This window comes from Dromaius novaehollandiae, chromosome 1, assembly GCF_036370855.1.
Source record: "Dromaius novaehollandiae isolate bDroNov1 chromosome 1, bDroNov1.hap1, whole genome shotgun sequence".
NCBI lineage: Eukaryota > Metazoa > Chordata > Aves > Casuariiformes > Dromaiidae > Dromaius > Dromaius novaehollandiae.
Genome location: NC_088098.1, coordinates 46,306,084 through 46,450,262, shown reverse-complemented (window position 1 = coordinate 46,450,262; position 144,179 = coordinate 46,306,084). Strand labels below are relative to the sequence as shown.

Here is a 144,179-nt window from a genome sequence, read left to right as displayed (position 1 = left end):
AGAAAGCAGGGACTGTTTTATTGGCAACAGTTGCTGACTTAAAAGAATACCAAACTGTAGCCTAAGGAAGAAAGGAATAGTAGTGGGATGACACATCTGAGAAGGGGGTTGCGGCATTATTCCCCAGAAATGAAAACACAACTTCAAATGCCAAATGGTGCAATTGCAGGAGGGGAAGTTCAGTTAATACAGCCATTTCCAAATGATGCAGTTTGCAGTCAGGGAGATTTTCAGTATGTAAGTCATCCTGAAACTTCACTTTGAGGGAGTTGGGAAGGAGAAGATGCAGATGGTGGACCAAAACAGCTGCACAAGCAGTGGATTTGCATGCACATGTCCCTACACTCTCTTGTGATCTGCAAGATTTGAATTCGGATCCTATGGGAGATTCTTTTGCATAAAACTGCTGGTGTCCAAGTGTGCGTATATGTGCATGTGCATGTGTACAAACTGGATTTCTGTGAAGGCTTCTTAGGTATTTTTCTTTTCTTGGATCTACTTGCTGTGGATTTCTTTTGAAAACGGTTGTTAGCAGAAGGAGACTATAACTCATAGCATTCATTTACTACTGTTTTCTTACTAAGCTGTGCTACTGGTAGGAACCACCTGAACCCTGCCCATTGCTCCATGTGTGCTTTCAATGGCAAAACATAACATGGCCAAGTCCTCATAGAAGGATGACATGGGGGGTCTCTGCCCTACCAGCTGCCAGTGTTCACCCTGACTTCTGTCTTCTGGCACTTGGACTTGTCTGGCCTTGGGGTAGGTTCCCTGTCCATATGCCCTGAAACTGACTTTGCTGGGCCTCGGGATAGCATCTAGCAATTGCTTTTAGTACATAATACATAGGATATTTTATGCCAAAACATCCTAATTCCAGTGCATCCCAAGTGGAGAGGAGAGAGACCGAATAAGCATTATTTTCTGCTTTTTGAGGTTTTACTGCATTTTATAATACTTCAGAGGTACATCCCTATCCAGAAGGCACCTCAAAACAGGCTTCATCATTATTAAACTAATTAAGTTGTCAGGTATATTCAGAGGCTTACAGCTACATGTGTGCTGAAATGCTTTGCTGGATGGGGGAAAAATGGCCTATGTCTTTGCTGCAATCTCAAGCACCCATTTTGAACTTGGTACAAACTCAGCTGCCCACAACGGTTTAGCTAGGTGAGTAAAGAGTTCAGCAAAAATTTCCTGTCACAGCATCAGGATAAATGAGGCAGCACTGAACTGCATGGTGCTGCAGGCTGATGGCTCTCTCTGCCCCAAGTAGGCAGTTTATACTTAGTTTCGTGTCTTCTCACGCCATAGGTATCTGTTGGGTAGTCATACCTTTGTGCTATAATGGACTGTGTTTCTTAGATACCACTTAGGTAAGCTTTCCCTGGTTTTACTTGTCTTTTAAAAGATTTTCTACCCCACTGTTGTGTATAGTCTTGTAGCTATCCATGAGGTGAGATAAGGCCATTTCCACTCTCTGCTCAGAGTCACAAGAGGATGGACTACGTAATGTTAGACTGAGTGCCAAGTCTGATTTAGCATGGCAACTCTTGTATAAATGTTCCTGGGGACACATGAACCGGTTTCTTTTGGTGATATTTTTAATGAATGAAATTCTGAATATCCAAGTGGCTTTTCATTATTCAATACTACTTTATTTCAGTAGGTGCAGTTTCAGTCAGTATCTCCCTATATTTTAAGTGAATGCTGTAATTATACTTCCACTTCCTCAGAGGCTCTGAGGATCTGTTGTGAGATCAAAGATTTCACTGCTCTGTGATCTTCATCAAAAGGAGAAGACAACAGGGGGTGGGCTTGCTCATGCAGTGAAAAGATCTTTTAAAAATCTCTGTCTCTTCAAAACATAACAACTGAGCAGTGATCCTAGCTCAGTGCAAAGATACAGGGTAAGGAACAGACCAGCACTAGAGTCAGGCAATCTGTTAGTTTTTTTCTTTTGCACATAGGGAAGATCTTTTCCAGAGTGTTAACAGTTCTTTGGTGCCCCAGCGTTTCACAGCATTGTAGGAAACCTGATGGGAAGGACTGACCTTGGGAATGAGTTTACAGCTCAACCAGATACAAATTTGAAGACAACATTGCTGGGCTTGTAAAGCTATGAATGAAAAGGAAGCAAAAATATTATCTTCATCAAAACCAGGGGCAGAACGACAGGGAACTTTTTTCTTAGCCACGCTGCACCTCTGCCTGTCAGTGCCAGGGCCTAAGGGCACCACTGGCCCTCCCCAACTCTGCTCGCCACGGGCCCCGCTGGCCCCAGCTCCGACCCGCGGGTGACCGCCCCGCTGGCCTCGGCCCGGCCCGGCATCATGGTGGTGCCCGACCACCACCTGGGGCTGGGGCTGCTCCCAGGCCCTGCTCCCTCGGGCTGGGGGGACAGGCCCTGGCGGCCAGGTCCGGCCCTGCTCTGCCGGGAGCCCCCGCTGCTACCAGCCCCGAGGAGCTGCCCTGGGGGCTCGTGGCGCCCTGACAGCCGGGTTGCTTTTGTTGGAAGTCAGCCAGCGCCTTTTTTCCATGGGTGTTCTCAGACACATGAATACATCTGAGCTGACTAAAAATATTCTTATCTATTATTCAATAATCTCTTCATCTTTCACCTTGCTGCTGGGTTGCTTTGTAAAACTTTAACAATAAGCTCATTTGATTGAAGTGCAGATAAGGGGCTCAGCTCATACGTGTAGACTTTTGCTGGAGAGCAGTTTGCGAAACCCATGTATATTTGGTCTATCTGCTGGTTTCAAGACCTTTAGAAACTCCAGTACTATGACAAGAGGGTGTTTGCCTGATTCCACAGACCTCTCACGTACGTAACATAAAACGAACCTTCATTTAAAAATATCTATTATAAAAGCTCTGAACTTGAGTCTAATACCCAGGAATAAAAAATGAGTTCTTCACTAATGAGTTGTTCACTCAAAATTCACCTATGTCAGAATGTTTGCTGAATACATTTGACAACATCCTTATAAAAAGTTTATGACAGCCGTGTGTTAGAGGCTGGAAGAGGTGGAGGAAGGGGGGAGTTATGGTTACTACTGATATAAGAAGAAAGAGAGTGCTGGAACAAAGCCCCGGCCTCTCTTATTCCATTCTGGTTATTATGACACAGTTCTGTTTTTGGAAAAAATCAGGCAGTTTCTTTTTCTGCTGCTGAAAAAAACCACAATTTCATCATTCTACGTTCTAGTCAAGGAATTGTCATTCTCCAGCCTGCTCTGCCTGTAAGTACGTGGCACGCAGACGCTGCAAGAATGTCTGTCTCATGAGGGTACCTGTCCAGGATCACTAATGGAAGCTTAACCCTTGTGCAGAGCGTGGCAGTACTCATGCCCTGAAACATTATCCTAGCTATACTAAGAAATTTTCCCCCCAAAGTATCTATGCAAGTATCTATCTATCGATAGGTGGGTATCTGACACCTCCTGCCGCATTTGCCACTGAACCAGGAGTTGTGAGTTTTCTCCACTGTTACTGAAGAATCTTTTACCTATGAGGTTTCTCTCCAGATTCCCTGTGTAAATAGGACTGAAAAGTAAAGCATCTATATTCCCTGCACTTTCCTGAATCCCTGGGAATACTGGAAGAAGGGAGAATTAAAAATATTTTTAATAATCTTATTAATTAAAAATTAATTTAAAAATATCTTATTAAGGGTCTTAGGCCTTAACTATACTGGGAAAATATCATGGTTTAGCAAATAAACTGCACAAATTGCACAAAGTTGTGTTTAATAACGGGGTAGCTTGTCACAAATTTCTGCCCTTGCCCATTCCAAGGACAAAATGAAGTTTAACATTAGGTTAGCTAGAAAACATTTTACCTCATACATTTTAACACTGCATTTTCCCAGTATAGTGTTGGTCTTAGTTATTCTAATTTTATTTTCAGTAATGGGTTTCTAATTTTATTGTTGTGACTGTTGCTCCCTCAGGGCATTTGGAAATGAGATTCAGCATTAAAAAAAAAAAAAAAAAACCCTTAGCTGTAGTAGACTTTCAATAATGAAATAAATGAAAGTATTTCTGACTATAAATCCTGAATAGTTTAGCATGGCTACATAAAGAGTTGTTACCATTTGCTTAGTGCTGAGTTTTCCAGCCTTGTTCCATTGAACTACATATTTGTCCTGAGGATATTCTGAGCAGATCTGGCAAACTCCGTTCAGAAGGGGCGATGGATGGCGTGTTTTCCACCAAGGCGTTTGTCAGATGTGGTAGATTTCACAGGAAATCTTTTGAAATGAAAGGGGACTGTGTAGCCAGCGTAGGATTATGGTATTATGACCAAGAAGCTGTTTTTATTTTGAAGTAACAACAGACATTTCCTCTGCTGAGATATAAATAGATGCAGTTTTTCTTTCATTTCTGTGGGAAGGTTGGTCACTGCAGATCTGGAAGGAGAGGTGTATATGGCTAGGAAGTACTCTGTGGGTTTCCACCAGCTGCTGGTCCTCCACCCCTGTACAAAAGGCAATCAGTGTCTCAGTATGTGTGCGCCCCCAGGAGATAGACTTTTCTCCTGGGTCTCCTCCTGCCTGCAGCTCATGTTCCCTGCCCCATGGCTCCCTGGCATTTTTGTCTGAACCACTGGCATTTTTATTTGAACCCTTCATGGCGTTTGGAGGAGAAAGGGAAGTCCTGGAGTAAGCACTTTGGGATTGCCAGACGGTCACTTCTCTTTTTGCCCCATGTCATCAGCAGAGAAGAATCAGCAAAGCTGTGAGTGAGCCTTGGAGAAATCAAGAGTTCCACCTTTGTAGACATCTTGATTTACATGCCTGGAGATTACTCAAATAGGATAATGTGTTTAAAAAAGGATTAGCATGCTGGGTCTTGTTTGCCAAATATCAGCCTCGAGCAAGTTTTTACACCTGAGTTACAATGGCCTGATAGCAGTGTTTATGATAGAAATTCTGCCAGCTGTTTAATGCCAGCAACACACTGGTCACTTAGTCGCTGGAAGAATTTGTTGCTAAAATGAGTGTTTCTTTTGTACGTGGGAATATGGTTGGTGAATATTGCTTGGTGCTTCTAAGAGGAAGGGCTACAGGCTATTTAGTGGTTAGCCAGCCCCACAGGCACTGCGTGCAGACGTCCCCACTCCGGCCTGCCAGTAACAATAACAGCAAATGCTTACACAGCATTTTTCATCTTCGGACCGGTTCACAGACTGGGTGGGAGCCGGTCCTTGCAAGCTGCGGTTGCTGCTGGCTGCCGAGCTGCCGTTGCAGCCCTCCTGCAGCTCTGAGCAGGAAGGGTCGCGGCAGTACAGGGGACGCGGCAGTACAGGGGACACGTGCTGCCCGTCACTCCTGCAAAAGCAGCAGCATATGCCCTAGCGAGGAGCCACAGCACATGCCAGCACAGACACTCATTACTTACCAGGGCTGCCTACCACATCATGCCTACCTGGAGACAGGACTCTTCCAACAAGCTGAATAGACAGGAGGACCTTTTTAGGATATTTCTGACGGGTAACATGCCCCTGTAGCACCTTTGCACTGCTGCTTCCTAAACTCTTTTTACTATCTGTTGTGTCAGGGTGGTGGTGGGGGACGGATTTTGTTCCTTTAAGGCAAGAACTTTTTGATCCTGATCTGTTTTCCCAGACTTGGGGCACTTCTGGGTAAAGAATATCAAATATGCAAAATTATATAGTGTTTCTACAATGGAGTTACTGAGTACTGTTCAGTTCTGTGTCCTTGTGTAAACACATTTATGGCATGGCAACCCCATGACAGGGATGTTTATCCTCGTGGAACTGCAGGATCACCTTTCCATGGGCATGCCCTTGGGAGGTATTCTGAACCAGTGGTCTCGCATGTTGGCATGGACAAAAACTACATATTATAAGATAAAGATGAAAATATATTTGCTGAGACATTCTCTGGTAGCATGACTGCTCATACAGTAATGCATTTATTATCATTGGCCTGGTTTGAGCAGCAGGATATGTTCAGCTCATTTTCAATCACATAAAAGAACCTGAAAAATAACACGGTTATCCAAGATTGCGGAGCTTCAGGTTACATGGTGCATAGTCTGCTTTCAATTAGGCTCAATTTGAAGAAAATTATTGCCAGTTGTGTTTCATTAGTGCACTAAAAAAAACGGGCTGTGTTCATGTTTTCCAGAAAGTTGCTGAATGACATCACTGTGCAGAGTGTATTCCTCAAATGGTCTCCCTTTAGTGATGCAAGAAAAGAAAAGGCAAATGGGTATCAAAAGAAGAAACATGTTATACGGGTTAGTTGAGGAACAGCAATGCCTTTTTTAATGCCTCATGCTGCTGTGCCTAGGAATCAAAGGGCATGGAGTGTTCCTTTTTTCTTTTCCTGCCCAATGACCTGTCTTTAACTATTTATGGTGCAATCTTAAGACCCGCTCTTGCTCCCCAAGAGACAAATGCTAAAAATACTGCCTCCCGCTTTGTGTGTGGGGGAGCTCTTAGTATAATTTTGATATATAAATATTGTATGCTTTATGTCAGTTTGAGTTTTTACAGAAATGTAGGTTAGCTGGTGCACACTCTGGTGGCCAGTCTTTCTACAGAGAGAGCTCACAATTAGGTATGACGCAGTAAATGACACGTGTATTTGCGATGTATTATACACATATTAGCTTTTGTCCATTGCTGTTTTTAAGCTGGGAAGGCATATGTACTCAATCAAGCATCTTTATGAAAGTTCTTACTCCAAAACAGGTTTTTTTCAGTTGCTAGTCTTTTGATCTCAAAGGCTGAATCTGGCTTTGTTTGGCAAGATCCAGTTTCTGTTAAACTTTTTTGGTCACAGATCCCCATCTGTTTGAAAAAGAAGTCTTATCCTCTCTTTCGTCAGACAGAGAAAACAAGATAAGCCAAAGGCTCTCAGCGCAGATTTGTATGACCCTCAGCAAATGCAATTCTGACTAAGCTGGGCCTTCTGCGCTTTACAGTCGTACAAATAACTACTAACCTTATGGACTTATAATAAATGTATACAGGGGTTAAAGATTTCTAGAAGTTTTTGTATATGTGTGTTTAAATTAGAATAAACATTGTGTTTGATTTGCAGAAATTCAGGCATAAAGCCCCTATTGACAATAGCTTAACTTGGATATTCCTGTATGTTCTGTCTTCTGAATGCAATTTTAGTAGTGGTTCGGTTTAATACTCTTTCTCTTATGATGTCTGTCACATACAGTTATACATTTCCTAGCTGTTGTTCAATAGGCAATCCCAGGCTTTACTTGCTGCATCCTTCCCATATGTCTAGGCAGTGCTCTAGTACTTTGGCTATAGGTGCTGGAAGATGAAATCCTGCTGCGTTTCTAACCAAGCAAACCTGGCCCCCGCAGTGCGCAGCGAGGAGGCTGAAGTGCCCAGGCACCCCAGCTGCTGTGGAAGAGGGAAAACACCCAGAACCGCTGATTTGCCTTGCGGGGCTCAGGTGGGAACCTGAAGAAGAGGGGGCGGAGGATGTGCTGGCCGTGGCCCCGCGGTGGGGTGCGGGCCCCAGCTCGTGGGGGCAGGCGCTGCTGCAGCTCCCCCTGTTTGCAGGGGAGCCTGCTGCGGCCCCGGGGTTGCTGCCTTGCACACTGCCGTCCTCTGCCCCCCGCTCTGCCTCGCCTCGGGGCTGGAAGGCAGGGAGCTCCTGGCACCCCGCAACAGAAGGCGCCCTGCTCCCTCTATCGGCCTTCCTGGGCGTTGCTTTGGTGGGCTGGGGCTGCGAGCCGCGTGCAGGCTGTGGAAGCTGGCCAAAACTCTTCCGTGAGGCATCTTTTGCATGTGTTTTAAGTTTAGAGATGATTTTTGTGTGTGTATATGCATATATATAGGTGTATGCTTGCACATATATATACACAGACACACACTGTCACACATCTCTGTCTCTCTCTCTGTGTAGCTACTTTTTCTGCAAAAGTCATGTAGGGAGCACTTTTTACTGTCTAGTCTTTATTTAAACTGATACATTATCCTTCTGTGTGTAAATTTTCCATTTGTTAAAGGTGTTATGATGACCCCCCTTAGACTGGATTCTAACTTCGTTAATGGAAGAGACACCACCAGAGGCTGGAGTTTGAGGAGCCACAGCATGCTCCCTCCCCAGTGCCTGCTGCCCTGACTCCTTTTCTCTCCTCTGTGTCCCAGGTCCTGCCAGCTCAGCTGCACCAGCACTGCGGTTTGTGGTGTCGTTCTCATCACAAAAGCAATCCAGACTAAGAGCAGCCCTGTAAATAGAAAAAAAGATGATTTGTAACTTGGATCAGCTCAGCGACCTGCTTTATGGCACAGCCCCATCAACAGTTGCGGAGCAGCATGACTGCGAAGAAGCAGCCTGAGGCAAGGTAGGGATGGGAGGCAGACTTTTCCTGAGCTGGTGTTGCAGCTGAAGTCTGCTTTCCTGAAACTGCAGCTGCCAGTGTGCTTTGGCTTTGGCATGGATATCGGAGGGAATTCCCCTGTGGTCCCTGAAATAACACTTTGGAGAAGAACTAACACGTCTGTGAGTTACGAATTAACAGTCACAGATGACCTTTTGGAGGGCAGCAGAGTAACAATCTCACTGGATTACTGATACATAAAAAAGGCAATTTTTCCATTATGCAGAGCACAGGTGTTAGCACCTAGGAAAAGACTACCCAACTCTTTCCATTAAATGATACTGTCTTCAGTTCCTCCTTACTTTGATAAAATTGGATATACTGGTCAGAAGTTTTCAATGCTAAGAAACAGCCTCTGGCTGTTTCTTGTGGGGCATGGGGGGGGGGGGGGGCGAAGGCAGGAAATGTTTTAGCTAAAATGATTCAGCCATTTCCAAGAAAGTCTCAGGAGAGCAACACACGAGCTTGCCTGAGTTAAAGAAAAAAATCCTTGCTGTATTTAGTGGATCATTAGTGCTGTGCTCACTTTTCCTTCACAAGGCCTAACCTTGTTCCATGTTCAGCACTATCAGAGATCTGCTACAAGAAAGTTTATGTACTTATGTCATGTAAGACACAAATTGCTTCAGCTTACATTGCTTCAGCTGTCACCCTGCCAGGGATGACAAATATGAGTGCTATACATCACCAGCTAAATGACTAATGATTTATTTGGTTTTGAAGCGTCTGGTGAAAAATGAAGGTTAATGGTGAAAGAAAAAATAATTCAAGTTACATAACATCTCACATACAGAATTTATAATGCTCTGCTTTTATGTGGAATAAATTGCTCTTCAATGGTTATATGCATAGATATCATGAGGATCATTATATTTGGTATCCAATGTGCACTATGCATATATTCAGGAGATTAGAACTTTCTTACTAAAACTTACTTTCGTAGAAGATCCTTCTTTTGCTCAATGTATTCCACTACTTAATTAAAAGACACCTCAGCCAGGTTTCAATTCAGTTGTCTGGTTTTCAAGAAGTATGTTTTTTAACCTTCAAAACCACAAAATTATCTGTGTTTTAGACCAAAATATCTTTTTGAATTGCAAAAAATAATCCTATTTTTTCAAACAGAATCTTGTTTGAATATTAGTATTTCAAATGGGGGAATTTACTTAGCCAAACACTCTTACGTAAGTAGTAATATTAAATAAAGTCCCTGTGATTTTAAAGAAGTCTTTCTGTCAGGAACTCAGCTGGACAGACACCTACAGAGACTCTTTTACACTCCATCGTTATGGGAAGCACAGTCTCTGTCCCTGACAAGATGAAATAAGAAGGGGTGGTAACAAATACCAGGTTGTAAGCAGCACAGGGGCTTTGAGGTTAGGCCTTATTCAGCACAGTATATAGCTATAGTTGGGGAGGAGAGGCTGATGGAGGCTGCTTATCCATGGAGCTGCTGCAGCTTCACGTGGATCAGGGTTGTCCTGGGCTGTGGAGGCTGTACCTCTTTGAGCCCACATGGACCTCTTCAAGGAAAGAGAGGGATGGATAAGGGAGAAAAAGATGAGTCATTTTGTATAAATAGCTGGCCCCAAGGAGGCAACCTGTGACAGAGGAGAAGAGTGAAAGGCAAAGAGGGCAACCAGGATTAGGTCAAAAGAAACACTCGGTGAAAGCAGGGAGAGGAGCACAGAGACAAAGGGTTAGCCTGGAGGTGATTGATGCAGGGTTTCTATGAATTTGGTAGGGTCCAGGAAAGGACTGAGTGTGCATAGGAACAGTGTGGTGGTTGTGTTCGGGTGCAAGGGCATTGTATGCATACTTACATGGCACAGTATTGAATGTCTTTATGCTCATGCCAGAAATCTGTCGCCTGTGTCCATCTCAGAATTGCTGCCAGTTTTCTGAGCGCAGTGTGTCCAAATGATTATTACATGAGACTGCAGTTAGAACCATGCAAAATGAATTGCATGCGCGCGGCTGACGTTTGGGCTGAGGAAAGGGGAAAGAGATGTAAGTCTTACATGTGACAGTTTTGATCAGTCTTTTCAGGAAAAAAAAAATAAAGCTTTGTACTTGGCCATAAATATGTTTTGATGAGGAGGGAGCAACATCAATTTCCACTTGTTGGGATTGTTTTGCAAGCAGGCTTTGACAATGTGATCTCTGCTCACCGGAGGAAGAATATAAGAAATTCCAGCATTACTTTTGAAAGGTTGTGTCATCATGCCTACATTGCACTATCAGGGTGGTGCAAAGAATGCCTTACAATGCAGAAAGCCTGAAGAGGCTTGGGACTGACATTATCTTTACTGTACACGTGACATCATCTTAAAAAGTAAAATTATGCTTGGAAAACTTGAGATGATGGAAAGTTGGGAAGAGTCTCTATAAATTTAATTTCAGCAATGACAATGGTTCAAATAAGAAGAAATGCATTACCATCACAGTCCTCTTTGCCAGTTCTACCTGTAAGTCTGTTTTCTTTTATTTCAAAAGAGGCAAGTCACCACATCAGTCAGAGTGGATAAATTTTGCACCAGGGCAATATCAGAAAGTGATGTGCAGAGCAGCTGGTATTGCTATTCGGGCTGCTTGCTGGGGCTGCAAAGATCATGCTCCAGGCTAGACTGCAGGCGCTGGTGACTGCGGGCAGAGGAGGGAGCTGCCAGTAACTGCTGGCAGCCAGCTCTGGTGTCAGACTTATGTGAAGTATGAATTAAATAATGTCAGTGCTGAATACAAAATCCCCACAATTCTTTCTTGCTTTAAGGAGATGAGCACTGCAGATGTGGGGACAGGGACAAAAGTAGCCAGTATTTCCTTGCCTCTTTTTCTCCATGCTAATCAACCATGCTAATGGTGCACTGGCTAATCCTTCTGGCTTCTGAACTAAAAAAAAAAGAAAAAAGAAAACAGAAGATGCTTCTCTTGCGAGTAACTAGTGAATCACCCTTTTTAGTGCATAGCATGCATGACTGCATTGTTAAAACCAGTCTTAATCACTCACTGAGAAAAATGGTAGCTATCATTTCTCCCTTTTAGTGATGTTATTAACTATAAGCCTCAGCAATTCTGACTCACAGCCTGTGTGCTGTGGCAGGCCCAGAATGGCTACAATAGACTTTTAGCTAGTTAAAGGATCCCCCTCGTTTTTATTCCTTGTGTCTTCCTAGGATGCCTATAATTAGGAAAAAAATATAGGCTTCTTGGTGCTGTACCTTTCCAGGGTTCACTGTTCTGCAGGCGAGTTTGGACTGAACTTCACACCGAAGTTCAAAGGAGAGAAGCATTTTCAGTGGGCAACTGACTTCAACCAGAGAACGGGGTAAAACAATTCCTATTTCCTGGGCTGGAGGAAACCTACCCTCCATTTCACCTTTAAAAATGCTCTGAGACCTTTGGACCATCCTTGAGTTCTCCAGTGGTGTTGGACAAGCTAGACATACAGCAGTTCATCCTGTGTCACAGGCATAGGAATCTGCCGACGAGACAGTTGAGTAAAGAGAAAGATGTAATGAAAGTAAATAGCATGTTTTAAAAGTTCTGACAACTTTCTGGAAAGAGGGTGAACGGATCCAAGATGAGAAGTAAATTCTGTCTTTGACTAGGAATTGCCAAAGGCAGAGCAAACAAAGTGAATAGATAAAAAGTTTTCAATGGTCATAGAAAAAAATATCTATCGTTGTTTCAAATTTATACAGATGTATTGATAGAAGTACTTGTGTATTAATTGTATTAAAAATACTAGACTGAAAGATTGTTATCAAGGTTCAATGGTTTCAAATGTTGGGAAGTGCCAGATTTAAGACAGCCCGCACCACCTTAAATCAGCCCTTTTTGGTATGTTTACCTATGATGAGAGTATAATATAGCTGAATTATGTTATTACATCCAAGTTATTTGGTTGGATCAGGATCTCAACTTGTTAATTATTCCACAAACAGGTAGGAAGCTATGAGCCCTCCATGGAAGATGGGTGAGGACAGTTCCACTAATGAGCGGAAGTGTATTTGTCCTTATCAGTTCTTTCTGTTATTGCCCCTAAATATCCCTTCTTGTTCAGTCTGTGAGGAGACCTTCACCATATGCTCCTCCAGTTCTAACACTGTGTGACATAGTGCTGTTCAGGAGGTCCCCCACTGTCCTACTACTGTCTTCTGTAGCTGCTAGAAAATGGAGGTAGCTTCTGACTAGAGCAGACCCTTAGGAAGCAGTAGGAAGTGGAGAAAAAAGGCAGCCAATGAACTAACTGTTGCTTGTGTAACTGAAAGCGCTTGTGTGTTTTAAGAATTCATTATGTTTGAATGTAGCTGGGAACAAAGGTGGTGTAGAACAACACTGGCACGCTGAGTGGTCAGAGTGGGGAGAGGAAGCCTGTTTGCCAGGAGATGCCTGAATGCTGGATGTGATATGTCCTAACCTGTGCTGTTTGTAAGCTGAGATTGGTGACATGACACCTCAGTGAGTTTTTGAATTCCGTTCAACTAAGGTGATATTTTGTAATGGAGTGCAAGGCATAACATCCTCAGTCCGTTGAAGTCCACAGTCCCTTTGTCTTAAAAGGCAGCAAGTTCACTCACAGTGCCTAATGGCCTTTTCTCCCTTCAGCAGGCCTTTTGGGCAGTTCCAGCTCTGTTCTCCAGGGAGAAGCGACAGGAAAGGCTCCTTCTGGGACTGTTTCAAGGTAGGATCCACTTGCACACTGTCCAGAGGCAGTAAGTATTTTCTTCTGCTGCTGTAAAACAGCAGCAATAAAAATATATGTGGTCTAATTATTAAATGCAAATTGCTAAGGTCAATGGGAATAAACAGAAAAAAATATCTTCAGATAAATGGAATGATAAAACATATCAGATGCTTCAAAAAGGCACTGCTAGTCATCACGTGGGATCTGCCCTTTGAGATGCACTGGTAAAAGTGGAAGGGTGAGGATGGCTGAGCGATTTTGTGCTTTGACAGGGACTCCTAGAAAGCATTTGCTCCATCTGTATGATCTGTATGATCATATTTTCTTTCAGGTTCTTTCTCTAGTATTGGATGATTGGCTTTTTGTCTCTTGGGCTGCCCTTGCTAGAAAAAGTATTGCAGTCAGCTATAGGTCTTAGAAATATACTTTGGTATATGGAAGGGAAACGGAAATTCTTCTGTGATGGAGTCTCATTCAGACAGTGGGTTGCTTGATGGATGTGGTCACTTGATAGAGGCATACTGCCACATGGGGATAGCCCCAGGCGTCTATCCTTTCTTCGGCTCAGCTCATAGAGCCAGAGATAACCAGTATGGAGGAAACACATGTTCCCTGTCGTATCACAAAGAAAGAAAAGATGGGGACATATTTGGGAGGAAGGCTGTGCTACCGATTCTAGCAAATCTGCATTTGGTGGGTAAAAGTGAGAAATCAGTGAGAGCAGAGATAAAGCAGGAGTCTTGCTCTCTGGAGCAAAGCACAGCAGTCCCAGACACCAGCCTCGGTTGACTCCAGGTCATCAGAGGTGTTTCAAGCTCTGTGTTACTGGCCTATGGATGTAGAGGAGTGTAACTAGCAGAGCTGCAAATCCCAGATGTCCTCTGCACTAAAGGGTCAGCAAGAAATACTGAATAGTAACTGGACAAAGCTCTAGCTTTTTACATAGTTTTCTCTTGGTAGGAAATGATCTGACCCTTTGCAAATAAAAATGGACTGGCCCATTATATGTGTTCGTAAATATTTTGGCTCTGCAGAAACAGTTATAGTAGCCAGCACTTGTCCTTTGTAAGTAGGGTAGAGGACACGAGGATTCAATGGATTGCTTAGTACAATGGTTGCTCACCACTTCACAAAAACCCCTTCTGTTTTAAGGCCCTTCCTTGCAAACTCCTTATGAAACTGAGACGAACCCGTATCTAGTATCCTGACATTTAGGATATAGGATCCTGACTCCTACCAGTGTCCAGCCAGATTTAAACTTAAGATCCTATGTATGTCTATAGGCAGGCATGGGTTTCCTTGGAAGACCTCAGAGCTGGGCTCTTGCATTGTACACTTAGTGGAATTGCCCTAGTTCCCACACTAAGCTGGGTCCGCTGCTGTAGCCTCACGTGCCCCTGTGGTAGGTACACACTATCCACCTTCTCATGTGAACAGAGAACCAGGCTCTGTTCCTGCTTAAGTGACCCTGATCTTTAATGGGAATCAAAAGTCAGGATGATGAGAAAAGCCCTGTCCAGTCATGAATCATTTGTAATGGTTCTTCTCTTTCCTTAGTGTAGATTGGAAAATTAATTTCAAGGCTTCCCTGAGGTCAGCAATAAAACTCCCTCTGGCTGCAAGGAATCCAAGAGTCCACACTTCAATATCTGATACTTATCTTTCTTTGAATGCAATTTCTTTGAATGCTTTCAAATTAAATGCTGAATGCCTGATGGTTTCCTTTTCTGCCTTGGGCCAGGCTATGAAATAGATGTACTGTAGCGATTGGCGACTGACATCATGTTGTTGAGGAGCCGTGATATGATGTAGCAGTAGATGACCCTCACCTCCATCCTAAAGACAAACTGACAGTTTTAACCTTACACTTTTGCAATGTACACTGTCAGAGTATGTGATTACAGCATACAGGCTTAAAAGGAAGGATGCAAATCAGAATTGTCCAGGAAATTTCAAACTGCTTGAAATTTCTACCAAAAAAAGGCTGCATTAGTCTTTGTGCGTCATCTCTATATTTGATCAAAAACTTCTAATATAATAAAATCTGCCAGCTTCCAACTATACGCCTGATTGGCCATTTCTTGCTCATCCAAATCACCTGGCAAAGTCATCAAGATATTTTGGTGCACTAAAAACAAATTCTAGCCAAGTAGTTAAAACATCACTGAGACATTTTGCAGGTTGGATGGTTTTAACTGGTTTTCTGTAGTCTTTAATCTTAAAAAGATGTTTTCTTTTGATGATACGTTTTCTTTCCTATTTGGTTTGTAAACTGTTTGAGGAATGGACTGTCTCATACTATAGACTTCTACAATATATATATATCAAGTTTTGGAAGAGCCATTTCAGTATCATTGTAATGCCAAGCAGTAAATAAGGAGTGAACACTCACTTTCTGTGCATGTGTATCACTGGCATTCATGCAAGAGATATCAGGAACCTTCTTTTTCTCTTTCATTGCTCTTTCTTTTGCAGCAAAAATCTACCTAATAAAGGACAGGTGTAGAAGCCAGGCTTTGGGTCCATGGTTTGGTAAATCTGGCTTGAGGGTATTTATCAGTGGATCAGAAATTTACCAGCATAAACAGTAAAAAATGCAGGATTGGTGCCAATTCATTTCTCCTGATGAAACATGTTAACATTGTTGTAAAGCAATAACTTTCTTCTGGCCAGCTTTATAATGAATTTGATGAGTATTTTTCCTTCAACCAACTTACAGACAACTGAAAGTATTAAAGTACTTAAATGCTATGTCTCATATTCTTGCTAATTCAGAAGAAAGAGAAGTACAGTGGTGCACTCACATTTGATGGAAGTTAAATTTGTATTGTCACTTTTTCCAGTAATCCAAGTATCTGGCATGAATGAAAGGGAAAGTCTCAGTAGCTGAAGGGGTGATTCTTGTGAAATATGTAGCATTTAATCATCCCACAGGAAGTGCATTCGTTATTTTTTTCCCTTTATTGATTCACAGCGCTTATTTGCCATAGGCTTTGGCATACATATTTTATTCATTTATAAATTAGAATTTGTCTGTGGGACAGTAAATTTTAGTGTTTTATGAAATTATAAATCTTACCTGCTCCGTACTTACCTGGCCAGGAAAGGAAGGTTATGGATGAAGGGTCCCATTCTTCCTTATTGTTTTAGTGTGAGCATTTTAACTTTCAAAAAAAGTGCTAACTGAGAGAGTTTTTTAATCCTTCTTTGCTCAGCTCCCATGATTCTTTCTCATGTCTAAATCATTACTACAACTGCTACATAGACAGGTTTGGCTAGTACTGCAAGAAAAGCAAGGGCTGGTCAGCAGAGCATTTAACAATGTAATATTGTACAGCTTCAAATTTGCATTTTGGACCCTGAGTTTAGTAAATTTCTAACGTTAAAATACAAATATGGAAGATTTTGAGATGTTAAATTTATAACAATAGATACCAATAAGCATAATGTGATTACTGCAAAGCTGCAGAAGTGTTTATTTACTGTTTTAAAAAAGCCTGGCAACCTGCCTTTATAGTTAAAATTTATCCTCTTTATTTAGCAGCCTGTATTCTGACCACTGAAAAATATTTAATTGAATTGCTGATGCAACACGTGTACACAGTAACTCCCAACAAAGCCAACATTTATTGTGTCTGCTCACATACAAAGCCATGAACAAATAATGCGTTAATATTCAGTGAGAGTGAGGACACTTTGAATCAGCATAGTATGGACCTTCTTATATTTAGAAAGAGCTTGCTATTACATTTGGTTAGGTATGTGTTCGAAAACAACCACAGACCTTCAGCTTTTTTGCAATTATTCAGAAGGGTGATTTATCAAAAACAATGCCCATAGTTCTATTATCGCTAAATCTTCATACGTTGTATTGAAAATCTATCTATCTTATGTGTTGCCTGTAACTCAGAGAGTCCTCGTAAGACTAATTTAAACCATCAGTAGTACTGGCCTCCTCTGCAGTCTGCATAACTATGGGTTCCCATGCTTATTTCTTTTGGAATTATGAGCGTTTTGATGAAAAATCTTTGAAATAGCCTCAAAAATGCCTAAAATGATGGATACCAATAAAAAAGTCTTAGAAGACCTAATGCAAGAGGAGTTATATATTTAAGCAAATACTGAAGTGAGCAGTTAAGAAACATCCCCAAAGCATATGTACTTTAAGTTACTTGCATTTTATTCTGCAGTGGAATTCTCCAGCAGCTTTTATTTTTTCCATTTACACATTTTCTGTGCCATTGACTTGAAAGTGCCTAGGAGACTGCCCAGCAAGAGCTAACATACCTTTGAAGTAATGGGATTAGAACAATGATGGTATCACCGCAGCTTTTCCGGGTGGAATTTGAAAGTGTTTGTTTTGTGGCAGGCTTTCAACTTTATGTAGAATAATTTCTTAGCTGAAGCATCTGGCAAAGGGTGCTTGCATGACTCAGCAGCAGATCTTTGCCATCTCAGATTTTGGTTTTATTAATATCAGGCTTATTTTTTACATGAACTCATACATATTTATCATTCAAGCTCTCCTGAGTGCTCTGGTTCCAGTGCACATCTCTCTCTAGCTGTTCCAGCAAAGCTACATGGCACAGTCCCCACAGCGATTCATTCTTGGGGGAAAAAAATAATTCACCGCAAGAATTTTTTGTTGCAGATAGAGAGAATTCTATTATTTCAGTCTTGAATGGGGTACCTGAAGGGAGCTGTGCAAATCCTACAATGTTCAGACACTGTAACACTAAATAAAAGTCATGACTTGAGCTTTTGAATTTGTTATTAATGCTAGTCATGCAGTCTTTATTAGTGCACACTTGTTATTCACGCAAGTAACAGTATTTACTTGAAAGGAGTTTCCTATGGAAGAGGAGCTGGCCTCTAGTTGGTTGCTGTTACAGACGTCGTCATAGTCTCAGCCTGCTTCAAAGGTAGCTGAGAAAACATGTTGACCCTAACACATGCAGGCTAAAGTACTGATTCTCTGGCTGACTCTCTGAGTACCTCAAGAGAAAAACAGAAGAGCTGTTATTTTTCTCTATACTGGGAAGTGAACGGGTCAGGAAAGATTGGTGAGTAGTCCAAACACAGACCATAACCACCTTGTAGGTTTTGCCTAGCTCCTTAGGGAAGCAGAGGTGACCCTTTCTTGTGTCTTTCAACTGCTTCTCCTCCCCTCTCCATCACATACCTTTTGAACTCACTGGCCAGTTTAAGGCTATACTGAAAGAGGCACAGATGTCTCAAAGGTTTTATATGTCTATATGTTCTGGCAAAACTGATATTGGGTAGAGAAGAAAGACACATTTATGCTACTGGAAAGATCAGCAGAAAGTTAGTGTACGGAAGATCCTGATCTGGACTGACCACAGCGCATACTGTCTCCTGCGTAGTGGGGGCCCCAAGTGACCTTAGAGATATGGAAGGTGGAGTTTATAGAACGGAGAAGGCAGGGAAGTTGTGGTATATATCTGGACTTCATTCGTTCCATTGCTCATAAGCTGTTCGGTTATTTCCAGATAACGGATTGCCAATAATTTTACATTAATAATAATATTTGACTCTTCTAGAATGCTCTTCATCTACAAATTTCAAATTCTTTACTCTCACGATACCCTGTAAGATAAAGAGGGACCAGTACCCCCATTTTACAGGTGGGGAGAGTTGCACAAGGAGCACTTGCTTTAGGCTGCAGAGGACATCTATGGCTGAGTACAAAATTATATCCAGTCTCCAAAGTCCTAGACTAGTGCTCAACCCACAGGATAATCATAGTTTGCTAATACCAGTTTAAACACATCCTAAATGTTTCTTCCAGGTTATACACATTTGCGGTTTCTGCTAACCAGAGCTGAGAGGAAGCCATATGGTAAATAATGAAAAACTGAGAGTTCAAACTGGGCTGTCAGACTCTTTTGAAGGTGATATATATGCTGTCATTTTAATACTTAAAATGAATTTGCCATCGTCCATTTTAAAATACATTCCTGTATGAAGGAATGTTACCGAGCTTACTAGCTCAGTAACAAATACGAATTTCTGTAGTTTGAAAACTCTGAGAAGCCTTTTAATTGCTCTTAATTCATACTTCTCCTGTGGCTATTGTTTAGCAGGTGTGTCCCATATAAAGAGAGAGGTGGCAGGTAGGGAGGGACCAGCAGCCGTCTTCCTTAGCACTGGTGGCCCATATACGCCCAGTATATGGTGCTGACCCATCTGTGCTCCTGAGCAGCTCTGCCTTCAGCTTGGAAATATGTTTTGTGCCTGAATTGGTACTTCATAAAGCTTGTAAATTTTTGTCAAGCCTTTTTGACTTTGTGTCTTCGTAAGGCTACAAAGATTGAAACAAAACCTGGAATTTCTGTGCTTTCCAGTCTTTTCTACCTTTTTGGACCATTCAGCTTTGTGTGTCACTTTTAAAGCTATTTTTTGTGGATGTACTGTGAGTCTCACCAATATCTTATCGCAATCCCCTAACATTTATTTCTCTGTGGCATTATTCTCACCAAGAACTTCTCTTTTCTGAAGTGCTTTCTGCCATTGGCCTCTTCAAGCTTATTGGTGCTGCCTGAAAGAATTGCAAGGCTCAGTTGTAGTTTCTTGGCAAAATGAAGAAAACATGAATTCAGATTGTACTCTGCGTAATATGTTTGCAAATATATTTATTGAGGGACAAGAGAATTGATAGCTGAAATGTTCCTCTTTAAAGTAGTTTTTCCTTCCTAAATTCTCCAGCCATGTTCTTAAATGCGAATTCCCCAAGCATTTTGATGAAATGCCGCTTTGATTTAGGGACACACAAATCCCTAACTTTCTGTGGAATACATACTCCTTAACCACTCAGGGAAATCTGAAACTTCCAGCTATATGTTTTCTCTTTTTTTTCAGCAATGTCATAACTTACTTCATACTACTAACCACTGGAGTACAGTTTTGCACTTACTAAAGCTTGCTTCTTTTTCTAAACACAAATGTACTACCCCTTTATTTGGCAAGGGATCTAATGAGTGTGGCAAACCACTCCATTATGATGATCTATCATTTTAGTATCCAGACTCTAGATGGCAGGTTGTCTGAATCGTTGAGGACTGAACTGGAGATAATAGCCAAAAACTTTATATTGACTCCTTGTCTGCCATTTCATAAACATGCACAGTAGTTGTTGTATAAAGACTATAAAGAATTTCCAAGAGCTAAAAATTCGCTGTGCTTATCTTGTGTGAAGCATTTTGAGATCAAAGTCATCTTTTGATCAATAATTTCCATATAGTAAGATGAACCATTTCTTGTTTTTTTTTTTTTTTCTTTTTCATATTTAAATTGTGTGTAGAATCCACTTTTCTCCGGTACCTCAAACATGTTTTTTTTGCAGGAACTTGCATGAAGAAGAGAAAGGGGAGGTTATGGCAAGTTTTAATCTTTAAAAACAGGTGGTTGGCAAGTTCTTAATACCTTTAATCTTTATCTTATTATTACTCTGTCCTATGGTTTGGGATGTGGATTTTTAGCATGATATTACTTTCATCTGGTAGTCATTATGGTTTTTAACACACAAATCCTTTAAACAAACTGCTTTCTCTGTTTAACTGAGATTCATGGAATTTAACTTACAAATAGACAACCTCAGAAAAAGACATGGCTAAATTTGAAAGCCACTTGTTGCAAATATGTAAGCAGCATATCGTAACAGTCAAAAATGTACTGATATACAAAGAAAAGGCTAGCAAAAGAAACCCCAGGGGCTTTCTGACACTCTTTATAAATAGAAAACTGAAAAGCAACATCTTAAAAAATGGAATACTTCACATGTGTAGCACATGATGAACCCAAGCAGCTTGTGGCAAAGAGATTTTGAGGCCAGGAACTTAACATGATTAAAAACAATCATCCATACAAACATTGATAACATATAGGAGAGTAGCCCAGAATCTTTGCAAGTTTACAGGTCACAAGCCTGAGTGAGCACATGTGCTGTCATGTCACACATTATTTTCACTGTCATTTTGTGCTAAGTGATGGTGGTTGTTTGTGGCTCTCTGTGATGGCAGAAGGTTGCAGGGGCACTGTTTCCTGTAAGACATAGGCCAGGAATCATTGCTTTTTGGGACTATCTGCACAGACATTAAAAAAAAAAAAAGCCAGTATACCTGTTGGAAGGTCTAAGAGGTGTTGTATGATATATTGGTGTATGCTGGGCCATTCTGAATACTAGTTATACAGTCAAAAGAATGATTTCAAATGTCTGCTGAAATAAAGGCATGCTGGTCTCTGTAGCTAATCCTATTAAAGAGGTTGATGTAATTCAGACGTTGAGCCTTTGACTTCTGTTTAGGTGTGAAGTACCCATTTCCAGCTGGAATGCCTGGGAAAATCTTTGCCGTGATTCTGGTCTGAGACTCTTACTGACACCACTGGGCTCCATAGAAAGGCACCTTTACCTTCCTGTCACCAAACCCCTTATGGAGTTTATGAGGTTGGATGAAATGAAAATTTACAAACTCCCATGCCCCTGGACATAAACCATATCCCAGCAGCCTGAGATTTCAGCATTTGTGCTGCACTAGCACAGCATGTGATATGGATTCATAGATATTACCATATACATAATAAGTAAAAACAACCAATTCTATGGCTCATGAAACCAATGAAATCTGTTTCTTCCAGATCTCCATCACAAGGGCCAATTCTTATGTGTATTCATTGGTGTTTAATACAGGTTGAGACCATGCTATAGCCCTTCCTTTACAAGGGGAAATTAATAGGGCCTCTCTCTTCTTCCTGGCCACCTATTTAATGAAATTTGTAGGAACTTAGTATCTTTGAGCATTATCTGGCTTTGTCATATTTGATTGCAATTGGCCAATGGATTCAGAAATTACTGAGGGAATGACAGGTGGACAGGCAGACAATGCATGTGCTTACACAAACTTCCGCAGAAGTAAAGGATCACACATTTCCTTGCAAAACTAGTCCAGGAAAGTCCTCCTCTGAGGTAAGATTATTTCACTAGTGTCCTCGAATTTCTATCACCTTCCTCTGAGCACTTAAAAATGGCTAACTTGGGAGATTAAATATGTGTTGCAAAGATGGGCTGCTTATGCTACCTGGTTTGGCAAATTCAGCGCTTCAGCAGTTCATGTAGGCTATCGATTGCTCTTGTTGAACTGCCTAGTAAAGGGTATGAGGTATTAAAATTTGTAGTCATTTAGATTAAATTTAGAGTAAATGTCTACAGCCTGCTCAGATATCCAAGTAACTGTCTTTTATTGTATTCTAGGACAAAAAAAAATTAACAGTATTAAAAATGCTTGATGATATTTTGTGTCTTGTCAGCAGAACTCACACCTCTGAAAACAGGAAAATAATTCCTCACACATTCTTCATCTCTGCTACGCATCAGCATGCTGGTAGGTATACGCGGTCTCACGCTGCTGTCGTACGGTACTGAGCAGGAGCACCCAGACACACTCTGTCCTGTGGCCAAGCACTTAATCTTTTCCACAGAAAGCACACACCTGCTAGACTATGCTTCCCTTCCACTCATATTTACAGTTCCCTTCAAGCTTGGATGTGCACAGAGCTGTACATGAATAATTCTTTCCCTATCGTTAATCCCATGTGCAGAATTCAGAAGCAAACCTAATTACTGCCACAGGGTGCACCACATTTTAAAGCTATTTCATAGGGTGAGCACAGAAATGAAAATAATCCAGAGGATGTGACCTGAAAAGTTACTGCTCGTTGGCTGAAGCTATTACTATGTGTATGCTCTTAACTTGCCCCATTTGTGGAGTAAATGACTAGCACAAAACATGCTGGAATTTGTAGCTGGAGTAATCTGAGTACAAACACATAATGTTACTGTGCCTCAACTAGTAAGCAGAAAGTTTTAAGCTGCCGAGTCCTTCTTGTCATGTGCTTGTACTTCATGCTAAGTCTGTGCACCTTAGAGTGCTTAGAAATGGCAACCTGCAAGTGTGGAAATGCTTTCGATCTTTACAGCACAGCTGGCATCCTACTGTAGTTAGTCGTTATACTCAGCACACTTAGCTGTTGAACAGGCTTATTATTTACTTAAGGCCCTTTGCCTTGCATTCAGCATGTGAGAGTTGTAGCTTCAGAAAAGGGTTTTGTTTCATGTTGACTTACACATCCCAGAGAGAGAGAGAGAGAGAGAGCGCGAGCGTGTTGGAGGGACCAGGCGAGTTGCAAACTGGGGTCAGTCTTGCAGAGACTCTAGAGCAGCAGAACTGCCCTTTGTGGCAATATCTATCCGTGGAGAAATATAAATGAGATTTATCTTGTATAATTATGGAAGAAAAGTTAAGAGCAAAATATTCTTTTCCTAGGTGTATATATATATATATATAAGTCTGATGGCTCTCCCACAGGCCAGCCTCTTCAGTGCAGGGCTCCCATGCGGAGCTCGGCTTCCACGCGGTGTCGCTCCCACTGATCGCCCAAACCGTCTCGCTCCCACCCGAGCCCGCAGCAGCGCCCCGCTCCGCTCCGCGCCGCCCCCTCCGCGGTGCCCCGGCCCCGCGCGGCTCCGCGCAGCCCCCGGCCCTCCCCGGGGCGGAGCGCGGCGCTGCCCGGCGGGAGCCTCCCCGCCCCGCCCCGCCTCCGCGGCCGCCGCGGCTGTCACGGGGCGAGCGGGCCGCGCCGGGGCGGGGGCGGCGCTGCGCTGCGCGGAGCCCCGCGCCTTCCCCTCGGCGTGGCCGCCCGCCGCCACCGGGCCGCCGCCGCCGCCACCATGTTCAGGCGGATTTTGCAGCGGGTAAGCGAGCCGCGGCGGGGCGGTGCCGCCGCTTCCTGGTGCCTGGCGGGCGCGGGGGCCCGGCTCCTCCCGGCGCCGCGCCGCGCCGCGGGGCGGAGGGAGCCGGCGGGGCAGGGGCCGGGGGGCGGCGGGGCTGTGGCAGTGCGCGGCGGCGGCGGCCGTGCGCGGTCGGCCGCGGCGCGGGGCGGGAGGCCGCGTGGGCCCGCGGCCGGGCCGCGTCTGCGGGGCGGGGCGGGCCCGGGCCCGGGCCCGGGCCCCGGCGGCGACGGCGGCCCTGGGCCCGAGGCCTGCGGCCGGGCCGGGTATCGGCCCGCGCGTGCGGCTCTGGGCCGCGACGCCTTCCCCGAAGGGCCGTTTAACGCGTGAAAAAAACACTTTATTTTATTTATTTTTATTTTTATTTTTTTATTTTTATTTTTATTTTTTCCCTTTCCCCACGCGTGGCTTTGGGCGGCCGTGCACCTGCGGGGGGTGTTTGCGCTCGGGCGAGGCGCGGGGCAGAGCCATCTCCTGCCTCGCCTCGCTCCCCGGAGGCCGGCAGAGAGCCCGGGTGCCGTGGAGCAGCTGGCTCCTTGGTTTTAGGAACTGGCTTTTCCAGAAGCTCTGGCTAGTTTAAAAAGCCTAGGCGTGACATTTGCTTACGAAACCCTTCCTGCCTTCCAAAATCCCCGCTCTTCTCCCCGGGGATGTTGGTGGCGTTGCAGCGAGCTCCCGGTGCGGGCGTCGCGTCGTCCGCCCGGGAGATGCCGCGGCGCGCAGGTGTCGATGGAGGGGCGCCCGGGCACGCGGTGCGGCCTGGCGGCACGGGGAGGGCTGCCCGAAGCCCCGAGGAAGGCCTCCGTGCCCGGGCCCGGCTGGAGGGTGAGCAGAAAAGAGTTGAGTCACTCAGCTGGTTGAAAGGCAGCGCTCTAGTTCCTGCCTTGCGAGAAGGCAGTGTCAGTGTCAGTGCCATGCCGAGCGTGCTCGCGGATAAATGGGGCAAACGGCTGACTTCGGCGTTTCGTCTGATGTTTGTTTCGAAACGTACTGTCTGCGTAGCACTTCTGCGAAAGGGCTCTGAAACATTTCTAATAGTGCCACGCTTTCCTAATCTGCCGTACATGGAAGAGCTGCTACACTAATGAGAGTATATTGCTTTTCTTTAGAGGAGCAGGAAGTACACAAATACAAACACTGCCAGCTTTTTTATTGTAGAACAACTAAATACACCGTGTTTCCAGTTGTTTTTCAGTCATAGATCCCAAATAGGTGAAGTACGTCTTTGGTGTGTTTAGAAGTTAGTGTCTACAGGGGAAAACTTCCTTCCTGAAATTGGTGGGAAGACATTAACAAGCAGGGAAATTTTCTCAGTACTGATCTAATTAAATATTGTCAACATTTAACTGGGTGTTTATTGATGCTGAGAAATAACAGGCCTTCAAGGAAAGCTTTTATGAGGCAGGAAAATGCTTGTGGGCCAGTACCAAAGGAAATTTGGCCCTGAATATAAATCAGCTGAACATTTTCTATAAAAAGCTAACCTCTATGTAAAAGTTTTCACATACTAGAAACAGCCATCTGAAAACACTGAAAATTTTAAACTAATAACTATTCCCCAGTGGTTCCTGAAACTTAAAATTACAGAGTTACAGCAGAGCTAATTGCTAGCAAAGGTGAAACAGATTTCTTGGTGCTCAAGTAGAGAGGAACAACAAATAATAGGTAAAGGGCAAGATTCTTAAAGCTATTAGGCATCTGTCTTCTAATTGTTGCAAATAGCTATTTTCAAAAATCCTATCTTACAAAAGCCTAGTGCCCCCTTAATAGAAGTAGTGATTGTATGAACAAACTCATATGTACCTTTTCCCCCTACAATCTGCAGCTGACAAACTATGGAAAAGACTTCCAATGTGCTTTGGTGTTAAAAGTGACTTGTAGCTTCCTGTCTAATTTGTAGGAATACATGCAAAGAGTGTAAGTGTTAAAATCTTTCATATTTCTGACGCAGTAATTTCAAAGCCTAGGAACCTCCTCTTGCTGTTTTTGCGTGTGTCATTAACACAAGTGGTATACAATACATGCGAAAAAATACCTTGCTGTCACTGAGATGTATTTTCTTATGTATACATTTGGTTCATTTTTCATTGTGAGCGTTATTTGATTAAACATAATGCCTTCCTTCCTAGCCTGATGTCTAGTGATTACTGATGACATAACTTGCATCCAGAAAGTATGTAACAAAAGGGAAACTTTATTACATTCCACTTCCTGTAACTCAGAGAGCAAGTCATCAAGTTAGAAAGGAGGAATATGAAAGCAATAAAGATAGTTTGTTATTTAGATCAGTTACTTTTGAAGTTTTAAAACATGGGATGTTTCTTTTTTTTTAATACTCTTCCTACTCACTAATGACCTTTTTATCTCATCCACAGTTGTAGTTTTTGTTTTGAAAAGTGTCCTCTCCATGGCTCTGTATGGCCTATTGGCAAAATAGAAAACATTATATACCTGTTACTGCTGAAAATTGCTCATTTAGTTTTTGAAGTCAGTGTCTCCATGCCATCTTCAACTTAGAACCTCGTTTTAGGCCCTTTCTCTATAAGGTTTTTCTAAGCTCTGCTTACGTTTTTAATGTAACATCTCAAAGATCCATCTGTATGTTTGTACCATAAAAATCTCTTGTTCAGGCTCTTACCGCTTTTCAGTTTTATGGATTGTTCTTTATCTGCTCTAGGAAAAGTTAGTCTTTCCCAAAGTAGATCTGTGAGGAATGTCTGCTAGTGGGACAGTGACTGTTGCCCCGGTCTGTTGAAGCAGCCTCCTTTGTCCACTTCTTAAATTTGGAAAATAGCAAAACCTGGAAAAAATTAGCATTTTTGTGTATGAAGGAGGCACTTTTTTTTTCAGTCACTGGAAAACTAATTACTTTGATCTTCTCCTGAGCCCTTCTCTCATCTCTCATATTTTGTAGACATCACAGTGAAAGGCACATCTGTTGGGCCAGCATGACTACTGTTTGAACGAGTTTTTGTCTTAATTCCTTGCGTTTAACAGCCTATCTATAATTATTAGCTGTTGTGCTGTATTTAGATGGTAAGATCCTATTGTTCTGTGTTTTTTAACAATACTTCATATAGTTGGCTGCTGGATGAGAACTGGCTTTTGCAGGTAGTTCTGTAGCTTAAATAGTACAGTAGCCTTTTCTCTTACTCCTGCTCAGAAACTGAGATAAAAATATTTAGTCATCTGGGCTGTATTGCATCTCATAATTAGCCTATATTTTTCTTTTCACCTTTATAATTGCAGGGCTTGCTAGATAGTGTATTTATTTGGGTGGATGTTGAACCTCAGGTCGGGCTTTATGCTGTCCCTGTAGGGTCAAAGGAAGTAGGTGCGACTCTTCATGGCTGTGCGATCTGCTTGAGTGGAACTGATTGTGTTATGTAAAAGAAAGATTTTATCCCCTTGAAGTCAGAAGTCATTTCATTTTAAGGAGTTGTAAAATAGCCATCACACTTCTAAAGAAATAAATAATACTTCTGTATCACACTATATTGTTTCTCGAGTACGTGTTAATTACTTTAAGTGACAGTGTTGTCTGGTATAATTAATTAAGTTTAAAATGTTTTGAGAGCTTAGCATCTTATATTGAGGCCTCCAAAATATGTTGTGTATGAAACATTGGCTTGAAGCATGGAATATCTTTTATCTAAACTGAAAACTAGTTCTTTTCTCAGAAAGTTTCAGAAGCTGAAGAATGTTATTTTGAATACATCTGGACTATGAAGCCTCCAAAGAATGCACAAGAGCAAAAGAGAAGGATGAAAAATGCACGGAAAGTTGTTTGATAGCAAAGGCTTTGGCTTTTTTATCTTTTTGTTCTTGCATCTTGTTTGTTGCTTAGGAACTTAGTACGTTTGCACAATAGTACCTTTATGTGTTATTAAAATCTCTGCTGGGAAAACTGTAAATCTATATTTGTAACACAAATTCTCAAGGCTTACTTATTTTTTGAAGGTTTAGTATATTCTGATTTTAAAACTGCTGAAAATTGTGTTATAAATGGAGTGAGTGTAGCTATAGATACATGACTATGCAAAAATGACACTGTAGAGGTCCATATTTATACTCTCTCATTTCACTGTATTAGCTCAACTCATTCATTATATAATTTTCTTTTCCTTTTCAGAAAACAGCTGCAGTCGTCGTCTTGCTTTTTGTTGTTAATGATGTTTCTTTATTATTTTAGCTTACGGTTTTGACAGCACACGAAGAAGAACACTGTGAAGTTTAGCATATTATTTCTACAACTGTAGTGCTAATAGAAATATATGCTTTTCAGCAAAGTAAACACATTTAAGTCAGACACCTAGGAAACTGATACACTGGGTGAGATGCTAATTTTGCATAATCAGTCTTCCAACACCAGGTATGCCCTTTAGGGTTCAAATGTTAATTATGTAAAAGTGCATTTATAGAAGCCTGTGGGAAAAGTCATTTTTCATATGTGATTCATAAGTCTACTCCCCAGTGTAATTCAGGTGTTTATTCAGCAGAGAATAAGGCAACTGAAAATGAAAAGCACCATTCTTAATCTTTCCTTAGTTTACAAAATCTGGGCCACGTTCATTGTCGTTTGGTGTGTTACTATTATGATTTTTATAGAACATGGTGTAATAGTGGTCTAGGAATCTAGCTTAAAAATGCATTCAAAAAAATAATAAAAAAAGGACATCCCCAGCCTCCTATTTGACTGATGAAGGATGTTTGTTTTACAGAATAGCTTTAAAAGATAATTGTATTTGTGGTCTCAGTGTCCGTAACACTTCAGAATTTGTATTAATTTTTTCTTGATAGTTTGTAGTGCTTTGGTTATGGATGTTATGGTGCCTTTCTCCTGATCTTGAAAGGTACTTAATAACCTCTCTCCTTCCCACCCTTCTTCCATGTGCATGTCATCCAACAGAAAGCTTTCTATATCTAGCTTGGAACTGTGCTTTCTATTTTAAAGTGAGCACATTGTTTTTGAAAGGTTAAAAAGATTTTACCAGGTACTGTTTAATAATTCCTATCTTGTATTTGCATATTACACATAATAAGACATGCAATGCAGTGCATTTTAGTGTGATTATAGCATGTCTGAAATATTTCATAAAGAAAATACTTTAATCAGCCGCATAGTAATAACACTGTACATTAGTATAACACCTTTCATCCTGAAGGTTGTAATAATCTACAATTTGTAGTACTAAAACCAGCACAGCTTAATATGCAAATCTCATTGTGAAATGCAGTCAACTCTGGGTGAAATGTGATAGCTGGTTAACAATGCACAGTAGTGTATATAAGAAGTTAGAGTACAAAGTGAATAAAATATTATTGCTCTTTGGTAATTGTCATGGAAGATTCTTGGTTTTGAGCTGAAATGATTCACTATACTGAAAACATACTCTTGGGTATTATGAAAGTGGAGGTATATCTACCATCCATTTTTCTCTCTGCTTGTCTAAATAGACCGCTGGACTATCTCTTTTTGTCATTGCCTAGGCTATCAATTTTTGTTCAGTTTCTCCCTTCTGCTCTTGCATCTTTCTGTTCCAAGGCTAAATACATGAAGGAACATTCTTCAATTTTTGGAACTGAAGAATGGAACTTAAGGCTTCTTTTCGTGTACAGGATTAAAGAAGTTCATATCCATTAGTCCTGACACATTCTCCATTTAAGAAGAATTCCATTTCTACTTGTGGACTGTAGATACTGCGACAGATAGGGGCCCAGGTTCTGAGGTTTTCCAGAACACAACTGTTTCCATAGCTAAATGCCATTCTAAAGCCTTTTCATCATGTTCAGACTTTAGAAGTCTCTTTAAAAATTCCTTTCAATAAGAAATTGATTCTTACATCTTAAAATTTCTGCTTGTTTATTGGAGACAGCTTTGATACCTGACTTCTAGCTGTTCCCTTGTGTAGACATGTGTGTGTGTATATATATATATATACTTTGGATTCTCTGTGCTTGCACAAAATGGATTCACAAATAGGCCTAATCTCTGGCAGTATAAGCATAATTTATGGATTGCATGGAAAGGTACTTTTGAGCTATATAAACTGAAGAAAGCTATTTGTAACATTAGATGCAGTGTTCCAACTTCTTATTGGTTCTGTCTTGTTGGGAAGCATGGCTGCACCTCACGGATTTGGATATTATTCCTCCTACTGGCTATTCATGCAATCCATGTCTTCATTAATCAAGTTACCAAACTTGCATTTCAGAGCTCTTCCATTAGGTGTTTCTGCAGGTTAGCAGGTAAGAGATTACAGAATTGTTCAGGCTAGTCCAACCTCCTGCTCAAAATGGGATCAGCTATGAGGTCAGACCAGGTTGCTCAGGGCTTCATCCAGTTCGTTCTTGAAGCCTTCAAGGATGGAGACTGCACAGCCTCTCTGGATGACCTGCTCCACTGCTTGACTGTCCTCACGGAGGAAAAAGCTTTTCCTTGCGTCAAGTAGAAACCTCTCGTTTCAATTTATGTCTGTTGTCTCTCGTCCTCCCACTGTACACCGCTGTGAAGAGCCTGGCTCCCTCTCCTTCATGCGCTCCTTGTAGGCCCAGGGGGGTTGCTGGTAGGTCCCTCCAAAGCAATCTCTGTTCTAGGCTGAACTAGCCCTGGTCCCTCAGCCTCTCGGGGCTCACAGGGCAGGTGCTTCAGCCCCTGACTCTGTTGATGGCCCTTTGCAGAACTTGCTCCATCTTATCAATGTCTTTCCTGTACTATGGGGGTGAGGGGGCAGGCAAAACTGGACACAGTATCTAGATGTTGTCTCATGAGTGCTGAGTGGGCGGGCAAAATCACTTCCCATGATCTCCTGGCTCTGCTCCTGTTAGTACAGCTCAAGTTGCTTTTGGTTTTCCTTGCTGCCAGGGCACGCTGCTGGCTCATGTTCAGCTTGATGTCAAACATGACCCCCAGGTCCTTGTCAGCAGAGCTGCTCCGCAGCCAGTCAGTCCCCAACCTGTCCAGTTACAAGGCATTCTTCCTTCCCAGGTGCAGGGCTTTGCATTTGTCCTTGCTGAATTTCATAAAGTTTCTGTTGGTCCATTGCTGCAGCCTGTCAGCGTCCCTCTGCATGGCAGCCCTGCCCTTGAGCATGTCAACTGGTTCTCCCAATTTAGCATCACCTTTGGGAGCAGGCGCTTTGTCTTCCTCCAGGTCATTGATAAAGATACTAAACAGAAGAGTCCCAGGATAGATGCTGTGGTACCTCACTTGTCACTCGTATCCAGGTGGAGTAAAACCCGTTAACCACTACCCACTGAGCCCAGCCATCCAGACAGTTCTTTTACCCATCTAATTGTTCATCTATCCAGACCATAACACCCTAACTTGGACACAAGAATTGTAGGAGCCAATCAAAAGTCTTGCTAAATTCGGGGTAAATGACACCCAGTGCTCTCCCTCATCCACAAATCTAGTCATTTTATCATGGGAGGCAATCACGTTGGTCAGGTGTGATCTACTGTTGTTAAATCCATGCTGTCACCATTGGTAAATCCATGCTGTCACGTCCTCCTTTATGTACCCAGAAACATATTCCAAAAGGACTCGCTATGTGATTTCCCCAGGGAATGAAGTGAGGCTGAACAGCCTCTAGTTTCCTGGATCATCCTTTTGGCCTTTTCTGAAGATGGGTATAACATCTGCCTTTCTGCAGGGACCACCCAGATCTCCACAGCTTTTCAAAGGTCATAGAGAGCAGCCATGCGGTGACATTGGCCAGCTCTCTTGACACCCTTGCATGTAGCCCATCTGGTCCAGTGAGCCAACCTGTAGATGTCTGGAGGAGGCAATGAAAGATAGCTTAACCAAGAAACTGTAGAGAGTGAGAAGTACTAATGCCTTCACATTTGACATGCTTTGCTTGTACATCGTATGCTTTGCTTGTACATCGTATGCTTTGCTTGCACCTTTTCAGCCTCTTATAATATTAACTCAGAAAGCTTGCATCATCTTGCCTATTGCTTCTGTATGTTGTCTAGAAGGAAGCTATATTGTGTTCATACTTTCTTTAGAAGCATGAAAAAGACAAAAAGATACAGGAGTAGGAAAACCACCACATGCTGATCACTCAAGTGATGACCCCAGGGAAGGTTTGGGATAAGAAAAGATTTTCCCGTCTCATTCTTACTGTTGCCAGCCCTTGACAGCTTGCTTCTCTCACCCCTGCTTACCACCCTTTGGTTAGTCTTCGAAGCCTTTTTAAAACTGAACTGTACCTCACTGGGAATTCAGTCCCTAATTGGTAAACCTGACCTTTTTATTACATATTTTTTTGATTTTGATTAATAATAAAAGGCTGTAATCTTCATGGAAATTGTAAATAGAAAGCTCTTTACAAAACACAACAGGAAAATACGCTTTACTTTGAAAATATGGAAAAGTTTGCATGTTGCAGATGTTTTATAAAAGGCTACATACTCACTTGTCTGAAAAAAAATTATTCATGAAAGAAAATTTTAAAACAAATAAGATTTTGGAGGCACCAAGGTTTACAGACTAGAAGTATTTATTTACTTCTGTCTCTCTGTCTGTAGATTTAAATTTCTGTATCTTTTAATCCTCCATATTAAATCCTTCATAACTTGAAAAATATTTTCAGATATTTTTAATTGTCAGTATGGATTTGGATAATGAGCTTTTTTTTTTTTTTATAAACTAGGAGTGCATATCAGTATTTGAGGTAATTTCTTTACTAATGATTGCCTTAAGAATGCTAACTTTCTTGACATCAGTCAAGAACTGGAGTTCTGGAGCTGAGTAAGAGAAGGAAAAATGAATTTCTTGATTAAAAGGTTAAATTAAACAAGGATTATAAACTGAGATCCATCCATGCAGTTTTGAATCAAGCAGTATTTCAACTTTATTTGCTTGTTTTCTCCAAATATGTAATTTCAAACCAATACTATTATTTTTATTTCCAACATATTCATAGAAATTTACCTTTACAGGTTGTCTTAGTGATTAACGTGGTTAAATTTAATCACAGTCTTCATACTTCAGTTTTCAAATCACAGCCCTGGTGTACCTGCTTAGTTGCTTATTGTATAAGGAGGGTCTCATTCTTTAATTTTCTTTCAAATATTTAAGTATGTGTTCAGATTGCAGGCAAGTTATCAAGAAAGTAGTATGATGATATCAGATTACTGCCTCTGAGAGTGTTTAGATTGTAATTTCTAATGTTTTCCTATTGGATAGAGAGACCTAATTTAATATTAGAGTGAGTGATAGAAGGGCAGAGTTTAGCTTAATTGTTTGTTTTGTGTTGAATGTTAATAAGAGGATGTGAGCTGAAGTCCTGGCCTTTGCTTCTGGTGTGTGCTTATTGTTTGATATATTGATTCTTGGATATAAGCTTTAGTTGAAGTGTTGCAGTGACAATTGCGAAATTGTGTATCAGCTTTCGTTACTGCTGTGGAGGGAAAATACTTTCACATTTTAGCTAATATAAGAGAGACATTTGCACAGGATAGATACCATGCTTTATTAAATACTGTCTGTATGCATTCGTTTTTCCCCTCTGTCTTTCAGACTCCGGGCAGAGTTGGGTCTCAGAACTCTGATTCGGATTCATCTGCTACACCAGGAAATGCCGTGGACGTGAACAATGAAGGCTCCTCTGAGGTACTGTACACCAGGATATGGGACCATAGTCTTAAACCTTGGGAGCTATTTCTCTGTTCTCTGAAACTGTTTGGAATTTCTTTTGATACCCCACCTAAAAACAATTGTATGAAATAAATACTCAAAAGTACTATCTTCCAATGATAGGTTATTTAAATATAAAGTGAAGGCAGGCCATATAAATGCATAGCTTTTATTTAGGTTTATCTATTTAAGTAGTTACAAACAATCCTTCCTGTAATTATAAAGAATAATTTGAGACAAAACCTAACATTCCTCCTTAGTAAATCTTTTAAGAGAGTTTCAGCAAACAAAGCATAACATTTTCACACTTGTAGTCTCTTGAACTTTGCTTCTGTTAAGTCATCATGTACATTGGAAACCTCCTTCTCCACCTAAAATATGAAATGTGCTGGTTTTTATTCTGTGTCTAATCTACCACTTTTCAATCATATCTGTTTTTTTTAATCTATCTGCTATATACTTAACCAGCAGCCTAAGTTGTTTTGCTATTCTTGCATCAATCCCATATTACAATGTCTTTGGATTTACAGTGCTGTCAAATATTAACTTTGAAAAATGCAGACTGACTTCACTGGCTGTTGAAGCTAGTTGGTGCTAATGTAGCCTGATTACTGAGCTTGCAAATGTTTCAAGCTTAACATACAAATGCAGTGCAAGGTTAATTACTGCTATTACAGCATTAAAGGGAGCAAAGTGCCCTTTCTTACACTGAATTAAGTATATGATGGTTCAGATACCATACATCTGTTATACATCATAAGAGAACTTTTCACTATGCTGTTTAAAATCATAATTGCCTTCCATCTGTGCATTTACTAATTTCTTAGTTATTGAAGCCTTAATACAGTCAGTATAATCAAACATTCCTTAATTTCTCGCTGCATGTCACCCATGTCACATGTTTGTAAGTCAAAATCTATTTTGCATGCATATTTACACTGTCCCTGAAGCAAACAAGTATTCTTAAGTTGCAGAGTAAAATCTCAGTACTTCGGTAGTTAATTAGTGCATAAGAACATACAATGAGAGATGACTGCTTCTTTCCAAAGTTTGCCTAAAACTACATGATCTTGTTAACAAGGCAGTAATATGACTGGTTGAACAGCTGGTGTCACAAGGTACATCAATGCTAATGTAGTATTATTTTCTTGACATATGAAGAACTTGTAAAGTGTTAAAGTGCCTGCACTGTTGTACTATTAGTTTTTCTTACTGCTGAGTTGGAAATCGGACCAAGGCTGATGTGTCACTTTTGGTTGTAACATGTTAAAAAATATCTTTTAGTTGTCAAAATTCCACCAGCTGTTTCACTGGTTGCAAGAAAGATATTTTCTTTAGAATAGAATTTTCAAAATCTGTTTGAAAATTAGTTCTGAAGCTGATGATGATCTCTTACTCTCCAGAGATTCATATGTTACAGCGTGTAGCTCGAGCCTTTCTGTTGGTCTTGCTTTTCTCTGCAGCTGGCCTGAGATGTTCTCTTTCTGAGAAGTGTCTCTCCCGAAGCACAGTAGCCAGCCTCTGCAGAGTGTTTGCTTTCCATTGTATGGTTATGGTCCCACCTGCTTCTCCAATATTACACAAAACCAGAAATCCAATTGACTTGTTTTCATTCCAGGCTGGTTTGCGACTAGATTTTCCAATTTCTATTGCTGTTAAGATTCAAATGGAGAGAAATTAATAGATCTGTGCACATTCTCATATCTTCTACCTCCTTCAGGCCTGGTTGAAATCAGTCTTGATATTTGAGAATTGTAGTATAAAACAAAAGGAGGGGGAAGGCTGATGTAATTAAAACTTCAAGTTGTTCCTTGTTCAAGGAGAGAGGGAAATGTTATTATTTAAGTGTCTTCTGTGGCAATGTCAGGATTGCATATCATGCACAGACCTGAACCTGTAATCACATCTAGATGCTTCTTTTATTCACTGTGCAATCTGACTGAGAAGAAAAAATTTGAGTCTATCTTACTTTTGTAGTCCCAGTGCAACTCCGTCTGCAGCACTGAGGTGCTGAATGTTCCATTTTTACGAGTCCACCAGCGTATATTCTGTTTATGCTTTTGTTAGTGCAACATAACTGCATTGGCAAGACAAGTTGGTCACAGATACCCTGTTTGGAAGGGGCCACAAAGGCAGACGGGTTTGTATGCAGTCTGCTCTGTCTGCCTCTGTAGTGGTCTGCCAAGTAGCTGCGGGCATCCCACAACCACCAGCATGGGCAGAGTCCCAGAGCACCTTAAGCTCTGCCCTGCTTTTTCCATGTGTTTGAGCGTGTAGAATGTGTCTTGTAGATATAAAGCTGCAGCTCTTCAGGAACTGGTTGGACTTCTTTCTTTGGTAAATCTCAGGTGAGCATGCTGAATTTCTTTTTTTGTTTCTTTTTTGTTTTTTTTTGTTTTTTGAAATTCTACAAAGAAAGCTGCATCTTTTGCCTTCAATGAGAATGCCAGGCATGCAGTTGCAAGAGTGCCTATGCCATGCCTTCTACTGTAAATTTGCTCTCTGATGAAAATTAAAATATCTTTATTCTCCTGTGAAAGCTGACTTACGAATCTGTGTATTAATTTAGAGACAGATTTCTGTAATCTCACCACACCATCCTTGTCTCTGTCTTTGAAACATCTGAAAACGCTTATGAGAAACTGCAGGATGGATCTGATGTGATGCCTTATGATGGTCCATTCATGATTTATTGTGTAGCATGTTCCTTTTTCATGTGGAGGGGTACCAAAAATCTGTGGAAAACAAGTAGTAGTACGCAGCATAGCTTTGTTTGTTTCATGTTCTTAATAAGTGTTCCTCCTTGTCTTCTCCATGATATTGACATGTGATTTGAAAAAAGTTATCTTTCCAAATGGAAGTAGCTGCAAACTTTGCTTTCAACGATTATAGAGAATATAGAGTTTCAGCATAAGAATTTGAACATCATATGATTCCAAGCCTGTTTTTTTGTCTTTGTCAGTTTCTTAAAAACAAATATGCATTTCACAGGGCTTCATCTGTCCACTATGTATGAAAGTGTGTATAAATCCTACTGATCTGTCTGAACATTACCAGAATGAGCACTCTGGGACAGAAAGGAGAAGACAGGAGCTTCATGACCTTCCAACCGTTACTGTGGGTTTTGTTTATATTGTTTCAATAGCTTTGGTAATGGGCTGCTTTAAATAGGCATACATCTTTTTCTTTGGCTTGGGTGTCGCCTTTCTTAATTGTATTTCTTGTGATTTCTTGTTGGAACATAATTGATCTCTTATGCATGATTAAAAAGTATACATTCAGCAAGAGATTTCTTCCATGGCTAGCTTTCTGGTTTGCAGCTCTCACCTGAAATATGTGCGGTGTTGGCAGACTTGCATTCACTGATACGATCTTTTTGAAGAGCTTTTGCTTGATTTTCTTGTAAATGAGACAGTTACACTATTTGATACACTCTACTTCAGTGTCATGCTAAACACAGTATCAGCTCTGGTAAATCCTTTGTGAAATTAAATGTTTCAAGCTTTTATTAGCTAACTATTTTTAAAGCAGATTTATAGTGGGAGATAGATACATCGGGTGAAAGGTGGAAACCAAGATGGGATATTCAAAAGTTGTTTAGAAGCTTCTTGTCTTGAACATTTTTGAAAGAGCCTTCAGTACAGTAGCAAAAGTATAAAATAGTGTTCTTAAACCACACCTTAGAATTTTATTGGAATTTTTTACATCCCCCAACAAAGTGCAAATGCTGTTTCAGTTGATAGAGTTTGTAAGAAACAGAGCATTTCTAAGTTCTTCCAAATGTGTAGTGTAAAAAAGAAAACAGCCTTCAGCTGGATAAGGCTATCTGATCTGTTCCTCTGTGAATCTTCAGAAAGTGTTTTTTTGACTTTTGAGGTAGGCAGCTTCCAATGCACTAGCTGGGCTTGTATGAAGATGAAGTCATTTTGTGTTTTTTTTCTGCTGATGTTTCTTTTTTTGAGTTTTGGAACCAAAATGTTTATTCTTAGTTATATGAGCTATATGATTTTATTGCATATATTACTATAAGTATTTGTTAAGTAGTATTTTTCTCCCCTACTTGGAACTTGATGTGTAGTTGCACTTTATAATTATTTTAAAAAGGAAAATTTCCAAGAGTGTGGGACATTGTACCCAAAGATGATGAAAGCTGTCAGTAGTATAGTGATTATCCTTAGGTTACTTGAGATCTCTTCTTGAGGATGAAGTGTCAGCTGTTAAAATGAGCAGTCAATATTTCTGTAAGATCTGGGTAAAACTGGCAAATGCTGCTCTGCAGTTGCACTAGGGAACTTCCTCATAATCGATAGAACTGGCAACTGACTTTTGACTCATCACTGCTGCCTCTTGAATCAAGGACCATTTGTATTGCTGTGTGTATGGTCAAGTCAGCATTATCTTTATTTTCTGGTTACTGCGACTTATCAGTGACAGATTGCTACACTGCTCATGTGAAAGGTGCCTCGTATTCTGGGATTTGAGACGGTTTGGTTACCTGAAGAAATTACCCTCTTATTTAAGTTGGACTGTGTTTAATAATCTCATGGAGTTAACTGAGAGTTCTTGCCCACTTTGTTTTCTTTGTTTTTCCACCATCAGTTACACTTGTCAGTAACTTTAAGACTTTTTCACTTGACAGAACTTGTGTATTGAATGTGGCACATGAAGTGCAAGTTCAGTTGTTTCTAGCTCAAGTCGCATTGCTAAAGTTGTGGGTTTTGGTACAGTGATTCAGAAAATAACTGGAAGAGGTTAAGAAACAAAGCTAATATATGGATTTTTTTCAGTTTGATCTTTCTTTTGATCTGCATGCATAGAAGGATTGAAACAGTGGGATATCTATTAATAATTATTATCAGGACTAATATGTAAAATTTTAAAATATTTGATCACTGAGAAATTGGTTTGCACTTGTTGATGGAAAATGAGTATTTGCATTTGTAACAAGCACATCTTGATTTTGAAAGAGTGACCCAGTGAGGTTGTCACTCTTCATTCCATCTTCACCTGATGAGACAGCTTTGTAAGAAAAAAATGATGTGTTCAGTGTTGTTTTCTCTAGCAGACGTATGCAACATTGCTGAATTTGGCTTTCTTAGACTGATGTTTGGCTTTCTGATGCTTGGTGTTACTACTGTGAAAAGTTTAAATACATTTTGTTGAAAAAAGGTGATGGAGATGCTACTGAACTCAATTTTTGCCAGTGCATTGTCTTCAACAATAGAGGTAGGATCCAGAATGTTAAGTGTTACAAAGTCAGTGTTTGGTTTGAATTTACATTATGTGTGACCTGGAAAGTTGTTAGTCAGTTGATGAAAGCATTAGCACCATGCTTTTAAACTTGCCTGTTCTTTTCTTCTCTAACCTGTTTTCCATTGGTAAAACCTTGTCTGCTGATCAGAATTTTATTTGCCACCGTGTGTTCTTGTTGCTCTTCTTTCCATTCATTTCTCCAGGCAATGGGAGTTAGTATTCGGAAATCACTGGCTTCTACTGCTGAAATGTCTGACTGTGTCTGATGGACTGCTAGAACAGATCTTCACCGCTCACCTTCAGCTTTATTTATGATATTTCTCTTAAATAGCTCTCTGTAGAGTCTTCATGCTTCAAACCAGGGATTTTAGCATGTAACTCGTAAAAGTGACACTGAAATATCTTTCTTTTCCACCCTGGAAGCACTGATTAAGTCTTACCTTAAAAGACAAAGGCCTATTCTACTGCGAGAAGAAGCACCCATAATGTTGGTGCCAATTTCTTTGTCCATGTATAGCCAATTCAGCCAGCAAATGTTGTATGGAGGTCACATGCATCACCACATTCCCAAACAGGGACTTTTCTCCTCCCTCTTTCATATATACTGTGTTGTAACTAACAAAAATGTTGTGTTTTGTTCTGTATTGTTTTCTTTTTCCTAAAGGAACGATACATTTCTAAACTGTTTCCACCATTGCCTGACTCTCTTTGACGGACATTCATGGCTTCTGAACATTAAGTCTGTTAGGAGAAGCTTAAGTTTCAAACTCACTATCTTGATTTCCCTTAAGGCATCCAGACAACCACTGTATGGTACTTCTCCAGCATTTAGAATATAGTGGTTGTTACAATCTGTTGCCTTATCAAAGCTAAATCTAAGGCAATTTTTTAACAGTTCTTTTGGGTTATTTTCCTGACTTTCCAGACGTTTAGTAAATATGCATTTCTTGGCTAATACAACCAAAATATGACCCTGATGTTGTTTTTTGAATAGGCTTTTCGTAGCAGGATTGTCCAGAGTGTAAATTGGAATGCTAGTTGTGCATAAACTTCTAAATAGCTAAACTTCTGTTTTGAGATAAATATGTTTTTTGTCTTTGTTTGAAAGTGCCTCATTCTTTATGGTGTTTTTTTCCACTTGTCTCTTACTGTAGATCCAACTGATTGCATCCTCTGTTTACTTGGATGCTCTTGCAATGTTGCTGACTGCTTTTTCTCCACAGAACATCATATCCATGCTTTAATGCTCATATTGTGTTCTGTCCTCTTTGGATACTCTTTCAGTTCCTTCTCATATTATCAAATTAGGTCACAGTAGCTGTTTTCACCTCAGTGGTACTTGCCTGTTTTGCTTAGGAACAAAAATTATTGGTTGAACTATACTGCTACATTAATTCTGCATTGTCTTGGTATTGTTTAGATGTTGCAGCAAATTAGAGATACTGATTTGATTTGACTTGGCCATGCAACTAAATTTCTTTAAGAAAAAGAGAATCCACTGAATTAGAATTTCTAATTTGTCACAAAACTGTCTTGTAGGTTGTGACAGACTCATCAATAGTAATAAAAACAGAACAGAACTGAACTAGAAATTACTTTGGTTCTATTCTTGTCAAGTAAAACCAGCTTCTTTTCTTGAAAGACATTGAGTCTGTAGTCTATTATGAATGAACTGTAAGCAGACTTTTTTTTTTTATCTGAAGGTTAAATACTTGCATGTAAAATTGAAATGGGCTCCAGAGCTTAATTATATGAAAGATGACCTTTTTAGCTCTTATGATTAGACAGAGATGTTATCCAGGGAAGCCACCATCATTTTGTTGTGTGTGTGAAAACCCAGAGGAAAGTGCTTTTTATGGTAGAAGGCATGGAACAAAAATCTGTCAACAGTATTGTTAACAATATATAAAAGGAATGGCCTACTTTATTTATGCTTTAACTTAAGAATGTCCAGTAAATTTTTTTATTGGTATGTAAGACTTCTGAAATACGGTCTTGGCCTTGATGTCTAGGTGGACAGTTTAATCTGCCTCTGAGAACTTCTCGAGGGTTTGGTTAATTGTTTTGATATGTGTTCAGGAAATAAAATGTAGAAACTACTTGATATATTTCTCAGGTCTGAAACATGAGTACGTTTTTTTTCCCTCTGGCCCTAAGTATGTACAGTTCCTAACCTTTACTCCTGTAAAATGTTTCAGCCTTTAAATCACAGTGTAACTGAAGAATATCTGAGTTTTAGTTTAGAGTTACCGTTTAAATGTTGATGAAAACCTTACTGATACAAGCATTGTGCATGTTTGACTGCAGTGGAAAACCATGAATAGTGAATTTAGAGACTTTCCAAGAATTTGTCATGCTTAAAAATTAAAACCAACTCCAGAAAGGTATCTGTGCCTCTGAGTGAATGGACATGCCATACAGCTCTTGAACTTGCTCTCAGTTTTTGAACATGCTGAACTTTATCTGCAAGACAAGCTGTATATTGTCAATAAAGTTTGTGAAGTAGTTGCTAATGTAAGATTGAATTCTGATGCATTTACAAAAATAGATCATGATTAGAGGATGTTATGGCTTTGGATTTGAATCACAGCTACTACTTTTTGTTCATGCCGCTTGCTGTAAGACTGTTGCCTTGAGTGCTGGCCCGGTATTTCTAGGCAGTCGAAGATGAAGCACTGAAACTAAAATTCATGTAAACTAGAGCCTGGTCATGAGGAGATCAAGCATGTTAAAGTACATATTAGATTGGGCTAAGCTCTCCATGTCGTATATATATGGTAGAATATTGATTTATCTTTTCCATATAGTAAAAGTGTCAGTTACATTGCAATTCTGTTTTTTTGTTCACTGCAGTACTTCAATATTTTCCAAGAAGTGTGTTTGTGGAACAAAATTGACTTCTCAGTGGAAAATAGCAAAGTTCCCTAGTTGTTTAAGCTTGACTCATGACATAATTGCTGGGGTAAAAATATAAGATGGTGCAGAAATTCTGTGTATTAGCGAAGAGTGCTATGTGCTCTGCTTGTGTTTTTACATACACACTATATATATATATATATATGTATACACACACAGCGTGTGTATGTATATATATGTATAGCATGTGTATGTATATAAAATTTGTGCTATGTATGTGCTCTCTACTACATATAGCTGTAGAACAACATCAGTAGTAGCAGCCTCATTGGATTAAAATGGGATTGAGGAGTAGAATAGACGCTCGTTACATTTTTAAACAAAATGCTGAGGAAGGCGGATAGCTACGTCTATGACTTCAGAACCTATCTGGGATATCTTCTCTCTTGTATTTCAACGATGTGATCAAATCTGAATTTCATCCTGTAAAAACTCTTTTGCCTGTGGGACTTTCCTTTGAGAAGAGACGTCTTTCTGCCAGATAACTCTGGTTTTCATTTGTGAAAGAGGAGACTAGGATAAAGTAAGCTGTGCTTCCACTCATTAGTTACTTAAGCCAAGATTTCACATTAGCTCTACAAAGACTGTTTCAGTAATACTCTGGGGAAAAAAGCAGTTTGTAGATGAAGGCACCTAGACTTAAGGCATGTGTATGTAGGTGTCTCAAGCTCCCACTGTAGGTGATGGAGCTATTCAGCTGACCCTATGCATAGCATACACATTTGTTAGATCAGCTGGCTGGTGTCTGGCTCCAGTGGAGAGACCTGAGTCGCTCTCCATTGATAATGGTTGGTGAGTAGACACCTACATGTAAATGTTTAAGTTTTTTAATCTGCAAGCTAAAGCCTTCAGCCTGCTGAAGGAATATCTTTGCTTTTCTACACTAGTGAGTACAGAAAATGCTGCTCTTCAAAATGTGTTGTCACACTAGACAACTTCATGTTTAGATCTGGTTTGTGCTGAATGATGAGGAAAAACTTCAATATTAAGGCAATATTCTGAGCAAGCTGAAATTTTCAAATCTGTATTTTTACTTCCCTCCCTCCTCAGTCCTGCAGAATAATACAGAGAAAAGCTAAAGGCTTTCCTCTGCCTCTGGCCCCTTGTCCGTGGGAGAGCTGCATTCAGCTTTGCCTGAGTTTTTGGAAAACCCTGGGCTGGCTTTGCTCAGTAATAGCTAATAATACAGAGAATAGCTGTGAATCTTTCTGAATAGTTCTGTGAAATGACTGCAGTCGATCAAAACTTCTAGTTGTACAGAGTGTGTCTATCTGTGCTGGTACTCGGACTGGAGGGGGTTTCTGTGTGGGCGGCCAAAGTTCTCCGTACGGTTATGGTGCTGTAAATTATTATGTTGGTACAATAAAAATGAATATGGTAGTTCTTTTTGCAAGACTTTCCTTCAAGCGTTGCTTTTAACATACTGGCTTACTTCCCAAGGAGTGCTGTATTAATGATTCGTAAGAATATTAATGTTACCCGAAAGGAATCATTTACCTCAGATGCCTTTTAAGAGAGAGAGCACGGAGAAGGTTAACTTTATCCGGGCTGAAAGTAAATCTTAAGTAGTAGAGGGGAAAAGTAGCTACACAGCAATGTTTGTACAGACCTAGTCATAATTTTTTTCTGACAAAGTCAATTAAATAATCCTGTAATGCTTCCATGTAGTCTAAGATCGTTGGTAAAATTTGGCATTAGAAGTTGACATGAGGCAAGGCACTTTCCTACAGAACTTCTAGACAGTAATTTCTGTTCTGCTCTGAATAAAGCTGGTGTACTTTGCACCAACAAAGACCTGTCTCACAGAGGCCAGTGTTGTGCTGAGGGGATGCTTGGTACTATGCATGCTGCACAGGCATCCATCTGAAAGAGATCCAGGCATTTCCCTCTGAATGAAGAAACTGGGATTTGAAATGTATTGTTCCCCATTCTCACTGGAATGCCCTAACCAGTAGGTTGCAGGCTGTTTTGAGCTATAAATTGTATGTTGATTCCTAGTGGCTAGGTTGTGCATGTATGTGGTGTTTTGGTTTGGACTTTTTTTCTTTTCTTTTTCTCTATCTTGCTTCAGGAATTCTGTGGTGATCCTAAAAATTTCCCTGATAAAACTTGTACATGTGGTGGTTGTGACTTTTTTTCCCCCCGTTTCCCCCCTAACTGACAGGGGTCTGCAAAAAGTTTTAGATTCAACAAACTGTCATTTCCTGATGGAAATATTCTCTAGTTAAAAAAACAAAACCCATCTAATTGTCCTTAACTTCTTTTGAGTTCCTTTTTCCCTGCATAAAGCAAAAGAGAAAGCTCAATTAGAAATGTCAGTCAGGGAGTTATGTCTGTGTATGCAGTGCTGCAGGCCTTATATCTTTCCTTTTATTAATTGAAGAATATTAAATCCCTTTCAGTTCTCCATGGCTGTGCTTTTTATGCAGTGCAACTCCTGAATGTATTTTTAAATGAAATTTATCAAGTGCCTCTTGATTAATATAGCCTTTGGAAAAATATCATTGTATATGTCATGTATGGTGACTTCCTTCTTCAGATACAAGAACATTACTTTGGGACTTGTTTTTTCCATAAAGGTCTGCGTAGTTAAGGAAGACAAGCGTAGACTTACTGCAGTGGAGATCTCCCTCCCTCACCTCATACAAATTCCTGCAAATTAACAAAGATGCTTAGAAGATGTAAGCATTTCAGACAGTGAGTTTTCTTCTCTTCCTCCTCCTTCCCACACATTCAACTTCAAATTACTAAAATATACTTTTATATCTATTTTCAAAATGCATCTCAAGATGATGCTAGGAGAGAGAGATTTTTATGGCTGTATTTATTAAAAAGAAAAAAGAAGGGGGGAGAGAGAGATATCCACCACCCCAAGCCCCTAAACAAGATTCTCAGCCTGTAGGCCCAGGAAAGCTTTACACTTTTGTTAGTTACTGTCTGGTACCCAAGAAGAGTCCAGATGATTCTGATTTTCTTAGTATGAAGAGACTGAATTAATATTGCTATGTCAGCTGTGACTTCAGTAGCACCGTTGTTTTGCGTGAAGCAACCTGGTGCTGGGTGTGTGTAGTCTAACGCTCCCGTCTGTGAGTTACGGCGCCGCATTTAGCTGTAACAACCAGCCCCAACTATCTACTGGCTCCCCAGGAACAGGAGGAAGGGTGGCGTTTTGCATGACAAGGGTGCCCGTTGCAGAAGGTTAGCATCTTCCTCCGTCAGTGTTGCTGAGCCGGACTTCTAGGAAATGCCATTTAACCATAAGGGTGCAGTCCGATTGCCATAATCCACTGCTGATCCTACCAGCACCGGATGCCTAAAAAGTGAGGCCCAGCAGTGGGTACTGCAGTGCCTGTGGGGAGGCAGGGGCTGTTGGGTAACACTCTTTACCCCACCCCGTGCCAAGGGGAAGGTGGTTTCTGTTATTAGAAAGGAAATTTTGTGCATGCTTCCCCCTGCCTCCTGGGGCAGTGGGTTTGACTCTTGAGCTCCCGTCTACCCTCTGGGTTACAAGGCATCCTGCTGGCTCCGCAGCTTTTCTCTGCCTCTGGCCCCTTGTCCGTGGGGGAGCTGCGTGCAGTTTTGCCTGAGTTTTTGGAAAATCTTGGGCTGGCTTTGCTCAGTAATAATTGAGACAACTGATTGATTGCTGTCCCCTTGGGCTGAAAACCTGTTCTTTCCTCTTCTCCAGGGCCCCTCTTTCCACACAATAAAACCCAACCAAGCAGCCAAAAGCAACTGAACAGACTCTGCTGCTTACCTGGAGAGAGAGAGAGGGCGAAAGGAAGCACAGGACAGAGCGGTTTTCTCTACTCGTTCTTTGCAGGCTCACCTGTGCTGTGTGAGAACTTGTGCTGGTCTTGGGGCATAGCAGGTCTTTCTGTCAGTGGGAAACCAAACTGAACAGCGGGAATTGCTGGGTTGTGTTTTGTCCCAGTAGGGATCTGTTACAGCGTTACTGCGGGAGGGTTCCTGCTCTCCTGTGATCTGCAGAACGGATTCCTTGCTTTTTGACCAGTCCTGTTGTTTATTGTTGTTGCTCTTTGCCAAGAATTTTCTAGATTCTCCCTCCGATTCTTTTCCTGAGAGTAACTTGCATTGCTGTCATGTGCTAACTGTATCCGATAAATGTTACTGGGAGCTAAGCAGGGTACTAACTTTCCTATAGCCCTCTCGGTACGTGTGCATACGAATGAGTGACTTAGTTTAATGCTAAGTGAAGCCATGCAGATGAATTCTGGAAATAAATGAATTGCAGTTAGAGGTAAATGTCTGTGCTCTGCTTTCGAAGGAAGATACCGTTTTGTTTGTTTGATCCAATTTTGCTATACTCAGTCTTCAATATGATGCTGTAGTGGATGTGACAGGCAACTATATTTAATTCTTTAATTTTCTGAAACATAAAATAAATAATAGCGGTAATAAAGTTCCTGTTCAGTGCTCTGCAGTTTCAGCTGCCTTTGAATAGCCTAACTTGACAATTCTCTTGGATTAAATCCATGTAAGTATTTGGTTATTTAATTTTTAATGACTAGTGAAACAAAATACTATCAATGTCAAGGTAGAAAGTGAGTGCTATTGTGATTGACAACGTATATGTTCAGTACGTTCACTTTGTAATTATGTCTAAAGTTCTGCGTAGTGTCCAAATATACAGTTAAGAACGTAAACAGAGAGTCAAAACTACTTGTGTGTCTGTCGGATATCTTGCGGGAGCGTATGTTTTGTGAAATGAGATAATATTCTAGGATTATTCTGATTTTGTTTTAGTGTTGGAATGTGATACAATTAATACAATTCACATGATACAATTAGTGTTGGAATGTGATGCAAATCATTACTTAAGGGTAATGTTTAAAAACGTAAATGCACATTTCAAACAAAACAAAAACCTAGGGCCTTAATCTCACTTGCATGAAGATCTCTTTATACAATTTGGAATGATAAGGCACCTTTAATATGGAACTAAATTGCTTGCTTCAACTCTGAAACTTGGTTTCGCTTGAGTGATGCGTATTGGCTATAGTGTAAATGAGAACTTGGCTCAGAGTGGTCATGATAGCTAAATGAATAAAGAACCAAATTGAAGTCCCTCAGTTAAAAACAGAATTAATAGGTTGTTAGATAAAGTGAGATGCGTAACACTTGCGGTAAATGTTGGTTTGGCCACACATGTTTAAAAATTAATCATTGTAACTGTTTTCGCTTGACTTTGGGGGTAGAATGAAGGTATTGTCCTTTTAAGCTTTTGCTGTGAGTAAGCTTGCACTAAATATTCTGGAATGTAAATGGATGACTTCTGATTCTTTAGGCTATAGAGGGCTGATTTCAGTTCTTCATTTCTGAATTGCATGTACTAATTATATGCAAGATAAACACTCTTTTCTGCTGTCATCTGGTCCATAAAATCAGTGGCCTAAATATGGTCATAATAAGTACATAAATAGCTATGCTTTAGAGGGTTTTACTTTGTCTCATTCACATGAGTGTTTTTTTGTATCTCCTTTTCTAAAAACAAGCCCCCAAACCCTATCTCCTCTTTGGAAGAGGAATCTGATTTTATGAAAACTTGTATGGAAAGTTCTTGCAGTCCTTCAAAAATGACTGTTCTTATTTTTCTAAATAAAGATTTCATTACTAGTATGTAATGCCATTGTGAAAAACATGGTGAATAATAAAATGACTTTTGTAGGCTTTATTTAACTTTTTAATTACCAAAACTGTTATCAGAGAACAAAATACTTAGTATGAATCTTTTTCTAAAAAGAATTTATTTCCTTCCTTTTAAATGTAGAATAAAATTTTAAATTGTGGAGAGAAAAAAGATGCAAAAAGCAAAATTTTACTTCTCACTTCTTTTTTCTTTCTTTTTTTTCCTTTTTATAATAGGGCTTTATTTGTCCTCTCTGTATGAAGTCTCATGGATCAGCTGAGGAGCTGTTCAAGCACTATGAAGCAGTTCATGATTCTGGCATTGATTCAACTCACGGAGGGGAAAGTCATCTGTCACCGAACAGGTGGAACAGTATTCCTTTGTGCATGTGCTTTTGTGTCAGTATTGAACTGCTTCTAATTACAATGAAGGCTGTATTAATTTGAACACTTAATTATGTAGTAAAGTATTTAAATGTTCATGCCCCATTTCTAAATACAATTAAAAAGCAGCTTAAAACTTATGTTGGCCGATACTGATCTGACAATAGATGACAAACAGGTATATATGTTTATATTTTTAATTATATCACCTGTTCCTCATGCAGCTGACAATGCAATGTTACAAACTGGTATGATTTTTAGGATTGGGGCAGAAAAATACAGTTTCCACCTTATTTCCAGCTTAGAGGTGAAATTGCATTTTTTGAGGGTGGGGGAGGGCAACGCTTGAGAAAGAAAAAACTGGTTTTGTCACTTAATGGTTACGGTACTGGGTAATTATATCATTACTGTTTGCTTTGATAGGTTCCAATATTGCCTAGTTATTTGCAAATCTGAGAATTTTGTGTCACTAACCCTCCTTCTAACGCTTCCATATTCCAGAAACTCCATACTGATCTATAGAAATCTTCTCTAGTTTATTTTATTTAACTCTTTGATCAAAACTGTATGGTTAAATATATTCCCAGGCAACCTATCAGATTGTTTAATTTCTGAGACCAGCAGTATAGGTAAGGTGAAACTTACTCTCTCCAGAATAGTTTTGAGTAGTCTGTCTGTGTTTCAGTAGTCCCTCATGTTGGTTTGGGGAGTTTTTCTTAAGGGTAAAATTTATATAGGGTTTATTTTGTTTCCTCCTGGTTCTTCAGTGTTTGTTTGGGTTTGTTTGGGACTGTTATAAATGACAGTTGATGCTGCTGCTCTGTCACACTCCCCGAAATGCTCTTCTGCTTGGCACACAACAGTGTCATAGTGAGCAGATGACCTGCCTCATTCAGGAAATAGAGGTTCAGACTGTACAGCCTTGCTGGTGTTCACTAGATGACTGAACCAGCTTCTGCCACAGCTGTGAAGTAAATCACTCAATTGTTTTGTGGCCAGTAGAAATGTGACCCAAACTGATAAATAGTTACATTGGAAAAAAATATGCATTTATGTAATTAACTCTTTTTTAAATTTGTTTCTTTTTTTGTAAGAAAAGAATGTGAAAGGTAACATATTTCACTTATTATCCGAATGATATATATCTCCCCAATATTCTACAGAGCTGGCAAGCCAGTTAGAGCCAGTGTTAGTAGAGGTCTCGTCTTCATGCACTGGTCTAGAGGCCCTTTCTCATGGATAGTTCCACTTTCTTCCAAGCATGGTGGGTTTCTACCTGTACTCCCTGAACACACGCTTTGTATTGAGAATGATGAAGCTCCTGAGAGGAGACTTAGAGGCCTATAAGCACTTTTCTTAACAGTGCAATGGAGGAAGGGGCTGAAAGTAACTCACCAAGTCAAAGAAACAATTATTCAGAGAAGATAAAATACCATTTTTAAAAGACATTTTCAAGGCACATAGCTTAACGACAAAATTTTAAAATAAACTTAGAATAGTTGCCTAAGTTTTAGCATTGTATTTTTCTTCAGTAGTCTGTCATTAAGGCATCTGGAACAAAAGGATTATGCTCCTCAAATATAATCTCATTTTAACATGTATGTCTGCTTTGACAAAACTATATGGTATCGTATAGCATCTTTTATCTGTCAGATGTGCTTGGCTCACAAGTAGAAATAATACTGCAGACGTTATTCTTAGATATCAGCCAGGAGATGTCAGTATGATCTCAAAAAGGAGCTGAATTATGTTGTGCTTATGTTTAAAGGGGATTCTGTAGGGCAAGTTCTGCCACTAGAGGAGTTGTTGTGGCAGTGGGGTCTGGTTAGCATGCACAGCAGGCGAGCAGTAAGTAGTGTGATGGGAGGATGGACTGTAATCCACAGCCTGTATCCCCTCCGTTTTCTTAACTGGTAGGGAAAGAAAACTAGTAAGCAAAATAAATTGATACTGCTTTTGAAAGTGAGCATTCTGTGACCTGCCTGTTCAAGGGAGATGGATTTTTTTGAGCTGGTGCTATTTTTACAATCATTTTTATTCTCTGTGTTCTCCAAATGTGTGAGGAGCCAAAAAGAAGTTACCGGATGTGGAGGATAATTTGAAAGAAAGATGGGGAGTCATATAGTTTGGGGAGAACTAAAGATAACAAAATTAGGGTTTTATACATGAGGAAATGGTATGGTACCATTGGAGTTACACTGGTTTTCCTGCGTGCACACTTATTCTTAAGAATATTTCTTCTCTGTCTGCTTTAAACCCTTTCCGAGTGATATAACTTAGACCAGAAATGGTACTTCTGGTAGAATAATAGCATTCACATGGGGGAATAATTGGTTATAACTATATTGTGTATATAGTTTGTGAAAGATTTGTTTTTATGCCTGCGAGTTTCCAATGTCAACCAGATGTTGGCTGGTGAAATTTTTTTTCTGATTCTTGACAGTTCAAGGACAAGTGGTTTTGTTTTCTCATATAATTGAAAAAATGGCCAAGATCGGGTGTTTGGATGGTGTGAAGGGAGTCAGGTGAGAGCTGTTGTGTAACACTTGAGCTATTTCTTCCTCGTAGTGTGGCATTCTTTAATTTTTCTCAGTTGTATGCTTGTTTGAGAAACCTCTGTTTCAACATTTTTTTCAAGACTTAAGACTACCATGTTAAAGAAATATTCTGATCTACAGCAGTGAACCGGTCAGGCTGGCTACCTACAAGCGAGTTTGCATGTGATTCATAGGACCAAGTTAGGAGGTGAAGCTCTTTATTTAGTCAATAAAGAGATCTAGGTACTATGAATTACATGGTGTCGTCTTCCCCACTGCGCCCCCACCTCCCCCGCCCCCCACGATCTACCACAGTTAAGTGCCAAGAGTAAATCCTGTAACTATACCCAGTGTGATCTTGCTAGGCCATTAGTACTTGGTGTTAAAATTCAGGTACCAGCATTAAAGATGGGGAATGGTGTGGAGCATAAGGAAGAGGTGGCAGGGATTTGGCAGGTGGCAAGGCTTAGGAGCTGTGCTGAGAGGAGTGTCAGAGAGGAGGAAGGGATTGCAGCATGGTCATAGTGGAAAGGGCGATTTGGTGAGGATTTGGATGGCAGTAAGAAAAATAAAATTATGGTTCCAGAGTGATGTTTTATACTTTTTTTTTTCTTCTTTCCCATTTATTTTTCACTGGATATCGAAACCAAATTTAGGTTTCATCTTATCACTCTCAAGCAAAATTGTGTTGGGAATATCAAGGCAATTACTATGGAGGGATGCTTATGTTCCAGACCCCCCCCCCCCGCCATCTTCTTCTGCCCTCCCTCTTCTCCTGTATTACAAACTATTTTCATACAGTTCAAAAACTTTAACTATTACAAAGACCAGTTGGTGTTTGATACTTCAGTGTTACACATATGGTATGTGTTCTGGCCCAGCTTCAGTGCAGTCAACTGTTTCACCTGCCTGAGATTTTATCTATGTGTGAATTTTAGCTAATTTACCTATACTGGTGAGAAAGCTGCTTCCTCTCCCTGCTCTGTGAAGGAGTTCTGGATTACAGGTCTGGCTGTCTCAGTAAACTGATGTTTGCAGACCTCCAGTGGATACATGTCTCACATGGGCAGAATGATGTGTAAATAGCAGAAAATCATCTTTTCTTTCTAATATCACATATTCATTTTGCCATTGAAATTGATCCACCTTGGAGTTCTTGTTGACATCACTTTGTTGGTTCATGTGCTGATAGGTTTCTCTTGCTTCTTGATGACCCAAACATGATGGTAGTATGCAGGTATAGATTGAATCTGTTTCTTTCCAGCTTAAGTAAGGAATAGTGTCCCTCCCCCCCCCCCCCCATGAGATAAAAGAAAGAGCATCTTTGAGGAAGCAGTAATGCAGCATTGCTGCAACAAATTTGTATGGTATAAATCTGAGAGGATATGTTGATATTCACACCAGCACATATCTGTGTTGGAGGAGGCCCTGCAGTGTTGCTGCTGTGTAAACAGTAAGAATGGGTGTGTTGACACTGTTGTAATGACCTCTGTGTCCCATTTTTGGAGTGGCTGTGTCTCAGTGAGGCAACATTAGTCTTGTGTGTATAATTATGTAATTCTGTAAAGAGTCCTGAGATTTAGAAGGATGCTGTCTAAACTGATCAGCAAGAGTTTTAGCCTTGGATCTTGTGTTCATGCGTGGCTGGAGACTCGGGCATGAAATTTGAGAATTTAAAATCCCAAGGCTTTAAACATTCATACCATTAAGTGAGTGTATCTGTGGGGAATGCTGAATTGCTGTGTGGAGGAAAAATTATGTAACTGCACGTTGCAGAAGGAGTAGGACAGCATGCTCCCTCTTACTTGGGATGGTAAGTGAAGGAGAATAGACCTGCCCTTTTCATAAGGTGTGTAAAACAGTTAAACATCCCAATGCAAAGCTTTGCTGTTCTGAAATCATATGGTCAAGCTAATGCACCAACTTAGACTTGCATTTGATTTTTGGAAGACTCTTTTCATACTAAAAAGAGAAAAAACCCCACTAATTCTTCTTTCTTTGAACAGGCCAGGTCTGTGTCCTGCATATATATATATCTTTACTTACCCACTTTATATGTTTTAGCATTTTTCAGGTGATGATATGAAAGTGAGCTAACAAATATCTGTTAATTCAGTTTGTTTCAAGTTTTTGAAAAATATAAAACATATATAGAACTATGTATATTATATTTATATAATATGTGGTTATAACTGTCTTCCAGTTACTTAATATATATTATAACTTGTACTGAAAGTGTGATTGACAAAACATAACCGCTGCATATTCACTTTCTCCACTCCATGGATATATTTATTCAGAGATGAAGTATCACTGCTCCGACAAGAAGTCCAGGACTTGCAAGCTTCACTGAAGGTTGGAAATGTATTTTACTTGCATATGGTTCTTTGTTTCAAATTGCAAAGTAGTCTACTATCTTAAGCAACCGAACTTATGGTTCACTCTTCCCAATCTCTTTTTTCTGTTCTAGGAAGAGAGATGGTATTCAGAAGAGCTGAAGAAAGAACTAGAGAAATTGCAGGGGCAGCGGCAGCAAGTAATTGCTTTAAAATACTTGGAGCAGGTTTATCATCAACATTGACATTGAAGATTAATACCTTTTTTTGTAAGGCACGTGGCCTGATTTAGTTAGTTCCATAACTTGACTCTTGACATGTTCTTGAAAACTAAATATGTATCTGAAGTATATATCTGAAAAACAAAGTCATAGATAGTGATTCTTCCATGCTACTTACTACAAGCTCGGTTCACACCTTTCCTCCTTTTGCGCTTATTCAGAACTCAGTTTATTAAAGAAAATAAATTGAATGTGATATTTCATCTGTTATGAGAAACATAGCCATGAGGTCTTTCTTGTAAGAAATTTTGGGGAACAATAGTGTGATTTCACAAAACCCCGTACGAACAGAACAAAAAAGGCAAGGCAAATTATAGTGTGCTGTACCTATGGAAACTCACTCAGTTTGTTACTATAAGCTACTTAAATACTGAATTGTTACAAACCTCAGAAATTGCATTGTAGTAGTGTGTATTCTCAGAATGCGCATTGCTGCCTTTCTGTTTAATGTCTGTAACTTGTGTTTTTAGAGTCAGATTTCAATATTAAAAAAAACAGAGGGGGGGATTGTTACTGGAATCTTGAAAATCCAAGAGTCTGATAGTGTAGTGATACGAGAAATGGAAAATCATTTCGGCTTTTTCCAGTCTTCCTGCTATAGCTGTTTTAAATCAGGTATTTTTATATTGCTTTGCAGTTTTTGAGCACAGAAGCCTCTATTTCCATGTCTTTCCAAAAGTGGGATCCTTTTTTTAAAGACCTTGTGAACTATTGAAGTACTAATAGTTATTCCTACTGTCTAATGATACATTTATTCTTATGGTTTTTTTTTTAAGGATTCTAAGTCTGATGGATTGACAACGGCTACATCTGCAGGTGGCTAATGTTTTATTATATTAATTTCTGTCACTGTTTTGGAATTTGCGAAATTTTGTTCAGTGTAGCCTTTGGGTTGATGAAAGTGCATTTTTGGTGAATTCAAGAGCCAGAATGCTGAAAAATGAAGTTTATTGCAGGTGCTTAAGGCAGCTCCTGATAGCTATGGTGTGGGGAATTGTTAAGAGACATTTGGCGTTTGTTATTTCTAGAAGTGAGAGCAGAATTCTCATAACTGTAAAAGCACCTCTCAGTCATAGTTTTCAACATGTTTTTAATCATTTCATATATTCAAGCATTCAGGATGAGTCTTTTGCTGAGAAACAGTGACTGTTGACATTTAAACTATAGCTTTTGTCAGTGCTAATGTTATTCATTGCTTTTCTGTTCTCATTGCTAGCAAAGAAAACAATGAAATGTTGTTTGTTTCTCAGACCAATAATTTTTGCTCCATGTTTTGTCTTCATGAGGCACTCATGGAATACAGTTTCCTTATGTGTGCATAAAATATTTTACTGATCATGATTAAATGGCTTCTAATCACAGTTCGGGTCTCAGGAATCAGCATGTTAAAACGATATGAAGGGATATTTGCTGACTAGTGGAAACCATTATGTCCTTAATCCTGCATAGGACTCAACTTGTGACAGGTTCCAGCATCATGCGTGTAGATATTTAGCTTCCAGCACTGTTGTTCGTTTTCCTAAAGCTAACTGGATGTTAAGTGAGCTTGGATTAATTAGTCTTTTATCTACTGCAGTTCATTATTGATGTGAGTAACTGTATAACCTTGTCCTAGGTATCTTAGAAAATAATACTGTTCTTTTTTATGGAACTAGAATCATTAGAACGTCAACTAGAAGAGATCCAAGTAGAAAATTTTAATATTAAGCAAATGAAAGACTTATTTGAGCAGAAAGCAGCACAACTAGCCACTGAAATTGTGGGTAAGTATATTAACCTGCAGTCTGATTCTGTTCCCCATTTGTGCAACTCCTACAAGCGATCATTTGTTCAACTTCCTTCTTAATTAGATCTTAAAGCAAAATACGATGAAGAAACCAGTCTTCGGGAAGGTGCAGAACAGAAAGTGACAAACCTGACACAAGAACTGCAGAAAGAGAGAAATGCAGTAGAAGACTTAAAGACAGAACTGGTATTCCCATTGCAGTCTTAATGCTTTTATGTCATTTCCAAATTAAAAGGGGATGTACTCAACTGCTTGCAAATACAGTTTTAAAGTATTCAAACACTGTGGAACTTGGAGGGATCTGCTTGTGGTTTAAGAAGGAGTTCATAACATCATTTTTCTTGTCTATTTCACTGACCTAAATTTTCAGTATTTTTCTAGTCAAGAAAGAAGTATGTATTGTTTCTTACTTGCAAATTAAAATTTACACTACATTATTTTATATTCTGCATGTTGATGCTCTATATTTAAGGAGTTTTGCAGAGTGTTAATCCTTATAGATAAGTTATGTAGGCCTGTACTTATTTGGAGAATGCCATTGCTGACTTGAACAGCTGTCTTTAGATCACCTGTTTTCTATTAGATGTTATGCTGTGACTGCCCCTGGATAGCTGCATTCATAAGGAATGCTCGGAGAGGTGTTTTGTGACATGGTGGCTGGCAGCTGTCATCACCTTGCTTATGTTAATGTTTTCCTTCTTGTGCTTGACTGGTAATACTGATGTGTGGGTATTCCAAGAGTTTGGCTCCTAGTGTCTTTTATATACAGCCGTGGCTTCAGGGAAAAATCCCAGTGACTCAGCAGCCTTGTAGCTTTTACAGCAGTAGTTAAGGGACCTCCTAACTTCCTGCTTATCTTCATTCCTTCCCTCTGCCACTGCTTAGACTTTCGAGGGAAGCAAGACTTGTTTACCTCCTCTTCTTCCCATAGTCAGCTGCCCTGAAGGGCTGATGAGTCTCTTTGCCCTGCCTGGTCACTGCAGCTATCCAGTCCTCTCTACCTGTTGAGTTTCTTGCTAGAGGAACCAATATAGTCTACTTTTCAAGGAATTATGACTTCAGCTAAATTTCTTGAGTGGATTCCCTGTCACTTCAGCCTTTTCTCACAGTGAGGGTCTCCATCCTGTACCTAGCCATGTAGCTACATGAAAATTATAGAAATTTAATCTTTGAGACCCTATCCCCTCTGTGAGATTTGGTTGAAATCAGTCAACACGTTCAAGGCTTAGTAGGCAAGAACTGACAGACAGCATGATCTACTAAATCCTGTTTCCTTGGCAAATAATGTGTACTTTTCTGGTTTTCAGTTGTCATACTGTAGATGTCACCTTGTCTATACCTTGAGGATTTGGAAGATTTTTAGAGATAAAATTAGCACTAGAAGCATGTCTCTCAGCATCATGTTGCTCATTGCCACTTTTCTACTTTTCAGCTGCAAAGGCCTGGTCTGGAAGATGTGGCTGTCCTGAAAAAGGAGCTGGTCCAAGTTCAGACACTGATGGACAAAATGACTTTGGAGCGTGAGAGGGAATCTGACAAGCTGAAAGATGAGTGCAAACACTTGCAGGCAGAACAGGCTAACTCAGAGGTAAGTCATACCTAAAAATGTTGTGTGTGTTAATTTTGCAATGATTTTCATATGAAAATGGAAAATATTAATTCATCATAATGAAAAAAGCTGCATTAAAAATCATAATGCATGTTGTAAGCTTATTTGCGTTTTAATACCATATCTTTATCTATTTTTTACTATGAAATTGGAAATCTTTTTACACCTATTATTTATTGTAGGTGTGTTTTGTATATAAGATACAAATCTGCGTTCCTCACCTTCTCCCAAATCAACTACATAATGGTTTCCAAATCTTGCCTGTCACCTGTTAGACTAGAAAGTGGGGGACTACCAGGCCTCACCATGGCTTAAGGTCAAGGTATAATCTTCTGGTTTTGGGCAACAGCAGCATAGTTTTTGTAGCATCATTACTGCAACCTGAAGTAAAAAATAAAAGCTATTGTTATGTTTGTGAAGGCTTGCTTCAGTTTTGGCTGAGTCAGTGGAAGATGTTTTAAATTGCTGATGGGAGATCTGAAAACGTTTTCCTGTTTTCATTGTTCTTGCATATAGAATTTAATGATAAATATTTATTTGAGGAAGTAAAGCTAAAACTAAAACTGCACCTCACTGCCATACATGTTAACTGCCTCTCCCTTAACAAATGTTTGGTTTTCTTGTTTTTGGTTGCTTTCCTTTTTTACCAGTGAGCACTTCTGTGCAAATGAGAGAAGAAGTGCAGAAACTTTGGTTTGGGTCTTTAAGGGGGAATCAGATCCCTCCTGACTAAAGCCTTTTTGATGTGGTTTACTAGAAGAGTGAGTGAAATCTGCTGCCTGACAGAGATACTGGCACGAAATGCTTAAAAAAAATGGTATCAACAAAAAAGGCTTTTGTCTAACATAATTTATTGTACTGGAGAATTGGTATATCCATATCTGCAGACGAATTCTCTTGCTGGAGTGTGTCGCATCTCATTAGCGAGTTGGTTGGTATGGTTTTGCCAATGGCCTTTGTGACAGTGCAATAATTTTCACTAGGCATTTTATCAGCGATGCCTGTGACTTTTTAATTTTGTCTCCCTTTTCTGTTCTCCCAGGCCAGACAATGCCTTCAGAACTTGCAAGTGCAGAGCTATAGTCTCTAGTGAAATGAGGTCCTTGCAGAATTCCCCAACTCGTATGAGGGAAAGACTGGAAGTTCTGTAGGATGCACAGTTGCTTCTAGTATCCTCTGTCCTGTTGAGATTTGTGGGCATGAAGGATTCCTGGTGTTTCATGTGTCCTAGATTTCAGAACTGCAGTTTCTTCACCTGCACTGCAGAACTTTAGAGGAGCTGTGCCTTGTATTATTCTGAGCTCTTTACGACTTCCCTCCCTCCTTCCCTCCCTCCCTCCTTTTTTCCCCCCATTAATAGATATGTGGAGTCCCAGGAATTGTATGAGGGTACAGTATTATACTAAATATGAATTTACTATTGTTCTCAAGTTAAAATTATGTATGCCAAGAACTTGATTAGACGTGGGAAAAAAGGAGTATCACAGCTGGAGTTCTGAATATAATGTGGTTATGTGGCCATGTAAGTTGTTGCATAATTGTAATTTGGTTTTAACTGTGAGAGCTCACAACTCTGCTGCATCATTTAAATGGAAATTCAAAATACTGTCACTCTGATCTTTTGTGGTTTTGGATATTATATTTAGTTTTCATTTGAAGATTAAATTGCACAGTGACATAGGCATAACTGAAATCTTTCATCTTAAAACATACACAGAAACAGGAGCTGCTCCTGTTGACCCAAATTAGGCATGCTTAAGTTTTGACATAACTACCTGTTTCAAAGTGCTTTTAACAGGAGGGGGAAAAAAAAAAGTTCTTCAGTTCTGCTGGATGTAATGGCAGGTGGAGGAGAAGGCTGCACTGATGCTGCTGCCTGTTCCTGTGTGTTCATATAAGAAGTCTTAGATGTATGCAAAATTTATAAACCACACTGCAATAATGATAGTAATATCAGGTGTCTGTGTGTCTGTTTAGTGTCATCAGTATGTAGTCTGAACTAGAGAAGACTGCGTTTCTACATGGTAAAACATGGCAAGCAGTGGTAGTCACATTCTTCTCAGAAATGTTACCATCTCCTCTGCTTAGTTTTAACAAATGGCAACAATAGTCTAAGACCTTAGTAATAAGACAAGTTGAAAATAAAAGCCTTTCTGTCAATGTGAAGTGACAGTAGAAAAGACTCTTCTAAAAAACAGAATTACTTAAAATCATAGTGCTGAAAACTTTTCCACTTTATTTTTAAAAACATGCTGTGAAAAGTCTCAGCCTTAAGAAAACAGGCCCTCCGTCTGTGGCATGGGTATAGTGCTGCTCGTAAAAGCTTGGCTGTGTTTCATCTTGGCTTTGCTCTTTGAGACCACCTCACCTCAAGGGCTGAAAGAGTAACACAGTTCTTAGGCCATCCTTGGCCATTTTGCTGAGATGGATGCGGATACACACATTGGTATTGTTTTCCAATGTGTAACTTCTAAAATACGTATGGCCTGGGTGAAGAGAATAACAATGAGCATCGTCACTCTGTGTGTCCTTAAGTGCTATTGTTGAAATGATTTACCTCTTTTTGTATTTGTGGTGATACTGCCTTGGAACACTGGTGTGCTGGTTATCCTTCTGAATATGGGATTTCTTTCTAACTGTTCAGGATGATTATTAAGGAATATTAACTATTGAAAAACTTTATTTAAATTATACACTTAAAACATTAACGTTACTGATATTTAAAGCTTCAGGAGAGAAAGAACCTGAGAAGAATAGCTCTACAGTTGTCACCTAAGTGCATTAAATATTTTTTCTGTTTTTGTTGGGATTTATACCTTATTTTAGAGCTACACCTGAAACTCTGGTGTCTAGATATCTCAGATGGATGTTCATTTTGAGATATGCCTTCCATGTTTAGCTTCTCACTATAGTGAATCCTACATAATAAACATGTTATGAGAGCAGCTGCACTGCTCCAGGGCTAAACATTTGCATGAATCTCTGCAGATTGGGATCTGTTTCAGTTTTCTGAGAAGTCTTCCTACAAGCCATAAAATACAAGGAATAGGCTTGGCAAATTGTTATCTTGAATGCATACAGTATTAAAAAAGATGAGTGGATTAAATTATGGGTAAATTTGATAAAACCAGGACTGTCTTTAAAAGCTAAGCAAAGGCATTAAAAACACAGCCATATTTGACAACAAATTTGAGGAAATGTATCTACTAACAGCTTTTGTCACTGCTTATTTCCATCTTTCATCCATCCATTTTATTTTTTTTTCTGCTTCTAATGGAGACACTTAAATTTGAGGTAAAAAAAGTTTTTCGAAACCTTTTTATTCTTGTATTAGCTTTCTGTTCTTAAACAGATGTGCACCTATTTGCTTATTGGTTCATTAACCATGCAGACTCATCATCATTGTCACAATATCAGGAGTGGATATTCATCCATGAATATTTACATGAATATATACATCTATGAATATATATATATCTCTATCTATCACTCTAGTTTGAAAGGCTCCAGGGCTGTCTTTAGCAAGCTTCTGCACATTTTCTGCATTACATTCTCTCGGTAGTAAAAGATCCATACTCTGTTTTCTGAGAACATCCTGAAAAGGTTATCTGCCAAAGACAGATCCCAGTATGTTTTAACTAGCTGCTCTGTAATAAAACAGCCTTGTAAAGAATAGCATTACAGAACTCAGAGTTAATAACAACATATAGTCCTGTAATGAGTGTGTTCATATGTTCTTTTTTAGTCTTGCTATTTATGTAGGAAGGTTGTAGATATTGTGTATGTTGTCTACTGCTTGGGTCTATAACTTCTAAAAATACATAGCACAGAAGTTGGGATGTATGTATGTATGAAACAGAAATGTTATTGTTTCTGTGGTTGTCACCTTTTTTAACTGAAAAGAAATTAGTTAATTCTTGAAATCAGTATTTATACATTCTTGCCAAAATCTGTGGTTATGAGAACAACGGGAAAGAAAACTTATTTAAAAATGCCATTAGTATACAGTGTATTCCAAGTGAGTGCATTCATACAGTGCATTTTATTTTCTGTATTACAAATATGCAAGAAAATTGTTCTTTGGCATGTTTGTTACAAAGAAGAGAAGCTTTAGTAGCAAGTACATGTCAGTTGCTAGCTTTTGGGTAGTGTATTGCAAACACATTTTAATTAGGGAATTCAGTATTTCAGTCACCCTCTATTAAAAAGAGTTACCCTTGCCATCTAATACAAGGATCAGGTTTCACAGTTTTCAACTCTATATGGAGAGGTCACATTTGTGAAAGACCCCTTTTTCTCTTTTATCATCTTCTACTAAGATCTCAGAGGTCTGTGAGAGGAATGGTCACGTGGTGCCCTATGTGGTATTATTTTCTGTTAACCCAAGCATAATACGTTTTAGGGCATCTGCTGTAACCAGTACGAGGTGCTTTTCTTCTGTGCTTTCATTATTGTATATAAATACTGTGCAGTCACTGATAAATTTGGCTTTGTACCTGTCCTGTTGAATGGGGAAACATTTATTCCCTGATTACGCTGGCCTGCAGGGTTGATGTGTTCAAAGGTCACACACCAAGTGTGCACCAGTGGCCAGGCGTCTTAACTCCTTCTGCTTCCTTTTCCAGGACGTTTTGCTCTGGGGTGAGGGAGTTTGGAGGAAGATTTTGGCAATATAACTGCAGTGACTTGGTGGGGGTTCACTTTGAGCTAGAACTTTGATAATTGTTAATGGATAATCTGTTGTGATTTTCATCAGTTGTGGGCTCAACCTGGCATTTTTTTGTTGGACTGGGACAGATTTGTCTCTTGAATAGAACATGAATTATCTTGGCTGGGAAACTCCGCTCACTGGTATTGTTGTAATTGATAGTGCTCCAAGATGAGGTTACATCAGAAGGGTTTTTTTTTTTTTTCCTTAAGCTATTTATATACAAGATTTTTGTTATTTTGTTACCAGATATCTTGCTTTTTGGGGGTGGGTTATACATACAAAACTTTTAGTATTAAATGTGGATTTTCTGTTTGTGCATTCAGGCTACCATTAATCAGTTAAGAGCTGAACTTGCCAAAGGACCTCAGGAGGTAGCTGTGTACGTTCAGGAGCTGCAAAAACTTCAAAGTTCAGTCAAAGAGCTAGAACAGAAAAACCAGGTGAGAATATTGTTATTTCTTACGCTTGTCAGTTCACATTAAAATGGAAACACATTGCCTTGGGAAGCGCTGACTGAAGACTGACAAAACGCTTCCTTGGTGTTGCAGAAGTTGGGAATTTTTTTTAACCATTTTGCTTAATGGGAGGGATGTGGTAATGCACAAGGAAGCACTGTGTTTTAGTGATTGTCATTACACTACAACTGAAGTCCCCAAGGCTGTTATGCCTACAGATTTCTAATTGCTGCTGTTTATGCTAACATACCATTAGCCACCATCTCACATTAAAAAGAAAAAAGCAGTAGCCTCCAAAATATTACAGTGTTTACTTAAAAATCATACTTCAAAAGACATTGTGAGCTCTCTCTATTTCTCTTCCAGTTTCTTAGCTTTTAGATTGTACTTGTGTCATATTTTCTGGCCTTTTATCACAGTCATAAAAGGCAGAGAATTGAGTTATAAGCTGAGAAGCTTCTGGAGTTTAAGTATCTTTTGAGAGCTTTTGTCAAAGCCCTGTGAGCTTGCTGCACATGTTTCAAGTTGCACGTTAAGAAGGCATGTGAGTTGTGGGAGAAAACTGGAGATAGGGAAGGAAGGAAGGCAGGAAAAAGTTATATACTGCTTATTGTCAAGTTTGTATATATAACATTGTATGTGTACACTGTTCACATTGCACAAGCATATCTAGCAGCAACCTTTTCAGCCTTTTCAACCTTTAATATTAAAACAGCATTTGCAAGGAATATAATAAGGTGCAATTAAAATTCAATAAAGTATAGTTTACTTCTAGTAGGATGACTCTTGGTTTGGCTCATAAAAATCAGTTGCAGAACTAAGATGGTGAGAATTAGCATGCTATTCCTTCCCATGGGCAAGCAACATTGAATCAAGTTTTTGGCAAAATTGTTATACAGGATAGAATGTTTGCCTGAGTATATGGCTTTTCCATTAAAATATGGAGTGAAACAGTTTGATGAGTAAGATAACTGTACTTTAACAGGAGTCCTCTGCTATGTCAGGTTAATGCCAAATACAACTTGAGGAATAGGAAGAAGAGAAGTGACAGTGAGCTACTTTTTCCTCTTTCAGTTTCAGTGACTTAAGGCAGTTTACAGCCACCTCTTCAGGCAACTTTTTAAAAGGAGCTAGCCAGGGAATCTTGGCTTGGAAGAGTTGGACCTAAAATTGGAAAAGGCAAGATTAGCTTCCCAAATAACAGGAGTAGCTCCCCCTTTGGAGGAGCTTTCAGTGCAGGATAGAATACACTGCATTTTGCTGTGTGAATCCGTTTATAACTCTATTGCAATGCAAAAAGAGATTTCTGTGCATTGACACTGAGTTTTTTCAAGATCATATACGACCTCAAGTAAGCAAGCTGCTACTTGTATTTTCAGGAAAATACACTGAAAGAGCAGATGACAAGTATGTAAGAACAGCTCTCAAAACAGCAGGAATTGTCTTCTCTTCATTTAAAAAGCAGTGCAATTATGGTGCTTGGCTTGCTTTGCAGAGCCAAACATTAGTTTAGAGGCCAGTAATAGCTTGTAGCCTGGAAGAGACTAACACATGGAAATCCAGTGTATCCTGTGCAGTATAAGACTTGCTGTGATTCCAGACCCATTGCTTTTGTGTGTGTGTGTGTGTGTGTGTGTGTGTGTGTTTTTCTTTTAGGAAAAGTGTGATATCTGATCTACGGGGAAGAGGTGTATTTTCCAACCTTCTACTGACATAACTCACTGAATTTCAGAACAGTCACCACAGTTCTTTCTATGTCTAACTGCTAGACAGGCATACTGCGTTGTTTGTGTATGATTCCATGGAGCAGTGTAAAAGAAGGGATCAGGGTTGTATTTCTGCTTGTATCTTGTCCTGGCTTTGAAGGCTAAAGGCTCTTCAGTGTATCCTGGAGCATACTGGCATTCCGTTTTTCCTGCTTGTCTCAGTTTCTTTTCTTTGGAAATCAAGGCTTGGGGAAGAGAGGTGGCTGATGTGTGCCAGTATATCTGTGTGTATGTTTGGGATGCAGCTGGGACGTGTGTCCAAATAGGAGATGCTTCTGGATCCACTGATTTCGCTGTAACCTGAATAACCTTACCTCGGCAGCTTTGTGGCCTCAGTTCTGCTCGTGGGCTTCAGTGATACATGGACGAAGTGCGGTGTTGGGCAAACCCAGCCCTTCTCTTGTGAAAGTAGTGGGAAAGTAGCTGTTTGTGGCTCCGTCAGGCCATTTGTGACTGCAGAAAGGGGGTTCAGCTTTTAGAGACAGTGGCTCTGGCTGTGGGCTGCAGCTCGGTAACGGGACCTGGCTGCTTTAAACATTAGCATTCATTGTCCATTGTTATGTTGCTCATCGGACCAGGGAGGAAAAGAGAAGTAGCTTCAGAATGCAGATCAGCATATCCAAGCGTGTGTAGCTGCTGCTTTTGGCTGTCTTTTGAATAACTCATAATGGGATGATGAAGAGGCTTTGCTCCTTTTTTGTTTTGTGTAACATTCTTGAACACTTCCCAGAGTCCCAGTCTGCTTCAAGACAATGTTAACGGTTCCTTTTTTTTTCTGCAACATTACTTCAAAACTTAAGCTAGCCTTGGATCTTGTGTCCTACACTGGCAGTTCATAAAGTAGTTCATAGCAGTTCCACATGCAGTGTGTGGATCTAGTTATAAACTGGTAGTAATATTAATACTTCATTTCTAACTTGTGCAGTTGTAATGAAAAAGTACTACGGTGTGTTGGTATTTCGGGAACATAACTTCCATGATCCTGGCTGGCCTTTTCTCTTCAATGAAATGGGAATTACAACTTTATTTTAGATTGCAAGGGTGAAATTTACTGTAAAAGCACTGGGAGCCTTCAGGGGGGTAAAGGTGACACCTGACATTGGTCTATTCTTTATGTGATTTATTCCTGCATTTTATATATACACATGTGAAAAAACTTTTGTATGCCTATAACAGCAAAACATGCTTTATTTTTCAAGAAACATTTCAAAATATGCTATTTCAGGGCCAGAATTCAATGGCCAAACTTCACTCTTGAGCCAGAATTATTTGCCAAGTTATATGCTCTAGAAAGTACATATTTTAATGGATGCTTAAGACTTATTCAAGAATTAATTATATTTGTTCTTATATGGGTAGCTAGATTCCTAGAGTTGCCATTTGCAAATGTGCTTCTTTTCAAACCTCCCTTTTTCTAGAGATTCTTCAGTTCATTGATTGTTATAAACCATACACAGACACTTGTTTCACGTTAGTGGTAAAATATAGTCGTCATCTGCTGAAATCTGTAAAGAACAAAAGGTCAGTTCAACTTATTTGAATAATTTTACAGTTTTTTCTTCTAGCAAAATAGATTTCATCCCTGGGTACTACGAGGAAGTATCCTTTTAAGATGCTCAGCATAGCTAGAATTACAGCTCTTACTGTCTTCTCTAGGAGTCTTGTTGTTCCAAACCTGCAGAACTGTCTGATGTTTTGATACATACGTTTCGATACTGAGCATCCATGTTTTTCAACCTGCCATCTGTAGAAGTGTTTTGGTTTTTTTTTTTAATATATATAACTGAAAGGGTCACTGGAGGATATAGTAGCCACTGGGGGACGAACTGTAGGAGTATTTAAAAGATAAGCATAGTAACGCTCCACTGAGATAAGTATCAATAAGATATACAGCAAGAAATGGGACCTGATTTCAAGAAGCTAGAAAGAATGACCTGAATTGGACGATGACCAGGGCCTCCTGGCAGCTGTATTTCTGTGTTTAAAGAACTGCCCCTGGAAAATTGAAATGGTCTTCATAGCATTTTTATCCTGCTTGGAGGTCTCTGAAATTCAGCTTGATGCCTCAACTAACCTTGGGGGAAAACGTAAACTTTCTTAAACAACATTTTGTCCATTAAGATATTTTATTTCTATTTCAGTATAATTTTGATTAGTTCGTGAAATTTAATAACAGCATTATGTGATAGCTGAAAATCATCTGTAAAGAAATTTCTTCCATTTTTTTGTCTAGGTGTGTAAAATTGATAGTAAGATATTTTCTTGCAATATTTGATGTTAATACAGTAAGAGAAATCTGAGACTCAAGGAAATTTATGCCTTTCCTTTAAGGAATCATGATTTTTGGTGTTTTCATGCTCAAAACAACCACTGAACTGATTTATACAGGAAATCAGATGGTATGAATTAAAGTATAAAAATATTTTCTTGTAAATTGAAGGTTAGATCATGAGTCTTTCATTTTGTGATTTATCAACATCACAGAAGTGATTCATTTTTGCAGATTCTCTTCCATAATTCTCAGCCATAATTTGGATAGCAGATCATGCAGGAAGTATGGCAAACTATGGCAAAATTAGGATACTTTTGAAAATGAGCCAGCTGGATGACTGCATGGAATTAGACAGGAATTAAATCATACATGTTATTGTTTAGGGAATTTTAGGAAGGACAGTGATACTTTAAACCATTTTCTGTGTGTTAAAATCTCAAATTACTATTTCCCTTTTTCCCCCAATACACATGCAATAGCCTAGAATCTGAACTTGCAGGGTAATCAAATTAGACTTCAAGATATGGGAAGAGTGTATGTAGTTTTCTGACTTCTGCTTTGGCATAAGCAAAATAAAAACTTAAAGAAGAATTGGCAGAAGTAGAGACAAAGTACCAGCAAGTGGCTTATGAGACTGTGAAGAACAGTATTTTCAGCTGAAACTGTGTGTTACCTGGGCTCCAGAATTAACATCTGTAATATGAAGTAGAAATCAATATTTCTTTTAATGCAGTTTTGGAGAGACTACTCGTGAGAGAGTCCTTCACTATTTTGGATTGGCACTTGAGAAGAAATTTGAGTAATACATTGAACAGATCTAAGCAGAATTGCAATTAAATTGCTGTGTAACTCCCTTTGTAGAGTCTGACAGAGAAGCTGCTGAAGAAAGAACTGGATTACACCCAGCTAGAGGAAAGACACAATGAAGTATCTGTGAGTAAAAAGAACGTGCAGGCAAGCTTTCATCAGAAGGACCTGGACTGCCAACAGCTTCAGGCGAAGCTGTCTGCATCTGAAGCATCAATGCAGAGATTACAGACAGAGCTAGGTGAGAAGGCAGAAGCAAACCAAAAACTTAAAGAAGAATTGTCAGAAGTAGAGACTAAGTACCAGCATCTCAAGGCAGAATGCAAACAGCTCCAGCAGCAGAGGGAGGAAAAAGAACAGCATGGCCTGCAACTCCAGAGTGAGCTCAGTCAGGTGAGGTTCCTCAATTTTACATCTGTTTAATTTTTTTTTCTCTCTCTTTCTCTGTGCTTTTCCCTGCAAGAGCACTTCTTTATTGAAGGGGAGTGTACAAATAGCTAATTGGTATTTAAATAAATATAAGGCAATCTTCCCAACTCTGCAGAAAATGAAATATAATCACATCATCTCATTACAGAAGTAAAAAAAAGGACATGTAGAAAGAAGAGGCTGTGATAAAAGAGCGCAGAAGCTCATTGGGATCTGTATATTGTTATACATGAATCCTTTTAATAGGCCCGAACCCTTATTGGTGCAAATAGGTATAGTTGTACCCACTTTGACACAATCACACTTGGTGAGATCTAGAATTCCAACCACCTTCCACATTTTCATTTCCGGAAATGCTAATGCTCTTTAATATCTGCATCTATCTATCTGTATCTATCTATCTGTAGTATAGCTTTTTCTGAAAGGGATACTACTCTTACTAATTCTATGCTAACCTGGAACTGTTCTGTCAAACAGTCTTTATACAGACAGCTTTCACTTTATGAAGATTAATGTTTAATCAGCCTACATAAGCTTTGTAGCTTGTTTCCTGTGTTCTGAGAATTTGTGATTTACATTTTTTGTGTGTGCGAATAAATAAGCCTTTAACTGATATGAGACTTGTTTCTTGTCCACCTTCCTTCTCATGCATAACTGTTTTGTTAAATGAACTCTTCCTTCATCTCGCAGTTTTTCACCTCCCCTTCTTTTGTTGATGTATTTCCAGAAATAAATAGAGTGTTGTCAAATGACAGTGCAACCCAGAATACTGAGTGTCTGTGACAAATATGGTAATAGACAACTCATCCTCAACTGCTTAAAATTTTTGGAGGGCCTTCACCAACAAGAAGTCGGCAAGGTTAATATTCTGGTTCAGCAGGGTAGCTGAAGCCCTAAATAGTTGAGGATATGAAAAAGCAAGTTCAGGCAGAGTATGAGAAGTAGTTTCATTCCTAGCAGTAATCTCATTACTCCATAGGAAATTTAAAGGAGGTGAAAACCCTCTCATTTTGCCTTAGATCTGAATATGCTTGCCTTCCTTTAAAACTGAATAGTGAATAGAGAATTCTGAATATGAAAAGCAGGATTAATATGTCTTAATATTGCTTCCCTTGCATCTCTCCCCAAACATATTCTGTTTATGTTACTTATTGCTATTAGTACACAGAGAACATATTGTCCTCCAGCAGTTCACATGTTGTTCTCCTGTTGAGTACAATGAGTTACAGAAGTAGGATTATCATTTAACATTGATCAACTTGACTTTTAAGGCTAGTTGAACTCTGTTTTTTCTGACATCTTGGGGAGTAATATGTGAGACTGGAGAAATGTTTGTGCATGAGGAATCATGTCTAGTTCTAAAACAGAAAAAAAATCTGATTTCTGTTAGTATGATGTGCTTTACTAATCTTTTGCTGCAAGTTTATCATTTGAAAGTGAGTGTGTCTCAATTTTGAACCCCTTGTCAAAGTCTGAAATAGATTATGTTGCAAGCTATGCATTGGAAGAATTGTGGGTTGGCAGAACTTTATGTATGTGTGTATGTATTAGACCTCCAAAATATCTTTCCCTCTCTCATCAGTCTTCTTAGAGGAAAAAGAAAAAAGTTATTTTAGTTATCTGCTCAGGAATCCTCATTTGGTAAAACTGCCTCAATCTGCCTAGGCAACAATTATGCAGGTTTCTGAAGCACAGCCAACATGCTCATGTGAAATCTGGCTTCAGATTTGGAGGGCGTTTTCAGGAAGGTTTTTTAGGGTGGGAAGATGAAGAGGAGGGTGTGTGAGTCATGCATTGCTGCATGAGTTCCTAGAAAAGGAAATGCAAAAGTTTCCAGTGATACCTTTGGGAAGGAATTTAGTCTAAGCAAGAAAACCTGCACAAACTGCTGGCTCTCTGGTTGCATTTTAGAATTGTATTGTAAAAGAGTAGTGGATAAAAGATACAAAACCCTTCACATACGGAGTAAAATTAAAAAAGTGAAACCAAGCAAAAACTTCGCTTCCTATTTCTCCTTCCAACCAAGTGTTCAGTTACTGTTGTCATGAAAAGACAAAATTTCTCATACTTGTTCATTTAATACTTTTATGCAACTATCAGTTTATGGAGATATTTCAATAGCTCATGTTGACATAGTGAATTGCTGTTTTTATGAAGGTGCAGAGCAAACTTATAAGTAATCTTGCAAGCTTACTGTCTTAAGTAATGATAAGAAAGCTGATCCAGTAGCTTTAAGGAATGCAAATTTGTATTTTGCTTCCACTCTGAGGAATAGGAAGACGTGAGATGAAGATTCTTCTGGAAGAACTAAATAATTTTTCAGTGATATGTGTACCTCTGTGGACTGGTTAAGTTTGTATAAATCAGAATTTAGGGTGACCGAAGGAAGTGATCTTCATGATGGAACTACAGAAGGAAGTTTCAGTGACCAGTGTTGGTTCTAGGACCAGGAGTATAGGGAAGAGGGTAACACGTTGCAATACACGCACGCACACACACACACACACACCCCTTCAGTCTTGAAGAAATGTTAGCTCCCAATAAATACTGTTATTGTTGAGAAACTTTACACCTACTTGATTGTAACTTTTAAAATCTAAATATATATTTTTCTATATATCTAGAAGCTCTAATATTGGTATTCTGTAATATATGTTAATCGTAGATTGTATGGTTTTGTTGACTTAAAGTCCATCTTAATGTCCTTCAAAAAATACTTTAGATCCCCATGAATGTCACTGGACACACATTATGTGCTTTGCTTTTGTAAATGTATTTTTTGTGAAACTAAAGCAGAATATGGTATAACATATGTGTTTTGCCTAAGAGTATTTCACAGGAAAAAAAGATAGTCAGACTTTACAGATAGCCTAATAAATTTTTATAAGTGATCTGTTAGAGATTATCAATTAATGGTTATTGGCTGTAATTTTTTGTGGAGATCAGTAGGTTTATAACTTTGCATATTACCATGGCCAGTAACAATGTAAAACATGCAATGGTTTCCGTTACTTAATGTGTTTAGAAAGCCTGCTAAGTTATTGACCCCTTACAAAATATTTATTAGTGTATCTGTAATAAAAGTGACATTTGAAAATGTTATGTTTGTTGATTTCCACCTTCCCAAATATTCTCTCCCAGTTTCAGCCAAACCGTGAATTCTGTAGTTGTCTCTTGTTGCACCCTTTATTCATTAGAATTTTTTTCTCAGCTCTTGTTCATGTTTTTAGTGAGAAAGTATTAATGATTTAGTAGTTACTGCAGGGGAAAAAACCCAGATGTTCTTGCTTAATGGCATAGTCTCTTCCCGCTCCATGTCCTCCCTCTTTTTCTACCACTGCACAGTTAATGGTTAGTATCTCAGCCACATGCAGAACAACTTCTCATTCACAGTGTATGTGGTTGTGGACATGTAAAGGAATAATTCAGCCTGGTTTCCTAAGGAAATAAGGCAGAGAGACATTTGTTTCCCTGTTCCCGTCTGCTGCAACTTTTGCATTGTTTGATAACTTCAGCCAATTGTAGCAGACAGTCAAAAAGTCTTCAACATTAGGTCCTTCAACATTAGGTTTTTGTGGAAATAGGCAGCTGGATAAAAGAGAGAGACTCACATCCATGTGTCCCCCCACCCGGTCACACACATGCTCCCGGGGGACAAGATTTGGTGTTATCAACAGCACGGTTCCTTTTTCAGTCCTGCTAGTCAGCCAGCTGGTGTGCATATATGGCCAGCCAGTCAACACATGGATAGCTTGCAGTGAGCAACAAGATCATACTGCATTTTGCCTAGATAGTACTAGGAATTTGAGGAAACTGTGGAAGAGGCTTAGGAGTATCACAGAGAGGACCTGAAGGTACAAGGTGAATGATTTCAAGGTCACAGGCATAAATCCGTAGGATTTCTGTTCCAAGCTTTATTATGTATCAAGCTTCATAAATTCTGATACCTGTAGAAAGTTCTTGCTGTGCTGTAAGGTCTTATTCAGTCCCTGTGTTTGCATTAACTTGAAAGTTCATGTGTGTATGCTTCCATTTGTTAATGTAGAAGTAAGCAATAGGTAACTCCAAACTTATAGTGACAGTTTCAGAGGGAAGAAAAGCTGACTTTATAGAGTTTTTTTTTTTTTTTTAAATAACTGAATTGTAAAATCTCATCCATGCACTTAGAAGATAGCACATCATTGCTTTTGATGCCTGAAAAACTTCTAAGGAAGGCTTTTGTCCAGCTAGAAGAGCGCACCACCCTACTTACCCTCTGCTGGTAGAAGGTGCTGGTGCATAAGCCACCAAAGTTACTGTGCACCCTCTAGAGAGAGTTCATATATTTGTCTCTTCTGCAGGGATGCCATTAATGTACCTACAGCAAGCTAAAAATAACACTCTTACTAGCCTAGCAATGCAGAACATCGTACTGGTGGAGCTAGTGGAGCTGGTAAGGGCATGTGTAGGGAACGGCGATCGGAAGATCTCGCGATGGCACGGAAAGAGGAAGGAAGAGGAAGGATATGACGTAGAGATAGCAGTATGCTTGTAGGTATATAAGCAAATACATGCGTACAATAAACGCCATTTGCAGCATCCTCATATTGGTGTCAGTGCTCATTGGCCCGGAGGCTGGGGGAGCCTCCGTGCCGTCTCAGGCGAACGGGAGATTGTCGCATCAGAAGGCGACAGGCATGGTATTTGGGCCACTGCATCTGCAGGACTGAGGGTGCGCTCTCATGCTCTGTATAAGATGGTATTGTTCTAAGCACTGCTATTTTACGTGATATTCCTTATGTTTTTGGAAGGATTGCCCTATTTGTCTTTCTGTTAAATCTCTATAATCATACTGAAGAGCTTCTGTAGATAAACGAGGATGTTTCTGGGTTGTTCTTACCTACTTTTTTGAATATTTGTTCATGCTTATGCAGTTTTGTTTAACGTGATTTGTGTCTCTGAGGTATGTTGTATACATAAAGAATTCCTGAATTTGTGTAGTTTTATTCTTGGTGATAAAAATTCACGACAAACATTTTATAATTCACATCATATGTCTGAAATACAGTGTTGTTGGCTAAAGAATGACCGATAAAACATGTTTTTTTGCAGTTGCACAATAAACTTCTAGAGACAGAGCGCCAGCTAGGGGAAGCACATGGTCGACTTAAGGAACAGAGACAACTCTCTAGTGAAAAACTGATGGACAAAGAACAGCACGTGGCTGATCTGCAATTAAAACTTTCTCGTGCTGAAGAGCAGGTAGGTTTTTTATGCAGACTCTACTTTTTAGTGGTTCTGATAGTAGCCTGTATATACATTTGTTGTGATGTTGAGGTTTATAAAGTTTGTCCTTACAGGAATTTCATTTGACTAATACTGTTAAAATCTGGCAAAATTCGAAAAACCTGCCTAAATGCCACTTGCATTGCAGGTTTTATAAGGCTAAAGAACTTACTCTTTGCTCACCTGATGCATGTGTGTTCTTGGTGCATTACAGATGAATAAAAGATTCCTCGCACTTAAGACCTATAAGATCTAAGGATCTTATAACGAAAAAAGACTTCAGTGCACCTAAGCCAATATGAGCGAAATTTTGTGTGTAGATATTCTTGTGAGATAAAGCCCCGTGTGCAAGAAAAAAGTGAATGTGGCACAAAAGTTGGTCATTCATAGTTAATAAAATGTAGGGTGGAAGGGTAGAAAACACTTGTTTTACTAATTGTTAATTGTCAAGTTTTTATTTATTTTAATGAACATCTTGTATATGTTGCTGGTTTACTGCTACCTCTATGGGAATTGGCCAAATATCTGAGTGGTATGTTTTCAAAGCTTTAAACCTTTTCTATAGCTAATTTGCAAAGCCTTGACCAGTATTACTTGCACAAAATGCAATAAAAGGGGAGAGACTGCTAATCCAAAGTTGCTACTAGAATTTCTAATAATAATAATAATGATAATTTTGCTTTAAGGATATCTATATTATCACTCATGTTATATCTTAACAGCTCTTGGAAAAAAAATCCTAAAATTCTTTTACCTGTTAGATAGAGTTTTGAGAACTAAAAATACATATGTCTGATACTGCTTTTATAGTATCTCGCTTGTGATATAGAATCTCACCTATTAATATAATAAGAATGCTTTGGTTAGATTTTGATTCTTTAACTAGCATCACACTTATTTTTATATCAATTTTCAAATACTCATGCTTAGTTTAGAATCTTTTAGCACTAGAATAAACATTAAATGCTATTGAAAATTTGAATGGCTTTTTTTTTTTTTTTTAAAGCTAAAGGAAAAAGTGGCAAATTCCACTGAATTACAGCATCAGTTAGATAAAGCAAAACAGCAGCACCAGGAACAGCAGACACTTCAGCAAAACACTACAGCAAAACTACGAGAAGCCCAGGTAACTTAGTTATTATGTATCCTCATGTAAATGTGTATTTCAGCAGCTTGTTATTTTCGGTGCATTACTTGGTAGAAGTGACTTGCATGATTTTACAGTAGTTTCAATAAATTAATAAATATAAAGCAGAATATACCGTGTTTAATACATTTATCCAACGTTTTATGCATTAGGAATAACTTCTAAGGTCCATATAACTAAGGAAGCTATTATGCGATTTTCTAGAATGATTTGGAGCAAGTACTACGACAAATTGGAGATAAGGACCAAAAAATTCAAAATCTTGAGGCCTTGCTTCAAAAGAGTAAGGAAAACATCTCCTTGCTAGAAAAGGAAAGAGAGGACTTATATGCAAAAATTCAAGCTGGTGAAGGAGAAACTGCAGTTCTTAACCAGCTACAAGAGAAAAATCATGCATTGCAAATACAGGTAAGAACTCAGAGACCTGCTTTCTTTCTCTTATTCTCTTTATTGCATCTTATTTCCTTAGTTTGTGTCTAATTAGATATAGCATTAATTTTTTCTATACTCTGCTATTTCTTTGATGCTTCTAAAGTATCTTGCTGTAAATTTCGCAGGATTTGTGTTTTGATGACTTATTTGCTATCAACAAAGAGGAAAAAATTCCTAGCTGTTTCCTATGCTATGTACATGTGATAGTAATATATGTGCCTAATAGATATATTTTGCATGTATATATGTTTGTTTCTGTTATTTGAGAAAGAAGTTTAATTCCTGCCTTAAACACCAAAATTCCATTCAACCTGCATCTCATGCCTCTCTAATACCTTGGTTTTGTTGCAGTAAAGCCAAATTGGCCAATCCCTTTTGCTTTCATTTTGAACTGGTAACCTGTTTAAGCTTTGGTATTGTGCAAAGCGTAGCTTTATTGTGATAGGTCAGAAAGAAAAATGTAATAGTTGATTAGTGTCGGGACTCAAAAGGCATGACAAGACACCCCAGAAATTCAAAAGATACATGACTTGTCTGGACATAAAGTTCTTGTCTTCTCTTAATTACCTCCTTTTTTTTTTTATCTGCAGGTAACTCAGCTGACTGAGAAGCTGAAGAATCAATCAGAAAGTCATAAACAAGCCCAAGAGAATTTGCATGAGCAAGTGCAAGAGCAAAAGGCACATCTAAGAGCTGCTCAAGACCGTGTGCTCTCACTGGAATCAAACATCACTGAACTAAATAGCCAGCTGAATGAAAGCAAAGAGAAAGTATCACAACTTGATATACAGGTAACTGAGCTTTGTACTGTCTGGTCATGAAAAACACTGCATGTGGGAACAAATAGTAAAAAAATAGAAAAATAGTAAACAGCAGTAGCCCACAACCTCTGAATATTGCCTCTACTCACCAACACTATTCATACCTGCTTTCTAAATGTTGCTTGTTGGGTTTTTCAGAGGGGAAGAGGGGCACAAGGTAGAAACTGAGAAAGATGGCACACAGCATATTTTTGGTTTTTTATTAATCTTCTGCTTTAAATAACTTTGGAGGGCCTCGAATGTGCATGTTGTTTAACGTCTGTGGATGCAATGGGTTTATCCCATTGTTCCTTGTTTGTAGATGAAAATATTTTTCTGGGCTAGAAGGTGAGTGGGACCGGGTTTTGTAGCTCAAAATAAAAATTAGCTGTGCACTCTCATATCCTGGTATTTTTTTCCTGTTTCCTAAAGCATGAAGATTTGTTTTTTTCTTTTTATAATCTAGCACATGAAAACAACAGGTGGTTACTCTTAAACTTACTGATTAGTATAAAAATGAATTAAGATCAGCTGCAGTAAAATAGACATTTTAGCCAAGTACAAATTTTCTTTCAGGTAAAAGCAAAGACTGAACTGCTACTTTCAGCAGAGGCGTCAAAAGCTGCTCAGAGAGCAGATCTTCAGAATCATCTGGACACTGCGCAACATGCACTGCAGGATAAACAACAGGTATTATAAACTCAATGCTTCTAGGTTACCTAAAAAACCAAACAAGCAAGCAAAATCCCTTAAAAAACCCTAAGATTAGTCTATTTGCAAACTTAATAAGCATACATGAATTTGCATTTGGAAATCATCATTTAGCACATTTTAACTACATGATATGTCTTTGATTCTTTTTTGCTGCTATCTGGACCAGACAGATTCTGCAGTGTAAAGAATTTTGAATCCACTCCTTGTTGCAGAATTAGGGTTCAGAATCTAAGCTGTCATATCAGGATATAATTTTATTCTAAACTGTATGTTATGGATAAAAGTTTGTAGAATGCACTGAGTGTAAGTGAAAACTCTTAACTTGAAGACTCAAATAAATTCAAAATGAGATGCTTTTATTCTGAAATAACTGTGTGTGTGCAAACTGACACAGAAACCAGAAGAGTCTTGTTAAAACTGCCAGTTTGTGTGCGTGCTTTAACCCTAGTGAAGCACTCTACTAGGTGCTGAGCTGAATATTTGCATTGTTAAAATCAGTGCTACTGTCATCTTGGTGGAAATATCCAGCAGGTCTGAACTTAACACCATTTTTCACGTTGGAATGTAACTGCTATAAATAGCAAAAGACTTCTTTTTCTGCAACTATTTTATGACTTAATAATTAATTAAACCAATTTGCTTGGAGTACAAGGGGCTTTGATGCAGTTGTCACCTTAGTGGTTGCTAGCTGAATGTGTTTATTTCTCTTGAGGAAATTACGTTGTTTTATGTTGAACCAAATGCTTTGAAATCATCTTGGGTATGTGGAGATTTGACTGTTCCCATGGTATTGGCTTTCCTGTTTAGTAATGCTTGATTTCATGAAGACAGCAAAATTTTTCCCTAAGGTTTTTTAGTGTTACTTTCCAATTATTGCTGTATTAGCTTCAGGATCTTACACGTTTGCTATAACAAACTTCTCTTCCATTTATAACTTGAAAGAAATTTGTTAAGATGTAGCCCACAGTGTGAAATTTGAGAGGCGTATTGAGGCTTTAAAAGAAGTTTTGTCAGCTTATATTTGTGAATGTGTTTGTTTTCCACTCACTTTCCTTGCTCTGAGAATAAAAAAGAAGCATTATTTTCCTTTTAATTTGAACACATTAGATCATTTAAAGCCTATATTATTCTGAGGATATTAGTCATTTTGGGAAGATATTTAAAAACTAACAACAGTCTCATTTGTATTTTACCTCAGGAGTTAAATAAGGTCAGCGTTCAGTTGGATCAGGTTACAGCTAAGCTGAATGACAAGCAGGAATACTGTGCTCAGCTGGAAGCCAATATCAAAGAGTACAAAGAGCAACATCTTAATTTAGAACAGAAAACTGAAGAGCTAGAGGGACAGCTTAAGGTTTGTATTGAACACAGAATCTGAGCTTACTGAAACTAATGTTCTCCACTGTTTGGTAGTACTTGATAAAAGCTATGCTCAAATTATAGGGGGAGGGATTATATCAATACCACTTCTGTAAGTTATTTTTCTTTTTCACAAGTGTTTCCATTTAATCCTCTTCTCTTCTTCCATGCTAGCATATTACACTAAGAGGACAGGCTTAGGAAATTGCCCCTATAACATCATTTCCCTGTATGTGTACTTCTACCAACCTCTATGCTACTGGCGAGTATTACAAGAGGAAGCATTAATACTTCCTGAAATCAGAGCCTTCGTGGTTCGAGCTTATATACTTTAAATATAATGCCAGGGAATATGTATTAACATCAATTAAGTCAAGTTAACATGACCTGTCAGTTTTAATTTATTTCTAAAACCTTTCAATAGACTTTTCTATGGAATCTTTTTAATCATGCTTTTATGCAAGAGAAATATTTTTCATCCAACTTGACCTTAAGTTTTCCGTTCTGATTCTGGAATTAGTTTCTCTATGATAGTGTACATAATAATGGCAGTTTTGCAGAATCTGTTGATGTTCTGAGATGCTAATATTCTCAGTTAAGGATATTAATTTGTATTAATGCTTCAGTATTTTTCAATTTGGACTTTAATCTTCAGCATTCTTGATCTTCAAAATTCACAATACATAAAACCGTATGATACAGAGATCTTAGCAATGCAGAATTGGTTTTGCAGTGTTTTGCGTTATGAGGGAGATAAGAAATCTTCGTGCCTCAAGAGTGAGTTGAGTGTTTTTCTTACCTCATGTAATCTGTAGTAGGGAAGCAATGTTTTCTCCCCATATGAAGCTTTAAATACAACACCATTAAAAAATAAAGCAGTTATACATTTGCATTAGTAGCAGTTATTTTGTGCTTTCATCTCTTTCTTATTTGCACAGTGTTTTTCCTGCCCGCTCTTCATTCCTGTGTTTATTATTTTCATCCTTCTGCTAGAGTTTTGCAAGTAACCAGCAAACATGAGTGCTTAGGAGAATTGCACTGTTTGTCTGCACGAGACTTCTGCGAGGTCACTGGGAGCTGAAGTGTGAAACTGAGCAGGGTTGTTGATACTGTCAACAAGAATGCAGTTCTGTGTCAAAACCGTGGTGTCATCACCATTCTTTGCTGTTATTCCAGCTGAATGCATGGTATTTAAAACAAAAGAACAAACAAACGAACGAACAAACAAAAAGCCCTCAGGTGTTCTCTGGGAGAAACTTGTGTGTTTCGTTTTATGGCCATTGCATGGCAGCCGAAGTGCATATAGAACAGCCAGTATGATGAAGAGTCTAAGCAGTGCCCATTTGCTGAAGACTCCTGTGTTCTTTAATATCCCATATAAGTGAGCAAGTACCTTTCTAAAAACAGAAAAAGATATTGCAGGCATTTATAGAATTCCTTTACAGCTGTAGTTCATGTCTTCCTTTTTTTGTTTTATTATAAAGAATGGTGAAGTTCTTGGGGTATGTAGATCAGCAGTCCTCATTTGAAGCTGTTGAAACTATATTGGCCTACTCTGTGGCAACTGAGAATCTAGTCCCAAAGCTGAGCACTGGCTATGGCTTTTTTGTATAGGTATTTGGGATAGGGTTTTTAAAGATTTCTCCATTTTTTATTTATTACTTAGCAATTAAAATGACTGCTTGGCATTTAATTTAAGGATGATTTCAGAATGTTTTATCAACATAGTTCGCTTCTGGGGGAGCAATAGAATCGCAGAAACTAAATAATGAAAGGCAAGTAGCAAACTTAGTGAAGTAGGTAGACAGTGTTTGAAAACTGTTACTGCTCTCTACAGCAAAGGCTTCTCCCATAGGCTTACAAAGACTTCTCCTCGTAAACTGGGTGACTTCCGTTTTCTATTGTTTTTGTGTTGTTGGTTGTGTTATGATATCTCTGGCTTTTTATTTTCCTTTCTCAGAAATTTGAAGCTGACATTCTTGATACTAAAGCAAGCAAAGAACAAGCTCTTCAGGAGTTGCAGCAGCAGCGACAGCAGTGTACAGAATTAGGCCTCCGAACAGCAGAACTGAGTAAACAACTTGAAGCAGAAAGAGAAATGTATGCGTTTCCTGTTTGATAGTACTTTTCAGAGAAAGTCAGAATTAAAACTAAGCTAGAATGTTTGGACTAGAATTGAAATGTTCTTCACTCTTATGATTTCTTAAAACTGTAGATAAAGTCATCTGTCTCCAGGACCAGTCTTCCTTCTGCTAGGGGAACTGAGTTATATTCCACCTGCTTTCTTGCACTTTATCTGGCACATAGGTACCAGACTCCATCTGCCCCATCCTCTCACATGAATCACTGACTGCTGGGATTTAATATGCACATCTTCAGTTTATTCACTGTTTAGGTTTTCAGCTAAATATCTAAACAATTTTATATGCTCAGGTCCATCTCTAAATATCTTTAGTTTTGTAACTTTCGAAGACTAATTTGCAATTTATGTATAAGAAGGGGTAGTTTCTGTTCATAATAGTTGAGGAAGAAAAATGCATCTCAGAATAGTCTTTAGAATTTCTGGTATGTCTTCACTGGAGAGATAAGATGTTGAGATGTTCTGGGTGAAAAAGGTATGCTTTGAATCAGTTGTACAGTTAATATGTTAAATAATAGCGACATTTAATCATACAAAAGAACCTATGAAGAAGAATTTTTAAAATATTTTGTTTTCCTCTGTTGTGCTTTGTATTTCCAGGGTGTCTAGTGCTAAACTGGAGTTACAGAAGAAATCTGAGGCCCTTGAACAAGCAAAAAAGCAAATTTCAAAGCAAGAGGAAGAAAAGACCAGCCTCAAACAAGATCTTGAGAAATCAAATCAAGATACAAGTAAACAGCTCAAGGAATTAGATTGTAAAATGCAAGCAGCAACATCAGAGCTCCAACAAATGAAATTAGAGAAGGATACTCTATTAAAGGACCTTACGGTTACCAAAGAAAAGCTCTCAAAAAGTTCTGAATCCTTTAGAAAAAGAAAGGAAGAATTAGAAAAGGAAATACAAAAAGGAAAAACAGCTGTGGCAGAAATGGTTAGTTATTTCTTTCATTAGACATAAGTCTGGGGTATTTACACTCTGATAAGATGACTTTGCTTTCTGTCTGGAAACTCCTAGCACTGTACATATGATGATGCTTGCATGGAAATTAATTGCCTTAAGAAAAAACAATCTGTATTTTTTTTGTTGTTCATACATGCATTCTAACTTAGATTTTTGTTTAGGTGTTTTTAGTACTAAACAAGAGTTCATACCAGAGAATGAGATCTCTGTTTCTCCTCTGCAAACCTTTAGTGTGGTGAAGAAGACAAAAGAGAGATGAGTGGTGAAACTGTTTGGCAGGAAATGTCCCCTTTTAAAAGTACATCAGCCTTGTAAAGCAAAACAAAACATAGGCATAAACCTTTGCTAAAGTGCCACCATGTTGAAGAAAGCATTGTTTTTCTGTGACCATTTTAGTTTCCTTTCTAGAATCTTTTATGTAGAACGTTCCTGTGCACTTGCCTAGACAAAGTGGAAGGCTGCTTACTGCAGTTAGCATAACAGTATCTCTCCTTTGGGGAGATGACTGGCTTAAAGTATTTTAACTAGAATTACCTGAGTTTCAGAGAGGTCTCACAGTGGTGTATAGCAACATGGGTAGCATAGTGGGTATAGCAATGAATGCTTGACTAGAGCCATCTGTTATAGTAATAAGAATGAACTCTTAGTAGGTTTAAAATACACTTTTTTTCTTCCTCTTTTGCTATGGAAGTAATATGACTGAGTACCGTTCAAATATATTTTATAAATTTCTTATACAAGTTTTCTTATACCTCTGTGTCAGACATTGTCAGGGTATTTTTCTCATTCCCTTCCTGCCTTACGTCAGACCATTTCCCAGAACCCATGCAAAGCTCTTTTATTCTGCTCTAAAAAATATTCTGCTCCTAGTTAAAAATAGTATTTTTCCTTTACTCCTTCACCTTTTTAAGATAAACCTTTTTGTTTGCTTTACTTAAGTATTTAAACAGCAGTAACTATGTTTCTTCTAAAAACTTGTAGGATATTCTCCCCAATTTAGACTTGAAGATAGGAGTCCAGATTCTGCTTCTAATTCTGTAGTCAGTTAGAGGCTCAGCATTGACTTAAGTGTGTAGGATTTGGGTTTAGAATGTAGTTGGATTTGCATACATGTCCTGCAAATGTACTTGCCCGTGAGTTTTAGAACTTCAAGAAATTTGGGATCCTGAGGAGAAGAATGAGCCTATTGCTTCCCATGAGAAAAAGGGCTGCCATGCTTTAGTATACTATGCTTTAGTGTACGGTTGCATTTGTTAAGCAGAGGATATCAGCTGTGCTTAGATGCCTTTCTGAACTGGGGCCTTGTCAGGTGGCCTCGGTCAGTGAGACTTTCTATTTACTACTGCTAAACTTTTGAGAAGTTTTTGACTGAAAATATGCCTGCAACTAAATTTCGCTGAAAAAGAAAGCATTCTTTTTCAAGGCTTCATAGCTCCAGTGAAAATACTGGTACCTGGTCTTAGAAGCTTGCAGAAATATTTGCTCATGTCATTTGTTCTTTAGGAAAAATCTTGCCAAGAAGTAAAACACCAGCTCCAGGTACAAACAGAGTCTGTAGCTAAGGAAAGGAATGAACTGAAAAACTCACTGGAAAAGAAGGAGGGGGTAAGCTGTCTACTTCGTGGCTAAATCTAGAAACCAATAATAATAAATGTTTAGTGTTTTCATTTCATTCTTGCATGCTGGGATTGATGAAGGTGAAAGAAGTTGCAGTTCTCAAACTATAATCCACTTGGGATACCGAAATATGGTGATGCTAAAGATTTTCTCCATGTTAATATGGAATTTTAAAATACAAGTTTTATACCTACCTTTCTGTGCTCTGAACACTATAGTGCATAGTTTCAGCCCTTCTCAGTTCTTTTTTCATAAGTGAAATAGTTACTTTTGCATTAGCATGTCATCATTTTGTTTTATGCTTCAGTCTTTGAGCAATAGAAGTTGGTATTTCATATCCTTAGACCTGTTTCAGGCTCAGGCATCACTATGTCATGTAATCAGTATGTTCTCTGTGTGATTGACAGGAAATGTGCAGATATCCTTGATGGATTTTGTTGCTTTTGCAAACTTTTCTTTTTATAGCCTGTGACTACATAAGGGTAAAATGAACTTCTATTCTGAAGACTGAGCTTTCAGTCTGAAGAATCATGTGGTCCATCTGGTAGCCTGAAGACCAAATCCACTTTATGAATTTCTTTACATAAACTGTCACCTTTTCCCTAAAGGAAGCAGGAAAAACATATGTGCAGTAGACATAGTTTGATGGACTGTGATGGACTGCTACTGCTTGACAGAGGGTTTGGGGTTGTGCGAGTTTAATAGTAATTGCTGAAACACGGACCTTCCCTCAGTGATGACTGCTGCTATTCCACTGACTCCTCTTCCGTTCTGGCAGAAGCACTATGGTGCTTTGTGGCAAGTGCAGGAAGATGAGTATGGTTGCTGCTGCTGCAGGTTGCAGGAGACCAGAGGCCACTGCTGGTTGGGGAAAAATTGCCTGCTTTTAATTTTGAGTGTTGAGAAAAACCTGGAGTTGCTGTAAGGGCAGGAGATTGGGGGTAAGGAATGATCTTCATATGGAAGTGTGCCGTAGGAGCTTATAAAAAGCTAAATCTAATTGCCAGAGTTTGGACCACCTCATTCTGAAGCAGAAAGCAACAGCAGTGGCATTGTGGGATGGTCTAGTTCTGTGACTGCAGGAAATGAGAATAGCATACCTGGAAACTGCTGCAAATACTCTGCAGCTTTTTGTGAAAATATAGGAATGGCTGTACTGGATCACAGGAAGGGTATAGCCTGGTGTCTTGTCTCTGGCAGAGGAAAATAGAGGAAGTAGCATAGGACATGCCTGTCAGGTTACCAGGGGATACATCTAGCAGTCTTTTGGGGCAGGATTTCCTGAACCTTAAGGTTTAATAGCTCTGACTGTTTTGGTTTTTTTTTTTTCTCCTGTGAATTTGTCTGCTTGCTTTTTGAATTCTGTAAATTGTCATCCACGCAGTTCAATGGGCTATTTCATGTACTACAAGCATGTACAAATATGATTTAAGTTAAAATTATATGCAGTTATTTAATACTTTTGAATATAGATTTCTAAGCAATTGTCGATAGAACTTGATTCAGCACGAGTGCAAGTAGTGGAAGTTCAGGGTCTTCTGAAAGAGAAAGAAAAAAGTGAGCAGCATCTCCAGGGAAAGCTGAGAGAACTGAAGGAATCCTTTGAACAGAAGAAAAGGCATAGTGAAACACTGCAAGCTGAATTAAAAACTGCCCTTTTAGAAAAGGTAAGGCTGGCCTTTCTCTTTTAACAAAATCAATGTGAATTTCTCTCATTAATGCTGCTGCTTTTATGTCATTATCTGTGTGATAAACAGCTGTTTGTTACAGCTTTTTTGGAAATGATAAGGTCAGGATGTGGAATTAAGGTCTTCAGATGATACTAGAGGTTGAAAAACAACAACAATAATAAAGTAACCATACCCAGTCTATGGAAAGTGCAGGGCTTGAAACATTATTTCAATTTTTGATGTGTTTCAGTTAGTCTTTTGACATGAATTAAATTATTTGTTGTTAAATAAGTTACAAACTATTACTGTAATATAGATGATCAGATTACTGACTTGCTGTTTCATATGTGGAAAAGCTGACTTCTCATTTCATTTTGCAGTAGGAATGCAGTTTAGCGAAATGATTGTGCTTACTTTACTATCTGTAATTTTAACTGACACTTCCTATACTTATGTTTCAGGCAGAGCTGGAGAATAAACTACAACAGCAGACAATTTTGTCAGCACAGGAGCTTAAAGCAGAGAAAGGAAAACTAGCAGACTTACAGAAGACCCATGAAAAACATCAGGAAAGCATGGAAAAACTTCAGCTGGACCTTTATGGGAAAGAGTCTGAGCTGCTGGCAACCAGACAAGACCTTAAGGTACTTAATCATTTTAATGTCATGTGTGACTTAATGGATCTGTTTATATCCATTTTGAAGACAAAGAAACAGTGCAAGCACTGTATGAAGAAAAAGCTCTTCTGCTATATATAGAATTTTGTGTTGTCCTATCCCTTCCCCTGGGACAAAGGACATAGTGAAATTAATTTAAATGCCAAGTGTATTTGTCAGTGTACCTAAACCACCTTTCCACTTCTGCATCAGTGATCTGAGTTGTGGGAGCAAAGTGAAAGATGATTTGTTTTCATGTTCTTTTAAAAGTCCTTTTTTAATGTTACTTTTTCTTGTTATATCTTCTAGCTCTCAACCAATTGAAATAGCATAGCTTATTAGGGCTGGCTAGTCTCTGCCGACATGTCAGTAATCACTTTCTTCTAGATGGTTTAACTAGAATTTTGACTGTCAATTTCTTCGCATGCCTCTGCCTCTTCTGCTTCTTCCTGGCTGTTTCTAGACCATCAGAGATGTCAAACTAATAGAAACAGTTCTTTTAGGGACCTGGCTGGAATACAGATTTTCTAAATGTAGTCCTTGAAGTTTTTGCCATTTGTAAGCAGAATTCATCTGATTTGGTATTAGGATGCAATGCCTTCAAAAAGTCTAGGTATTGCTGGGAATGGAGTCAGTCAGTAAAGGCTTTTTCTCTCCTTCATGTCGGTGCTGACCCAATGCTCCACTTAGTCCCAGGACATACTGCACTGCAGAGAGGCAAAGGCAAGTCTGGCAAGATGTGTAGTTTTGGCTCTTTACACTTAGGATGAATCCCACTCCAGCTTTGTCCGTGTCTGTCTGACTGCATTTCTTTAGGCTCTTCTGAAGTTTATGGAGAGAAACAGGTACTTCCAGAGGACAGGTCATCTAATCCATTTTAGATGTTGGCTTCATTAGCTGTAAAGGGAGCCTTTGGTGACTGCTAAGATTTAACAGCTTACTCGCACCTGTCCTGGTATAGGCCTTTCAGTCTCACCCTTGAAATCATTAAAGTTCTTGTGGTCCTTTAAGATGGGCCATGTGAACTGTGGAGTCCTAGCCAAACTCCAGGTTTGGGGTTATTTTAAGCTAAAGAAAAATAGATCCTTTACATACAGGTCATAGGAGCTTTATTAATAAAACTCCTCCTCTATAGCATTAGAGAGTTTGCAGCAAAATGTGGCAGGTAACAAAAGCTTTATTTCCGGTGCTCTCAGCTGAATCCCTGTACAGCGGGCATGAAGAACTTTGGCATACTTAACAAGCAAAGGTGATTTGAAAATACTCTTTCTTATGGTTTGTTACTAAAACACACTAACCTCTTTTGTGAGTTAATTTCTCTTAGTGCATTTAGATCAACACTTGGTAATAGAATAACCTGTAAAAGCATTGGATTTGCTCAGTAACTGGGCATTTTGGTATAAATTTCATTTAAGTGAAGCCTTAGGGGACTTACCAAATCAAGGTGGATTTAAGCCAAAGCTGCAAATTCTGGATCAAGTTTGGAACAGAAGCTGTTGGGTGGGCTGGGAAAGGGATTCAGATTGATCGTAATCGTATTAGTAGGCATTTATAGAAGTTTTTGAAACTTGTACGTGATCTTGCTTGTCTTCTACTGTCAGGACTTCTAGTAGAAGTATAAAGTCTCTGCAAAGCTGGGTTGAGGCAGCGTCCTTTCAAGCCCAGTATTGTCTAGGACAAGCATGGCTAGGCAATAATGTGAGAGGTTATCAATGCTAGGTTGTCTTTAATAATAAAAACTACAAGGGAAAACAAACATTCTCACATAGTGTAGCACCCTGATACTAGGCCAGTTTTTAGACGTGGAGAGAGATCATAAAAGGCAGTAGACACATGGGTGATAAGAATAGGGTAGTGGGTACGGTTTCTAGGACTGGATAGCATGAGTTGGACTGTACTGAGAGCACCATCTGCTGGCTCGTAGTTGGAATATCACTGCTAGGCTGGTTGGCAGTCTGACCTTCTCAGGCTATGGGAAATGGGACTGATGTATGATTAAAAAGTGAGTAATGCTACAGTGAAGTTTTGCAGTTGGAGATGCAGCCTTCCACAAGAGCTGGCCTTGCAGCAGGCAGCTGCTCCCTGGGGCTCCATCAGCACGGTTGAAGAATTAAAGACGCCATTAAAATCATAGTTTCTGGTTTATTAGCAGAAGGTACTAGTTAGGTAACTTTAGCCAGCCACAAATTATAAAGTGAGTACATAGTTATAATTTTAGGGATACTGCTTTCTACAGATTTACTTTGGTTTAAATATTGTACCTTGTATAGCCCTCCCCAAAAATCATGTTGAGATACAACTGTGAGAACTCCATTTCAGCCAAAGGTAGCCTGTTTCCAGTATGAACAGAAAGGCAGTAGTATTAACCAAACTTGTAGATTTTCGTCTGTGTCAATAGAAAAAAAGAAATTGGGAAGGATTTGAGTGAAAGGTACAGTTTTTAGTATATATTGTGGAATTCATTGTTTTATGAAAAGGCAATTTTTGTACACAAGAGTTGATGAAAATGCAGAACTGTTATTTTTGCCTTGATTTTGAGTTAGCACGTACATACTTCACGTGCATCCTGCTCTCCTGAGCTCTGCCAGATGTCCTTCAGTCTTGGCATTTGTCCTGGATTCCTCTGTGTTCTCGAAACAATGTCTCTCCGCCTTTGATATTGGCCTCACAGTCAGCGTACCTTCAGCGGATGTTCTGGGAGAGTATTCATGCTGCCAAACCTCAGGCCTCTTAAGTCAGGAGCCTAGATTCCCTACCGTCAGTCTAATACTTGAAGGATAGAGAGATCAGGTTAGCATCTGTGAGTACTTCCATATCTCTCCTTATGGACTTTGTGGGGCAACCAGGCTAAAATACTGATTTATACATCTCAGTTGGGTGGAATAAATCCAAATCTTAGCACCAGCTAGTTCGGCTGTTGGTACCTGTTGTTTGTGCTGCAGCAGCCCAAGTTGTACTGAATCTGACTGTGATTTTTTTTTTATGCTCTACCAGTCAAACTAACATCTGTTTTTATTTACAAAAGTGAGTGCAGATTGGCCTCTTCTGTTCTGTCTGTTTTTCTTAAATTCTGTTTGTTTGTCATCTTAAAAAGCAATCTGATGACGAGGAGTATCTTGGTGGGTGAACACCTATCATATTCTGGGAGCAATGGTAAAACTCAGTAATAATTGAGCAAAATAAATGGCATCAGATGTTATGACAGGTGATTTTATGTTAAGGATGAAAATTCCTTAGCAGTCCAGACAAATCACACTGAACAAACTGAATTAGTCTCATGGAGACAGCCAGCAACAAGAATGGTTTGAATGTTTACCCATGTGCCACAAGATTTTTGTTCGTTTTCAAAGGGTGCTGTGAGAGACCTTTGGGCTAAGCAGAAAGAAAGGAGTAGATAGATAAAAGGTGGATTTACTGTTTAAAATTATATTGAATTGCTTCCCAGTTGAGGTAGGAAGCATCATTATTAATCACATCATAAAAATTCCAAGTTCCATGTATTGAAAACTACTGAATTGTACCAGATGCTTATGCATAATACGATACAGAGTTCACTGAATACTGACTGCCCTTGTATGACTGTTTATGTTATCTTAGTCTAGGCATAGGCATGATTAGCTATGCAGTCCACTGAAGACACTTTGGGGAGGGTGAAGGAATATCCTGTAGGTAAGGTTTTTAGCTTGGGTCTCACTGTCCACTTCACAGACAAGTTTTTATCACGCTATGCTAAGAAACTGGATGTAACTACATTGCTTCTACAAGAAACTGATTTGAAGAAAGGCTGTGTCTTCATCAGGCTTCTTTCTAAAACTGCAAAGCTGGGACTTCCCATGAGGATGTTTAATGGTGATGCTACTCTTCTCATCCTTTCTCACTGCTAGGAAAATAATGGTACTCCACTGCCTATGGTGTGGTGGGAAGGGCTTCTTTATTTTGTTTTCTGGAAGATCCACCCTGCTTCAAGCTTGAAACTGCAAAAGCACCTTCTATTTTGCTTTAAGAGTTTCTGAGTTACGCTCAGAAAGTGAGAGGAGTGACAGCTTCCAGAAAAGTGATTAGTTTATCTGTAAAGAATTTAAATCCTTACTGGTGCATCTTGAGGACACTTTTAGTGAACTGGCATTTTGTTGCTAATAACACCTCAAATTCTGTATTCTAGCATGAAATATTACCATAAAAAATCAGGATTTTGGAGGGGTGGAGGGTGAGGTTGGCATTTTTCCTTCTCTTTCATGCTTTTGAAAGAAGATGCTTCTAAATAGAACTAGCCCTTGCCTGAGGCTTAAAAACAAACAAACTAACTTCCAGAACTATATAAATTAAAAGGAACCACAAAGTTTGACTTTGCTCTAAGCAAACAGAGTGAGTCTTGGGTGCAAGCTTCAGTTTTGTTGCTTGAGTTTTGCCATCTGTTGTGGAGAGGTATATCCAAATTCTTTTTCTAAGTAATGGCGACAGCTGCGTGTCAGTTAAAACAGTCCGTAGCAGATTTTGAATGAAAGTTTAAACTGTGTGTTTGAAACGCTGATGCGGATGAGACTGTGAAGCCTTTTGTCCGGATAGTAGCATTTCTTAGGTTGTATGTTTCACTTCAGGATTTTAAAAAATGTCATCATTGTTCTAGTTCTAGCTCTGTTAAGTAACTGGTCAATAAAAAGTCACTGAGTGACTTTTGAAATCTCCATGCTATAGCTTCACTGTTTATTAAGTAACATCTCTCTAGAGTTATAACACAGTTGATTTCTCCAGAGAATAAAATATACTTGTGTAAGCAAGTTCATTCTCTTTTACTTAGACAGTCTTTCTTCTTTCTCTCCTTGCCCTGCCTTTTTATATATCTATGTATTCTGTCTGTGAAAGAATGTAGAACTGGAATATGTACATTCCAAAAGCTATTGCTCCTGGGAGTCTTACTGAGGAAGTTTTTTTTTTTAATGTAACTTAGGAATTTCTCTAACTTGACTCTGACAAAATTTGAAGCTGTGTGTTGCACATTAGATAATGTTTTTCCCTGTGGATACATAGAAAATATTTAAATGGCTATGGAGTACCTGAAGCTCTTGTACTGACAGATGATTTGCAGAGTTGTCTTTATGATTAGTCCACAGAAGAAAAACTTGCTCTGGCTCAAGAAGAATTAGTTTCAAACAGAAATCGAATTGCTAGCAATAACCAGCAGATTCAGGAACTTAAGAAAGCGAAGTCTATGCTGGAACAGGATGCATCAAAGAAGGAGCAACAGCTGGGTGAGAAGACCAAAATGTTACAGGATCTTCAGAATGACAGGGTAAATATCTGTCTTTTGAAATCTTCACACACACATACACCCCCACTTAATTAATTCCTGATACATCTCTAGAAGTGTTTTTGGCACACAGCACTGATGTTACATATATCTGAGGCAATGGCAATTTTCCTGAACCTCTGATGCAAAAGACTTTAGCAGATAGTTGAAGTGAATTTGGTTTAAATTAGTCTGTTAATTTGTTCTAAGAGACTAGACATACAGAAAACCTTTTAGTTTCAAACCTAAAACTGTAAACATGCTGCCAGTTGTTTGCACTATTAATTGTGGATTGCAATATAAGGCAGTCATTTTCTTACCTGGAACCTTTGTAACTGAGGGTTTTGGGTCCTGCATGGCTTTTGGTTGTTTTTTTTTTAATGAATTTGGAAGTCCCTTTTCTAGCATACTTTTTCTAACTTCCCTTCAAGATTTTGAAAGAAAAAGACTTGGCTAATGAAAAATGTAAAACAACAGAGCTCCAGGAAATAAGGAGTAGACTTGAAAAAGAAAGTGCCAAGCTGAGTGAAGAGCTTAGAACCTGCAAGCAAGAATTTGAGAAGGTATATTGAGACAAACTGAATCTTCAGGTGGTTGGTTGTCTGATAAGAAATATGTGCCTACTCAGTAGATGTAATCTGGAATTGCTTTGCAAAGATGGTTGCTGTAAATATCAATATTACAGGTAAGGGAACCAAAGCACAGATTTCATTGAGGTTCCTGAGCAATGCTGAGTTGATTAGTGATAATCCTGGAGCATTGGTGCCCAGTTTTCTTGGCCAGGTGGACTGCATAACTTGTTTTAGCTTCGGGGGTGGGTTGTATGTCCTCGTTTTTCCTCTGTTTCACTACAGATTCACTGTGTATACCCTTGATTACTGTTCTGAAGTGCAGAAAAGATGTCCAAAAGTGTCATGAATGTGAAGTTTCCCAGATACTCTAGGCACATCTGGCACTTCTTGAATGTGTGTGCTAGAGCTGAAACTCCCTTGATGTGCTGTGGTTTGTAAAATGTTGTTAAAAAAAAAATGACTCTTGAGGAAAAAACAATATGTTAGGAATCGCATTAAAAAAACCCAACTCTTCTAAAATCATAATGATCAAATGAGCTTTTTAAAGAGTAGAAATTTGAAGGTTTTATTAAGTAATTTTTAGTCTTCAGTAGAACAATTTCTCTCTATATTCTACATATTTCCCTTTTTATTCTCTGTAGAAAAAAACACTGCTAAAAGGTTGTTGGTTGTATTTTCCATATTATAGTATTAGTAATTATATTTACATCTGTTAAGCACACAGTGTTTAAGTTGCTGCACAAGTATGAGTGAAGGTACAGTCCCTGTCTTCTAAGCCTCTGTGCTAATAAAGAAAAAGGAAGTAACACAATATTATATGAGTTTCAGATGTTCTTTTGTTCTCCAGTATTTAAAAAATGATCTCTTATTTTTGGAGAGAGAAGTCTGCATTTTGTTTCTGTCAAGCAGTCTATGCCCAGTCCTTCTTTTCTTGGATTTTGGGAAAGCTAATTATAATTCTCATCACTTCCTGAAATAGCTATTCTAAAAAAAGAAATAATTTACAAAGATGTATATAAAGTGCGTGCGCACTGATGACAGCTTAGTATTCATCTCTTGATGTCTATCCAAGCAGTTGGACTAAAATACAGATTGTGTCCTACAGGCCTATACTCTCATTTCCAATATCCTACCAGAGAATGGGGAGATATGTGTTTATAGGGTATCCCCCTATCCTCAGGATATGTTCTCTCTCTGCCTTTGACTTGTTTTTCATTTCTGGCAGCATTTCTGATTTATGGAAAATCTGGCACCTCTTATTGGTTGATTGATACCTGCATGCTTGGCTGTTTAATTTTAAGGAAGACGATTCCTACAGAATTTAACTAGAATGTTCTACTAGGGATTTTTATTTTTATTGCAGAGAAAGAAGTAAAACAGATGTTTAAAACCAAAAGTATCATCCTTCTTTGCTTTAAATATTTATACATTTAGAACTAATAGAAATTAGCATGTTGAGTTATTGGATATTTTTTATAATATAGGTAAAGTCTTTGATCATGAGAATTTTTGATACTTTGTGCTATAAAATAGTCCTCTCCTCTGGTTCTAAGACAATTATTGCTATCCTGCCCTTGGAAAAAATTACAATAGTTCTGAATTTAAATTACTGATGCTTTAAATGCCACTTTAACTTTGAACTCTGTATTCTAACAGGAGGTGACAAATCTCAAGGATGCAAAACAACTGTTGATTCAACAGAAATTAGAGCTGCAGGGCAAAGTAGATAACATGAATTCAGCACTAGAACAGGAGAAAAAAACCCAACAAGCTATCAAAGATCAGCTGAAAAAGAGAGAAGAAGAACTGAAGAAAGAATGTGCTGAAATTGAAGCTAAACTGGTTAGTATTTTAGAGTGTTTAGGAGTGTTGCTTTGCAAAATATGCCCCTGAATTCTTCAGGGACAGAGGGGAACCAAGAGTTGACTTCAGTTGCACATCACTTTCATTTTTAAATGACAAGAGCAAATACATTCAGAAATCTTTGGTTAAAGCATTTAATAGCATTGGAAAATTCAGGGGATGATAGGCATGTATAACAGGCTTAGTAAGTTAAAGATAATAATTATAGTGTAGTATATAGGGAAAGAATCTTGTTTTTTTTCATTTATACGGAATAATGTTCCCTTATTAAAATATTCCTGGATCACTACTAGTTATAAAGTGTCTAAAGAGATTTTGCAGACATACCAGTTATTTAACTGCCAGAATTGCCAATACACAACAGAGAGTGTCTTTGCCTAGCACAGCTGAGGTCTCTGATACTTGGAAGGTTGTTTTTCAATATTTCTTTGTTTTCTTAGAACACAGAAATAAAAGAAAAAGAAGAGGAGAACCGAAAACATGAGGAAAAGGAGACCAAACTCACCATGCAGGTCACAGCTCTGAATGAAAACTTGGCTACCATGAAGAAAGAGTGGCAGAGCAGTCAGAGGAGAGTGAGTGAGCTGGAGAAACAGACGGATGATTTACGTGGGGACATAGCTGTCTTGGAAGCGACAGTGCAGAATAATCAGGATGAGAGAAGAGCGCTACTGGAGAGGTAAGCTGTGGTCGTGATGATGTGGAAGTGTAGTTTGGGAAATGGATAGCCTTACTTCGAAAACGTGTTTCAATTGACTTAGGATTCTGTATGCATGCTTTATTTAAATCCATTTCTGTTCCTAGAAGCTGGGCTGTGGTTTCCTGAGTGAAACCTTCTTCGACTGTCTCTGCCAAAGCCTAGTAAGCTGTGTTTTGAACAAACTGTGCTTTGCAGGCTTTGACAGGATGACAATCTCCTCAAAAATCAGGCAGGACCTTACTTACCACCAAAGCGACAGCTGTATCCTCACACTCAGGGATTTTGGTCTATCCCTAGGAGCCTGCTAAATGCATTGTGCGCTTCTGAGCTTTGAGGTGGATAGGCCATGGCTTCTCATGTCATCTGCTGTGTGAACCTGACTAGGTCTGGCGGAGGGGGGGGTTACCTGAGTAAACTTCCCTTATCCATCACTCTGAGACTCCCCTGTTTTGACTGAATCAGAGTACCTGCACTAGTCATCCAGAAGTCTGGAACAGACTAGTTAGTGACTTCAATAATACAGAAGTTGCTTATGGACTTCTAGGTGGGTCCACTGCTCGGTGTTAGGAAACTGAACATGTACTGGGTTAGGCTTTTTAAGATTCACCTCAAGTATCTTCTTCCTCTGGCAAACCTAGTATCTTACTTTCTACCGTTCTCTTATTGTCTCTGCAATATACTTACTAAGATTCATGGAGGTAGAGCTCCTTTTCTTCAGGCAGCAGGAGACATGCAAGGTAGCGGGAGTTACCTGAGAGCAGAGACTAAAAGGGTAGAAAAAACACCTGTGAGACAAACACCTGTGAAACTGTTTCCATCCTAATTTCCTGAGATGTTTGAGGGCAGAATAGAAAAATTTTTTCTCTAGTGTCAAGCTTTCTGATTGGTTTTTGAGCAGTAGACTTTGGGTAAGGAGGAGATTAGTTCATATGAGATCCTTGTTTTTCAGCAGTCTGTTGCTATGTTGTGTTGTACTCATCCGTTAGCTGTTTTACAGTATAAAAACACCTTTTGAAATTAGCCTTTCACCAGTTAACCAAACTTCAGCTAATGGGAGGTGGCCTTGTAAAAAGATTTCTTCTTTTCTCCTCTGTCTGACTTGATTTGCTGCTACCGCTTTGTGTCCTGTTGCACAGTGGTGCTTATCGGGGCGTGCTGTTGACGGACTGGCTTTGGGAGTAACTCCAGATATTAACAATTCCCAGACATTTGGGACCAATTCCAGATAATCTTAAATTGATTGTTACAACAGAACATTTTCTCAGCAAAGATATTCCAGAACTTTTCCTAACAAGAGTATTTTTAGTTGAGTTTTCTGAGAGTGACTTTCTTTCTCTGTTATGACAGCGTGCCTGAAGGAGGCAATGTGGTTTGCTTTATATGCTTTGAAATATTTACTGTCCATCCTCAGGTGTATAAAAAGTGAGGGAGAAATTGAAAAGCTTCAAACCAAACTTGTAGAGATGAAGAAAAAGCTGGACAACACTACTGCTGCAATGCAGGAGCTAGGCCGAGAAAACCAGTCATTACAGGTATGATTTGATTTGAAGCTGTTAAGTCTGTTGATGCTCTGTGTGGGAACTCATGAGAATTTCAAGTTTGTGTCATATCAGTGGTGGGTTATCTTTCAAGAGTGATTAAGATCTTATGTTCATGGTGCCTGAGGGGCACGTTGCTCTCTGTGGGTTCGGAACTCTGCTCATAGATTCCAAGTTTGGAATATTTTCTTCTTGAACAAATATAGCTGTCAGGATTGTGGCTGAATTAGTTCTTTTATACAGCTTCGGGTAGCATGTCCAAAGAAACAGAAGAAAGCTGTATGAGTTAAACATGCATGTTAAAATTTTGCCTTTTTTTGTATGTGTATATGTTTAGATCAAACATACCCAAGCTCTTAATAGGAAATGGGCAGAAGACAATGAGGTACAGAATTGTATGGCCTGTGGGAAAGGCTTTTCGGTGACAGTGAGAAGGGTAGGTGTATTTTACCATGTTTCTGTGGGATTTTTTTTTCCGTTGCTTTCAATCTGTTTTACTTTGGTTACAAACTTTAGAAAGTGACTTTACAAGTGCTATGATACTCAGTGCGTCTCACAACACTGATTTTTTTACAGTCCGTTAAATTTTAAAAATAAGGTTTGGATCTGGATTGTATTTACAGATATAAAGGAATGTAAATTTGTTGAAACCAGATGCATGTGAGTATATGAGGCATCAGTGTGGTCTGGTTCTTTGTGACTATATTTTTCTAAATGCAAACTAGACAGGGAACAGACCAACTGGCTAGGTTATTCTTTGCAAAAACAGCTGTGGTCAGTTAAGGTTGGCAGCATGTGGCCTGCATCCAGAGATTACCATCCCTGCAACAACTGACTTGGCAATGAAACAGATGAAGGATGTTCATGAGGTTCATTTTTGCAGTGCTCCCTGACTCAGGCTTAGGTGGCTCTGCCTGTCCTGCATCATTCATAGTGGTCTCCATTGGGAAGCTTTTGAACAAGGACAGCTGGATCCTTTGATTCAAGGGTACTTTCCAATTTGAAGCAGTTGGTTAACTGTAGGAAGAATATATTTTAGGGGACCAAAACAAGTTCAAGGGGAGAACTTGAAGAAGTACCTAAGCTAGTGATGTTCCCAAGTGACCCAGTTCATTTCTGAAAGTGGCATCTAGTCTTCTGAGTCAGTGAAGCACTTCTGAATATTTTACTCGTATGCCCTTAGGAAAGGATTTACTCCTGTGCCGTTCTGTGTGTGGATAGCCCCAAAGGGCTATGTTACTCTACCATTTAAAAATTCAAACTAACTTTTGAAACATGAGAGAGTTGACTTGATGCGATAATGATATCTATTACTGATCTAGTCCCATAACACTGTAATTGATGTTCAGCATGTATGTTTTTTCTCTTTCACAGCATCACTGTAGACAATGTGGAAATATCTTTTGTGCTGAGTGCTCAGCAAAGAATGCCTTAACTCCTTCTTCTAAGAAGCCTGTCCGGGTCTGCGATACTTGCTTTAATGACTTGCAAGGATAACTGGCTTATCTTGAGTGACGAGGAAATGTTACACTAAAGTTTAGAATTTCTGTTGATGCACTTCATTCAGCACTCAGACTACTATTCAGTTTGGACAATGATTGTAACACTTGGCAAAATTTAGTATATTTTAAAATGTTTATTGATACCAAGTAAAACTATTGTATTTTTTGTGAGACATGGGCTCAGATCATCCATAGCTTATTGCCATTTATCCTGGAAAGAGCTTCTATGTCTAGATTAGAAATACCCAGTTATTTGTAAATAAAGTTTAAACAGAAGAGTAACAATGTATTTTTTTATCTTTTTTTTGTTCAAGAGAAACAGCGTTTATGTGATATTGCAGTTTATTCTTGTTTCGTTCAAAGGAAAAGGAAGATGCAAAAATCTGTGAGGATTTTGTGTATCAAATGTTGCTGTAATGGCATAACTAATTGTCGCATCTGATTGCATATCTGATGTTCTTTATAATCCCTTGTGATTTTGTTTTCTTTCTTTCTCTCTTGTTCTTGGACTTTCTCGCTAAAGTTCAACTCCACAATGAGGGTAAACAGCCGGACTCGCCTCCAACTCAGAGTTTTGTCTGCCAACTTAGAACTTGTTGCAGTGTCAGCACCTGCGTCCTTACCCAACTACAGCACCTGGATATTGGAATATCTGTACGCATACTGTACTGCATAGTTTCTTTGCGTGTGTGAGAGAATAGGTGTGAACAAATGCTGAGAGCAAGTTTAGCTGGCATTGTAGGAATATTATATCAAGCTCTCTCGTGTTGATTGATTTCACTCTTTTACGTATTTGATAAATGGAATTTAATAGTCCAGAAATCCTCATATATGAGTCTTAAAAAGCAAATAAACAATACTCATAGTAGCCTGTACCTCATCTATCCCCCTGCCTGTGCTCTGGAAGCCCAAAGAAGTCTTATTTTTCTAAGGGACATGTAGAAATTGTATGCTAGTCAGCATACTAAAACTTTGAGACTGCTGCAATTTTTCTGACCTCTGCTTCCATCCCTCCATCCAGCTTTTGCTGGAAGAAGTTGAATTCATACTACCCCTAACAAACCTGATTTTTCTGCTGCTCCATCTGAACTTGTGTTGCTGAACTTTTGCTAGCAGGGGGTCTTAATTGGTGTTAGTTCTGCGATTTAGTCTGCTCAGAACGGTAGTGTGAATCTCCTGCTACTGGCTTAGTTATAAGCCAAACAGTTCTAATTAAGAGGTCTACATATATGTCTTTAGATGTTTGTTCATATTTTCTTCTCTGTTCTTGAAACAGAGTTTTTTTGCAGAGTTCATCCAAACCTCTTTTTGTGATTTAGTTGCACCTGTTTTTCCCTGCCTACCTGTCTCTAACTTTTTCTCTGTTTGAAATAGCTGTCTGGTACCACAAAACCATTAGGGTTACTTTTTCTGAGTTGGGGTTACTCCTTCAAATAGTAAGGGATCCTTTGTCTTGAAAATCCTAATAAACCCCCCACAACCCAGAACCTTCTCTGTCTTAGGATATTGTGCCAATTGCTCAAAGAGAGGGACTGTAGCCTGAAATCCTCTACTTCTTGACCAAGTTAAGGAAACAAATTCTGTTACCGTGCTGGAAGCTTAGCCATCTTTAGGCAGGTTAGTTTGCTTTTATCTGTCAGCAGCTCTCTGTGTGAATAGAGAGAGGAGTGTCTTTTATGAAAGATATCTAGCCCTGACTGACTCCCAAGTGAAAAGATTACTTCTCTTCCCCAGACGTAGTGATCTGTATGCTTCACATCCCTTCCTAGTTTTCTTGTATAATTATAAATTTGCATCCATTTTTCTTCCTTGAAGAGAAGTTCTCTGTAAATTACATTTGTATGTTTGAAAAGCCAGCTGAAGCGCAAAGTGCGTAGCTGGTTTTTCTAGCTGTGGAAAGACTTGGAACGCAAGCAGGGTTTATATAAAATACTTACCAGCATTTCTGGTTCAGATATAGACTTGAGAATTGCTTCCTCTAAAGAAATAATTGTTCAAAGAACTCCATATGAACAGAGCCCCTGGACTCATTTTTTCTCTTGGTCAGTGTAAGTGTTAAGTTAAGAATTCTTTGAATAGAGAATGTGGGCAGAATCTCTGCCTCTGGAATTTTTATTTTATTTTTTTAAGAGAACCCAGAGAGATTGCTTTCGAGCCTTCCTTTGTATTACACGTGACTTTAGAAAACTGTGAAAGGTGAAGATGTCATGCTCTTGCTCCAGATATGCTCTGTCCTGTTGTGTAACACAGATGCTAGTGCTGCCTTGAGGGTGAAGGACAATCACATGGAGCAGAAGGGATTTTAAGAGGGAAGAGAGAACCATATCCATGATTACATGAAGGGCAAAATGCATGGAGCAGAGGAAGCTGGAAGTCTCTCAGGGAGACTAAGGGAAATGGTTAAAAGATTCACTTGCGTTCAGGCAATGTACCATTGATTTGAAATGTTTGCAAGCTGAGGAGAAAGCTCTGTACTAAAGAGGAAACGGTGGAAGCTTAAGTAGAGTTGTTCTTAATTCTGCCTTTTGAGATGCCTTATTAAGTCTGTGTGATGGCAGGCAAAGTCATCTCACTTAGCTGGTGGCTGAAACAGTGTGGTTGGTTGGCTGCAAAACAACTCTCAGTCTGGAGCTCTCACCTTCAGTGGCAAAGCCAGCTTGATTTCTGAAGGTTGTTTTTTGCTTACCAGTTTAGAAGACCAGCTTTTTGAAGGAATGAAAATGCTTTTACAATGCATGTTTATAGAAAGAAGGGTTATTAAAACAAGGAGGAACAGTGTTGGGGTAGAAGCTTTCATCCTTGGAAGTTTGAGTCTGCAGCAATAGTTGGAGAGTTCTGCAGCTTTTCACTTGAGTAAATTTATGACTCCATTGCTAAATCTTATGCTCCTTCCTTTGTGCTCATGATTCTTCATGCTGCTCTGTATTCATTGACAAGTTGGTGGTATAATAGGCCATATAATGCTCTCAGCCTGTCTGCCAGGTTAAAAGCTGTGCTCACGTTCAGTAAAATGACCCATGAGATGCATAAAAAGGGAAACTGGAAGGAGAAAAGCTTTGTTATAATTCTGCCTGCAGATTCTGAATGTTTTGATGGGCTGTCTTCATGGACAGATTGTCAGTGGGAATGTGGTTGATTGTTGCATTGCTTTAAAAAAAGTAAATAAAAGAAAAACCTAGTAAAAAGTCTGGTTGATTTTACCACACTGAGTTAAAGGATTCCAGGCAAAATAGTCTAATATACTGATCTGTAGGTTGCAAAACCAGAAACAGAGGAAAAAACTAATAAAATGGCAGAAGAGACTAGAACCTTGGGAACAAGAGAAAGTTTGGGGATGTGTTTTAACAATCTAAGCAGCAAGAACCAGACTGTTCTGATTCACTGAGGGAAAAGTCATTGTAGAGCAAGAGGCAGAGAAAAATGGTAAAACCACTGGTCGAACCAGTGGGTATGTAGGCTTTTCAAGCTGCTTTTATGATTACTAGCCATTACTGTGGCATCAGGAATGGGACACTGAAGTGTGGGATTTGTTATTGCAACTGTGGATTCAGAATTGTGTCAGAATTGCTGAGAAAGCAGAATGTGAGAGACTGCTGCTACGTGGACTGAGGCAAACTGCAGAGGCCATCGGAACAGTGTGAGGGATATTCTTGTTGGGGGGCTCTTCTTGGAGATATTGGATCTCTTAGTCAAAGAGGCATGATGTCCTTGGTTGTTGCTTCCAAAATGCTAAATCCTGTTGTTTTACTCCTGCCTCATGTAGGTAATATGTACTGCTGTACTGCAATTCCTATGGAGGCACGTAGCATTGCAGAGCTGAGTGGTGGGCTTCCAATCTTAGCTGGATATGCTTCACTGTTATTTCATCTCCCCTTATATTCCTTCCCTTCTAAAATCTTCCCCTTTGTGCAAAGGCTGAAGAAAGAGCATAAAATTGAGTCACAATGAGAAAAGTTGCTGCCTGCAAAGAGCCAAAAGAAATGTTCGGCTGTAGTTTCCAACAGAGGCAAGAGGCTGTGGGTTTAGAGGGAGCTCATTTTTCAGCTGGCTTCACTCTCTGGCACTAGAGTCTGACTGTAGGGCACAATGTGGGCTTTTTTTTCTCTGTTTTTTGGAAGGTAAGGAGTAACCAAGTTGTCTTGGACTGTGGAGCATCAGGTACACAAGAACAATGAATAACCACTTTTGTTGCTTGTGAGGTGACTAGGGTTATTTATGAATCCTTACTGGAAAACCTTTCCTAGTGAAGCAGGAAGGGGTTTGGGAGCAGAAGTGTGAAGTAAGCTTGCCATGTTTGTATTACATTAGCAAGAAGGATCGAGGCTCATATACTAGATTTAAGAAAGAAGTGCCCTTCCTAAAGAATAGGGGAACTGGAAAACTCAAATACTTTTCTAGACTTAAATGTCAGTTAAAAGCAAAGTGTTAGCAAATGCTTTTTGCAAAACTTAAAAATTTATGACCAGTACTTGGTGGCTGACAGAAAACTGCTGGAGCTTAAGTTCAAACAGAACATAAACTACGTCAAGAAGACCAAGCAAAGCCTCTGGAATGATGCTATGGTTTGAATATGTTGAAGCTGATAAATTACTCCTCCAAATGCCTCCCCTCCCACTTTCATATATCCCTGGAGGACTAGGAAACAACACTGTCATTTGCACTGTGCACTTTTTGCTGTCTAACATAACTGAATATGATCTACAGCTGGTGGAATGGCATTGTATGTATTAGCTGTAATCATTAGACAGAAGGTTTATCTTTGGCTGAACTTCTCACTGAATTACATCTGTCCCCTCATAATTCCTTTGTACCAAAAATGAGATCATCATCTGAGAGCACATGTAACAACAGAATTCATGTAGTCATGCACATGTTGTCTTTGTGGAGCTTCATTTTAAGATTTGAAATAGAGTATGTGAATTGTGTGTATTTTCAAAGTTCTTGCCAGTTGTCCAGTTTTAAAGTTTTGAAGTCTTGACCTCAGCATCTCTTCCAGGATAAGTTTAAAATTAATGTCCAACCACGGTGTTTCTCCAGAAACAATAAATGATTTACTTTTCAAAAACAGCAATAATTGGGTAGTAAAATCTCTCCTCAGAAACTCGTTTTTGGGGTATCTTTTTCATTTTAAGGAGCACTGAATAAAGGGGTATGTGTGTCTCTAGAGAAAAAAATTAGATGCCACTTCAGATCACGATAGTGAAGAGAATAGGTACTAGTTAGCGTAATAAACTGCCTTTGTCTGTAGCACACCACATACTATGCACTCACTGTGCAGCAGGTACAGGAGTATCTGCTCACTGGGATAGGTAAAGTACATTTGAAGATTACTGAAACCCTACTAACCCTTTTGGTACAACATTGCTAAGAAAGCAGAAGCCTGGTGGGGGTATTTTCCATTTTTTTTCTTCCCCCCTACAATCTTAAATTAAAAACAAATTCATCTTTACTTCCTGCCTTTTTTGGGTGGAGAGGTCTAGGAAGAGTGGCATACAGAGAACATATTCATGGTTATAAGTCAACGGGCCAGTACTGGCAGGTCCAGGCTCCTGCTGTTGGCTTTGCTGCAGAGTACTCTGTTATATCACGCTAAATCCCAATTCCTGGCACAAAAGGGATGTTTAAAAGAATTTCTCACTGGGTTAGCAAATACCAGAACTTTTTATAGTAATGCGTCCAAAATGCTGCTTGTATAGGATTTGTCACTTTTGTAAGAAAAGAAAAAAAATTACAAAAAAACATACAACCCCACCATTTGATGCCGTTACATACAATTCTGTTTAAACTACCTCTCAGTGTGAAATTCAACCATTAGGTAATTTTAATAGGGTCTGCTCACTGTCATGTTATGTAAAAGTTATAGTGAATGCCAAATTGCAAATCTTTATCACCAAAAAGAAAAAAGTTAAGTCTTTTTGTATGTATTTGAAAGTATGCAATAGTTTCAAGTTATTGTAAACTCTGTATTCTTTTAACCTCTGTAGTTTCAGTCCTGCAAACCCTAGCTGCTGGGCAGGAAATAAATCGTAACCACAAGCTTTCATAATCATGGTCCGCTGGGTAACAATTTTACATGCAGCTTTGTCATTTGGCTATAGAAAGCCTCACTCACCAAATGAACCATTAATTTAGTCTTTTTTAAAAATATTTCTTCAGTTCTCAAGATGTGAACTTGATGAATGGGTATTCTGTAATGGATGCGTGCCACAAATTACATTGTCTTGTTTGCCTCCTTTCTGAATTTTAATGATCAGTTTATTATTGCAGATGTGAATATTGCGCATACAACTTATTTTCTGTATAATTGTATAAATATATAAATGGAGAAAGTTTTAAGTTCTTACCCAGTATTTAGAGATAATGTATTATAATAGCCTTATGATGTGGTTTTACCTACAGAATACTGCACTTCTTTTAAACTGGATCATACCATCTTGATAGGGGTAGATAGATTTTTGCATGAGTATGTTTGTTTGGTTTTGTTTTTTACATGAAGTTTGATTCTTTAAGTCCTATTTTCAATGTTTGTGTTTAGTACTTGTGATCATGTAGTTGTGCCTTACATTGTGAAAGAGCTTAGTCCAGTGTGCACTGTAATTCCTAAACTCTGCAGTTTGGAAGGTGGCTGTGGATTTGGACAAGAAAATGACATCATGCATCAACCAGTTCTGTATAAAGAATGATAATGTTATTGAAATGTAATTTTTGTTTTCTAATCTGTTAAAGGTATGATGAATGACAATAAAAATGTTAGACCTTTCTAATAGACCAGTTCTGTCATTCAAAACTATCTTGCCCCACTGCAGGCAGCAAAATTACTTCAAAATGGTGGATGTGTTGTCTTACAAATGAACTGCTGTGAAGCCACACATTTGAGAACAAGCTAAACTTTCCAATTTTGTAGTCCTGTGCAGGCTGCAACACAAGCTTTCACTGTCATGAGGAGGCAGTGATAAAGGCTGTTCAAATTTAGTTTTCACAAGTTTAATTCAGAATACTTTTCCCATTCCCAATAACTGCATATGGCTGCTGGGTATCCAGGTTCAATTAAAATCTACGTTCAGACATGGCATTTGATGTAGTCTGACAGTTGGTATAACTGGAAGACTCAGAAGTGCTTCTTTTTGTTCTTCAGACTAATGAAGGGCTCACAAGATGAAAGCCTCTTCAGGGGTGCAGCTGCATTGCAGAGAGAAGCCTGGTGACTGAGGTGTGCATGATCAGCCCCATGACAAAGCCTTTATTGAGTTATGGAGGCATTAGCACAAACTACATTTAGTTATTGAAGATCTTCCTAGGAGTCTCTGTGTAGACAGTAAGGAAAGAGGGAGGTAAGAGGGCTCCTCTAAAAGGTAATTCAAGCTGGGAAGTTATTCTCTACTCTTGATTGCTTTCCAGGAGTCTCTCTCTCTTGACCGCAGAAGAACCTGTTGAGCTTTTACCTCTCCCTAGACTAAAGACAGCCTTTGGGTGAATACTTCCTTCCCTTGGAGGTTTGTTGACCTCTGGGAAGTACTGAATCTTCTGAATTTGTATCAAGTACTATTTAGTTCTCTGGTTAACTGAGCAGAGTTGGCTCCAAATTTTTTGGCAAAAATATACAGAGATGCCAAACAGCCCCCTCTGCTCTGCTGGTGCACAAAGCACAGAGCTTAACCTGGACAGCTGCAACCCTTCTCTGGGCTTGAAAACCTTTCTTTGGGATCTGCAGTGGCTTCAAGGTATAGAAGGAGAGGTACTGGTCAGGCACCACGGGTGGAAGGGAAGAGTGTTACAGCGTGCAGCTGACATTAGGATCAGTGAAGCTTGGTCACAGCTGTTTTAGGTCAAGTTGTGGCTAATTGCTGCTGCTTAGCTGGCTTGAGTTGTTGCTCAGCTTGCTTGGAGTGCTCAGCCATCCGCCTCCTGGAGCTTTTTGACTGTCTCCTCTCTTGCCCTCCTACCTTATGGATTTGCCACTTGGTTTGGAGGCTGTGTAGCTCTGCTTCTTTCCTAGTAAGCTGTGGCAAAAGCTTGCCCATCACAGGCGCAGAGCAGAAGAGCAGGAACATGTACCACGATGGCCTAGGCTATGGCTGGAGGATGTGAACCAGGTATTGTATGTACAAAAAGCCTCTAAGCCCTAGTGTGCCTGTAAAGGTGAACCAGCTCAAGTGAATAGAAGGCACCACCACATCCTGGTGAGTTACTGGTGAGGAGCTGGATTAGGTGTGACACCTGAACTTGTGACTAATTTGATGCTTCAGCAAAGATGAATGCTAAGGAGGTATGCTGACTTCTCATGAACAAACTCAGCTGGTAGAGGATACCTAGACTCTTCAGTGTAGTCCTCAGCTGTATAGCTTCTCTGTTTAGTTCACTGTGAAATAATTGCTGACACTGAAGAGGTATTCTAAAGGCTAACTTTTCTGACTAAGGACAGACAGAGGAAGAAGTGAGAGGGTCATTTAGAGTGGCTACAGGGAAGTCTGCCTTTCTCTTAGAAGTAACCTGCGTGAATGTTGTGGCAGGCAGTTGCAGAGTGGGGCTCTTCTAGTACCTCAAAAAAAAAAAATTGGTGATTAACAAGTGCATACTCTTGTTATGTGGACCACAGGTGCGGGATGGCAGGGAAGTATTGAATGGTTTAATGCAAAAGATGATGCTTAAGTTCTTGAAGTAAAGTTGAAAAGACACGAAAGAGCAAATTAAACTCCAAAGCCTAATTATGAACTGAGAGCAAACAATCCATAATGACAAATCTGTTGGTAATTAAGTGGTGAAAAAACTTGAGGTAAAAAAATACCTCCAATATTAATTCAACTTACTGACAGTGAACCTTTGTGCTTTTGTTCATTTTGTGTGTATGCATATATGTATATATATATTTATTTATTTATTTATTAGCATGTGTAGTGGAACTGAAAGTTAGATTTAAAGATGACCTTTTCAAAGAACTGGGGACACTTAAATGGTCCTCTCATTTTGAAAATTAATGAGGACCAACACAATATTTGCCTTTACAAATCTACCCCATCAAGCACATTGTTAACGTAAAGTAACATCTTAAAATATTACGTTAGATAAAGAGGAATAACTGCAGCAAGCTATGGCCAGAGAGATTCCTACAGTTTGGATTTTGTGAAATTTATTAATAATACAATGTGAAGGAGCTCTGAATAGCTCTTCTAGATTTTCTCTGGTGAATGTGTTCCCCTTGCTAACAGAGGTTTTTCGCTGTCCTGCCTTCTAGGAAACAACAAGCTGTGTTAAAACTTATCTGGATGGCAAGAGCCTTTCTCTAGCTGAAGCAAAAAAAGCGTCCGAGAGTGATTCATTTGTTGTGTGCCTCATTTGCCCACCTCCAATTTATTCCTAGATCCTGTGACCAAAATTCACCACTGCTGTCTAGTCAAGTCAGAAGTCTGTAGCTTTCAGAAACTTAAGGAATAACTGTGTTATCTCCACAACAGTCTTTCGCTGGGTCTGTCAGTGTTGTGCTGACATTAAATTTCAGAGGATTCAGTTGGGAAGCAGAAAGCAGTTCTTTTCTTGGTTTCGTGTTGTTTAGTGTAATTGGAGATTGCAGTTTCTATCTGTGATATCCATGTTTTCTGTAACAAAAAGAAAATCTCTTGTAAGCCTAGAGAACCTGAAAAGTTCTACTCGTTCAGATACATAAACACCCACAGCCTTGAATTTTACTCAGTGTTTCTTCAGGCAGGTGCTCATAATTCCCAAAGTAAGTATGAATGATCCCAGAACCCAAATTCTCCTGTTTTCTAAGGTCACTTTGTGAATCTGTGGGGCCAGAGTTTGCAAGTGGAGATTTCCTCCTTAGTTGGATTTTGATGTTCTGTTTGCTTGAAATATTGATGTTTGCTACAGGCCAATTCACCCTATTTTTGTGTAATACTTATTAATTTAATGGTATCTATTCCTGCAGTTTAGGCTCACTGTTGTTCTGATTAGGGCAGCTCCAGTGCTGTCAACACTATGAGTTGTGTTTCCCCCTGACATGTCTGTCATGTGCTGTCACACAGGTGTAATTTGCTCCTTCTGTTATTTAAATTGGATGTTCTGTGGAAATAAACACTGAATTTCAGTTTCTAGCATCATACTGACAGCACTCAGCTCTGTATCCTCCATCATCCAGGTATGAGGGCAGGGGGTGATGGCTGGAGAGATTAAATTAAAGCATGTAACTTCCTTCTCTCTGTGCTAGGCCAGATGGTCTGAGTCCCAGAAGCTCAGTTGTCTCCAAGTTACTATGATTAGACATTTCAAATTGTTTGGCAGCAACATGAACTTAAGGTCTGGTTGTGCTTCTCCTACCCCAGGATCTTGATTTTCTCCCCTTGCTTAGTCAGTGTGGCCGCTCTGCCTGCTGTAGTGACTGTAGAGCTAGTGAGCTTTGGTGCAAGTAGTAGAAATGCCCGACCGGAGGCAGACTGCTCTGCTGCATGCTGAGCTGGGATTCATAAATTCTGTTACTGACCTATCTAGCTGTTTCTGAGGAGTGTTTATACCCCAAATGTGTTAAATATATATAAAAATAAATTAGATCTGAAAAAAAAACTGGGAAAACAAATGCCAGGACGTGTAGGTCTAAGGAATCCCGATATAGGCACGGGCAGCGTTTGAGTGCAGGCCTGCGAGCACTTGGTCTGGTCTGGTTGCTGTGACACAGCGTCTGCTGGTGGGTTACACAAGGGTTTCCATGCGCTAGGGCCTCCTAGGAGTCAAGATTTTAACTGTTTTGCTCTTTGTGGCTCAGGGAGGAGAGCGCGGGACTGCCTGGAAGGAAATGGAGGGCGAGTGGGTGTGCGGATGGGATGGGGTGAGCAGCAGCAGTGTTGCGGCTCTGTGCTTTCCCATGTCTACCAGGTACCGCACGTATGCAAGAGGGAGCGGGAGCAGAACAAGGTATTCGCGATATCCGTGTTCAATACCTTATGAAATTTTGGGTGATGAACGTTTGGAGCGTGCGCGCCCGATGCAGCCAGCAGGGAGTAGCGCCGCGGCGAGGCTGGCGAAGGGCAGCTCCTCGCGTAGCAGGGAGCAGCCGCCCTTGCGGGACAGCACACGCAAATCAGGAAATCTGGGAGTCACGTCATAGCGTAGCAGCCTTCCGATTAGGAGACAAGGAGAACATGGCGCTGAGGCTTCATTCAGTTTCCTGTCCCCGCTTGGAAATAGCTTAGCTACCTCAAGTCCCTTTGCCCAATAGTCCTCACAAATTTCAGGAGATCTCAGCGAGATCTTTCCTGTCTTCCTTGAAGTATCATATCAGGTAAAACCCTCAGGTCATGTTGGCTAGCAAAGTTTCTTTAAAAAAAGAGGTTGACTGTGCTGAGAAGGGTCCTTCTTAGGAACTGAAATGAGGTAGTTTGCTTCTCACAAAACAGTGCCAGGTAAAGTCTGCCTTGCTAAAGGGATCGGAGAGAGCCCTAAGACGAGAAAAGGCCGTAATATTACCACCTCAATGTGAAGAGAGCCTTTAATTACAGGATTTCACTGTCTGGCAAGCTGAAATTGTGAGACCTTGGAAAGTTGGAAGCAACCAGGGGTGAAGACAACTTTGGAAGGACAAGGTAATATTTCAGTAACGGGAGAGGAGAACTGCTCCTCAGGTGGTTACCTGTTTCAAGTATGAACCAGTCACTTGGAGACAGAAAGCACTCATTGCTTTTCCCTGAAAAAGTCCATCTACTCTGCTTTCCTCTTAAGAATTAGTGTTACTGGTAGTCATCTTTCTGAGCATTAGGTATTAGAAAATGAAATTCAGCATATAGGAAAAAAAACCCCACTTCTGTGAAGTGCCTACTGCCCTTTGAGACGTTATAAACAGCACTGTTACTAGAAATCTGATGTGGTGTGAAAGTGAGGGGTAAATTTATATAACAGTGGAATTAATCATACCATCTGTCCAATCTGAAACTGTGAGATGCATGTTGTGCTTAGATGAGCATGACAGTCTTCTGGCCTGAGTAATACTGTGTTTGTGTTGCGGGGGGGATGGCTTTAACTTCTTTGGAGGGGCCGACTGTCCTCGTTCCTGTCATGCAAGAACGGGCAATTTTTTTAGCAATCAGAAATAATAATGTTCTCAAATGAGAATGTGACCTGCTGTCAGCACTGATATAAAATTGAAACGGGTTCAACAGGAAAATTTCTATAACAAACATAGAATACGTGAGCCAGCAAACTGGGGTGGTGGTGGAGGATTGTTTTGTGTTGTTTTGGTCAAATGTACTACTACATGGTACTACTACTACTTTGATGCATTCTTAGTACAATATGCCCATTCTGAGGTCTTCCTTCAGGAAAAGCATCGTTGGGTAATTAAAAAAGAAAAAAGAGGTACTTACCTTGGCAGTCTCTGTTTGTGCTTGTAGCAAGAAGACTGCTATGCACTGCTGATACCTATTTTCATGCTGTATTAGGAAAGCATTTCGCAGGCTGAAGACTATGGAAAAATATAGAGAAATAATATAAATTACCTCATTTAACTGTCACTCCAATTTTTCATCACATTGACTGTGACTGAATAAATGATCCATTTAATCAGCTTTTCTGATTCTAGATGGAGCAATGCACCCTGGTGGAGTCAATTTTTTTGCTGTGTGGGAAGCTGTGTTATTTCAAAAAAATAATTCTGCTTGTATTCATTTATTTATTTTTAATTATTTAATAACTGTGCAGCTAGCTGCTTTTGAGTCTGGCTGAGGATTATTATGACATGAAAACAGATGAGAAACACTACATACTACACTGAAAATAGTGAACAGGGTTGTGCTGCTCACCTGGAGAAGGTCCGAGGTGTGGAGACCTTTGGACCCTCCTGGCTTGCTGCCTGACTCCCGCCATGGGGCTTTGAACTGCCGTGGGATCTGTGCCGGCAGTGGGATTCCCACCCCAGGTTTGTAAGCGGACCAGGAAGGGAGGCTGCTTCCACAGAGCCCCTTCCAGGAGAAATCTATTCTGACAGATCTGACATTTTTAGAGCGCTTTCTTCTTTTTCCAATTTTTTTTACCTGCTGTGCAAGTTAATTCCCCAGTAATCAGCAGAGAAAATGGTCATATCCCCCCCACCACCCCAAGGGAAGTTTCCATTCAGAGTGGACTAAGCCATAACTGGAGTCAGCAAACAATGAACATAAAAAATCAAAGAGAAGGGCCCAATTTTTTTTTTCAACAGGTTGGCGTCACCCCAGCAGCAGAGGGAAAGGGCTGTGCTGGCACCCGCGGTGGGCCGGGCTCTGCCTGGAGCCAGCCCTGTAGATGCCCCACCAGAGTGGGCGCCTTTGGGCTCCTGCAGGAGAAGTTCACCAGTTGCTTGGGCCAAGAGGGTGGTGCAGGGACCTCTGGGGTACACTTGGCCCGGTCCCCTCCTTCTGTTATAATCCCCAGATACACAGAGCAATGATATTTTTTTAAGCTGGAGTGCAAGTCACTGTAAATAAAGCGTGGGCACGGAGGTGTGGGGTTGCCCCCGGTGAAGGGTGCCCTGCTCCTTCGCCCATCCGGCCCAAGGCAAGCCGATGTCTTTCCAAGCCTGCTCTAGTTAAAATGTCTTTGGGATAACCATTTATCTGGTTCGTGTGTTTTTCTCTGAAGTCGTGTGCTAATACAGACTATCTTGCTGTTGTACTATGCTTCTTGTCCAAGCATTTGCATGGGATTTACAGTCAGATCTCAAAATGTTTCTGGAAGATAAAGTGCCGTATGATCCCAATTTTATAGAAAAGGAAAGTGAAGTGTGGATCAGTTAAATTAGTGTGGCAAATCAGTCAGCAGAGGAAATTTGTAGCAGCAGAGGGGCTATATTTCAGAACTCGTGCCTATGTCTGTCTGTGGTCAATGTGAAATACAACTTGTCTGTCCTAAAAAGGAATTTTTCTAGGCAATTCTCAGAAACAGGCTCTCAGCAATGTTTCTTAAAAGAGAATCGGCAGCAGTAAAGATTACCAGGCTTTGATACAGTGGCGTATCAGTGAGTCTGGCTCCTTCCAACTTAGTGCAAAGCTTTCTTAGTGGATTGATACTAAGGAATTGCAGAGATTAAATCCAGAGCAGAATGTTAAAAGGAAAGCAGTTTCCAAATCAGAAAGTATGTTGCTGCTTATTCCTTTCAAAAATGGATTCCTGCTATTACATTTGGGTCTAAAGTTATATCTCTTGTACAAGGGTCCAGTATTTGCAGATAGTTCTGCCTTCAGGGCAGGCTTCTTGGTATTATGAGCATACCATTATACCTCTTATCCTTTTGCTGATATGTGACAGGCTTTAGGCTAGAATTACATGGCATATTTATCAACCTGCTGCCAGAGGCTGCCAGAAGGGTCCTTCTACATTGCTGCAGTATCTCTTTTTTTTTCCTAGTCCCTGTATTGAGGTAAATTTCCTTCCAAAGCAGGATCAACCTTCGGTAAACTGACGTTGTAATGTACTTGTTAGATCAAAAATCAGGGGTTCACTTTGGATTAATGTGATTGATCACTGCAAGCCACGTGCTTTCCTGTACAAGCAGCTTTCTGAGAACACGCTAACTAATCTTGCACCGCCACCATGGCCTCTTCTTGAGACTGCAGATAAGTCGGTGATGTTCCCCCAGGTCACAGATTTTTGAGAATATTTAATCTTTTCATTTTTTCTTTAGAAGAACATTTTCCAGTGACACAGAGTTTCGCTCATTGTTTTACACAGAATGGTGGAAATCTGAACTGCAAGTCAGTTTAGTCTATAGTCATCTTTGTCAGGATTTCCATTGCACCCCACTCTTGTCCTGCAGCAGGATGGGGCATCCTAGGTGTTACTAGAATACAGGCAAGTAATAGAGACTGCCAGAGCTGCGGCGTGTGATAAGGTTGGCAGGAGCATTTCGGGAGGGAACACTCGAGCAATAAGGTCCAAAGCGTGGGATGCAATGTGACAATTTTGTCTTTTCAGCGGGACCAGAGAAACTAGAGGTAGTCGGACTCTGTCGCTGGGGATGGCACACAGCTGGATGCGGGGAGCACTGGTTAGCAGCCTTTGAACATAGCAAATGCAAGCTAGGAAGAATTCAAAAGGCTTATCCTTGTCTCTGTTACAGCATTCATGCCCGATGGGGTAGGAGCAAACCAGACAGCGGTTGTGCGCTGTTCTCGCAGCACCCAGGAGCTGCCGACGTCGCGTCTGGTTTAGATGTTGGCAGGAGAGTGGTGCTGCCCTCACCTCCACTCTGCAGGCTGAAAAGCAGCCTGCTTGTTCGCTTGATTTACACTGGGTTGGTGAGGAGGCGCATTAGGCAGACAGACAGTGTCTGGAGCACACTTAAAAAAAAAAAAAAAAAAAAAAAGACTATTCTATTCTTTTCTAAAGCCCTTATCTCATCTTTAATCATTTGCCTTTTATGTCCTACCTTTATTTCCTGTCAGCATTGATGCTGAATGCTAATTAGTCTGGGTGAATACATTTCAAGGTTGTAATGGATTTTATGGGCTTTAGGGTTATTTTCCACATTTATTGTTTTTCTACAGAGCACTCTAGCTCCCTGAGCTTTCCCTCCCAGTCCTTAGGATTAGGGTGGCTAACAGGCCCTGGGGCCTGGTGGTTGTATTTCTCTTATTTCTCTTACAGCAGGCTCCTGAGACCTGGGAAGGTGCAAGAGGAATGCACTACCTGTACGAGTGGGTCAGAGGGAGGAATGGCCTGGGTTTTTCATGTCTTCTTCACAGAAACTGGTTACTCTAGGGAAATCCCTTTGGCAGGGTAAAGCTGGTCACTGTGTGTGGAGGTCCTTCTCCCCTCCTCGCCCCAAGGGGGACCAGCAGCAGATGCTGTAGGAGGCAGCTCTGCATGACTTGTACATCGATTGGACATTGCATGGACTGTGCTGGGATGTCTGTGAGCAAGGAAGCAGTGACTTACGATGGGTGATTTCCATCCTCTCGAGGGCCAGTGAGGAGGTGAGCAAGCAGAGAGCAGCAGCAGGAGGTAAATCTCCTCTCTGGACTCCTCGAGATTTGCTGCTGAATGCATGTGAAGATCCCAAAGAGAGTAGTGCGCAGGTCTGCACTGCATGGTTGGGCAGCAGGACCACTGGAAAAAACCACTGCATCACTACAGCGCAGTGGAAAATGTTCTTTGGGAAGAGGCCCTGTGACTGATAGACCACAACGCTGTGCTAGGAGAAGTAGAGTAAGAAAATACTTGGTGCGTGAGAAAGAAGGCATTGGAGTCTTTTTACGTCGTTTGCGCTGAGTGAATGGTATCCGAATGTCTGGTGTGTATGTGAAGATCACTGTTAAAGGCGAGAGAAAGTAAGGCATAATGCCAGTGCAAGCAGGCAATGCCTCACAGCGAGAGCAGGTCTGTGCTGAGGCACCAATGTTCGCACCCCACACATTGGTGGGCAGTAGTTTTGTTGGCAAATAACGCTTTTCCTTTACACCTCTGGATATGCAATGCATAAAGTCGTTGTTTACAAAAATATCCAAATATACATGGCACGTACCTGTTACATTGAAGGGATCGATGTTTCTCAGTATCAGTCTGTCTAGCGGGATGGGCTGGTCTAGGACTGTACAAAACCCACCTTCTCTTATGAGCGACTGCAGCTCCGGAGCGAGGGGAGGACAGACAGGGATTAAGCCTGTGTCTGAGCCCCCATGTTTCTAGGAAGAGAAAATGAAGTTGATTAGCTGGCTGGCTGCCATCTGCTCACAAAGTCTAGGCACTAAACAGTCCTAAACTACTTGCTTTTTCTTATCAAAGGTACTTGGACAGCTTATATGCCTGAGCAATGTCAGAAACTGCTTTTCTGAAAGAAAGGCACCTCAGTACCTGGAGCTGACCTGTTAAAATCCCATCTTGTATTAAAAAAACTACAGTGGAATCACAACGAAAGCCCACAGGCGGGAAAAAAATCAGCCAAAGGTGTTCGGAGGTCTTTTTTTCCCTTCCTTTTTTCCTTTTCTTTTTTTCTCCTTTTAATAGCAGGAGGAGATTTCCTCCACTCCTTGGAGGAGCGTTTTCCCCATCTCCCCTGGAGTGTGTGCAGGATGCCGAGCTCCTTGGACTCCGGATGGGTCACAGCCCTTGCAGAGGGGGATGCGCAGGGACCCTGTTCTCATGAGCCTCCTCCGTGGGCACCGGGCCACTTGAACGCCCACTTCCTCCACCCCCTGCTAGGGAAGGGTGTTGCTGGTCTAGAGCCTCTCGCTGCCTTCAATATCTTATATAAAAGTAAACCAGCTGCCTTTTGGGGGGAGGGGGGGAAAGGAGCCCCAGGAACCTCTTTTGAAATCACACACAAACTTCTTGAAAATTAGAGCAGGTCTGCTCTGCCTTCGTTTACATCAGCTTCATAAGCTTAATTAGCTAGATATCCTTTGACACTGAAACTTAGGAATTTTTAGTTGTCCAGTGCCTGTTTTGGTGGCTAAATGCTGAGACTAATCTCATGTAGACCTCTCTCCATAGCCTCTTTCATCAGTAGATTCAAATGCATTTTCTTAAGAGTCACTACCTCTGTTTTAAAGCAGGGGAACTCAAGGCATGGAGAGGCAACATAAAGCAAGGCTGTGTCAGAGTTGAGAATAAAGCCAGGCTTCCATCTGTTTCAGTGCTTCTCTGTTTTTTCCCCCTTTGCTGCTACTTTTCAGCAGCTCTGACATCTCTAGAATAAACATTTTTCAGGACACTTGATTAAGTCATGGGTGGAGCATTAGGAAACTTCTTACATTCTCAAAACTCTTCTGAGCTGTAGGAATCCAGCACATCTGAACAACATCAGAAAAATGATAAGGTCTAGTAAAGTAAACTCTGCTTATCATGGTGCTCCCATAACACACAGAATCTAGAAGCAGGATTTTGAATCAGTGTTGCTTTTCGTTATTAATAGAAGCAAGTGTCACCTTTCATATTTATTAATCTTCTTATATTTTTCTCTTTAAAGATCAGTCTTTCAATGTACATTCAAAATATTTACCAAGCTGCAGAATACGTATCATCTGTAACCACAAATATCTCTATCCATTATTACCTTTTTATTACGTTTAATTTTGGTAATTAATAGGAAATCATCAAATAGGAAGAGGTAGACATCAAGGAGTCTTGTACTTTCTAAGGAGAAAAATAAAAAAAATCCATGATTATTTTTAAGGAACTGCAAGTTCTAAGATCAGGCACATCTATGAATCACTTCATCTTGCAAAATCATTTTAACAAAGAAGCATGATTTCCAGGACAACACTCACTCCCTAGTCTGCACTCTCAATACAGTACTTAAAAAGCATATGCCTTTGGATGATTTTGGCTATTAATATTTGTAGCTTGTAGCAGCTGCCTCACTAAAAACAAATAACTAGTTTCCTGTTACTAAAAATGACCTGGATCACCTGGAATACCTGTGAATATAATTATCAGCATGCTCCAAACCTAACAAGTTCTACCAGGTTAACAGGAAACCTTCTGAAATCTGCAGAGATAATTTGCATGGATGAAATTTTAGTTGACAGCATTACAAAGGACTTTCAAAAGCTACACAAAATAGTGGGCTTATCCTTTCTTCCTAGCTTGGAGATCATGAGGAGGTAACAAGTAGAATGATAGATTTCTGTGAGAATGCTCTGAAGTCTTTAAGGTTAAGCTCCTAACCTTGTTGAAAGCTCAGGTATTATTATCATAGAAATAATAGGAACTGTTTATAAGAAGGAAGAGTAATTTTTAAGTAAGTTTTTTAAGTTATATAACAGTATGCTCTTGTGGGTATTACACAGGAGTAAATTATTTGTTGTAAACTCTGTTTAATGCTATAGATAAACTTTTCTGTTTCTTTCGTTTATTCACTGTCTTCACAGCATCATAGAATGATATCGGTTAGGAGGGACCTCTGGAGGTCTCTGGTCCAATCCGTTGCTCAGAGCAGGCCAAACCAGAGCAGGTTGCTCAGGGCCTGGTCCACTCAAGTTTTGAAATGCCCAAGGATGGAGACTCTGCAACTTCTCTGGGCCCCTTTTCCAATATTTGACCAACCTAAATGTTAAATAGCTTTTCCAAATATCTAATTGGAATACTTCATGTTGCAACTTGCATCTCTGCCTCTCATCCTGTCACTGTGCACCTCCAAGATGACTTTGGCTCCATCTTCCCTATAGCAGCCATTAGGCAGTTGAAGACAGCAGCAGGATCCCCCAGGAGGCTTCTCTTAAAAATGAACAAACTCAGTTCTCTCAGCCTCTCCTTGAACATTATGTGCTTATCACACTTTTTGTAAGTCTACAGCATTTGTTAATTAATTTTTCTGTCTTGTGGATAAGTTATTGTCAGGTTCAGCAAAAATCCAAGAAAAAAAAAAAAAAAAGCCGGAATTATAAGTTGTCTCCATTTTCTTGATGGAATTAACATTTTTGTTTTAAGGGAGATAAAGTGGCATTCTCAAAGATTTCTCATGATGAATTCCGTATCTGTGGAAATCTTGTCTTCTTCAAGTGCATTTCATTCTTGAATTTTAAAATTTTCTCTCATAAATTTTCCCTGATTTTTGTATAGAGACATGGTAGTTTGACCTTGTGGAGTGCTAATTCAGAGCTTTCTGACTCTTCTCTGTCTCTGACTCCCACTACCACTTTACATCAATTTTTGATTGTACTATTTTTAATTAGTAGCTGATGGCAGAAGGAGGAGACATTTCAACCTTGAAAATTCTGCATTTCTTCAGATGGAAGCTATTGCTAGCATTTTCTGTATTATCTTCTCAGTTCCAGGATTACCAAAAATCACACACAAGTGTGGTCTCATTGATTTCAGTTTCATTTAAAGAAGCACAGTGCACCTTAATATCAAACTTGTGTGAGTCTGGTCAGAGCTGTGGCTTTAGGATATGCTTCTTCCTGGTGTGCAGCATCCTATTTGAATTATGATTTCTTTTTTTTTGTCTTGGAAGATAATTCACCCAGACAGATGGCCAAATGCCAGACACTATTACACTGGAGACTGCAGGCAGCTGGCTGTCGTGGTCGGTTATGCTCATGCCTCCTTCTCCAATTTCTTATTACGTGCATCCCAGAAAGAAATGTAGATGGCTGATGGGCACCCTTACCTTGCTGCTTCAGGTCTGATGTCGCATTAGGAGGGCAACGTCTGCAGAGGGAAGTGTTAGCAGGAGAGGAAGGACCAGGCTCGATGGCTTTTCTTCCTCCTTTCCCCACCCTCTCCTGAACATCAGCAGCAATATTTTCTTCTGTTCTCGATGTCCCTTGCATTGTTCCTTCTCCTCTGTCACCATAATTTTGCATCTCCTTAGTCTTGCCCCATGTAGGAAAAAAAACAAAACCAAGGAAAAACAGACCTTGTCCCTTTGCAGCTCCCTTTAAAACAATGATGGTGATGGTGGGAGGCAGAGAAGTCATGGGCACTTGACAGTGCCCACTGGGCACTTGTTCTCTTCACCTCCACCCTTCCACCAAGCGGTTAGGGGATTTTAAGGTAGAGGCTGTGCCCCTTTCTGCCGAGCCACTACGCAGCCCTTCAGCCACGCTGGCATACAGCTTCCAACACCCTTTCAAATGCTCATCTTCTTCAAGCACAAAAAGTGATCAAATTGCCCAGGCTCTGCTTCCTGCTCAGGCAAGGGCGAAATCTTCCTCCCCTGCTCGGGCAGCGATTCTTCAGCAGCTTTCCAACAAGAAACCTGTGCCCTGTTACAGAGTGGTGCCTGCATGTCTGGAAATGTGAGTCTGTGCTCTGCCAGGGTGATAGACTGCTGCTGGCACTGCTGGAGAAGTCAACGTGCTCCTGCAGGACCGCTGCGCTATGGTTAGTGGTACAAGTCTCTATTGTGTGAGTGCCCTATTAATAGTAGGGAAGGCACCCAACATGATAACGCCTTCGTTTTCCAAGCTATCCATCAAAATAGCTCTTAGCAAAGCTGTTCAAAGCTGAAATATGGGAAAAAAACAAACAAACAAACAAAAACAACCTTTGGACTTTCCAGTAGTTATAAATACACCATGTAAAGGACACAGAGCTAGATATGTGAGGTGCATTAACAACAGTCAAGGTGTGCATAGGACGCTTTGTCTGGAATGATTTAAACTTCTTCTGTCCTTTTGCCACGTTCTTGAATATGGCAATAAAACACTCCCTTCAAAAGGCAGACATTGGCCAGTCAAGCTGATTTCTTCAGCATCTGGCAGATTGAACATCCAGACGTGACCGTAAACAGTCCTACAGATTACTCATCCTTTTGGCAGTTTGGCTATTTCTCAGTGTCTCTCTGACAAGCTGTATGATTGCTTTCTCTTTTCTGCACCTGCCCAAATACTGGGGCAGAGATTCATTCCAGACCCACCGTACCAGAACACAATTCTGTTAGGCTAGTTGCTAATAGAGGCATTTAGGGATGTTACCTGCTAGTGTTAACCTCCCTTCATGAAGAAGAAGTCTGTTCGTTGAAGACAAAATGTTTTCACTGCTGGTTTCTCTTAAGCTTTGTTTCAAACACTTGACCCAAAAGAGAGAGAGAGAGAGAGAAAGTGGGGAATCTTCCATATCTATTTATGAACTGGAAAGCAACCAACAGTTAAACAAGCTGAGAACACAGGCACTGCTATCTCCAGCTAAATACATCACATAGTTAACAACCGGGAGTGGCAATGCTATTGCTTAAAAGTGTTTAAGTTTTTGAAATGTTATGCTGGGCTCTTTTTTTCTGGAATGCGTTTAATGATTTTAGCAGCACTGCATGTGAATAGACATAATCCTTGAGCAGAGACCTGCTGGATGATGTTACTATAATGCTGCTTAAAGTTTGGCTATGTGGGTAAGGGTTCCTCTCAGCAGAAAGCTGCACACATTCCCAGGGATTTCTGTAAATGGGATGTAAATAGGGATTTCTTTGGCTCAGCTTGAGGAGTGGAAGAGGCAAATAATTTCTACTTTGTATCCCGCTTAAAAAAATGTAGTAATATTTCCAAATGTAGTAATATTTCTATCGATCCCATCCTACTCTGCACCCTAAAGCAAACACTGAAGAGTCCTCCTGGATCCTATGAAAGTGCTCTTCTGGACACTAGCAAAGAGCAATCCATGCTGCCGTTCAAGGAATGGGGAGCACAGCCTGCTGGTTCATGTGCAGAGTTTGCAGTGCTCAGACTGCAGCTCCTCCTATTACAGCAGAGCTATCTACAGTAGCTACAATATAGACAACAGACCAATTTTAGACCATGTTATAAGGATAGATAGCAAACTAACCCTTTCTAGAGGAAAGACATCCTTTTGGAAAACTGCTTACCTCTGGAATAAAGAATCTCTTGTCACGATCCCAAACTTGAGGCCAAAATATGACCTCATGCAGCTGCCTGAATTTCTGAAAGTTGTCCAACCATTTGACTTTACCTTCCAGATCCCCTGAAATATGTAAAATATCAGTTACTGCTATGGCTAGCAAAAATAGGCCTATTTCTAGAAGATGCTGAATACTAATCATCTCCAGATGAAGCCAAAGGACTCTTGGCCTCACAGATGAAACCCTAGATGAGATCTTGGCCACGTTGAAGATGACAGCTAAACTATTCTTAAGATCAGCAGAGCTAGGACTTCAAGCCATGCGTTCAAACAGGCCCAAATTCACTACTGAATGTAAAGGCCGTATCTACTAATTTGATTGGGGTGCAGGGGGGTCATGTAAAATTCACTTAAATGGTTATCTTAAAAAGGCCTTAAGAAAATCCTGCCTTTCTAAACTATTCGGTGGTAGTGAGAGAAAAATAACTTTTGTCCTTTACAGCTTGATCGAAAGGCTGCTGAAATTAGTGAGTCTTTTAGGGGGAAGTGGTGCAAGAACAGATTGATATATTTAGCTGGGATGGGGGCTTCTCAGAATGTGAAAAATGGAAACGTAAGTCTTTGCTCATTCAGGGTCTTTATGGGCAAAACTTTTAACTGACCTGCAGTTTAATTTCTAAATTTTCATGTAGAGTGATTTTGCAAATATTTTTTTTTCAAACACACATGCACACTTCTGCCAGGAAGAGAATGCTGGAATTGTAGCTATTCCTTACCTGATCCACTGATTTATTGTTGAAAAAATGAAGGCAGATTTTGTCTGGTCTTTGTGAATAGAGAGAACTCATAGGCCTACACCCCGCTATCTCCAAAATCTAAGTGTTCAGTTACCTAACACCAGAGGTGTGTAAACTCTGGAAGAACCTATATTTTTGCCAGTGAAGTTGCTTGGATATCACAAGGTCTTCTTGGGCCATGCCCAGAACTGCCTACTTCCCAGAAGAAGTCAGAATCCACAGACTAGCCACAAAAAGTCTCATTTTCCTACAAAGCCTGTTGAGAAGTGTTTGAGAAGTGTTGAGCGCTGACAAGTATTTTCCTTACATGGCAGTTAGATCAGTGTCCTCACAAAACTCGGCCAGAAGAGAAAACCTGAGTCTCTCTTTTAGGTGGTAATTCTGTCAATGCAGTATTTACCCGGGAACCAAGAGCCCCAGACTTATTTCTCCCTGTCTCATCTCCCAGGGAGATGTCCCAGCCTTCAGCCTCTAGGATGGAGAGAAGGGTGGTGGCCTTCAGTCCTCCATGGAGCAGCTGCTCCATCCATGAGCAGTCGTTGCTTGTTTGTTGGATAGGACCCCCATTTGCAGGAGGAAGACCAAAGCTCAAATCCTTGCTCCAATTAATGTCTCATTATCTAATATTCAGTGGGTATTGGAGAAACAGCTGGAGTAGACCCCACCCCTTGGGCAGTTACGCTAACTGTAGAGCATGCTCTTTATGGCACAGTGAATATTTAATTATTGCATGCAAAGTGAAGTATTTTTAACAGTAGAGAGAGCACCTTATCATAGCTGTGCTTGGCACATAGGATTGAAAACGTGCACTAAGGAGGTCTTTGGGCAGTGTAACACCCAGAAGAGGACTGAGCCCAGGTTTCAGAAACGGGGAGGGAGACTCTAAGCACTGGGCTGGGCTGCTGTGAGATGTTGCTGTGCTTTGTGACGGAGGATGGGCCACAGTCTGCCTCTCCAGGAGGCAGGCTATGATTGTGAACGTAGGTTGCTCCTTGAGACTTCTCCTTGAGGAGGAGCAGAGGGTGTAGGCCATCAAAGCTTGGACTCCACAAAACCCAGGAAGAACAGGGGCAAGAGTGCCTCAAATCCAAAGATCAGTGGCTAAGGTTATGCTGAGGAGCCGAGAGGCTGGGGTTCAGCTGCCATTTCCGACGGCTCACCCGACGGCTGCACCCTCCTTGTGCTGCTCTGCTGGCTGCTGCAGGTGAGCACCATCTCCCTTCGGGCATTTAACACTGTGCTGTGCTGTGGACTCCATTAATCTGCCTGGTGCCTAATGCACTTGGCTCAAGGCAGTGCTGCAGCCCCGGCATGTTGATCCCGAGGGTGAAGCTCTGCCTGGCTCGCCTGGCGCCTCTCCCCGCAGGTATCAGCAGGCCAGGCACTTTGCTAATACACTGCGCTCTCTTTCACTCTGTGATTTCAGCGGCGGCTGCATGAGACCTTTGGAGAATAAACCTGTCTTCTGATGAGCTGTATGACCATAGGACATTTGCAGCTGCAGTTATAACTTCCTGAAAATGACTGAATTAACAAATTACTTTTTTAAAGCAGAATCCAGGAAAAAAAATCTGTCTGGATTAACGCCTTTTTTTTCCACATTAGCTATAAAGAGTTTTCTGTAGCTGAGATAGCTCTTTGCTACTTTATGTGGTAAGACCCTGTCATTTAGTGAAAGGTGACTGGCATAATATGCCCTTTGTGAGGGGAATTTTATCCTATTAAGGGTTAGCCCCAATAAATCTCCCTAGATCTAAAGCCAGCTCAAAGTCTTCTTTGTTCGAGATTTTTCCTGATTTGTTCCAGTTTATGATCTGCTCTTAATTGCTTGCATGTCACCGCAGATGATTCTGCGTAAATACAAGTGATCGACTGATTTGGGAGCCCTATGACCATGCTCAGAGAGGCTTTGACAGCACAGGGCTGGTACCAGTCAATTCCTACAAAACGAGGAAGAATTCAGAAGGATTGTAGAAGGGCATGCACATCCTTATTGCATCTTTGCAGGGGAACAGACCCATTTACAGTCAAAGGACATGGACAAAAAAGGCCCAAAACTTGCTAGCTGTTGACTTCATACTTGGCTTCTAACCTTAGCTACTTACGTATCGATTTTTCCACCTTTTCTTTAACCGACCAGATAAAGCCTTTTTCTGTTTCATCTGTGCACCTCTTCCAGATGTTGTTAAGGATGAGGGGATAGCGGGTCAGTCGATGTAGAGGAGCGACCAGCAGCTCTGGAAGATGTAGTCTCTTGCACTGTTTGTTCCGCTCACACCACTACTGAAGACAAAGAAAACCTGTTTTAGGCCTCAGTTTGCTCCCTGGCAGGAACTAGTAAATGGCTTTCCGCATCATCAGCTGACTGTAATGAGACAGAGGCTAAGTAAGGATGAACTTTTGCGGTGAGAGCGAGTGTTGTCTGCAGCTCTCTACAAGAGGAATTGCATTGCTCCTTCAGATACATACCCTGCATTGCTGCTTCCCATTTCAGATGCCATGGCCATGCTAGTGGATCAAGTAGCGCTTTTATTTATCTGCCATTCTAATTTCACCAAGAAAACCTTGGTCAGGTTGGGGACCACCTAATGTTTCAGGGTTTTCAGTGGTAACCTTTTTCCTAGACGTGAGTGTCTGACATACTTGTCAGGGAGGAAGGGTGTGGAAAATCCCAGGCCCTGAAGGCTCCAGTGTTTGTGGCTGTTACAAAGAAGTGTCCTCTCTTGGGCTGCTCATCAGAAAAGCCCATTTCTTCAGGTTTCTCTTTCTAACTCTGTAATGTTGAAGATCAGTCTTGAGCGTATACATGACACTCTGGTCTGCTCAAGATAAGCAGAAATAGCAGAGCTTTCTCCCTGGGACTCCAACAGCCACATTGGCCAGAGTTACTGCTTTCAGACAGGTGAAGTGTAGGCAAAGACAGAATCTGGCCCATTGTTCTAACTTCACAAAGACACCATTGATAGCTATTGCTTCCTCTCTGATGGGTCCCAGGCTGCGGAATATCTGAGACTGAGGGAAGCAGCCAAGCGTTCTCTAGGGCTTAATGAAAACCCAACCTGTTCTCTCATTGGAGGTCCCTAAGCCATGTGAGAGGACTGATATGCCCTTATGTTTCATCTCGTTTTGGCTTGATTACACACCCTCTCACTTTGGCAGAAGGAATCCCAGCAGAGAAGGAAATCATAAGACGCTTCTCTAGTTATGATGCTTGTGTATGTCATAGCTGATGCGAGCAAGGACAGGCCATCGATGGATAACAATTTCTGAGGTCAAACGCCCCTGTTACTAGTATCCAGGGACCATGTTTAGTGCGTATCCTCCTAGCCCACTAACATGGCCTTACCCCGGCTGCCCATGTGTGTGCATGCAGAGCTGTTGGCTCTCGCACACCCCATGATGCCCCTCCAGCCAATCTCTTGCATCCAGCTCACTGAGTGATGGCCTGGTGGTGTAGGGTGGAGGCTGGGTGCTGCTTTGCCCCCAGGGAGCGTGAGCCCTGTCATCTGATACAGCACACAGTACCATACATATTGTGGTCCCACCCAACATCTAGACCAAGCAGACGTGCTGGACATGTATCAAAGTAAAAACACTTGAGGCAGCTTTTACTAAGTAGCTTGATCTTTTTTTTTCCATGAAGCTATGATCACCATTTCACTTTGTTAAAGTGGAGGTCACCATGGCAAGGGATTTATGTGCAAAATACAAATATGTGTTTTGAATGCTTGAGGTTGGCAGTGCACTTTATCTGCCTGCAAAAATGTAGCCAGTTGTTCCCTTCTAGCTTCCAACTTTTTCCTGTTTTAAATTACAAGTGTGGACTTCCACATGTGCAGGGGAGAAAATACTACTATCTATGATATCTTCTGCAGTTCAAAAATCTGTGTAACATGCTGTCTGTACAGTTTTGCTACCACTGAGCTTCCCCAGTCTGCTTTTAAAATCCTGTCATAAGGCAGAAAGGCTGAAGACAGCAGCAACCACAAGAGCAAAACCATCACTTTACTTTCAGGTAGATTCCAAAATCTTCTCTCTGTCTCAGGTTCTCCAAGTAGAAGACAGCAGAGGAGTAATTAAGGCAATAAATCTGATGTGTCTGACACAGGTCACCCTGGAAATACTGCAAAAAAGATTTGGAAGCTTAGCAAGGAAGAAAAATATCATGACAAAGGGAGAAGAAATACTTCTGTTTCTGTAACGTGCATTTTATGTGAGATTTTATTGTACCTAGGAAAATGGGGGAGCAGGGGAGGGAGGAGAAGAACAGGACAAATTAAAAAGTAGCAAAAGTAGTAAAGTAGTAAAAAAGGAAAGTGTTCCTACAATCCACAGGAGGACAGGTAGATTTTGTTTTCATTAGAAATGAAGGATGTGAAATTGATGTAAAAGTTGAAGATAAAAAACTGATCTATACAACAGCTTTACATAGCCTCTTATATAGTTTCACTGTACATCGAAGTAGGTCACATAGCTCTAAGAACCGTTAATTGAAATCAAAGATAAAACTCTGTTTTGTCTGGGATTTTGTCCATCTCAAAAAAACATTAATTAAATGAAAGTCAGAGCTAATGGGAGTGGGAAGCCAAGCTCTAGCCTCCTTTCCCTTTTAAAAATCCTAACCCCAGGGTAGGGTCTATGTAGGTATTTTTCCAGAAGTTTTCTAACGGTGTCTACTGCTAGGAGAATGTCAGGTTCAGCTATCACAGAGACAAACCTGCTCATTTCCCATCTGTATTAATACTTCCAACCCTTGAGTCATTGGAAAGCTGTGCAGGAGATACTACATACATGGGAGAGCCCCGGGCCGCTGCTGTCCCTCTCTTATTTACCACGCAGACTGCCCGAGGGAGGTGGAAGGCAGTGCATGGCGGTGGTGGGGTAACAGGCAGCGAGCTGCCTCTGTGCCTCTCTGGCTTAGCAGACACAGGCCAAAGTGCATGGAGTGTATCAATCCCATTCATCTCTTAATTAAGCACTTAAACACATTTGTGGATCTGATCTCTGGAGTAAAGGAAAGATCTTTTCGGATGTAAGGGAAACAAGGAGAAAGCAGGAAAGCTAGGGAAGAGGTCTGGCGTGAATAAGGCAGGGTGGAGGGACCCATAAGAGGAAAATGCAGAGGAAATACTTTATGGCATATACTCTTTAGGTGTGTGTGGGCCTGTAAATGCAGCGGCAACACATAGCAGTGAGATTCTCCACCCAGTGCAATCGCAGAAACGTAGCCACTGACTTTATGGGGCCTGGATTTCACCCATTGCAATGAGTCTTTCATTTGTATTAGGCAAAGGGCACTGACGCAAAGGAGCTACGATTTCCTATGAAGAACATAAAAGCCCTCATGTCAGCTGTGACTAGGAGGTAATCTCAAACCAGTACCCTGGCGGGGGGGGGGGGGGGGGGGGTTTAGGGTGAGGTAAACATCATCATCTAAATTTGCAAAGGGACTGTGCACAGTCCAGTTGATCTTTAGCAAAAACAAAAAATGCCCACGAAGGAGCATCTGCCTGCTAGAGCAGAAGGAGACAGGGTACATTGGCCGTCCGGACAGATTCTGGCCTCAGGAAACCCTCCCCCATGAAGCGAGAAGTTCAGCCACATCGGTGACTAAATTTCACTGAGGTCTGGGCTAAGATTCCCCAGGAAGGAACTATCACATTCTGGTCCACATAAAAGCACCTTTCCATGACCACTTCAAACATGTGAAGGAATAGAAACAAAAATATCCTACTGAGAAGAGATGCTCCTATACACATACCCCCTCCCCAAGGCAGAGGCTAAGGACCAAACTGCCTGTGATGGATGGTACAGCCTTGACTCACTTGATTGCTGCAAGGTACCTGCATACTCTGATAAATGGTCTGGTGCTGAGATTAAACAGAAATAATTTTGATTATTTTACCTTTCTGAGTATGGAGATGAAATCCATAGACGATTCTGAGTTGTTGACCTGCTCCTGCACAGTTTCAAAAAAACTGCTTACAAAACTGAGACTCATCTGGGTAAGGGGGGAAAAAGAGAAATTAGCGTGACTGATCTTCTAAAGCTAAGTTTAGAACAACATTATTTCCCACCCCTGGTCTCTCCAAAGGCTCCAGACCTAACGGGGCCCCAACGCTTCTCGCTCTGACATTGCCAGAATTAGCTTCAGAATTGCAGCCAAAGTGCTTTAATTAGTTAGAGGCTAAAGGAAATCTATGAAAATAGCTACTTACGTCATGACAATGCCATATGACAAAAGCTTTGAAACAAGATTACAGTTATTCCATTTAAACTTATTCTAGGGTAGCAGCTGTATTTAACATAAATCAGCACAGAAAATTACAATGAATGAATGGTACATACTGGAAAATACTGATTGTATGTGACAGAGCTGTGACAATCAGAGAAGTCTTCACAGACATTTGAAAAAGAGGCCATCTTTCATAGCATGAGTTTGTTTCATGCTGTGGGAAGTGAGGGAAATTTCTATTAAGTGTTGTGAGATGCAAAAGCTGCCTTTGTAAGCCACATGTTCCCCTTAAGATGTTAATATAAACATGTTTGCAGCTGATTCCAAGGGTGCCCACACTGTCAGTCACCTGTGGGTGCAAGCCTGTTCCTAAGCCCACACTTGCTTCCCGAATACAGTATTCACATGCAAACTCACGACCAGACTCAGCTTCAGGCCAAAGTTTTGGTCAATCCAAAAGACAAAGTTGCATAAGCTCAGCATGGTGGCAGGGGTCCAGACTGTCCCTTATCTGGCCCATGGGACCAGGACAGGCATGGGTCTGCGCATACAGCAGTCCAGTCCATCTGAGGGCCACTAGGTATGTTTGAACTCTCCTCCAGGTCTTCATTAACATGCCTTCAATAGCTGAAGCCTGTCTGAAGCCTGTCCTGACCTTGTTCAGGCACAGAAGTTCTTTCAAAAAAACTTTCCTATTTTACTATGTCACATTATCTGGAATCTCTTAGTACCAACATTTTTCTTCTATTTTGACAAAGGTGCATGTTATGCCTTTTATAGCGTGCACTTCTTGACAGCAGGCTGAATCAATAAGGAAATGCATGTTGTAAAACACCATTGAGAACAGCTGCTTTTTCCTACATTTGACTGCTATCTTAGATGTAGGCATGCATAATAAATGATCATTTATCATCCTAATTAATAAGGCAAACAAAATAAAAACAACAAAATTTAAAATATATTAAAAATAATCCTATTCCCTAAATAGCTCATAGCAATAGAGGTCATTCCCTTCTTTAAACCATCATGAAGGGATCAGAAACTACATATTGACTGATAGTAACAGACCCTTAGTATGGTCTCTGTCCACCACAAGTGCAGGGTGAAATATGTTGGCTAAAACCTCTTTCTCTGTGTCTCCCAGCGTGCTCATATGGTCAATCGCTGCAGCTCACCTGATGTGTGGTCAGTCATTGGGCTCTGGCTAATTGTCCTCAGGGTCCTTACTCTGAAGAGTTTTGCTGCTCTTGTTTTGGCTAAAAAGTGGGATGCTAACCGTTAAGGCAAGGGTATAACATTAAGAGGGAAAGTCCCTGAAGTAAACAATTTGCTTAGGTCGTGTGATGGGATTTTTAGCAGTCATTCAGTGTATGGAGCTGAAGAGCCCCTTCCAAAATTCACTTCCCTATTTTGGAGGAAGTGTTTGTTGTGTTCACCTTTGTAGTCCTGTAAAACAGTGGTACTGGATATGACCTGTTTTGTTTCACTTGCATACCTTTAAAGATAAGAAAAACTTCTGTTTTGCTTCTAAAGCTATACAAAGGCTATTTTGGACTTATGGGCTGCTTTAACTTTCAGTAGCTGAAAATGGTCTCCCAGTAACTAACCACAAGCAGCAAAGAGCCACAGCATGTCACAGCCAAACCTCATCTTCTCCCTCCTCCTAGGAGCTGGAGGAGAAGTAGCATATGAATACACAGCCTTGGGTCTGTATCTGAGATAGTCCTCCACGCCTAGAGAAATCCTGGCTGGAGAGGGGTTGTAATTTCCTATTTTTCCACTGTTCTGCTAGAGTGCTGTAGTAGGTAGCACAGTCTTTGTGCCACCTGTTTGAGAAAGGAACCTTATTAACGCATTTGTTTTGGTGTTGCTGTTTTGCTGTAATGATGATGTTTACCCTCACAAATCCTTCTGAAAGGACTCTGCTTTCGAGAACTAGTCTCAAACTCTTCGCACCATATTTTCTTCAGAAACATGTGTCAAATAGGCTATCTATCTCCCATGTTCAGATGCCTGTGTATCTGTTGCTGGAGGCACATCAGAATAACTTGCACTGATGAAACCTGACTGCCAGGATATGCCAAAGAGAAATGAAGGCAAGCACGATCATTTGATCCAAGTTCGAAATGCAGGCATTGAATCTGGATAGCAAGTTTGCTGACGGTTTCTTGTCTCCTTGTATTGTGCTGTTGGCTTTTTGATCTCAGTAAGACTTGTATTTTTTTCTCACCTTGTTCAACTCCTCTAAGTTTGCGAAAAGTCTCCACAAATCCACATCCAAGAGAAATTCATTACTCTGCAGGTATTTGAGCGTGTTCATAAATATCTTTAAAAATAAAATAAATCCATGTTATTTACTATTTTCTCCAATTTAATAAATCTGGTAATTTTCCTGAAAAGTACTTGTTTCCCTTATAATTCTCCTGCAATGGTCACTCGATTTGGGGAATGCAGAAGATGATGTTTTGAGAAAATTTTCCTGGCCTTCCTGAAGGCTAAATACTGGGCTTTGGGTGAGAAGCAAGGCATGAGTGACGGCCCTGGGATCTCTGTGCAGCCACCACGGAGGCAGCGCTGTCTCTGCCATGTTTTCTGCCTGAACCGGGGCCACTGAGCCCCCTGCAGATCTGCGTGCAGGCATTAAGAGCAGCAAAATTGTAGGAGCTATGGGTTTCTGTGGCTTCTGTAAATGCTCTCCTTACTAACCTATGCGTCTACTGCTATATATATTGTTTGCTGTTAGTATGGAAAAGAGAAAACTTGTTGGAATAGCAAATCATTAAGGCTAGTGGAGGGCTTATGTAGGTTTTTCTTTGGCTTGCTCCGTTAAACCGTATTGAGTATGCACTGCAACTATTTTTATTGACTGCTTATGATGTTATATTATGCAAACTCTGTCTGCAATCTTGGAGCTGTGCTAAATATGATTGAAATCTGAAAAAGGCTTGAAAAATGTAGATTACAGAGTAGACTTTTTTTGTGTGTGAAAAGACATTAATTGGAAAAAAACTATCATTCAGGTGCTAAGACTGAAGAGCTGGTGAGAATGTATGCTTAGCTCTGCAAAATTCCTCAGCAACTGTGAAAAGTTGACCTGAGAGCTTAAAGGGGATTTGCGGAGGTCTTAAAGTTCACTATGGAGGTTCATTAAAATTGGTGGAATATTTCCATAATGAGAAGCGCTTAGAGCAGGATGATTTGTGAAGCTGACTGAATAGTGTGCTGTTCATGGGCTGTGCAGGGCTGGCTAAGGTACCTCTGTAGGTTCCCACGCCAGACTTGCCAAGGGACCTGCGCATCTTCTGTTATCCTCATGCTTCCCAGGGCTTCACCTGTTTTTTATCGACTCGGATCTCTGAGCAGAGTCCAGAAGGATGGACGTTTCCATCCTGCCTGGTGACCATAGCTGGCCTGCTTCCTGCCCTTCCCTCTCCTGGCTCTTGGGGTTTTGCCCTACCAAGAAGGAATTAATCCCAGCTCCTCCTTTATTCCCTTCGCTTTGCAGTACACTTTCTGTTCTGCCTAAACTAATTCTTCAGCAACATTGAAAGCATTTCAGTAATTTTATATATTTTTCCTCTGTGCAATAAGAAAGCTGAAACTCTCTATGCAGGATAAGGGAAAAATAATAGAGAAGCTTCCATCCTTTTAAACATGTGCACTAACCTTTGTTGTGTGATAAATGTAAATGGTGCACCTGGATAATATTCTTGTCTATCTTTCAAAGCTCTTAAAATTTACCAGGATACAGTCAGTCTGGGGGAGGAGGGCTGTTTGCTTGCTTGCTTGTTTGTTTTCTTGTAATAGAATTACAGGTCTGCTGAACTCTGGGATTTTCAATGCTCTAGTCAGGATAATCTAACCACAGCTCCTTTGTCCTATCTGTATGAAATTAAGCCAAGAGTAAGCTATAGGCTAGCAGTAGAGAAAAATCCAGTATAGTCAACTGGAGAGTAGCTTAAGTCCAGAGTCAGTGAACTGATAGTGGAATATCAGCTGAAATTATTGGAAGGTTCTCCAATCAGATTGTGTTTGCAAAGCACTGAAAATGATGTCCAGAGGAAGAGATGCCACCAAGAAGATTTAAAAAAAAGCATACAAAGGGATTCCTGGAAATAGGATGATCAGGTGGGAGAAACAGCAAGGGTGTTAGTCATTCCCCTGTAGATGCTAAATGAAATGTTACCGACAGCTTTGTCTGCCTTGCTGACAGATGGACAAATAATGTTTCATCTTTTCTTGAGATAGGAAATCTGAAGTTACCATCTTGAGAACCAGCAAATGATCCAGAAAGTAAGTGCATTCACTTGTGAACAGTTCCCACATGGCTTCTTCTTTCTTCACTTCTAATCGGCTGTCGGCATCTTTCTGCTCAGTCTCTTGAGCCTTTATAAACTCCTGCCAAGATTTACTCTATTGATTGAGGAGGAAAAGAAGAATAACTGACTATTGCATAAGGTTTGAAGCAGTTGATGCAAAAAACCCTATGATCTACTTGCCCTTGTAAAGAGCCTGCCTGCCAGTATTAGTGCTTCTTCTGTTGAAAGCTTAATGATTCCTTTAAAAAGGTAAAATGTCAGCTTTCTTATTGCTACTCATACTCATTATATGAAAACACCGAATTTGTCAGTTACACAGAAAAATAGTCTACACTTGTAGGACACTGTATAAAAAACCAAAAAACCAAACCAAAACAACACAGTGGGCAGCTTGTAAATGCTAATGAGTTTAATCTGTCATGCTGTTGCTGCTGGAAAGCAAGGATGGATGATAGGTTCCTGTTTTCCAGAAGGTCAAATCAAGGTACCAAAGTACCAGATCTTCAAAGGTACCTCGATATGTTTTGTTCAGTCCTGGTGTGGACGGCCACTGCAACCTCACTGCCCTGCTCCCCAGTAGGTCTCTCATACCACCTGACAGGAATCCTCAAAAAACCGGTATGCGGAGAACTGCATATAACAGCACAGTGTCAAAAGCAAAAGCATTGAGGGGGGGTTAGGCTGGATTTGGCTTATCTGAATATGACCCTGGTTGCCTAAGCTTAATGTTTCTATTGGCTAGGTCACCCTGGGGGCTGCGAGCCTAGTTTGTCTGGGCAGAGGGGCTTTGGTGGGATTTGTGCAGCTGAACCTGGCTATCAGGCATGGCCCTCTGCGTGGGCTCTGTATTTGGAAGCCGGTGCCCAAGCTCCAGCAGATCTGCTTTAGACGCTGATCTGTCTGTCTGAGAAGAAAAGGGCTCCTGGGTGTTCAATAGCCTGTTGATTAGGGCTGACCACAGGATACGAGTTACCGAGGTTCACATCCCTAATCCAAGCTGGGTGGAATGTGAATTGAAGGCTCGCTCTTTTTTTTTTTGTTGTTATTATTATTTTTTAATCCGCTAGATGAGTGCATAGACTCTGCGCAAGATGCCTGAGGGGTGCATTTGCTCTGAGCTTGCTGCTGGGGTCAGAGCCCACTCGACTACTTGTTCTTCTCTCTTCCTTGAGCAGTTTTTTGAAACTGCAGGAGTAGTGCCTGAGCTGAGGCTCTGAGCACCTGCATAGTGGGGAATGGGGCATTATCTCTGTGCACCTCCCGTGCGAGAAACATGAGGAATTAGTTGCCTGCAGGATCAGGTTGCAGCTGACAGACGGCTTGGAGAATAGAAGTGGCACCCAAATGATGGATTTTGTCCTTTCTAGCTATTAGAGTACCCTGGAGGCTCTAATCCTAGAGAAGTTGTCTAATGGGTCCCAGGGCATCTGGTAAAGATGAACCAGAGATGCTTGCTTGTGAGCGTGAGACAAGTTTCTTGCTTCCCAGGCTTGCTCCCCAAGCAGCCCTCTCTAGTGCAGTGATGGGGGGTGACCCTGCCCCGTGTGGCCGTACGGGCCTGGCGCAGCTCCCCCGGCTGTTTTGGGGTGCCCGCAGGGCTGCAGTTTCCCTCCCACGTGCTGCAGGCACTGCTGAGAGGGTCGGCTCGGGAGCTGCTGCCTCTTGATGAGGAAGGTACCTCCGTCTGCCCCAAAGTGGAGGGTCCATAAGCCCGGCAAAACCTCGGGGGCTGCGAGGGCTCTTGCTAAGTTTGTAACCACACTCGCGTCCCCTTCATTGCAAACACTGAATTTATACCCTAGGCCTATGTATTAATTTTGCAGATGAGTTTCATATTCAGGTTAATGTGTTGAAAAATGGTAATTTAAAAAGAACACAAAAGTTTTATCCCCATCTTTCAGAGCTTAATAGATAGCTGCTTTGGTACTGAGCATTTTGATACCTTAAAAAGGCAAAATTCGTATGTGCTGCAATCTATGATCTTAATAGTTGAAAGACAGTTTTCCAGATCAGATGTTTGTTTCTGTTTGTCCTTACCCTGTTTAATGAAAAAAAAAAAAAAAAATCTTAATTTATACAATATTTTAAAGACAAGTAAGAAATTTTTTCAGTCCATTAACCTTGGGCTGATCTTCAAGGAGCTTTCCCCTGACACCCTGATTTCGTTATTTTTGGAAATCACGGTGTTTGATTGATGGTGATTGATACTCATGGTGTATGAGACAGGGATGGCAGATTTATTTGTAGCTATGGGTGGGGTGAGTAGGTGGCTTAGATATGTGGGTGTGTCAGTAAGGTCTTATTTATATAACACAGCAATCTTTGGCAGGGCTAATCACCGATATAGCAACAGACAGTGGACTACCCTGAGAATATAAAACAAATAATGTGCTCTGTTTCCTCCAGCACAGTCAGAAGTATGGGACTATAAAATGTATAATTTCAATTTTCCTTCCTCTGTCATCTTATGTATGCAGAGCTTGGATGATTTTTTTGATTTGAGCAACACATTCAAAAAGCTGCTCTGGTCAGCTGTACAATAGTCTCAGTAAAATGAGCTTTCCTAAAGCTTGAAGAGCAGGCAGAGTCTGTGTGCATGAGGGCTCATGAAATAAAACCAATTGGTTTCATTTTTGTTGTGTTTTTCAGACCAGCAGTGCCATGTGCAAATTTTAATGAATATTTGCAATCTCAAATTTAGTGCTGTGATCTTAGACTTATAAGGTGTTTTACTGTGTTTTATCTGTTTTCTGGATCTATATGGCTGCACTTCATGGATTTGTACTGACTGAATTTTAGGCAACGAACTCAAGCCAGTCCTGAAATATGTATTTGATTATCATATTTGATATTCACTACTTAAGCTGAACTTTCAGTTCTGTAAAATGGCTTGAAATGGAGCAGAAACAATATTGTAATGATGTGTGTGTGTGTGTGTATGCACATACATGTGTATTTAACCGATGCACCACCAAATGCATTTTCAGAAGTTAAATTTTACGCTGATGTGATCAAAGCGAGGACACGACAGTAACCTGTGCCCCCATCCCTGGGCGCTGGCTGGGAGGTGCTGCCGGTGGGGGGACCTGTGGGAACTGCCACGCGCGTCACACGCGGGGCGGTGGCGTTGGTGGCCGTATCCGACCCACCCTACCTTCGTTAGGGATTAATGACCTGGCGGGCGCTCAGCACAGGTAGGGCGGAGGCCGCCACATGTGGTTCACCTGCCTTTCCCCAAGGGCAGGAAAGTGAAGAAACTCTGTTTACTCAGTTAGTTGTGTGAGGAGGCAAAGCCAGGGCAAGGGAAAAAAAAACATATGGTGTAATACTCACAACTCCTCTTTTGGCAAATGGCCACCTTGGCTTTTTGGACTCTAATGGGTAAAACAAATGTGTTATCAGTAAAGAAACAGATAGTGGAAAATAGAATAATTACTTTTTTTAGGCGAAGCCTGATGCAGTATACTCTATTTAGCTCAAATTTAACAGTTCTATTTAGGCAGTTTGTGCACCAGACTTAAAACCCATTAAGGCTATTGAGCTGGGATCTTCCCAGTAAACGTGATGTCTATCTGTGATGGGATCTTGGCTGATACTAAACACTCCCACTTGCTGCAGATGATCTGCATGTGATTGCCAGTTCTTAACATGGGGAAAAGCATCATACCTCAGGCCAGTTCTTAAGGATACTCAGTGTTCTGGAGGAAGAATTAGGGCATGTCTGCTTGTTAGTGATGTCTTGGATCTATGCAGACGCTTATGGCACTTTTTGTGAACTTAACAATATTACTGCAGTAGTGCAAGTGTCACTGTCTGTACAGCGTAGTCTCTTCAGGAGTAAGAATATCTTTGTGGAATGTCACATTCATGGGATCACAGCTGTAAAGCTCTTTGAATAAACAATCCTAAATAGCCTCACTGTCCTTAGTGAGGCACAGGGAAGGCTGGGAATCTGCACGCAGGAGTGCACGGGGCTGAAGGGGCTAAGTTTGCTCAGTAAGAAATTTGGAACAAAACACTTTTTTCTGAATTTATGCTACCTACCTTCAGGCCTATGTGAGACTGGGAGTCACATTCCAGAATTTCCTCTCTGGGGTTTTGGGGCATGGGCCATCCTTTTGAGAAGGGCTAGCTTGTTTGCTTTGGTGAAGCTGCTTGTTGTGCCCTTGATTGTTTTTGGGGGGGGGGAAGAAAACTTGTGTCTCCAGTCACCAGCATCTTCTGGTCAGTGGCAATCACACTGCACGCTATGCTATATTCCACTATAGATATTTGTGGAAACTGCTTGAAGGTCTATATTTGAACTTTGGAAGGTCTCGTGGGCAACCTGTAGCCATGGGTTGGGTCTACGAGCTTCGTGATTAGAGTGCTAAATGAAAGGCTGGCATGGGGCACACTCTTCCTTCTGCTTGAAGCTGGCAGGTAGGAATTTGCAACTCCTGGATGGAGATCCTGGCCTGGGCTCTGGTTGCTCTAGCCTTGTGGAGGAGGGAGGTGATCTGTGTCCCCCCATGTTGTCCGTGTACTGATCTTCCCTCCCCACCCAACATGTGCATGGACCTTAGTTGTGGTTGAGATGGGCAGACCCCAGCCTGTGCCTGACCTGCGTTCAACAGCAGGGCTGCCGGGGGCAGATGGTCCACGGCACCGTCCGAGACGAGGAGGTCTCCAGGGAACACCTCAAGTCCGGGCAGACTCACCACGACAGAACTGCGCCTGCGATCAGCTGATCTGCGTGATGCAACCACAACACATTTAATCGTTTTCCTCTCCTTATGACAGGAAACTTCTGAAGTGCTCCTCACCGACATGTGAGGAAACGAGTTTAAAAAAACCCTAATCACAGGGGTACCACATAATGTATTAAAAGAAGCCAGTAATTTCAGTGAGTAGAAAGCCTCCATGATCAACAGCAAATACCTAATTATCTTTTACTCTCAACCGCAGAGTGTTGTTGAGATAGAGGGGCTTATGGGCATGGCTTGTCTCAGGAGATAGGAACTCAGAGGATTTAGACGCAGGCGATTCCTGGGTGCTTCTAAGATTAGGCAAAAAGTGAGTGAAGGTTTCTAAATCTATATTTTGGCACTGGAGTCTAAATGAGCAGTTAAATCCCATGACCCTAGCTGATATGTGGGTTGTCAGTGCTTTTGACCTGCATACAACTGATAACTTCAAAAAAAGACAGCATATTAGCAAAACAGTTCAAGCACTTTTTTATAATTGCTTTTTGGCTAGTTTGTTCCATTTCCTTTCTAAATCTTTCCGGAGTAGTTCCTGATAATTCAGATAATTTTGTATTTTGCATATAATACGGCTTAGCAGCCCTGCTGATTGGAGACAAATGGCTCTTTCTAACTGTTACTGGTACGAACGGAGGGCATTGTCCAGGAAGTCCATCCATCAAGTTGAGTGACAGAGGCATTCTGTATCCAAAGGTGTGTTTGAGGCAGAGGCTGCTTGCATTCAAATACAGAAATTATTGGTGTAGGTGAAAACCTTTCTGGGTCTTGCTAATAACTCACACCAATACCTAATTAATGGTGTTAGCATACTGTTGCAAGGTAACTGGTGTCTGCAGCTGCTGTTCTGCTTTCTTCAATTAACTGATGCATAAGGACGGTGTCAGATTTTAAAGGGTCAGTAACTAAGCAGCTGTTGTTAGTGGAAGGGAGTAAGCCGGGAGTGGAGGCATCAAGTATGCAGGTATGTACACGCATATATACATATAATATATATGGATACATATATGTAGATATTTTAGTTACCGTCTATTGTGTGTGGTATTCTTGGCCAGTAAAGTATAATTCTTATTGCTTTCTGCCTAGGCAGAAATCTTCCTGTGACTATTTAGTCACTTGTCAATGCTTGATTGAAACTTTGCAAGTACTTTTTTCCCCTTAACTGCACAAATGGTCACCTGGCAACTTATTGACTGGCAGATGGATTCTGATAAGGCTGAGAGCTAGGTTTTAAGATGTGGAGTGGGAAGCGGAGACTGTGCTTTCTGTTATGATTTGACAGTGATGCTGCTTGCAGTTCCCTTAGGTAACCCAATTTAATTGCCTGGTCTAAAGGAAAGATTTGCTCCTAACCATAGGGAGAGCTCTAGGTTGTCAGGAAGGCCAGGTTTGGGACTTTAAGACTTTAAACACAGGCAGGTTGGGGCTTAAAAATTATTATTTTTTTTGATGAGGTCACAGTGTGCAATGTACAAGTTCCCGAAAAGCCATTCCTTTTCTCATCGTCCCACTGAATGGGGAACATAGGAGCCATATATTTTATTTAACTTTAGGGATTTATATGAAGCTCTGAGATTTCTCCTGAAATTAAAACTAACACATGGACTGCAGGCTTCTTGGGATGGGGTCTGTTTCTTGGTTGTCTGCAAGCCCACAGTAGTGCAAGGGAGACTGCTTTCTGACATGGCACGCTGCGTGCTACCCCATGCAAACTTTAAGTGTTGATAATAACTGTATTAAGATGTTTCTGAAACCACTTGTGATTCCTCTATGTAATCTCTTGGACAGCTGGAGTGTTATACAAGTCAGATGCTGCAATATAGTACAAGGATAAATCTAAAAGTTGTAACTGGTACGCTATGAAATTCAGGAGATTTCTTTCAGCTTCTATTCACAATAAAATTTTTCAGTGTATTACTGATCCTTTATGTATCTAGCCTACCTGAATTTTGAAATATGTTTTGAAGCTGGAGGTTAGTCACATATGAAAATAAACAATGAGTAGCACAGTTTCATTGTAAATGAGTTAAATGGTGTTATTTCCCTAAATCAGAAAGGCCTTGAGCTTCAGAGACACTTACACCTAAATGAGTTCTTCACATAGGTATGCAAGCCTGTGATGTATGGGAGCACGCTAAGGTTACTTGGATGCATATCTACAGTATACCCTTGCAGTCTGACATGCCTGGGTTGATTAATGGCTTACGTGCCTAAACTGTGTACGCATCCTTAATAGATGAAGGTACAGATACAGGTATCTGTGATCATCTGGCCTGATGCCTGTAGACATATTAGATTCGTTAGATGTTTTTGTTGGTTTTACTGGAGAAATGAAATTACTGGAGAGCCGTGCAATGCAATTTGTCAGTGTTTGAGTCTGTATGCAACATTTTCTCGTTTCTTCATGCTTGTCGACCCCATAGCTTTGCCTTTTTCTTTAGTTTGTGTTTGCTTTTCTTACTAGTGGCAGGATGCTGAAGTGCTTGAGTGAAAGAAGTGTTTTGTACTTTAGGGATGAACTTGATCCTAAGAGAAGATAATATCCTTGCAATGATTCCTCCTTTAAATCTGCTTGGTTTTGCCCAGAGGTTTATTCTATGAAGGAATTGAAAATTATTTAAGAAGTTGAAGCAATTCAGGGTCTGGAGAAATAAATATCCTGGGTATACAGCTATTTCTAGGGCAGGGAAAGTTTTAGCTGGTTGCTCTTTAAAGATCTGTATCCTGATACATTTGTAATCTTAGTCTAACTAGACCTTCAGATGTCTCAGGGAACAGACATCTATATCAATCACCTTAACTGAGTAATAGATGTGTTTTTTAATATGAATACCTCATATATGAGAACAAAAACAACTGGAGATGTCAGAAGGATCAACATCATAGGGTAGTCACAGTGCTACACTGAGAGGGCTGCTGTGTTACCCAAGGGGCTAAGGGAGGACGTTTGGACTCCCTGCATAGCATAGCACTTTGCTGCTATATTAGCTGTTAAAGGGGGGAAGAAGAGGGCTTCAAGACAGACAAGTCCAGCTCTCCCAACCCATTGACAATGAATTGCCTTAGTAGTTACAGGATGTCTATAGAAAAGAGCATGATCCAGTTTTGCACCCAGTCTCTGGCACAGTGAATTGGGCAAGGGGAAAATGAATTCATAATAAACTGAAGGTGTTGTTTTATCAACATTTCCTTCAGTGGCAGTGTTGGCTTCAGCATCTCACCCTGTCCCCACCACATATCCCACTCTCTGTGCTGCCCCACTGGTGCTTTTTGTTTGTTAATTTTGACTGATTATTTTTAATCATCATCAACTCAGCGCATTGTCATGCTAACAGAGATGTCCTGGCACAATGGACTGAGGGCTGTGCAGGGCAGGGCTGTTTAAAATGAGAATTGTTGCTTTAAGGAAGCCTGAGAGAAGGGAGAAGAGATGCTTATTAAAACTGAAGGAATGAGGTATGTCTTTATCCTGTAAGGTCTTCTGGATGATCTACTAGGCGGTGTTGGAGGCAGTTTGCCAACTGTGCCAATGTACTTCTAATTGGAAAGAATAATCTGACATTTCAGCAGTTTTCTCTAGCTGTGATAATAAGGGATTAGTTGTTAAGGAGTTAGATTAATGATTTAGATAAATGAGGAGCTGAATACAGTCCTTGCCCAGACATTGGACCAAGTTCAACTATTTAACTTGACAAAAATTTTAAAGCAGAAATTAGTGATTTTTGTCTTAACGTTACTGCACATTCTAATATTGGTCAGGACAAGAAATGGAAATTGTAATATGTCATCCCAACCTCCTTTTCTCAGTCCTTCCTGCTGGTGATCAGGGAACATAGCTTGTGATGTTCCTTGCATGATTTCTTGATTTTAAAATCTGGATGGCTGTCCAGAGTCAGTGTCTTAGCCGGCATATACTGGGTTCCCTCCAAAGCTGCCAGACAAGTTACACTAAGAGAAGGTGTGTGTGTTAAATAACTAAGCAGGAGAACATTAAACATTTGTATTCAGTCTTCTTCAATTCCTCACTTGAATTGAGCTACAGATTGCACAACTATTCACTCCATCAATGACCTCTGCTTATGTATTTTTATGTTTTGAGTTAGATCAGAGCAGGCTATTCCCGCAGTAGGTGTGGACTGTTTTCACACTGAGACACAAAGATCTCCTTCCTTCCCTCCCTCCCTCTTTCAACTGTAAGTTGAAAAGGCTAAAGGGTGAGTTGGAAATTGTAGCAACTCAGGAAAATCTGGGAAAGCTCTTGTGCAGTGAGCACATCATTTCAGACACACACATCTGTTAAGCCTTATCTAAGGAATTGCATTGCGTGTGGACTGTATCAGCCTACTCCCACCTCCCCAAGGCCCAAACACAAACCTACTTGAAATACAGGCCTGTTGGCAACCTGCTGGTTATAATAAATCTTTTACCTGACAAATGAGTAAATGTTGGGAAGAACAGGAGATGCAGCTCAACTAATGATATCTACTGCCTTAGGGAATGAAATACTATGTGGCATAGTCACACAAGCAGTGTATTACGCTGGTCGTGAGGCTATTTCTGCAGCAGGTTCCTGAAGCCTTGCCCACCAGTGCTAGTGCTTTTAGCGTACCTGGCTCACCTGTATGCCCCACCTGAAATCTTCAGGGGGGTCAGGCAATTAAATGAACATTGCATTATCAGTGAGAGAGGTGTTGTTGTTAAGGGAGGTACTAGCTGCTACTTCCTTGTTGTTTGGGGAGCAAACAAATTTTGTTTTGTTTCCTTCCTGTAAATATTTGAACATTTTAAGGAAACAAATTTGGCCGAATCAAACTCAGTTTTAATCAGGATTTTACCTTCTGAAAATTGCTTGTAAGAGCTTAATGCAACTGAGTGCACAAATCTGTGGTACATAGCACCTTATCTCGACAGAAAGTGCATGCACTAACATATTGTAAAATTCATATATTCTTCTTATGGGATTAACAATCCCTTCATCCAGCAGCAATCCTGGATCTGCTTTTCTCATGTATGAGAACAATATTGAGCTGTTCTGCTAGCTTCTTTGGTCCCTTTCTCCTCCCACAAAGTTTTGAAGAACATTGCTAGAGATTATGAGATGTTTCACATTCTTCAGATGCTGAAATTTGACACTGTTAATCCCAACAGCAAGACCTTTTGGCAGTTAGTTCCCTTTGCAGAGCTCTCAGATGGTCCTACTGAAATATTGTGTGAAATATAGCTAAACATGCCAGGGAGAGGGCCACATTTGAATGAAAATCTCATTAAGAAGTTCAGTATAACAAGCTGGTGACAGGCACTTCTCAAAGCAAATCTATAAACTAAAGTTGAGTTATGCATAAATGTCTCACTGTTCACTTTGTCTTAGACCAGAGCAAATTCATTAAAAGTGTAAAGTTCAGCTTAGAATAAGATAAAACAAATATTTGCATACCTTTTTATAGGCTGGCCGCTCTTCTGAAAGAAAGTGAGATATTCTCATTACTTGGTCAGAAAGCAAGCAATCTGATGTGAGAGAAGTACTGATTTGTTAAGAGGAATATAATACATAGACTTAGACATTGGCTAATTGTTTTTCTGTTATGGATGAAGGAGCAAACTCATTTGATATCCAGAATGTTTTCTATATTTGATTGGGAAAAAATAGCTTTTGGTCTGTGGCACAAAACTAACCAGTTAGTAAAGCATTAAACACCTATTTGAGACCACCCATATTCAGTGAAATGTGCTTAAGTGCTCTGCATGAGGATAGAGTCAAGCTATATATTTGAATTTAACTTCTTGTGCAGGTAATGCAAGGCCAAGAGAGTAGGTCTATGGGCATTTTTCCTAGCAGCAAAGCTGGCTTATGCGGTTCCTTTTGCTGTGTCCTCGGACTGAAGTTATGTGGGATGGCTGAGCAGCAGTTTGCCACTGCAGAAAGGTGGGAAAGCATAGCCAAGCATAGGAGTAAGACGACTTGGTCCCCAAGAGGCATGGCTGGAGCCATGGCCTCTTGTTAAACTGGAAGAACAAATCTGCCTTCCTGAAGAGAGCAGAAATTGGTCTGTTATGGGAATGGAGCATAGGTCAGGTTGCATTTCAGTTTAAGAACTGTGGATTTTTTTGTGCAGTGGGCCATGACTGAACATGCAAGGCTGCAAAAGAGGTCGCATCGTCTTGTCCTCCTTACCTGGACGCCTTCCTGCTGCCTAGGGCTGGGATGGGGAAGTCTCTCCGGCAGAGTAGCAGAGCTGACTTTCCGCGAGTGTTGGAGTGTTGCTTCTGGATTCCCATTGCTGAGAGGATCTTTTTGGCTTGACAGCCTTGATCTGGGGCCAGCAGACTCCAGATCTGCTATGGTTGTTTCAGTCTTTGCTTTGGAAGACAGTAATTTTGCATGGACGCAGGAAGGAAATGACAGTGAGGAAGACTTAGTGCACCGTGGCGGACTTTTACAGATGTGGTGGAGCGAGCTGGTGTATTCCTTTTGATTCCCCAGCTGAGCTGTGTCAGAGCTCATGAGAGCTCTGTCCTGAAATGACAGTGCTTGTGAGGCAGAGGCCATCCTTAGACGCCTTAAAGTCGGAGAGGTGGAAATTCGGGCCAGAGCATGCCGGTCAAACTGGAAAGGTGCATGGTAGCTGCCAGTGCGCTCCTCTGTGGGAAGCTTCAGCAAAAGTGAAGACTCAGTGTAACTTCTTCTGTGGATGCAGTCACCTGGGGGCATGGTAACATCCATACAAACTGATATTGCCTGCATTTCACAGGGGCTGAAGACGACATCTTCTGGGCTGCTGCTTCCAGACAAACCTTCACGAAGCTCAGTTTCCCTATTCAGAAGTGCCACGTTGATGCACGTTTCTTTGCCCAGGTCCAGAGAATAATCAGAACTTTGTTGTTGCATTCTTTACTTGCACCATAAAGATTTATAGCTGTGTGTACATAAAAACACTATCAGAAAAGGGTCTTAGAAACTTGTACACATTTTTATTTAATATGGGAGCATATGCAAATGGGAAAAAATCTGAACAAAATAACGTAGATAGGTGCACTAGTACAGAAACATAGCATGCAATTTGAATCCTTCTTAAAATAAGAGTTTCAGCTTCAGGACCCTATTTCAGCAAGCCCTTTAAGCAGTTGCTAGCTTTGAGCGTGCAAGCAGTGTCAATGTCATTCTGTAGAACTATTTACATGATAAAGACTAATCACGTAACTAAGAACTTTGCTAATCTGGTGTTGCAGCCACCTAACTTCTCGCTGCCACTCCCCCATCAATAAATGAGACTGTGACAGTCTTGTACATGGGATACAAGTGAAGCCACTAATTCTTGGGAGTCCTACTGCTTGCTAAATGGTTTATGGTCAAATAATAATTACTTGCTGAAAGCTTAAGGAAATACAATCTAACATTTATTTAAGGTGAGTCTAACCACTGTCACTTTTTTTTTCAGGAGGAAAAATATTTTCTAATAAACATTATGTCAATCAACTAATGAAGACGATTTATAAAATTTACTTACCTGTTGATTTATTAGTACATAATCTTATGTTCTATGATTCATGAAGCTCTATTTTTAAGGTACATTCATGACAAGTCTTTCTAAAACTGGACAGAGAGTACAAGGTATAACTCATGATTATTAATTCAAAAATAAGCCTCTTCTTTTGCTAATTGGAATCTTAAAACTGTTCATGATTCCTGGCTTTTCTGGGTGCTTTTATTTACTAGAATGGACTTATTCAAACGTGTTGACTCTTCTTGAGTTACTGAATGTGGCCTCTGCAGCTGGAATTTTGAGTAATTGTAAAATCCCATGAGATTGATTTATCAAGTGATTAGAAGCAAATGTTTTCTTCAAGTTTGCAAGTTCATAATATTGCTTTTTACAGAGCTTTTCAGCCAGCAGAACACAATCATTCAAATGTTTTCAGGAAGCAAATACAGAGATAACTTTGTGATAGGAATAGCTTCTTTCAGAACTAGTGAATAGCCACAAATATGTTAGCATCTATTAATTCTTCTTTAATAGATAAGATGTAATAAAGCATGTGCTCATTAAAATGGATATTCACTAAAAATCACATTCTTGATATAATGTGGATGATGATGAGAAATTATTACTGTTTCCCATTTCTGAGCAAAGATATGATTGCATACTCTTGCTGTGAGATTTCCTAGTATTGGCTTGTGGCCCTTTTAAGATTCCTATTCTGTGAAGTGTAATTACATCTAAACTATATAATGAAATAAAAAGACTGATCATTGTTTGATGAGGCATTCTCTTGGCTTTTTTAAAATAATCACCTCTTCCCTGTGAAGAATTCTGTAACTCATCATGCAGCTTCGGGTATTCATGTGAATAGAATTTTATTGTAGAAATAAAGGATTAAAGGCAAGTCTTTTTAGGAGGAAAAAAAACAAGGGTTTTTTTGCTTGTTTGTTTTAAGTAGAAGCTCAAGGAATTGTTCTCGAAACTCTCGGCAGCACAATATTTGTAAAGAAAGTACAGTGCGAGAGAAGTGCAGAAATATGCTACACACATGCACACAAATTACTGTAGATGATTAAACTTACCACATTAGCCAGGTGAAGATTTATCGACTTCCAGTGTGTCACATCCTTTGCACATACAATTAAGTCAAATTTTCAAAGAATTACTTGCCTAACTGCGTATTCGGCTTGGCAGCAGAGAGAGTGTTTTCTCTTTTAAAGAGCCCTTACTGAATGCTGATATAAGGAACTAGTTTTTCTTCTTGTAGATTTGTTTCTAGGGGATTTGTTTATCAGCTCAGACGGAAGTGGCTTCAGGACCAATTCTCGTTTACAATAGGTAACATGATCCACACATTTTATTAAACTTCATTCCTATTATAATTCTTTTTTTTTTTACTTTTCACATTGATAAAGTTTGGCAAGAGAAATCTCAGTCGAGTAAATAATAAGCTGCAAAAGCAGGTGAAATGCCTTCGTCCTTCAAATAGTCGAGTTTGTTGTTTGTCTTGATTCATTCAGCTGGATCTAACTATGCATTGTTCATCCTTCATGGAGGAACGGTAGTGATATATCCCTTGGTTATGTTATTTACAATCAGGTTTTAATTTTGGCAAGTGTGCTAACTATCTGAGTAATTCTGAAAACAAGCAGACTTTAGTAGATGGAGCATTTGAGAACTCCTCTAGACATCCATAATTCATTGTTTTGTTGTGTTGCAGAACTGATTGGAAACCATCAGAAGTGGCTTAGGCATTCTTTGGGCGAATTTAAAATGAAACTCGGGAAGATAGGGTCTACTTTGTAGATAACTTTTGAGGAAGCACTAACCTTCATAAATGTTTGAATCTATTGTGTAATTATTATATATTTTCATTGGGCTGAGTGAGCACCTGCAAATGCAGATGACCTTTGCACTGTGTTTAATGACACTTTGATTTCCTGTAAAGATTTATTCAAAACTTGTGCACAACCCAAAATCTTGTTCCACAAAACTGGTAAAGTAAGTGTCTTTGATTTCACTTAGCATTTGATCAGACTTTGTGGAGTGAAGGGGGATTAGATATGTTCCAAGAGGAAGAAAGAAGAAAACAAACGTAAATATTTTATTTGCAATACTGGGGCAATATTTATTTTGGTACTTGTTTAGTTCTGCTTGTAAGAATACGGAGAGAGGCTAAAAAAGAATGTGCTCATGCTGTCTGATAGTTGATGGTTTGTTTGCTTTAAGTAGAGGTTTTATGAACATAAAGCTCTATATTTTTTCTCCTTATGCTGCTTCTCAAGGAGATATTAGATCAGATGAAGTGGAACAGACTTCGTTACCTAATAAAATATGCAAATATCTGGAGATTTTAGGAAATTCAGTCCCATGGAAGAGACCTAGATGGATAGCTGTTGTTGGTGAGAATGGGGTGGTGAAGCTCTCCAAGAAGTGCATCCTCGGGAGAAGCGGACAGAGAGTCAGCAAAAGGGAGTCATACCTCGCTGGGTGTGAAGGCCACCTTTGCGGTGGGGCCAGATGAGTGTTACGTTCCCTGCTCTTGGCACTCCTTACACTTATGCACATAAGTGTGTAAGCAGGCTCTTTTACTACGTAATTCAAATATTCTGAAGTGTACTTTAAGCCCATTGCTATGATTCTTCCTCCACACCTTCTTATGCGAAGGTATCTAGGTGGCTTCCTGCAAGCACCAGTCCTCAATCTAGTACAGGGTCTGCTGGACCAAGTCTTACTCATACTCATCAGCTCATGGAAGCCTGATCGTAAATGCTAAACCTGAGCCTGAGCCCTGAGTGTCTAAATATTCAGATATTGTTTTTCTGTTTCTTTCTCCATTTTCCTTTTCTGTTTGCCTATGTGCCTTCCATGAGCACATTCTTTTTTTAGCCTCTCTCCTTATTCCTAATCATCCTAATTTTGCCCAAACTTTACTTGCTCAGCCTAAGTTGCCTCCTAGTCCTAATTGTAATAATCCATTTATCCGACCCGGTTAGGGCTATGTATGTGTATCTAATTGGCTCCTGTCATCACCTCTTCTCAAGTCATACAAGTCCCACTGCCTTTCCAAACCCAGTACTACCCTAGCTTCAGTGATAAACTCAGTCCAGTCCAAATACTTGCCATAGCATTTATTTTCATCCTCAGAAGCAAATGCAGCCAGGTAATTTGACTAGCTAAAATCCAGTTACCTTTCCTGTGCTTTCTAAAATAAATACCTACATTAGATTGTTGGCATCTCCTGGTCTAAATCCTAATCTTTATGCTCAAATCTCAGCTTTATTTTACCCAACTTTAACCCTAAAATATAACTCAAACCTGAACCGTGTTTTAAACTAAAGCAGTTGTCTTGCAGCTTTTCTTAGTAGTCTCTTTTGAGCATAATTATCACTTCAGTTCACTGGACTTTGCTAACC

General features: G+C 40.2%; 2 protein-coding genes across 5 annotated transcripts; one reads left to right on the top strand and one right to left on the bottom strand.

Annotated features, from left to right (window-relative positions):
* Positions 1-23,644: 23,644 nt before the first annotated feature.
* Positions 23,645-101,704, top strand: EEA1 (early endosome antigen 1). Of its 4 annotated transcripts, XM_064510202.1 has the most exons (30): positions 23,646-23,842; positions 33,408-33,500; positions 36,516-36,641; positions 47,580-47,707; positions 52,564-52,618; positions 52,734-52,799; positions 53,657-53,696; positions 54,536-54,643; positions 54,731-54,852; positions 56,099-56,254; positions 61,310-61,426; positions 66,341-66,679; positions 71,807-71,956; positions 72,987-73,106; positions 73,332-73,535; positions 74,150-74,350; positions 74,936-75,049; positions 76,272-76,427; positions 78,393-78,532; positions 79,173-79,503; positions 81,037-81,138; positions 82,623-82,817; positions 83,282-83,464; positions 88,581-88,766; positions 89,195-89,326; positions 90,992-91,177; positions 91,639-91,877; positions 93,310-93,430; positions 93,774-93,872; positions 94,811-101,704. In XM_064510202.1, the coding sequence occupies exons 1-30, from the start codon at positions 23,819-23,821 to the stop codon at positions 94,931-94,933; spliced, it is 4,356 nt and encodes a 1,451-aa protein (XP_064366272.1). In that variant the 5' UTR covers positions 23,646-23,818; the 3' UTR covers positions 94,934-101,704. The 4 variants fall into 4 exon arrangements, 3 of the variants coding, with proteins under 3 accessions (XP_064366272.1, XP_064366273.1, XP_064366274.1); XM_064510203.1 differs by lacking the exon at positions 36,516-36,641; XM_064510204.1 differs by lacking the exons at positions 23,646-23,842; positions 33,408-33,500; positions 36,516-36,641 and having other exon boundaries at positions 47,622-47,707; positions 52,734-52,873.
* Positions 101,705-104,114: 2,410 nt separating this feature from the next.
* On the bottom strand, positions 104,115-141,983 carry PLEKHG7 (pleckstrin homology and RhoGEF domain containing G7). The gene is made up of 17 exons (XM_026123191.2): positions 141,846-141,983; positions 139,458-140,199; positions 138,720-138,742; positions 133,147-133,274; positions 131,877-131,917; positions 130,486-130,581; positions 128,488-128,637; positions 126,455-126,550; positions 123,895-123,990; positions 121,999-122,112; positions 120,095-120,269; positions 117,200-117,315; positions 116,316-116,409; positions 112,949-113,028; positions 111,419-111,578; positions 107,289-107,386; positions 104,115-104,531 (listed from the first exon to the last, which is right to left on the bottom strand). Exons 2-17 carry the CDS (start codon positions 140,169-140,171, stop codon positions 104,424-104,426), a joined length of 2,289 nt encoding a protein of 762 aa, XP_025978976.2. The 5' UTR covers positions 140,172-140,199; positions 141,846-141,983; the 3' UTR covers positions 104,115-104,423.
* Positions 141,984-144,179: the final 2,196 nt, after the last annotated feature.

What these genes read in the sequence shown, in the direction of transcription:
- PLEKHG7 (XM_026123191.2), bottom strand. Translation starts at nt 140,171, where the DNA reads ATGCAACAACAAAGTTCTGATTATTCTCTGGACCTGGGCAAAGAAACG. An exon ending in ACGAATTTTGCCTTTTTAAG is followed by an intron (nt 128,638 to 130,485) that starts GTATCAAAATGC and finishes CTCAATCAATAG; the next exon opens with AGTAAATCTTGGCAGGAGTT. An exon ending in AGAGATTCTTTATTCCAGAG is followed by an intron (nt 116,410 to 117,199) that starts GTAAGCAGTTTT and finishes TTTTGGGTCAAG; the next exon opens with TGTTTGAAACAAAGCTTAAG.
- EEA1 (XM_064510202.1), top strand. Translation starts at nt 23,819, where the DNA reads ATGTTCAGGCGGATTTTGCAGCGG. An exon ending in TTTCTCGTGCTGAAGAGCAG is followed by an intron (nt 71,957 to 72,986) that starts GTAGGTTTTTTA and finishes TTTTTTTTAAAG; the next exon opens with CTAAAGGAAAAAGTGGCAAA. An exon ending in CAACCAGACAAGACCTTAAG is followed by an intron (nt 83,465 to 88,580) that starts GTACTTAATCAT and finishes CTTTATGATTAG; the next exon opens with TCCACAGAAGAAAAACTTGC.